Source organism: Sinohyriopsis cumingii, chromosome 11 (assembly GCF_028554795.1).
Source record: "Sinohyriopsis cumingii isolate HCF-2022 chromosome 11, ASM2855479v2, whole genome shotgun sequence".
Classification (NCBI taxonomy): domain Eukaryota; kingdom Metazoa; phylum Mollusca; class Bivalvia; order Unionida; family Unionidae; genus Sinohyriopsis; species Sinohyriopsis cumingii.
The window spans coordinates 44,966,597-45,072,120 of NC_142971.1; the positions used below are offsets into that span (position 1 = coordinate 44,966,597).

At 35.8% G+C, this 105,524-nt stretch overlaps 1 protein-coding gene across 1 annotated transcript; it reads right to left on the reverse strand.

Moving 5' to 3' along the window:
* Positions 1-7,888: 7,888 nt before the first annotated feature.
* On the reverse strand, positions 7,889-98,351 carry LOC149788043 (uncharacterized). Its single transcript, XM_089973510.1, has 14 exons — positions 97,891-98,351; positions 88,201-88,264; positions 70,067-70,111; positions 63,074-63,452; positions 56,210-56,249; positions 51,857-51,961; positions 50,539-50,643; positions 47,098-47,202; positions 43,657-43,761; positions 40,216-40,320; positions 36,774-36,878; positions 27,206-27,367; positions 18,830-18,913; positions 7,889-9,568 (listed from the first exon to the last, which is right to left on the reverse strand). Exons 3-14 carry the CDS (start codon positions 70,101-70,103, stop codon positions 7,889-7,891), a joined length of 3,012 nt encoding a protein of 1,003 aa, XP_089829636.1. The 5' UTR covers positions 70,104-70,111; positions 88,201-88,264; positions 97,891-98,351.
* Between the last annotated feature and the right edge of the window lie 7,173 nt (positions 98,352-105,524).

Consider the following 105,524-nt stretch of genomic DNA (forward strand, 5'->3'; position numbering starts at 1 on the left):
ATATATATATATATATATATATATATATATATATATATATATATATAAAACTTGCATTGCTTCCACTTCTCCATGTTTAGCTTACTTTTCCTGTTCTGTGCAAAAGAAGAAGTCATTTCTTTCTAAAATTCAAGTCTGGCTTGAACCCTGTTGTGTGTGTGTGTATGTGTGTACATATATATATATGCAGCAAACAGTAAAGATTATTTATGATACAATGAAAATGGGTATTGTTTTATACCATTACAACAGAGAAAAGATTTTTCAGATTATATTAAAATTTATTGTTTTTTTTTCTCTTTTTTTTGTAGATGTCTATGTCATGAATGTTATACATCATGGAGTAAACAATTTATACTGGTATGATTACTCAGAGATATTTATTTTTTAATTTGTAATTTAATTTTGAAACTTTCTTCAAAATACATCATCATGAAAAATAAACCTGTAAAGCACAAAGTTTTATTATTTGCTGAAAGTGTCAGCATAAATGTACATGTACCAGATGGGGAATCATAAAAATCACTTTTGTGTGGAAACATCTGTGTTCAATAAGGGCTGTTCCATTTAAACATACATGCTATCCAGGGAAGGCAATATTTTTAAAAATATATGACAGGGTATTTTGATTTCACAGAATTCATATTAAAATAAGAAATTTCTAAATTGCATCAATGGGTGAGTACCCCACTTTAAAAGTGCCTTCCCTGGGTCCCATTTATGTTTTAAAGGAACAGCCCTAACTTTAGGACAAGAAAATTTGTCATTTGTTTATTTGGATGGATCAGAACTGTTGATAGTCAAGTTTTTTTTTAAATAATTAACCCAAGATTTCTTTTTCATGTTTTTGAATGACATGCAAAAGTTCATAAAGAAAGTCAGGTGTGTCAATCTGAACTGTACTCAATTATTCATACAAACAATTTTTCTTTTCAAGCTTTAATTGCATGGAGTCAGCAACCTGAGATTTCTAAACTGATGATTTTAAATAAAGGTGTTGATCATGCCTTTGGGATTTAAACTGCCATGGTTTACCTGGTTTTGACACATCAGGTGATACAAATATTATAATTGATTTTAATTTCTCTGATGGACAACACAAACTCAAAACCAATTAAACCTGGTAACAAAAGAAAATTATAGCAAAACCTTTGGAATATATATATATATATATGAATTTGGCCATGAAAATTAAACCTGAATCTTCTAACAAAGAAAATACTTTTAGCCACAATTGTAATAAGGTCTTTACAGCTTGTTTTTATCAAATTATTCTGTGCTGTGTGGACCCTTATGCCAGAAAATGATGAAAACCCTGATGTGTATATAAATGTAACTGTAATTAAAGTTTATAAATTGCACTTGTATTATTTTGGTAAACAGTGTATTCAAGATTATAGTTATAAATCTAGTGTGCATTTCTGTGGGACTATCTCTTGCATACCAGCTCCAGTTGAGTCATCATGTTTATGTTAATTACAGTGTACAAGGACTGGGTCCATTGTCAGATTACAGGTAACTGAAGTGTTTCAATATAAAATACAACCCTAAATCTGGCTGTCAGACCAAGTTAAAATTTGTGGTCAGCACATTAAATGGAAATTTGGTTGCAATATCAGGCTTTGATAAGGAGTTGCTTTTCTGGCTTATAGTCTAAAACTGGCACATTTGAGTGATGACTGGTGCTTATAAAAGTTGTCAGAGCTATGTAAAGAGTATATAACATGCCTAGGTGTCTATTGCAAAACCATGACATGCATACAGGATTGCTGCAATGTCTACATTCTACTTTATTCTTGTCTTTTTCCACAACATTTAGTACATCTGAAATGCTATTAGCATGGACAGTCACTCCTCTGCATTAAATGGTATTCTACAATCACTCTGTATTCCTGTTTGTAGGAGATAAAAATTGTGATACACAAGGTCACCATATACTGATCTGTTCTACTAAATTATGCATGGTTGTGTATGCCTTATTATTTATAGCTGGGAAGTGGTCTAAACAATACTTCAAAATGGCATTCAATTTAACATCTTTATTTCAAAAAACTATTACCAAAATGATTTCTTACAACATTGTTAAAATGTTGTGTTCCAATCTTTAACAGGATAAAGACAATAAATTGTCCAAACTTCACTTAAGAATTTCAAGTTTGTCAAGAATATGAATGACCACTTGCAATTTGAGACCCAGTAAGGTTAACCAACAAACTTTGAACAAAAGATTTTGTTCATGACAACTCCATTTTGAAATGAAACTAACACAAGCAGTGTTGACCCTAACTCTTGGATCTAAATCCACATTTGCCGTCTTACAGATCACAAATACAAGTACACGTACCTAGATCGTAGCAACAGGCTCATGGCAGCAAATGTGATTTAGAAAACTGAATGTTCTGGATAATTGACAAGCTGGAATTACAGTTGCAATAATGTTCAATCAGAAATTCCATAAACATCAATAAACAGCATCTATAAATATTTCATCTTGGAATATGTACTCTGGTCATTTAAACTCTCTGAAACAAAGATAACAGAAAAAACAATTTATCTTGACAAATTTAATGGATTCATTATTTCTAAATTAAAAGTAAGATCTTTTTAAAACTGGCAAATTTTTCTGGAAATCTTTTTCATACATCTTAATGCCTTGGGCTCTGAGGTAGATGCCTGTAAAATAAGAAAAAAACTGAAAAGCACTATTAAAAATGTGAACTATAGATAACCCCTAAGACACACATACTTAAATCCTGAACATAATCAGTCAGTGCTCTGTAATGGTTACTAGTGTTGTAACTATGTTTCATATTGTGAAACCAAAATGTGACGCCACATTTCAGCAGAAGTGAACAAGATACTGAAATATATGACAAATAACACACTCTTGATTGTGATTTATCTACATGTGACATAACATATCTATGTACAAGCTAAATGGTTTTTAAAACTACCTGCTATTGAAGGAAACTATGTCAACACCTTTGTATTATAAACAAGAACCCCCTCACCAATTGGACTGGTAGTGCAATCAGAGTAATACCATACAGACTTTTGTTGAGATGCATACACATATCAATTTTTATCATAAAATTTTTAACATGAAATCCTTCAAAAGAATTTTTTTAATATTTAGTACAATTTAGTAACATCACTTAAATAAAACAACTACTGTTCGACTTTGTACCTGTTGGCTGCTTTCTGGATCACTCCATTCCGCATTAAGTACTGAACTCTATTTGGTGGCCTTTTTTTAAGAGCAGTGCTTGCATCATTGATGGCAATTTCTTCCTCAGTAACCTTAAATTCAGCTTTTGTATTTTAGTTGTCAACATGAAAAGAAGTTGGGTTTGTTGTTGTTGTTGTGGTGTTTAACACCATCTTTAGCACACGACAGGCTGTACATGGCGGACCAGGGGAAACCCCTGGAAAGAACCACTGACCCACGTGAAGTTACTGGCAAGCTTTCTCACATACCCACACTGGCTGAATCTGAGACTCGACCGGCACAGACAGAGGTGAGATGGCAGTGATCCGTAACAGAGAGCGCTTTAGACCACTCGGCCACTCGGGGCCCCCAAAGTTGGTTTGTGATAAAGTCACCAATTGGTCCACCACAATGCTGCTTGATGTAACAATACTGACACTTTCTAGGATTTCTGTCTGAAAAAAGCAATAAAATGTCATCTAGGTTATGACAGAAGGAGCAGCTATATCTTGAAACTTTTAAAAAAGTCTTTCAAAGGGAAGCGCACTCTACTGACAAATAAGAATTTCCAGAAATCTAAATGAAACCATTTCTTCTATTTCAGTGCCGAGTGCTGAAACTATTTGGTTACTTAGTGATTGAGCACCAGGGCATTGGAATAAAGTGCCTTGGCCATGTTGGCATGGATGGGGGGTGGGGTAAAAGTGCTTTCGAGGTCAAGTGTGTGCGTGTGTGTGAATGTGTGTGCCAGAGATATGACAGCTTGGTGCAAGTACATGTCAAGTGATTAAATAAATATGCAAGGGATTATCCATTATCAAATTTATATGGTCAAAAATGGTGCGAAATTCCTATTCAGTTTCTGACAGTAACATTTTGTACCATCTAAAATAAAATAAACTGTATACTAATTTTGTTTAAAAAAAATAATTAAAATTTCATGCAGTCATTCTAATCTTAACATTATAGTCTGACTCTGCATCCCTGTTTGTTTGTACCCCACTATCAATTTCAAAAACAAGAACGTTTAATGTGATAAAAAGTGCACAGAACTAAGTCAATTGAATCATTGATTTACAATTTCTAACCTGACTGTGACCAGAAAGGCACTAATGATGGCATCCCCTGTACGATTTCATGCTTAACAGACTTTCCATACTAACATGGCGCCATATTGCATACACTATAGTCTAGTTTATTTCCATCAGACAACATAATGACATAGCTCATCCTGTTCAGCAAATGCCGAATAATTGCATAAATTACATAACACTGAGAGTTTGGAATTATATCCCTCTGCATACATGAACATAGAAATTAAACTGCTAAGTGTTAAATCCACATGAAAAGCGTAGTTGTCGTTTTCCTTTGCTTGAATCGACATTGTAAATATCGGAAGTAGACGACTTATGGATGTACATGTGTAGTCCTGATACACCCCTTTGCTGAAAATGGGCTTGTCCAGAAACTGGAAATGGATCTGAGCATGTCCGTCTATTGCACTGAAAACTTCCGTTAAGCATGAAATGCTCATACGATGATGGTGTTAGGGCCACTCTACTCAGAGTCAGGTTAGAACTATAAATCAATCAATGAATTGACTAAGTTCCTTGCACTTTTTATCACATTAAAGGTTTCCATTATTTAAATTGGTAGGGGGGTACAAACAAACTGGTTTGTATTATCAGACTATAATTATATAAAAAAACAAATGAGTAAAACTATTTGGTCTCATCATCACTGCTGGCCTAATAGGAGTTATTATTCCAGGTGAGGATAAGGTGCTGTCCGTTTTGTAGATTTGAAAACAGTCATTTTATTTAACCCCCACCCCTCCTTGCAGGGTGTACTTTTATCTAACCCATCTCCAGTGCAGATGTACACATTTGCTTAGTACCCCCCTTCAAACACTGTCAATGTGTTTGCATTTAGAATCAAAGTTTTTTTAGTAACCCAGTCTCCATATTTGCATGACCATGTCCCTGTTTTCAAGCAACAGATTTGATCATTCACTGTGTTTGATAATCTCACTAATTCTGTACATTTTGGAGCTACATTTTTATTTGTCCATTATTTCTAAAAATGTAAAACTGAACATTGCAAATATTAGATGCAAATGACACAGTTCTGACGGCCATGCATCATCAATCCTAGAAATCAGAAACGGGCACAGGGGCTAATCAAGTTGCTTACAATTAATTATCAGTTATATATGTATTTTAAAAGGGAAGACACTTCTCTCCCTTATATGGCCATGATCAGACCTGCTTAATATACAACTGCAGCACACTGATTGGTTGACTGACCTCTCATTGGCCAATTGAAAATGATGTCCTGCACTTATTTCTAACTTCTTATCTTGATGCTTTTCATTTTTAAAATTGGTAAGGGGCTACAAACAAATTGGAAAGTGTGAAAATACTATCAGTTGTTTTGTTGTTGGCAATGGCAAATAGGTTTTATTGTAACTTTAATAAAGATTTCATTAATAGATGTGTATGTACTACTTGGTCTTATCACCCTCCCCCCCCCCCCAATGTGTACATACAAAAAGGATATTCCTCAATAAAACAAAGTTTAATCCAAAGCCAACACAAGATTCACATTTAAACTAACACATGTAAACTCAAAAATTACCACTAGTACATTCATTCTGTAAATTATTCAAGTGAATAAAAAATAGGCATGGAATATAAAGCAGCAATTATGTTATAAGCTATGTATATTTTGGAGATGCTAAACATAACAAAAAATGGTGTACTGTCCAAATGTTAAGCATCTTGACATGCACAAAGCAAAATCTAAACATAAAGTCGACAATGTTTAATTCAACTTGCAACTATGGTATCATTGTGCTTACATTTTTTGGAAAAAATGAGAAGACTGGATTAAACTAAGCAGAAAGTTGTAATAATCATCTACTTGTATAAAAGTCCCAACCATACACATTGTTAATAAATACTTGCATGGTTATGACCACCACCAATGAAAATAAGAACTCTTACCTATTAAGAATCTAAAGTATCAATGAAAACCCCCCCCAATACATTCTGATCTTATTACTCACCAACTCATCGGTTTAAAGATCATTTTTTCATTTTTTTTAAATAAATACTTGCATGGGTATCTCCACCTCCAATGAAAATAAGAACTGCTACCTATTAAGAATCTGAAGTATCAATGAAACCCCCCCCCCCAGCACATTTTGACTTAGATTATCAAAAATTATATTTTAATTAGGTATGTACAGTATCATTTCTATGCAGAAATATCTGGAAGATTGGGTGAATAATGATCGGTTTCAAGATAATTTTCTAATTTTTGTTCTATAACTTAACTTCCTTTCCATATATTGCCATTTACTACAATAGTTCCAAGATTTCTTTTAAATCATCACAGTAATTAAACAAAGTGCAACTGAATCTATGAAACTAGTTTATTTAAAGTGTCACATAAGATACTTCATATAAACATACATCAGTAATACCAATGGTATTATGCTCTGCGCTTCTTCCATTCCAACTTTAAAGTGCATCAATCAGATTTTTCCACTGATAACTGTTAAATAGTAAATTTTGTGAAGTTATATTCCAAAATATCAGAATTATCTATTGGAACGGGACTTGGATTGATTACATGCTGGAGTTAAAATCTCCAACGGAGACTCCATTACACACAAGCATTCATTTCTGCCCCTTCAATCAATTAACACATGGTAACTAACACAAAATCTGCCCCTCACTGATTCTGTGCGTGTCAATCATCTTGAGTTAATTGGATGAAGACAAGTAATGTTACAATGGCTTTTGATAAGTCTATGACAACAATGTTCATAATGATTGAATAAATGGAATTTCACTAGTCTTTTAACACTTTTCGATTAGCTTGCTGAAAAAAGAACAGAACTTACCTCTAAGGCTGTCAATTATTTCTCTCGGGTTTGCTTTCTCAACCAAATACCGACTTCTTCCCCAGTTGAAAACATGTTTCACCGCCATTACTGTCACAATACAGCTACATTTGGTTCTTTTCACAGCGTGCATTGGATCCGAATGATGCAAACCAAGTCTCATGATTCAAAAATTAATGTGGCTGCAGAATTTATACTTTAATTTTATAAGCAGATTTATTAAAAAAATCTACTAGTTTTCCTAATGATTAAGAAAATAAAGACAGATTTCACTTTGTTTGTGATTCATAAAACTGCAAATTCATGGTCACGTGATAGGCTTTCCCTGGCCTATTTATAGCTGACCAATGACAACGTTTTATAGTCTGTTGTCTGATTGAAGGAAATAGGCCTACTCTTGATGGGAACAAACACGGAGTGAAAAACGTAAAGATCTAATCTGATGACTGGATATCTAAAACGGAAGTTTTTGATTAAGTTAGCTTGCACTTTTAGACAGACCTACTAAACCAGTTATTTCAATCACCTATAGAAGTGATTTTATTCAATAAACAGCCTGGGACAAAAGCAATTTTGAAACCAAACTATCCTGGCATATACGTTTTTAAAAGTGCCATCCCTGGGTCCCATGTATGTTTCAATGGAACAGCCCTAATTATACTGGAACAATTTTGAGACAAAGGAATAGATGGTCCAACTGATGTACACAGATGAACTGATGAAAGTAAGAAAGATAAGCAGGATGAAAGCAGCAATAGTATACTATTAATTTACTTGGCATTGATCCATATATCTCTTCCACATATAGTGATGAGGATCTCCACTGTGTCTTCTGAGCCATGCTGTTCCTTCAGAAGTCTCATCAAATGCTGCTGAAAGATGCCTTGAGCCAACTCTGTATCCCTTGAAGTACTGAAAATCTGGTCTGCTATTTTGAGCAACTCTGTAGGTTTCAAAGATTTTATTTTCATTGTATAAAGTTTATTTTCCAGCCTTTGCACAAGTTTTTCATCATTGTTACCCTGCTGCAAACAAATTGCATCCCAGAGATATGAATACATGGAGATTGGGCGTTGACTAGAGAAGCCACTGCTAGCATATTGTGTTATAGCCGTCTCTAACCAAGTTTCAGCAACAGTGCCATTTACATGTATATACTTTGTTAGTTGTGCTAGTGCTATCAGGTGCTGATGAATCGATCTAGTAGGAGATTTAGCGATTAACTGTAACAAGCTTTCCTGGTTGGGTCCTTTTGCAAAAAGGATCTCGTCTTTAAAGAAAGCAATGTAGTCATCATCAAGATGGCCAGTCTTGCTTAGCAGGCCAAGAATATGTTTCTCGAAGGTGGCTGTAAGTGATGGTGCATAACTCTCTATTCTAACGTGATCCCAAAGATATTTAAGTTTTCCAATATTGTTGTCATTAAAGTGCTTCAAAGCACATGCACTAATCTTTGAAACAAGACCATCTACAATCTTTTCTTTAATGTCTGTGAAACCAGTTTCTTTGTCAAAGCTTTGACTGTACACTTTCATGACTGCTGATAGCGACAAATTTTTCATTAGGGACAGAAGTAATTCTGTGCCTTTTCCTGATTCTCCATTCTGAATTCTGTCTTTTATAACAGTGCAAACGTTTATGGTAAGGGCAGTTGTTTTCTCATCATCAGATGTTCCAATTGCTTTAGAACGCTGAAGAAACCACTTAATTTCTTCCAGGAATTTGCTCTCATCCTGAAATGGATACATGTGTGTCATCCAAAGAATAAGGCAAAATTCTTTTCCATATTTTCTTTGCATAACAAAGTAAGAGAGCTCATGCAAATATGATAAAGATGAGACTGGTACATCTGTCTTTTTCAACTGACACAAGGCATGAAACAGCAGTTGAATTACATCGTTATTAACAACCTGCATCAAACTCTCACGCTCCTTAAAACACCCCACCAGCACACCAAACATCAAAGATTTCTTGTCAGACAAAAGTCTGTCTTTTTGAAGATCTGTCACAACATGAATGACCTCCCTGTTGTTCAGATTTGGAGACACAACTGTGACAAGTGCTTCCATTTGTAAAATGCTGTCTTTCATGTCTTCATCACAGTGTTGCATAATGTGCTGAACATGGCATAAGAATCCATGTTCACTAATTTTCTTCCAAAACATTCGTTGGATTGTTGAACAATCTATTTTAGAAGCACGTTCATCTCTTAAAAGATACTTTTTTGATGAGAAGTACCCATCTTCAATCTTCTCAACAACAAAGTGGCAGACACTCTGCTTGTCTAAGACATTAGGATTCAGCATAACTCTCACCTCCCAGAGATGTTTGAAGCCACTAACCAAACTGAGTCTTGTGCCATGTAGTTCCTTGCAATCACTCTCCATGACAACAGTTCCAATTTCTGAATCTTTGAAAGGCAAGTAAATGTAGAAATATTTTACTATCTCCTGCAAAAGAAATAAAGTTAATAAGTTAACTTTTCACATACTATTTTGTTTCTACAGTATAAACAAATACAATTATGGGGACCAACACCACATTTTATAATTAATTTAACAAAAACCTTCTATATTAAGTATTTCAAAATGTAATACTGATTTCTTCTGGGTTTTTACACAGAGGAAGAAAGGAAAATTATCCTTAGTGAGTTTTCCTTAAGGAGGGTTTTCAACTGTTAAGGAAGGTAGTTTTAGATGAAAATAGTATGCATGAATAAATATAAAATTTATTTTCATTGGTGGATGTGATCATGTGTTATGACTAAGGCACTATATCCTGTGCATTAGAACTACACTGTACATACGACAACAGAGAAATTGCCACTGAATACCAAAGGCTGTATGTAAACCATTGTACAACCCAGACAAATGTAGTTGGTAAACACTTTCAATGACTACATCATCAATTCAAGACTCTTACTGCTCAACTGAAAAAGTGTCATATATATAGTGCTTCCTTCTGGCAGCTGCTTTAAAAGTCATGCACTTGCATGACTAGAATGAACTTTGAATTTTTATTACTGACCTTATTCCACTCAAAGCAATCAACTGTGCATGATTTTCACATGACAGCTCATTTTTAAGGGGTGGGGGTAATAAATGTGGGTGGGATTCATGCAATCACATGTCCTGGTGAAAGTTCTGCAAAATATTTGTATATACAATAAAGTACACACCCATTTATACAATAGCAAAGATGCTAAAGAAAAATTTGTCACAACTGGTCACAAATATCATTGTTTGTCTCTGATGAAACAACACACAACTACAGCTTCCTATTTTTATACATCCTTGAAAAATGGAACAGAAATTGAATAATCCAAAACTTTAAAAAAATAATACACAATGGAATGGACAGAGTCACAGTCATAAAAAAGATAAACTAATAGCTTTTTGTTACATCTTTTTATTATGTAAAGGCCAAACAGTTTCATTTTGGTACTGTAAATATTAATTAATGTGTAATATTTTTATCTTAAATTTAAAATTCATTCAAAATACAGAGCCTTATAGATCCAATTAATTATATAATGAGCACTATTTTATCCACTTTTGAATAAGATCATGTTATGACGAAGCTTCAGAACAAAGATGCATTTAAAAAAATTTAATGCTTGAGCACTCACATGCCAATTCATTACAATCCCTATTCCAAGTATTTCAAGGGCCACAACTCCATAAAATATGGTCAAAACTGACAACCACTTTACTCTAAAGACTTTATAACTGGGCTCCAAATTTTGGTTGAAATCAAACGAGAAGCCCAAGTATGTCTGAAATTGTTCATATTACATGTACTTAACTAACATGACGACTGCACCATGTAAGCTTATGTATATTTTAAGAACACAACCCTATGCAAAGCACTACTAAACTTTATATCATAATGACTTTATTCATTCTATTTTAGACAGTACATAAATTATCCCAATGATAAAAGCAGAATAAAATATGCACTGATTTCATGCATAATTGAACTCCTCAGTGACCTTTATGATATATTTACTAGACTGGCAGGTACTGTAAGAGTCATTTATGTCCAAATCAAACTTGTATAGATCCAGTATTACCCTCTTTCTTCCTTAAATTTGTATCTGATTTTCATCCAAGATAACTTTTAATAAGGAAATTAACAATTAAATAGCTAATCATTTACTTCTTCATTCTAATAACTATATCTGTGGTTTCTAGCTGGCTAAAAATCTCCTATCACGCATATTGCTAAAAAAATATATTTCCTAAATAGTGCATTTACACGCAATGTGCATAACAGTTAATGATAAGACTTGTACAACTTTATTTTTGTTTTGAAACAATGTTAATTGTGTATATTTCTGTTAGGTTTGGTTGATTACATCAGACCCTTATTGTAGTTTTTATTTAAAGCATTTCACACCTAATTTAGCTCCAACTTGCTGTCAAAATCTTTGTTGCCAAAACCACCCCAGAAATTTGGCAATTTATGTATTTCTTTTTCAAATCTATTCAATTCAGTGCATACACTTTGTATATTAAGAATGGCCAAATGTTGTTACTATGCATAAAAAATTAGAAATGTTCAAAATGTTAGCAACAAAAGATGTTTTGTTTAAGCATCATTTGGGGAAAAACTAATTAAAATAATTTGGGTCATAAATAATTAAAATAAAAATATTCCTTATCATGATGACTGGTCTTAAAATTTGATATATTTCTATCAATTTTATGAGAGAGAGAGAGCATAGCTGTAAACCATACAGCATGTGAGATATTAATTGTTCAACTTATATAAACAGTTTTATTGCTTCATCGACCAAGTATATAAGTTTTGAAACATTTATTGTCAAGATGACAAGTGAACATGCATTAGTTTTCTTATTTTATATTAAATATGTCCCCATAATGGACAGATGAGAAAAATAAAATTACAGTAAGACAGATGAATACAGTAGAACCTCTCCTGGAAGACCACCCATTCTGCCAAAAGTGAATGGTCTCTCAAGACAGGTGGTCTCTCATAATGTGTCAAACCACTAAATAATCAATAAATCTGTGCACTGAGAGTATGGTCTTTCAAGACAGTTGGTCTCACATAATAGTTGTCTTTCAACTGTACAAATGTGTTTGCTCCAGTGCATGATGCTTCCCCTACTCATGATTTTATCATCGATATCACTACTCTGACATAACCAATTAGAACTCAACATTATCTCTTGATTTTTTAAAACCTTTTTGAAACACATGGTTTATTCCTTAAGCTCCTGTACATTCAGCGATTAACATAATCAGGAAACATCCCTAGATTTCGCTTTTGAAGATTGTGCCATATTGCTGCATTTATTATTCCCACCAAGTTTTTTAATTTTATTATTAAGGAAGGTCCATTAAATATATCCAGATATAATGCCATAGCATATATTCCTGATTCCTTGTACTTTAAATAAGCAAGGTCATATGACACTGAATTTCAAGCTGGCATGGTAATATTTGTCTTCTTGTAAGCATGTTAACAGAGAACTAAACTTTGAAAAGTACACTACTTGTTTTTGTTAGAATAAACAATTAAACAGGAAAATCAGCAAATTTTCTGATGTGAAACGAGTCAAAATGTTTTACATGTACATTAATATGGAGTCCATACAAGAGAAGAATTTATATACATTCATATGCACACACACATGGCCAAGCTTGAGCACATACACCCACCCACATGTGTAAACACATGTATCCTGGGACATTGAGACTATTTTAAAAAAAAGTCTTTATTCAAATAAAAGAATTTTTTACCAGAGGTGCAGCCCATGATCAAGCTATTCATTTATATATCTCTTACACACACAAATACACACATGAATTGTCATCAGCCAAAGATTTGTACCAATCAGTACCAGGAAACATTGAAGTGATAAACAAAAATGAGACTGATAATTACAAATGTAAACAACAGTTGAAATAGCAATATTTAAAAACAAATTGCTTTCAGTGTTATTTTTAAGCTAATTCACATCTTCTGGATACACGACACAAAAAAAAATGAAAAGATAGTGCAAGAGGAACAAGCATAAATTACTTAAAGAAAAAATAAAAGAAACCTTATTTATATATGTAAACATTTTAAAATGTACATAATTATGTTTGTATGAGGCTGAAATTGCTGGTTTACTATTTAATGATAATTGGAAGTACTCAATACACTGTATCTTTAGACCACACGGATTTCTTAAAATCATGACAGGCAAATTAGTATATATAGATAGCATATTGCTGGGGGTGGGTGTCTGTTGAGTAAGATCAATTATGACTCAAAATTGTTTTCTCCCTTTAAAAATTAAAAAAAAGTTTATACATGTCTTCAGATTACAAGTAAAGCTAAATTCATTACACTACAATATAGTCCCGTTCTTCAATAAATTCTTCTTCACAGGCCAAAATCTAGTCTACAGCTGAGGATATTGTAAAGTTGTTTACTTAAGCAAGTCATCAAATGTGAAATGCTAACATATATTGCATTTTAAATTTGTTCAATGCTGATATCATTACTTTCATAGCCTGGCATTATTTCATATCTGGCGAGTGTTTAAGAATGTAAATTTATGCAAAGGTAGAAGATAGTCTACAATACGAATTAAAAGATAAATCATATATAAAATGAACATGGTAAGGAAAAGATAAAATGTACATGATCATTATTTCTATCTCCATTCCTCATATTTTAGACCAAGTTAGTAAAATAATACCATATGCTATTTTTTGTTTTTATTATTGCTATTGTTGTTGGTCAACTTCCTTCATGCACCTGTTCTACATTTAACTACCCTCATCCCAATATTCAGAATGTCCCTAAATGCGATCAGAAAAAAGACAAAAAGAATAAGGCCTACAAATGACAAGCAACATGTCAGTTATTTTTCAATGAAAAGGGGAGGAAGAAAAGGAATTTTTGTGATACTGTGTGTTTGAATTGTTTGGTCCATATGGTGAGGGACAAAGGGGTGAGCTAAGAACACGGTTTGTTTTCATTTTTCTTTTTGTTAAGGAGACATGCAAACAAGAACATTTGAAAAATCTGCATACGTTAGATGGTTTTACAAAAGTGTCTTCTTCTACTGTCAAAAAATAAAACATGTTCTCAGTTGCACTGGTAGTTTTTGAGGTCTTTTGAAGATGCAAAAATATGATGAAATTTTTTTGTGCTTTTTGATGAACATATACCCATTTACTTGGAAACAAATTTAAAGTTTATTTCACATAGTTTCACTATACCATATGTATATATTTTACAGTGAGCATATAGTGGACATAGTCATTTTGGTGTATGTTAAAATCATTTCATGCATTCTTTGCAGCAGAAATGTTAGTTTAGATGTAGTTAGATGCAGTTAATACTTGACTGTTTTAGATCCAAATGGACTTCAATTTTCTTGTTTTTCACATGGTCAACATGCAACAATCAAAACAATATTCAGGTGGAAGTTATTCACACATATCTTTGGAGTCTGTAAAAGTCTGAAATTGGTTGGCACATGTAGACCACCAGCTTACACCATAAAGGGAAAGAAAAGAAACTTTTACCCATTACCCTCCTTTACCATGGACTGGTGGCACCCAAGTTCAAGCCATGCAATACATCACCAAGGGTGCTTCACATTTGTGAGGAGGCGTGGAAGGGCATACCAATGGGACTGAGAGAGAAAAATAATCTACTATAAAGATAATAGGCAAGAGGCGGAAAGGCAATAAATGTCTAACCTCTACCATCAGCCTCCTTTCTATATGAATGCCTGAATTTCCTAAATGATGGATATACTGCTCTCCTGATATGAAGGTAGCATAACTGATGGTCACCCTTGGCCATGACACGCAAATAAGGAGAAACAAATTTTTTTTTATTGATCGAGCAACAAAAACTTGGGCAAATGCAGCAAAAGTACTAACTCACGCCCATGAGGATGTGTTGACCTGAAAATAGTTTGGTGGTTATCTGGGCTTTAGCCATAGGACCCACCAGACTCAAATCTCATTTCTGTGATGCTAGATTAGGGAAACAGAAACACTAAAAAGTTGACTGTGCATGTCAGCCAACAGCTTCAATCTATTATGCATCTTAGATAGAAATGTTCCATTGGAATGTGAGTTTTGCCAAGATGAGGTATATCTAATGCTGTAACAATTCTGAATTTACCAAGTATTACCTACTTCATCCATGATGCCAGGGCTTCATCCCTATATCCTGCCTTAATGGGGAGAAAAGATATTTTTGGGATCACAGACCTTCTGTGTGTGTGTCAAAGAATGTATAAAAGCACAGACCACAGTTTAGAACAGCTGCATTTCTTGACAAGCTGATGGAGGAGACAGACTGAATGACCAATGCTGAGTGTCGGCAGACAGCACACAGTTCTTAGCTATAGTCTTGTTGTCTCTTTAGGAACACAGAATTCTCTGAATTTATGGTAGTTCAGCTAGTTCAATAGAAAGTGTGTGCAACTCACCCTGCATGCTGATGTTAGGGCTATTAGAAAGCAATCTTATAACAGCTTTAAGGTGGATCTGGCTAAGGGTTAAACTTCTCCAAGTTGAGCCAAGTTAAAACCAAATATTCAGTTAGGAAAAAAGGTGGGTGATTTAAGCCTAATCAGTTCAAAGGTGGCCAGCAAGTATGGTCTATATTTGCTTTACCATGGTGCCTGAATGTGTTGGAGATTATGAAGCATTATTCCCTGAGAATAATTGCAAGACTAAGGCATTCAAAAAGGATGATGTTTTTTGTCTATATACTAGCCTTTGAATACCTGCCACTTACCTTCATACACTTTCAAAGTGAAGGGCCTTGTTGCTCATGAGATTCTCTGTGACTTAAGATTGAAACTCCTTCCTATGCAGGCTCTCCTGACAAGAGCCAGGCATGATGAGCAAGCAAGTTCAGTCAAGAATGATAAACCTGCGAGTGGAGTTATTTCAGAAGACTGAATTTTGCTTGACTTGTGCTGGAAACATCACAATTTCGAGCTGGTCATCACCCATGAACTTGTTCCACCCATATGGAGTTACTGGAACCATACTACAAAGTCTGGTCCCTGATGTTTTGAATGAATAATGGAACAGAATAGCTGGAGGAAAAGTATAGCCCCAACTCTCACCCCAGTGGACTGTCAGAGCATCCACAGCCCAAGCTTATGGGTCCAAGACAGGAGAGACAAAAAGTGGACAGATTTTTTATTTCACCTCATTGCAAAGAGATCTACCACCAGATGCCTTTAAAGTGTGCAGGTCTACTGCAGTATTAATATATGATAGGATAATTCAATTCACAGAGTCTGACCTCTTCCTGACAGAATCTGCAAAGTGAGGCAATAGGTGAGCCTCCCCCCTCCACCTCCATTTCCCCCACCTGGACAAACTGGCATCTACCAGTAAATATTATGATGTCTGGTTCTGGCTTCACCATGAGATATTTCTGCTATAAGCCATCTACACTTGCTGATATAGACAGTCTGCAAATGGGTACCTTGGAAGAAGCAATGCCATCAGCAATGGATGCATATAAAGTACCATAGAGGAATCCAAGACGTTGCAGTAAATCTTTCATAAAAACCAGTTACCTATTTGAATGCTCAATAATCAATGCAATGCATATTTGTAGTACATAAACAAGATTGGGATGGGTCAGAGATTCTGTACACAGATGAACAAAGTGTTTAAAAGAGATATGACTTTTCCCAATTTACTAGAAAGGCCAGGTTGGTGAGGAATAAGATAAGGATATTCCTGTCCCAAAACAAAACAGAACTAACATGGATATAATGAGGTTGCTGTCATTGAGGAATGCTTGAAAAAAGAGAGGACTAAGTTGACCATTTTTGTAAATAAGACTAAGGTCATGTCCAAAAGGTAGAGCTTAGAATTGCTAAACTGTTCCTCATAATGAAACATTATGTAACCTGGATGAAGGATAGTTGGGGATATGAAAGTATTCATTGGTCAGATTGAGATTAATCAAAACTTGTCCATCATGATGGAAAGGCAAACTGGTCAAGATCACTAAGGTATGGGATGGTGATCTGCGCTGAAAAGACCAAACTAATGACAAACAATCCGAGTGGCCTCCAATAGTAAATAAAAGTCAATGAACAGAAGATGGGAACAGTGACAAGCTTTAAGTATCTAGATGCTATTACCTCTGATGAACGTTCAAAACCCGAGATTATTTCCAGGACTGCGCAGACAACAACTGCAATGGCTAGGCTAAAGCCTGTTTGGAAGGACAGTAACATACATCATGCTTGGGTCCAAGATCAAGTTTATGTATTCCCATGTCATGTCCATATTCCCATATGTGTTTGAGGCATGGACCCTGACAGCAGAACTAGAGATAATAATCCATGCTTTAGTGATGAGATGTAATCAAAGGATCATAAAAATTTCATACTTATGCCAGATCTCTAATGAGAAGGTCCACATTAGAAACTAAAGTGCAATTGGACTATATCATGTCATATCAAATCAAGTTAGACAAAGCTGTGAGGGCATTTTATGACAAGATATCCCAACATTAGGAAGATTTTAACAGCAGTATTAGACATGTGGTGTGGAGGGAACAATTCCTCCAAGCATTTGTGCTGCCACCTAGTAGATCAATCTCCTTGTGTGACTTCACACAGTATTCATGTACCTGCTGTTGTTCAGACACGTAGGAAGACACTGTAATACTGGTCCCTACCTGACTTGATATTACTGCAGCTGACAGCTCTTGCATCTTTATCAAGTATAGAGGCAATAAAAAATCTACCACTATGTTGATTTCTGGTGACTCCATAAGATATTAGCCTGGTGTCATTTCAGACATGGCATTACTGGTCCATACCTGACTGGGCATGAATTGTAGCCAGCAGCTCTTTCCTCTGCATCTTTAGCAATGAAAGGGGCAAACAAAACATCCACCACTATACTAACAATGGCAGATGATTTCAGGTGCAAACACAATATAGTGCCCTCTGATAATTTCATAGCAAGTTTCAATTTTGTCTTTCTTTTTTGTTTTTGTTGCCTTAACATTCTTTCTTAGCAATGAGAGACCATGACCTGCAAATATTGCACAAAATATCTTGTACAAGCGAGGCAAGACATACTTGTTCTCACTGACCTTGTACTTCTGACATATTAACTTCTTCACTATTGCTTCTGAAACAGCAAAGATGTTCCCATCATTTTATCATAAGGAGGATTCTACTAAAGACAGATCAAATACCACCAAAGAGCATGTCAGTAATTCCAAAAAGATCAGATACTCCTAATTAGTAACTCTATCTCAAAATATATTGCCAGCCACAAATTGGAGCTTAATCAACAATGTCAATAATGTACTATCTGATCATGAATTGTACATAAACTTGTTCTGTCATAATTTGATTTAACTGCTGTAAATTCAGCCGAGTCAGCATGTTCATAACAAAACATTTTCTGATTCTACTCTGCATCAATTAAAGCAAATGTGCTACAATGAACCCTTTTGTTACAAACCACCTCTTCTGCTATCAAAACGTCGTCTCTCAATCCAGTATTCTCTCATCCGAGGTCATGACCTTATGATATACAGTTGATCCATGTCAGAAAAATGTAGTCTTTCCAAAACAATTGTCTTTTGACTCGTATTTAACCTTCTGTCCTATAAATTTTAGCAAAAGTCGAAGTTCCTCATTAAGTTGAATGAATTTTATATACAATACTTACACATCCACTTTCCCCTTGGGCTGTTGCAACTGGAACAGGTGTGGACACACTCTGAGTATGGTCTAATAGTGTACCCTTCTTGAGCTGAAATGAGGACAATAATTTGATTATGAAATATGTGTGCATCAACAGATTATACAAAAAGACATTCTGCTAATAAACCATGGCAACAACCTATATTTAAACAGCAGCCAGGTTTAAAGATATGAGCAAGAAAAATTTGTTTACAAATTAGATAACAGATTAGATCTTAGATCAGTTAATAAATCCATACAAATTTACAGTAATAAGTTATGTAAATTATAAATACATTGGTCATTCACAGTAACACTTCTCAGTATACCACTGCCACTCTTTATAATAGTGGACCTGTCATGGATGTGATTAAATTGGTCAACATTTTGTTTGATCACTGCTACTGGTTTCATTATATTGGGGTTCTTGGCTAATGAAAACCATTATAATATGATTTCGCATCATTAAATTTTCTATATTTGTGTTTTAATCTGTTATTAAGACACAGACTTGCTGGAACGTTCCTGCACTTACAATGGGGTCACTTTTCTGACAACCATAATATAAATTGCAAATAAACAAAGTTAATACATGTACTAATGATTTTGGACATCAATGCAGCTATACAGTGATAAGACACGATGAACAGCCAAAAACTACTTTGAGAAAGTTGGGGAATGGTGTGCTTAAAATCACAAAAAACGGTGACAAGTTACCCAAAACAGATAATCCTGCTGCACTACTGATTATCTCACTAACACTTATTATTATAATAAAGAATAACAACAGTTACAAACTGAATTCCTGTAAACTCTGAATTTGGTTCAGGCAACTAGAAATTGTTCTTTGAGGTCGATCTTAGTCATATGTATGTTTTCAACAAATTTAAAATTACATTAAAGATTATCAAGATTGAACCCATGTAAAAATGTATACCCTAGTAATCCATGACATGGGCATCCAAATTACCATCAATGGGAAGGATAATATACTTCTCTTAAATGGATGCCCCTACAAGGCTATATTCCCATAATGATTAAAAGGGATCATCGGGAATGGGGGAAATATGCCTAGTCCTTCCCCTGTCTGATGCTAGTACCTCCCTATTCCCTCCAGGATTTGTCAGTAGCATAGCAAAATGTGTTTGGGGACAGGGAGGAGGGTGTGTCTTGACCCACAATCCCTGTCTCCATATTAATTGGACTAGTGCCTGAAGACGGGGGCTCAGTCAATTACCAGCCACTGGGTAATGACCAGTTAAGCAACTCTGGAGAGAAAGAGGAACCCTCTTCTGGGCTTATACTGATTGATCGTAACTCTGCCTGTTGCCTTCACTGGGTTATGGGCATGAAGAGGGTGCTACTCCTCCCCTAATGGGGGATGGATACAAACGCAATCTTTGCCCTCTAACTCTCTGCCCTGGCATTACCTCCCTTGGTAGTGACCCTGAACCAAATCCTAAGTGTCCAAAAGGGTTATATTTCTCCAAAGTGAATGATCCCATATCTCCCTGGGATTGAGTTGTACTCTTCTCCATGAAAATGTTAAGATTCTTCTAGGCCTCTAACTCAATATGCTCTAGAAAGGAGGAGAAAGAATGGCCTTTCCACTTATAATTTCATCTACTTTCTGGAAGGTCCCCTACCTCATGCAACCAAAGATAATAAAATAGACACATGTCTGTTCACTGGCAACCAATGCAAGCAAGGCAAGTGGGTTATCTATCCCATGTGGTTTTGTTATGGCCCATTTGGTCCTCTGTGGCATACTGCTGGGGTTTATGCTATTTTTCAGCAGTTTTCAGCACATGAAAGACCATACATGGCAGCCATTATATTTGGTGAAGGAAGAACCCAGGAAGAATCACCAATTCACAATAAGCTAATGACATGCATTCTCACATGCCCATGTTGGTCTAGCCAAAAACAATAAATAATAATGAAAGGTGTTGATTATAGCATATTAATGGTGTGAGACTTGTAGTCAAACTGAACCAAAACAGGCAATCCTGTATGTGCCTGATGACAATGAGCTTGTGAAACCAGCAAAACACAATACATGGTAATGAATAATGAGTAGTGTGCATGACTAAACTCACTACTGATGGTTAATGTTGGTGTGAAACCCCACTAAATGCATCTGTTGTTTTAGGAGTTAAATCCCATTTCTTAGGGCAAGATAGGATATATATGGCAGCCAATATAAATTGGTAGAAGAACCCAGAAAAAAACCCAGTAAGATCCACCAACCTACGGGAAGCTACTGGCAGCTTTCGCAAATACCCTCACTGGCCGAGCCTAAGAATCAAACCCACATGGACAGAGATGAGATGACAGTGATAAGTAAAGGTAAGCGCTTTAGACCACATGGCCATCTAAAATTCAACATATAACCGTAGTCAATGAATCATCAAACCTGACAGTTTAAAAAAATATATGTAAACAAAACAGAGGTCCACCAAAATAATTCTGGAGATGAAAATGGAGAGACTATACCACCTAGAGTCCAGCAAAAACCAAAATCATCTGAGTTAAACTCATGCATGCCAAATAATGACATATACACAAAAGCGTAACTGGAGGAGGTGGACAGGCCAACTGTGGTATTAGTTAAGATCTAGATTTTATTCATTTAATGTACCCATGGTGAAAAGCTGACATGCAACAAGATTCTTTGACTGGGGAGGGATAGTATTCCATATATCAGCCCCAGAGTAATGAAAACCATTTTTAAACAGGTCTTTGGTTCTGGAATTGGGAAGTTTTTGAGTTGTCATTGATCTAATGTTTGGGCTACTGCTGGTTTCTTTGCATTTAAAATTATTTGTCAAGTAACCGGAGGCAGACTTGACAGAAACTTCATATATCATTTTAGCTTTCTGTAGATGAAGTCATTCTTGAAAAAGTTGGATGTTTAAAGTATTCATCGTCTCTGTTTCCAAGTTGCCCATCTATTATTATTATTATTGTACAGGCTTGTCTTTGCAGCTGAAATAATTTCTTAATATCAACATTATAAATATTCCCCCACATGATGTTACTAGTCAAAATAAGGCTGAATGTATCTCTTGTAAAAAGAGACATGATACATTTTTTTTTTACAAGTTCATGATCAACAACTTGAACAAGATCAAATACTTCTCAAATATCAACCAAAACACTCCCAATAAACTTTCCTTCATCTAAAGCCATCAGCCATGTGTCAACCATTGAAATTAGTGCCACTCACAAGAATGATTTTGCCTAAAACTGGTTATCATGAAGAAGTTTGTGGTTACTAAGGTAAGTAATAAACAATTCATGACGTGCTTTTCAATTAATTTTGAAAGAGTTGGAAAGATAGAAATTGGCAGAAAATTTGAAAGATAGGAAAGATAGAAACTGAACAAAAATTGATAGGAAAGATAGAACTTAGCTGAAAATTGTTCATGTTATCTCTTGCCACTGTTTTGTGGAGTGAAATCACCTCTGCAGTTTTCAATAATTTTTTAATTTTACCCAGATTTTGATTAAGATTACATATGAATATAACTGTCTCTGCTGATTAGGTAATATCAATATTTTCTAGATATTTTAAAACAAAAGTTAAACTTCAGGAATTTCAAATCTACCATCTTCTGAAAACCTTTCATCACAAAATCTTCTGAGATATGAGTGATCTGATACAACTTTAGGTTTTCCAATGTTTGAGGCCATATTCACAAAATAAAGTCATTAAATAAATTTGCATTTTATAAATGGTCATTGGTGCATACACTGCCAATGTTCAGAGATGGAATATCAATCTTGTTCTTGGATTTTCCAGCTCCTAATTAATTACATAGTCTCTAAATTGTTTTAGGGTTTTTCTTATTCTCATCAATAACTTCTTGATAATCAGTCTTTTTTGCAGTCCTAATTACTTTTTTTTGCATTTCTCCAAATTATATACTCTTCACTGCCTAAAGCTTTCGAGTAGTCTCTTGTTTTAATATCATCCAATATCTCTGAAGTAATCCAGCGTGGTTGATGACCATGTTCTATTCTGTGCATTTCTAATGGTGCATATTGACTGACTACATTCAAAACAAGTCAATCAACTTATCCAAGAAATTATCTATATCTTCAAATATGAACATACTCTCCCATGGAGTCTGTTCCATCAGATAATTGATGTTATTAAAATGTTTAAAAGATCTGTAAAACATTGATTTATGGACATGTTTAACCTTACTTTCCTGCTAGATTTTCATGTAAGAAGAATGGCATAGTGGTCACTCAATCCAATCTTAGGAACATAAACTTTTGAAACACTTTATGGGGTGTTAGTATAGATATGATCAATATGGGTTTTTGAATTTGCTGTTATTCTAGTGAGCATCTTTATTAATTGGATCAATCCAAAAGGTTCTACAAAATCAGTCCAGTTCTGATGTATCTGTTCATTTACTAAACCCTTCTTCCGGATTTCATGAGTTGCCTCCCTTGGTATGTAATGCCAATTAACCAATAGTGTGTAACAATGGTGCACTGTACACTGGCCAAAAATGATGGAAGCAATTTACTTCAAAAGGATACGTTTTTTTTGTATGTTTGATATCAAAAGTCCGACTACGTACCAGAGAGAAGTTGTTACTGGTGTATTTGAGGGAAATGATATATTTGCGCAAACAAAGACCAGCAGTGGAAAACTGCTTACTTATGAATCCATTCCAGTTGTGTCCTCTACCTGTCTTGACTATGTAGGAACAGTGTTCAAATCTGAACAACTTTATTTTGACTGGATGCAGTGGCTTACTACATCCAATAAAAATCACAGACACAATGCATTGCAATAACTGATTGATCTGCTAAGGTGTAAATGCATTAACATAGTGGAACCATGGCTAGCGAAAATATTGCCACTCAAGAGACCAAAGTCTATACCTGGGGTTATATCTGCAAGATTTAAAATGGGTTTATTAATAAGGCAATCACGCATTCTGAGTTTGGTACCACTTGTGACTGACCATGTTTTGGTTCAATCACATATGAAATGAGATTATACCATCAAGATCCCACTGAAGTTCAATAATTAACGAGATTTTAACTAATAATAATTAATGGAGGTTTCATCATATTAGCCAAGCTGGTTACCTTATTCTGATCCAATTATGATCAAATCTGCAATATCAGTTGATAACAGTGTGTGGAAATGAAATGGGGAACATATGAACCAACATTATAACCTTATGCACACCCCATTATGAAACGTTTATAAAATTGAAAAATAAGTTCACAGTCACCACCAGAACAAAATCATGTATGCTGCTATGGGCAATTTGGATGTTAGATCAGCACCATTTTTATAGAATGCACAAGACATTAGAACAGATCATTTTGTGAAAACTTCATGTCGATATGACCATCCATTTGACAGAAGTAGCAACCACATGGTTTTTTAGATTGCCACCAAGGCCACCATACTGAATAAAAGATCAATATTTTCATTTAGGACCAACCAAAGTTTTTTTCTGATGAAACCCTATATCAATATGATAAGAGGATTTTCATGATGGTGAACAAGGTGGCCATAATGAAACTGGACCAACAAGATAGTCTTTTGGTGAAAACCTTATGTTGATTTGACATCATCATGGAAAAAGTAGACAATTTCAAGATGGATGCCATGTTGGTCATAATGTGTGTCAAATTGGCATCATTTCCATTTATGACCAACCAGACACCACAAGGAGTCTTCTATTGAAAACCTTATGTCAATGACATTCCATTTAGGAGTAGTGATAACTCAGTTTTCAAGATGGCTGCCATATTGCATACCTGAAGTCCACCATTTTTATTTAGGGCCTCCTAGCCATTATAACAGGTCTATTACTGAAACTTCATGTTGATCTTTCCATAGAAGAGTAGGAATAACAAGCTTTTCAAGATGGACACTGTACCAGCCATATTCAATGATGAAAGCATTATTATTTTGAACCAAACAGATGTTCAGAACCAAGGCTCAGCTGATCATGTTGTACAAGATTGTGAACAACCTAGTGGACATACAAGCAGACAAATACTTGACACTGGCATATAGCCAAATTAGGGCAAACCACATGACAAAGTTCAAATTAAAGTCAGCATTGACAAATTGTTTCAAGTTCAGCTTCTTCCCATGTACATTAAATAGGGACTTGGAACAAATTACCATCAATAATTACAGAAACTTCTGACTTGGTATCTCACAAGCAGGATCTATCCAAAATCACATTCTAATTAACTAGTCAGCTACAAGTAAGACCTTGTGATTCTCAGGGCTATGCTAGTTGAGGTTCCATATCGCATCGCTGCTATGGTCTGAGTATGAAGGGACAAAAACGTACACTGACACTCTTTTACTTATTTCTGCCTTTCCTATCATTACTCTTCTGCCTTTATCTTTGACCACACAAGCCCAAGACTCAAACATACACACGTCAGAATGGGCAGTGATCATTTTACCTAATATGCATTTTATCCACAAACTTTGCTGAAATTACAAATTCAAGTGCTGCTATTTGTGTGCAGTGACCTTGATCTTTATTGAGTTTAACATTGACCTATATTTATGTCGAAGATGCTTCCCTTCATCAAGTTTGATGAGTCTAGATATTACAGTAAGTACAAAGGGTGCAGACAACCTATTTGGTCATAAGCCAACCTAGCCAGTAAAATGTGAAATGTAGGTTACAGTGACCTTGTTTTGTTGTAATGATGTCTTACTAATGAAGACTGCACAAGTAAAGGACATGCATGTAGAAAGTTAGCCTCCTCCCCTGGGTGTGTGTGCTATGAAACCTACTCCAAATTGTTGCCTAGGATCTAGGAAGAATGTTCAAGATTAAGTTATAGTTTCTATGGGGGTGTGTGTATGTATGTACTGATAGACAGATGGATTTAACTACAAATCGACACAATCTTGGTGATACCGTGCCAAAGGTTTGGTATCATAAAGATTCATAGAAAACAAGGTAAGTGCAAAAAGCAAATAAAATCATTAAAATACAAAGTCTTCTTTTTTATATAAACCATGCCCTTTAAAAAAAATCAAAACCTGTACATGGAACATCATCAGTGTACTCCTAACTGAGTATAAAGGCTTCCTCCATAAGTCACATCTTTTCAGAAGGGCAATTATCAATTCTATATTGTACATCCCCAAGCCAATAAGGGGGTCAGGAGACTACTGTGTTTTACTAGTAGGTCACAAGAGGAGGAGTTAGTCCTAAAAGAACAAATTCAACTCTGTGTGGTCAAGTACAGAAATTTGTATAAGACGAATAACAACTTTAATTACATTACCATACAAGCTTAATTGCCCATCTTAGAACAAGAGTCCTAACAGAAAGTTTCAACATAAAAGCTTTTAAAAAGTAATTTTAAAATTTTTAAAAATTGGGATGCATGAGTTTAAAAGAATGTTTGAACAGAAAAATAAAAAAGTAAAAAAGAACAAAAATGGGATGGCATGAGTTTCGAACTTGCAACCTCTTGACTGGCAGCTGGAACCCACAGAAAGAGAAATGTGGGTGTTTATATACAAGATTCTAATACTTAAATTCATTACATCAGGTTTAATGTTTTTCTCTTTTAATAAAAATCCATACTTCTAATTTCTTTGCATACGAGATCTTACTTATACTGGCGAGTAATACAGTCTGAACAAATCATATCTCCTATTACAGCATCAGCTACATAATAAATAGTAAAAGATGGTTCTCCCAATTTTCAACAACTCTCTCAACTCACTTACTGAGGATATTCCAGTAATAAACAAGCCATTCCTCCACTTTTTGAAACTAGTGTTTGGGAGTACAATTACTAGGTAGTGTCCACAAATTTAACTTCATAAATAAAATTCTTCAAAAAAATGATGTTTTACATGATTAATATGTTATTTTCTCAAAGTCATTTTCTGTACGTAAATGGTTTCTGAAATCAAATAAAACATAAGGCATTATAAATATAATACACATATAGGAAAAATAAATCAATTTAATGTACTCCAGTGATATTGGTGTATACTTAATATGGCTGTGCAGGAAGATGATAAGATCACTGCATGTTCCATAATTACAAAATGGAGAATTTAAAAGAAAAATTAATTAGTCACTCGACACTAAATATTATATAAGTCCTCAGATGCACAATTTCTGTCACTGAAATGTTGTGGATCAGCTCTGTGTATGTTCCTTTTGAAAGGGGAAAAGACAATGAGAAAATGAAACTGTTCACCATTTTTGTCTGTAATTGTTTACTAAGTTTGTAAAATTGTCTATTTCAAATTCAACTGGGTCCATATAAAGGATGATAATAAAACCATGTGTATTTGATCACTAATTATACACAGAAGTGGTACCTTGTCACTGGGACTGCCTGTTGGATTTACATTAGCACCTGCGGTCATTGTTGTACCAGCTCCAGCATCTAATGCAACTGGTGTTTTAATTGACTGTTGCTGTCCCTCAGGACCTACTGCATTTACATTACCTCCATTTGCTGATGACTGCAGTTTACGTTTCTACAAAAATAGACAAAATCTTACCATACTGCTTTGCAAAATACAGCACCTAAACAAATCTATTTACTTTATGTTTGTTTCTTTTATCAAAGCTTGTAAGAGAACTTCAATGGAATTTTGTTTTTTAAAAAGTGAAGCTGCTCTATAAAAGATACTTAAAGAATTAGAATGTTATCTTCTGCAAACAGAAGAACTTTCAATAGAAATAACTACACAAGTTTAATTAAACTTACTTCAAACAATAGGCCACAGCCTGCATATCAAGTTAATGCTCAAGAGCTTGCTACATAGCTTGCAACCTTGATACCATGGTTAACTCATTAACCCCTGCTGCCAAAATAACTCATCATACTTTACCTTCCTCATTTCACTTGTGCCATGACAACGTGACCCAGCATACCTAGTATGTATCCCAGATGCCGAGTGGGAGTGGCACATGGTTCCCATGCTTTTTTAAATATAAATTTCCAGGATGAAATTAATTTTTTCAAGGTTCACATATGACCATTACTGAATGGAATTAAAGAAATTTTTGGATTATAAAACATGCATTTTTCAGATCTGAAGATGTTTCTCTTTCAAGACTCTTGATAACGTATATGTCAGAAAAGATGATCATGTACAAAACCACAAAATGAGTCACACGAAACAAATCTGACTATATTCCTATAAATTGGCATTTAAAGCCTTTCAATGTACAGAATACAAATCCTAACTTTGCTGACCTGCATTATGTTATGTGGAAACAACATAATGAGCATTAATTATTTTGTTTCCTTTCAAACTTTTAATTCTAAAGAATTCAAGAACAATATATGTGCATGTTATACAAAGTAAACATTTCCTATCACAGTACAGAAAAACCCCAACAAATGCAAAGTATTAGAATCTTATCTTGTAATGAAAAAAGGTTTAACCCTGAATTTTAATGTGTGCTAATAATATCTCAAACATGATTTTTCAACCAACCTAAACTCCTTAAGATGATTTGGTTAAAAATTCCATCATTTAAAGACATTTACAAAAGGACTGATTTAAATTTTGACAAAAGGATTGATATAAATTTTGACAAAAGACTTTCAAAATTATATACTGCTGTATAAACAAGGACTGAATTTTCTGTAAAATCAACTTGTTTTCTTGTAGTTCGATAAACCAGTCCCAAAACCTGTATTGATACATGGGCTCTTATTGTTTCTTAATATATAATAAAAGGGACGACAATTTCCCATTTCTCCTGCATTCCATTTAAGATCTGAAACTAATGCTTCAAGCTACATGTCAATGTGTAATAGTTTTGCACCAACGTTCAGCTCAGAGATTTGCCATTTTTCTAAAACTGGTTTCCTAAGAATATTCCAACCCCATCTGTCACATTTGGATATTTAGGATGGAGTGTGGGTTCAGAGCAATTAGATATAAAAAATTTAAAATATTCCACCACCGTAAGATAGCTTACCAGCAGGCCTAGCAAATTTAAACTATACTAAATCGACTTATATCTGCATGAAATTGATAAGAAAATTATTTTCTAAAAAATGGGAAGTATTATATTCATTATGACTTTAATCTGCTGAAAGACAAGACGAAACGCAGCACAGATGAAACCTGACCCGGTACTTGCTATTTGCATTAATAGTCACATGACGTCACAACTCTCAACAAAGTCATCAGAAGTCCAATAGTCATGTGATATCAACAACAAACTCCTTTTTAATGTTGTTGTATAAAATTTCAGTTATATTAAATACAAGTCTGATACCTGTTGTAAAAACAAGAAAGAACATATAATTCTCAAATATTTATTTCAAGAACAACTACAAGAAACCTGGTCAGTCTGATTCATCAAGCAGAGTAGTCTGGTTCCCTGCTTCGTATGCTCCCTGCATGAGAGAGCACATGTCAACGTGGTAGCCACGTGATAGAACAAAACTCCCGAAGTATGTCTCGGAATAAATATAGATAATTTTCTGCTCTTTCATTTTTGTACTTTTTTTACAACCAGTATACGACTTAATTTAATATTTTTTCTACAATATTTGAAAATGACGGTTGTAAGATTCTGTGTGCTTGTGCAAGTAGCAATCAAAATCACCAGTACCAGCTCAAATTTCATCAACACACTAGTTTTATCGTCTTTCAGCAGATGAAAGATATGATTTTAATACTTGCAATTTCTGAGAAAATAAATAATTTTCGTATCGATTTCATGCAGGTATAACTCGATTTAGCAACGTTTAAGTTTGCTAGCCCATCTGCTAAGCAGATATGCTTTAACGCCACCATGTCCTCCTCTTGTGATGCTAGACTGGTTTTCATACCTTCCACATAATAAAAAAAAGGTACAGATATTGAACTATGTGTGAAACAAAAAGTCTACTAGACAAATCTAATCCACTGAGTGATTGGATTGTCTCAACAAATATATTTATGATGAGCACCCAAATGATCCATACTGCAACCTCCTAATATTCTGGTCAGAACTCAATAAAGGTAACTCTTGATCAGTTTAGTTATGACTCAATTACATAATTGTTTTGGGCGTCAAGTTGTGGAAGAAAATTCCTGGGTTTTTCATAGACTTTCGTCAATATTTGCAAAATTCAAGGACTTTACAGAGTCAGGAAAACAATTATCATTTCTCCTGACTTTTTCCTGACAGCAAGGGAACCCTGGTGGCAGTATTTGTCTAGGCCTGTATTCCACAACACGAGTTAAATTGGTGCAAACCATTGGATGATTTCAAGCCATTTCCAAATTATGTAGACAGTTTAACCAATAAAATTTTAGCTAACATAGAGCGAACATTGCTTAGCAAAGGGAAATAAAATGACTAAGACAGCAGCAAAAATAGTGGAAATATTAAATCTGAAACTGATGCAAAATGATGAGAATCAGACACTTTGATTAGACCTTTACTTGACTGACTCTGATGGAGTATTCACATGAGGTTAAGTTTGCAAATGAGAAGACAAGTGGAATTTCTGTGTAAATAAAAACATTATTTCATGTGTTGATGATGTTAATTATTCTGTGTGAATTCATAATGAATTTTATTGATTATTCATGGCAAAAGAAGCAAACTGGAAAGTAAATTATTTATGTTAACCTTTATGAGTTAGTTTTATTTCTGCATGTAGCATGAAATTTATACCATCATGTAATTTTTCTGAGAACTGATGTGCCATATTTGAGCTTAATTAAAGGAAAATAAATTAAAAATAACAAAAGTATGGCATGTAACCCCCTCTGTAAACAAAGGCAAGCCAAGTGCTGTCAGAAAGTCTCAGGTACACAAGCACTGGTAAGGCTAACACTGTTCTAGGTGATCTCTCCGCAAGGATGCTGTAGGGGAATGCCTATGTGTTGGGCTCAGTTTGTTAAAGTCAGCAAGTATGCTGTACAATGAAAGGATAGTTCCAACCGATCAATCAAACTGAGAACATTGACCAATCAAAAATGAGTATTGATTCTGCTGCATAGTTGCATGTTGCTATCCACCATATTTGCTCACAAACATGAGACCACGCTTGATTTCTTTCGTATTACATTGCAGAAGAATTTGAAAGATTACACCGAATATCACTGAAAATTTATTTTAAAAATGGTTCATCATTGTGCTTGGGGCACATGTGATGAAGACTATTATTATTATGAATGGATTCAATAGGGATTTTTTTAATTAAATTTTCCCAAATCAAATACCAAAATAGAAAAATTTCTGCATTAGAAGTGATGCATTATTTATAAATATATTTAATATATAAATATACAAAACTGCTTTTAAATAATCATAGTATTTACTGTGCTTGTGAACCTGCTGAATACCATTTGATACTAATTATATGATCATGTTTGAATTGTAGATCTTAACCAAGTCATAACATTACATGAAATAAAGAAACTGTGTGTATACTTGGCATTTTTTATTTTTATTACCTTGGTTTGATTTTTTCTGATTAAATTTCAAATACTGGAATCCTGCATCATGCATTATTAGTGATGATTTTATTAAATATTCTAAATTGACCGTTTACTTATAACTGGTGTCAAATTGGCAAAAACACGACCCTATACCTTAAATTCTGGATTGGTGCCAATCCTATTCATATCTATAAATGCAAAGTTGAATTTTGACACCAATTCTTTAAAAATGTTAAATTTACCTATTTTGAATACAATTTTTATTTATGTATGGTTTTTATAAAATAAAAAATTAAATTTATGATGAAGTTAAACTGCAATAAAATATTTTTTTTTGTCTTCATTAGGTATGGGACTATAAATCAGATGCATATTGCCATTTATATATATTTTTGTCCTTCTGACTTTAAATAAAATTAATCTCTTACAAATTACTGATGTTAAAACACTGCCAAATGTTATGAATTCAAAGAAATAAAATGAAACGAGCCAAACTAATTAGCAAACCATGGTCTAAGCAGATGCAAATATATCACATCAACATGCCTGTACTGGCTTATCTCGATGTGCCATTATTATTTCCTTCTTGTTTTTAAGAGTTTGTGATAAATGATCATTTTGCATGGATCTGATACAATTTAAATTTACTGGTTTATCAATAGTACCCTCATCAAATGCTTTATCCATCTAACTAAGGATACATGTTGATGTCTCATAAAGAATGTAAAACATTTCCTTCAATCACTCAGGCAACATTGTATGAAGTGTTTATTTATTGCAACTTTAATTTTTGTTTTTCTACATATAATGAAATGTTTAATTGTGGATGCAAAAATAATTGTTTTATTTTTATATGACAATTACACATATACAATATAAATTTAACGTGGAACCAATGCAGTGTGTATCAGAAATGTCCTACTGGTGCACAACTATGTGTGACGGAGTAACCAGATTAAGGCTAACATGTGTACATAACAAGCTGTTCACTTATTAACCTTTTATTGTTGTAATCTGGAGACTTTATGGCAAAATGTGGAATGTTTCATGAGGAATTACAAGTAATAAAGGGTTCCAAGTTGTTTTATAATGTCTTTCCAGACTTTCTGAGTACAAACAACCAACCCTTGACTTGCATGATTTAAACAGTAACACTTTTGTTAGTACTTTTAGTTTCTGTATTGTTTCATCGCTACTGCATTGTTTAAGATTTTTCAGAGCAATATTCAAGGGCAGTTCATATATTTGTTTTTTTTAAAGATCATGTCAAAATGCAGAAACATTTGCTCTGTTCGAAGGTTAAAAATGACCAGCCAACAAATAAGAGACTCAGGAATACATCTGAAGCCCAACTCAGAAACTTCGTATGAACTTAGCTTGAAAGAATATTGAACAACAGTCCACAAATTGTTATGCAAAAGGTTGTTACTTGCAGGACCATGAACCCTGAATAAATATTCCTTCTGGCTCCAAGTAAGCACCCCATCTTGAATTTGATGCATCTGACAACAGATGAGGAACAGACAAAGTTTGAAATTTGTTCTAGATCAAGGTTTCTAGAAAGTTCCATATAATGGAAGGATGTAATATTCACTAAGCATAATATTTGTCCCAGAAACATAAGCAATGCCAAATTGACAGGTATCTATTACTAATACTAAAATAGAGATTTCCTATAAACATCATATTAACAAGAGTCAGTAATGGTTGAGGGAATCCCAAACTAGATCTATGCCCAGTGCAAGTCCAGATACAGCACTGGGAAGAGGCCTCTCATGTTCTTCTTTTAAAGTTTGTAAAACAGTTTTCATTTGTCCTTTTTCTGATCTGATGTTTTGAAATTTGAAGAGATCCATCTGCTCTTAGACTAACAATTTCCATACTATAACATCTACAACTCACACCATAAAGTGTTTCACTGAACATATGGTGCTACTTTCTTTAAAAATATTGACTGGTTCACTAACTAGCTAGCTTATCAATAAAATGTTTCTGTTAGGCAAAGTACACTTGTCAAGAAACCCATCAGTTTTCTTGGAAATGGGTCATGTACAGTTGCTATAAATAGCAAATAAGGAAAGTACTCTAATGCTATTCTTATGCAGCAGTAACATTTTATATCTATTCTCAAATTTATATGAGTGGAATTAAAAAGATGACACTAAAAATAACAAAAGCAAAGTTTTATTCCTTTATTTTAGCAAAAAAGCATAATCCATATACAGTTGAGCATAAAACGTAATTTGGTTTAAAAGAAGCATATTATGCCAAAAGCATAATGGTTGGCACGTATGCCTTGGCCATTATATTTCTCTGTGCTGTCTGCTTTCAGTGTTCACTACATCTGTGAGCACGCCCATAATCAAACTCTTTTTCACATCTACCCAATATGCCATTCAAGGCCACCTTCAGTGAAATCAGTGTTTCCTCAAAGCATTCTCAGCTTAATCCATGTGTTCATATGGATACACCCCTTAGTGTAACAAAAGGTCAAAATCAGTGCCAACTGCTATGTACTGTGCTGTGAAATGGAATGAATCCTTAGTCACATAAGCTATTGACTGACTTATTGATCGTTTGCAAGGTTAAAACCCTCTGTGATGTGGATCATGGTTCTTATGTGTACATTAAAGGTAGATAAACAGAATGCAAAGTTTCTTGTCAACTTTTTAATTTTCTCCAGTCTTAATACAGTGTGACCCCGCTATAACATGGTAGTTGGGAGCCACAGAACCCGACCACATTATAGACCGAACCTTGTTATAGGCAACCAGGTCAGTTAGCTGAAGAAAATGTATCCCCCAAAAATGGGGAGGGGGGTAGATAATAAATGCGGACGGTAAAATACGTGCTTCATCAGCACAGTTACCACCTTAACCCGACACATATTAAATGAGAAATACACCTGTAGCGAAAACAGAGAAGACATATATAATAATTTACTTTATTTAGAGAACCACAAATTGTTACATATACATGAATCCTGTTTATATATAAATGTCTAATACATAGCATGAATAGAGTATCATCACTGTGTATTCACCCACGAACTTCATCATATACATTGAATCCACAATCAAAGTACTTCCATCGAAAATATGCACACACACAGCTTTAAAACATTCAATAATTTTGTAACAAGTCATATTGGTCTGAATTCAGTGGTAAAACATAACACAATCACGTAACAAATGACGAAGAACATTTACTTTTCAGTACGTTCCAAGTCGGTAAAAGTTAGTTTGCGTTTTAAGCCGCCATTGGTAGCATTCGTAAGCATACACTTTTTCCCTACAAAAAGGAAACCTTTCACAGCACAGTTAATGTGTTCCAGTCACGTTGGAAAATGCAAATATTCATCAGATTCCATCACTTTTATTTAAGTTTGGTACTGACTTCCTTTGAAAAAAAAGTTTTTGGTTGTTATTGAAAGATTATAGTCAGCTTTCTTTGATAAAGAGTGCATGTGATATTGAAGTCACCACTAAAGGACAGCTGTGGAGAACCAAACAAATGCCCATTTCTTATTGTTGCAGCAACATTAAATAACTGTATTGCATGATTGAGACTGGTATGTTTTCCATTTGCCAAGTAAGTTTTCATAACAATCGGTACTTCAAAGGCAATCCATTTCCTTTCAAATTTCAGCAAACTATTGTATCTGGGTACATTTTTAAAAAGGAATTGGCCATTGTTTGGACTATTCTAGTTACTGTCCCTCCATGCCTATTGAATAAACCAATAAGTATTTCTTTTGTTTACATCTGTGGTAGCAGCATGATGCTGCCCTCCATGCACGTGTCTGAAAATTAACAAAGGGTCAACGGACAATAGAGATGCAGGTTTCTGATGATAGGGATTATTACAGAAAATGCAAGTGTTCTGAAAGATTTAATTCCGAGTGAAAAGAAGAGGAATTTTTCTTACAATCCACATACAAATGTCAGTCTTTGCAAATATATTAATTACTAACGAGCGGCCGAAAATCCAATGAAAGATAGGTTATGAGACAATGCCTCATCCAGTTGATCTCCGTTACCAGAAATTTCAACAACAAAAAAGCAGATATCTCAAAACATAAAGAACTGATGCTAGATGTCAAGATAGGCAGATTATGATATAACAATGCACTGTTTAGATGGTTTGTCAGTATGGACAAAGAATTTGTTTATGTAACAATAGATACATGTCAGTGCATTTTATATCCAGTTTGCGGCTTCCATTCATGGGGCCTCTGAATTTCTGCATTCTAAACCAATGGTTATATATAAAAGTTTAAACAGCCAACAATGTCGACAATAAAAAAGATCGCCACATGGTATGTTTTGCAGCCAATAAGGAAAAACAATCGAAGTTTGTGACATTGGCAAAGACCTACGCAATCCCAGAATAACCTTTTAATGCATTATTTTTCATACTTTTAAGAGAAAAAAAATACTTTTTCATGTAAGAAAAAAATACATATGAAATTTCAGGAGCCAAGCTACAGTCGTCTTTGATTATTCATACACGATCTTTTCCCCAAAACGATAATAACTTTTAATGTTTTTATGATACTTTTTAAGAAAGATTTTTTGTGCGCACAAGAAAAATACATGTATATGAAATTTCAGGAGCCACACCACGACCATGTTATATCTGAATTTGTGTTATAATGGAGCATGCTATAGCAGGGTCACACTGTACTTGTAATTCCATTAAAACTTTATGCCTGGTTGCAAGAATAACCGGGAGTACAAAAAGTTGGCTCTTACAACTGTGCTTGAAACGCCCTTGGCCATTACATTTCTCGTTGCTGTAAGCTTTCAGTATTGAGAACATCTCTGAGCATGCGCATACTCAAAGTCTTTTTCACATATACCCAATATGCCATCCAAGACATCTTTCAGTGGAATCAGTATTTCCTCAAATCATTCTCAGCTTAATCCATGTGTTCATATGGATACACCCCTTAGTGTAACAAAAGGTCAAAATCAGTACCAATGGCTATGTACTGTGCTGTGAAATGAAATGAATCTTTAGTCACATTAGCTAGTGACTGACTTATTGATCGTTTGCAAGGTTGAAACCCTCTGTGATGTGGACCATGGTTCTTATGTGCATGTTAAAGGTAGATAAACAGAATGCAATGTTTCTTGTCAACTTTTAAATTTTCTCCCATTTTAATACTTGTGATGCCATTAAAACTCGATGCCTGGTTGCAAGAATAACAGGCACAACACAACTGAGAAAACCATATGTAATTATCATTGTCATTTTTGGATATCAGAAGGGTCCCAAAATCTTGTCAAATGTAATTAATACTGAAACTCCCAAATCTCAAAAGAGTTGAAAAGGGTGCAAAATTCTGAATTATGAATATGTGGATTATATAAGAAAATGTAACTGTTTAAATGAATTTAATGAATAGATTTATTACTTTATACAAGGAAACAAGTTTCTCAGTGCTTAGCCTGAACCATCTCATGCATTATGTTCATACCTTTGCAGTCGTTTCTTCTGTTTTGAGTTCTCCAAATACCTTTTTTTCTTTTGGTCCTGTACCACTAGGAGCACCTTGCGGCATATCTGACTGCTTTTGCTGATCCTGACAAAAGAGGACATTAATTATTTTAGATATACTACTAAAGCTCCACAATCTACATATTATCTTATCATGATGAAACTGCACCCAGTACAATCAAAATACAACAATCATTTCTATGGTATTTGATTGTCGGCATAATGACATTTAGCATGCACAATTATCACTTTTGATCTAAAAGCAATTCAACTGAAGTTTGGAGAAAAGTTTTTTTTTCTCTAGACTTAAAGCTTACTGGTCGTACTTTTTATCAGCACCACTTGCTGTCCTTCCATCCACAAGAATAATGGATCTTGCCTAGTGTCAGTATCAAAGTGACAGTGAGATTATGAATTTGTAAAAAAAAAAAGAGGCAAAGTTGACAAAAAGAGGGGGTATTCCACATTTTCCTATGCATTGGGCTGACAATACAATTTAACTGATGGTGGCTCTCTGGTTAGTATGCCAGATATTTGACATAGAGGTAGTACAAAAAGTTGGCTCTTACAACTGTGCTTTAAATGTCCTTAGCCATTATGTTTCTCATTGTAAGCTTTCAGTATTGAGAACACCTCTGAGCATGTGCATCCTCAAAGTCTTTTTCACATATACCCAATATGCCATCCAAGACCTCTTTCAGTGGAAGCAATATTTCCTCAAATCATTCTCAGCTTAAACCATGTGTTCATATGGATACACCCCTTAGTGTAACAAAAGGTCAAAATCAGTGCAAATGGCTATGTACTGTGCTGTCAAATGAAATGAATCCTTAGTCACATTAGCTATTGATTCACTATTGATTGTTTGCAAGGTTAAAACCCTCTGTGATGTGGACCATGGTTCTTATGTGCACTGTTATGTATATGTTTTAATTCATATTTATTTTAATTGTTTGTCTGTTTTAAATTTGTATTCTATTATATTTCATTATAATGTAAATATATTCACTGGAGATGATATTTTTCCAGAGAATCGGTTGACCATAATCATTCTTTCATAAACACCAGGTGTTGGCCTGGATGCTGACCTTGATTCAAAATTAGTAAACAAAGTTCTATTTTTTATTTTAAAATGATTGGTTGTTGTCAAGGTCATGATGGGGCTTTGGGTTTAAGATGTAAACAACTTTTTTTTATTTCTTAAAGAAAATGATTGGTTTTCATCACGGTCAGTTTTGGTGTATGTGAAATTAACACGATCACCTGACCCCGCCCCCCATTTGATTTCACAATTCCGGTTTTTCCATGACTATGCATTTGTTAGTTTTAATAGAGATGTGTAGAGAGAGATTTCTCAGTTTTGGGCTTTTACACTTGGTATCAAGTTGTTTTCTTTGTTGTAGCCAGATTTTTAAGTTAATTATCTTCAGATCATTTGGATTTCAAAAGGATTAATTCTTTATTCCCTGGAAATATTTTGAAGAGTGCTCATGTAGAATTTTTGGAAAGACATTGCTTACAAATTTTATTCTGATTTCCATCACAGGAGTATTATTTACAAGAAACTGTAAACGACAACACTGTATAGGATATGGCTTACATCATGGCTTTCCTTTGACTCTTTGTCAGGACTCTAACTTGAATTCAGTAGAACATTGTATTATTAGGACTTTTGCAATTTAATTTGTGGAATATTCTTGGATTATTTTTGGATTTGATTCTTGAAACTGTAAGTTCTTATTTTGTCATTTTTACAGAATATTTCCAGGGAAATACATTATTCGTTAAATTTTAAAAAGCTTGATGTTTCACTCTTTCTGTGTCACTGTTTAGGTAGATAAACAGAATGCAATGTTTCTTTCACTTTTTAAAATTTCTTGCATTTTAATACTTGTGATGCCATTAAAACTTGATGCCTGGTTGCAAGAATAACAGGCACAACACAACAGAGAAAACCATATGTAATTATCATTGTCATTTTTGGGTATCAAAAGGGTACTGAAATCTTGTCAAATGTAATTAATACTGAAACTCCGAAATCTCAAAAGAGTTGAAAAGGGTGCAAAATTCTGAATTATGACTATATGGATTATATAAGAAAAGGTAACCATAGCTGCAAGCCTTCCAGGTTCACAATTAGTGAAAATAGGGACAACAAGTCATGAATTTGGACATGAATTAGTGAAAAATACCATGATCATAACACCATCCACTCTGACCATCAATATTACACTATATCAAGATCGCAACATAAAATTAAAACACTACATATATGCAAAAATATTTATTTATCAAGACATGATACTGTGGCAGACTTGAACTTCATCAACTGCTTGATTGTAAATTTGTTTTCTAAACAGTTCAGACTTCTTGCCTGCTGGTTGATCTTGGCGAGTAAAATTGCTGAAAAATTTTCTGCAGATAAGGAGGCCCTAAAGTCAGTCCTTTTTTTAGAGAAAATACTCTTTCGCTGTCACTGTTGCTGTGAGGAATAAACAGGAGGTGCAGCACTTTTGGTTCTTCCACAGCAAAATTTGGAAGCGATGTTCAAGTCCAGGAACAATTGTCAGAACAAATGTTTAGCATGGTCTCCAGCTGATAAAGGTAGATTGTGTTCGACAAGAAAACTCACAAATAATGCTTCAGCGTTGGTAGCTTGCAGGTCTTCCACCGGTGGCTAGAAATATTCCAGAGCTGAAATCTGCGAATTCTTAATTTTCCCAACATCTATGTTTTTTGTAATCGATGTGCTTTCTCACATCGTCTCTGCGACCGTGCCCAATACTACAATTTGTGGCACACTGAGTGCAAAAAGCATGATGTATATCAATGTGTTTAATGGCAGAATGCATGGCCAATTTTTTATATATTCCAAATTAAACTTCACTTTTTGAGCAATACATTTCTTTTTCCTTGGTGGTGAAGACATTTTCAAGTTCTTACATGCGATGACGAATGGTAATTCAAATCAGTGTTGGAGACGCATGCACAAAGCAAAATTCTGGTTAGGCCCCAGTTTCTCTCAAAAGCATTTGTAAAACTACTCTTATACATAGAGATTAAAATAGGCTAAAATGCTTGCTACCAGACCAACTGTACTACTCGACTGTTGTTCTACTAATATCGTGACCATCAGTACTGGACCGTTTCAGCAACTGTAAATATCATGACTAGTGCTTAACAGGAAATCGAATATTTTATTAAAGATTTAAAATAATTGAGAATTGGAGAATTCATGAATTTCTGGCTTGCGGTGTAACTCTGTGAATCGCTGAAAAGTGAAATTCACGCTAAATTCGTGAGGGTTGGCAGCTATGTGTAACTGTTTAAATGAATTTAATGAATAGATTTTTATTACTTTATACAAGGAAACAAGTTTCTCAGTGCTTAACCTGAAACAACCTCATGCATTATATTCATACCTTTGCAGTCGTTTCTTCTGTTTTGAGTTCTCCAAATACCTTTTTTTCTTTTGGTCCTGTACCACTAGGAGCACCTTGCGGCATATCTGACTGCTTTTGCTGATCCTGACAAAAGAGGACATTAATTATTTTAGATATACTACTAAAGCTCCACAATCTACATATTATCTTATCATGATGCAACTGCACCCAGTACAATCAAAATACAACAATCATTTCTATGGTATTTGATTGTCGGCATAATGACATTTAGCATGCACAATTATCACTTTTGATCTAAAAGCAATTCAACTGAAGTTTGGAGAAAAGTTTTTTTTTCTCTAGACTTAAAGCTTACTGGTCGTACTTTTTATCAGCACCACTTGCTGTCCTTCCATCCACAAGAATAATGGATCTTGCCTAGTGTCAGTATCAAAGTGACAGTGAGATTATGAATTTGTAAAAAAAAAAAGAGGCAAAGTTGACAAAAAGAGGGGGTATTCCACATTTTCCTATGCATTGGGCTGACAATACAATTTAATTGATGGTGGCTCTCTGGTTAGTATGCCAGATATTTGACATAGAGGTAGTACAAAAAGTTGGCTCTTACAACTGTGCTTTAAATGTCCTTAGCCATTATGTTTCTCATTGTAAGCTTTCAGTATTGAGAACACCTCTGAGCATGTGCATCCTCAAAGTCTTTTTCACATATACCCAATATGCCATCCAAGACCTCTTTCAGTGGAAGCAATATTTCCTCAAATCATTCTCAGCTTAAACCATGTGTTCATATGGATACACCCCTTAGTGTAACAAAAGGTCAAAATCAGTGCAAATGGCTATGTACTGTGCTGTCAAATGAAATGAATCCTTAGTCACATTAGCTATTGATTCACTATTGATTGTTTGCAAGGTTAAAACCCTCTGTGATGTGGACCATGGTTCTTATGTGCACTGTTATGTATATGTTTTAATTCATATTTATTTTAATTGTTTGTCTGTTTTAAATTTGTATTCTATTATATTTCATTATAATGTAAATATATTCACTGGAGATGATATTTTTCCAGAGAATCGGTTGACCATAATCATTCTTTCATAAACACCAGGTGTTGGCCTGGATGCTGACCTTGATTCAAAATTAGTAAACAAAGTTCTATTTTTTATTTTAAAATGATTGGTTGTTGTCAAGGTCATGATGGGGCTTTGGGTTTAAGATGTAAACAACTTTTTTTTATTTCTTAAAGAAAATGATTGGTTTTCATCACGGTCAGTTTTGGTGTATGTGAAATTAACACGATCACCTGACCCCGCCCCCATTTGATTTCACAATTCCGGTTTTTCCATGACTATGCATTTGTTAGTTTTAATAGAGATGTGTAGAGAGAGATTTCTCAGTTTTGGGCTTTTACACTTGGTATCAAGTTGTTTTCTTTGTTGTAGCCAGATTTTTAAGTTAATTATCTTCAGATCATTTGGATTTCAAAAGGATTAATTCTTTATTCCCTGGAAATATTTTGAAGAGTGCTCATGTAGAATTTTTGGAAAGACATTGCTTACAAATTTTATTCTGATTTCCATCACAGGAGTATTATTTACAAGAAACTGTAAACGACAACACTGTATAGGATATGGCTTACATCATGGCTTTCCTTTGACTCTTTGTCAGGACTCTAACTTGAATTCAGTAGAACATTGTATTATTAGGACTTTTGCAATTTAATTTGTGGAATATTCTTGGATTATTTTTGGATTTGATTCTTGAAACTGTAAGTTCTTATTTTGTCATTTTTACAGAATATTTCCAGGGAAATACATTATTCGTTAAATTTTAAAAAGCTTGATGTTTCACTCTTTCTGTGTCACTGTTTAGGTAGATAAACAGAATGCAATGTTTCTTTCACTTTTTAAAATTTCTTGCATTTTAATACTTGTGATGCCATTAAAACTTGATGCCTGGTTGCAAGAATAACAGGCACAACACAACAGAGAAAACCATATGTAATTATCATCGTCATTTTTGGGTATCAAAAGGGTACTGAAATCTTGTCAAATGTAATTAATACTGAAACTCCGAAATCTCAAAAGAGTTGAAAAGGGTGCAAAATTCTGAATTATGACTATATGGATTATATAAGAAAAGGTAACCATAGCTGCAAGCCTTCCAGGTTCACAATTAGTGAAAATAGGGACAACAAGTCATGAATTTGGACATGAATTAGTGAAAAATACCATGATCATAACACCATCCACTCTGACCATCAATATTACACTATATCAAGATCGCAACATAAAATTAAAACACTACATATATGCAAAAATATTTATTTATCAAGACATGATACTGTGGCAGACTTGAACTTCATCAACTGCTTGATTGTAAATTTGTTTTCTAAACAGTTCAGACTTCTTGCCTGCTGGTTGATCTTGGCGAGTAAAATTGCTGAAAAATTTTCTGCAGATAAGGAGGCCCTAAAGTCAGTCCATTTTTTAGAGAAAATACTCTTTCGCTGTCACTGTTGCTGTGAGGAATAAACAGGAGGTGCAGCACTTTTGGTTCTTCCACAGCAAAATTTGGAAGCGATGTTCAAGTCCAGGAACAATTGTCAGAACAAATGTTTAGCATGGTCTCCAGCTGATAAAGGTAGATTGTGTTCGACAAGAAAACTCACAAATAATGCTTCAGCGTTGGTAGCTTGCAGGTCTTCCACCGGTGGCTAGAAATATTCCAGAGCTGAAATCTGCGAATTCTTAATTTTCCCAACATCTACGTTTTTTGTAATCGATGTGCTTTCTCACATCGTCTCTGCGACCGTGCCCAATACTACAATTTGTGGCACACTGAGTGCAAAAAGCATGATGTATATCAATGTGTTTAATGGCAGAATGCATGGCCAATTTTTTATATATTCCAAATTAAACTTCACTTTTTGAGCAATACATTTCTTTTTCCTTGGTGGTGAAGACATTTTCAAGTTCTTACATGCGATGACAAATGGTAATTCAAATCAGTGTTGGAGACGCATGCACAAAGCAAAATTCTGGTTAGGCCCCAGTTTCTCTCAAAAGCATTTGTAAAACTACTCTTATACATAGAGATTAAAATAGGCTAAAATGCTTGCTACCAGACCAACTGTACTACTCGACTGTTGTTCTACTAATATCGTGACCATCAGTACCGGACCGTTTCAGCAACTGTAAATATCATGACTAGTGCTTAACAGGAAATCGAATATTTTATTAAAGATTTAAAATAATTGAGAATTGGAGAATTCATGAATTTCTGGCTTGCGGTGTAACTCTGTGAATCGCTGAAAAGTGAAATTCACGCTAAATTCGTGAGGGTTGGCAGCTATGTGTAACTGTTTAAATGAATTTAATGAATAGATTTTTATTACTTTATACAAGGAAACAAGTTTCTCAGTGCTTAACCTGAAACAACCTCATGCATTATATTCATACCTTTGCAGTCGTTTCTTCTGTTTTGAGTTCTCCAAATACCTTTTTTTCTTTTGGTCCTGTACCACTAGGAGCACCTTGCGGCATATCTGACTGCTTTTGCTGATCCTGACAAAAGAGGACATTAATTATTTTAGATATACTACTAAAGCTCCACAATCTACATATTATCTTATCATGATGCAACTGCACCCAGTACAATCAAAATACAACAATCATTTCTATGGTATTTGATTGTCGGCATAATGACATTTAGCATGCACAATTATCACTTTTGATCTAAAAGCAATTCAACTGAAGTTTGGAGAAAAGTTTTTTTTTCTCTAGACTTAAAGCTTACTGGTCGTACTTTTTATCAGCACCACTTGCTGTCCTTCCATCCACAAGAATAATGGATCTTGCCTAGTGTCAGTATCAAAGTGACAGTGAGATTATGAATTTGTAAAAAAAAAAAGAGGCAAAGTTGACAAAAAGAGGGGGTATTCCACATTTTCCTATGCATTGGGCTGACAATACAATTTAATTGATGGTGGCTCTCTGGTTAGTATGCCAGATATTTGACATAGAGGTAGTACAAAAAGTTGGCTCTTACAACTGTGCTTTAAATGTCCTTAGCCATTATGTTTCTCATTGTAAGCTTTCAGTATTGAGAACACCTCTGAGCATGTGCATCCTCAAAGTCTTTTTCACATATACCCAATATGCCATCCAAGACCTCTTTCAGTGGAAGCAATATTTCCTCAAATCATTCTCAGCTTAAACCATGTGTTCATATGGATACACCCCTTAGTGTAACAAAAGGTCAAAATCAGTGCAAATGGCTATGTACTGTGCTGTCAAATGAAATGAATCCTTAGTCACATTAGCTATTGATTCACTATTGATTGTTTGCAAGGTTAAAACCCTCTGTGATGTGGACCATGGTTCTTATGTGCACTGTTATGTATATGTTTTAATTCATATTTATTTTAATTGTTTGTCTGTTTTAAATTTGTATTCTATTATATTTCATTATAATGTAAATATATTCACTGGAGATGATATTTTTCCAGAGAATCGGTTGACCATAATCATTCTTTCATAAACACCAGGTGTTGGCCTGGATGCTGACCTTGATTCAAAATTAGTAAACAAAGTTCTATTTTTTATTTTAAAATGATTGGTTGTTGTCAAGGTCATGATGGGGCTTTGGGTTTAAGATGTAAACAACTTTTTTTTATTTCTTAAAGAAAATGATTGGTTTTCATCACGGTCAGTTTTGGTGTATGTGAAATTAACACGATCACCTGACCCCGCCCCCATTTGATTTCACAATTCCGGTTTTTCCATGACTATGCATTTGTTAGTTTTAATAGAGATGTGTAGAGAGAGATTTCTCAGTTTTGGGCTTTTACAGTTGGTATCAAGTTGTTTTCTTTGTTGTAGCCAGATTTTTAAGTTAATTATCTTCAGATCATTTGGATTTCAAAAGGATTAATTCTTTATTCCCTGGAAATATTTTGAAGAGTGCTCATGTAGAATTTTTGGAAAGACATTGCTTACAAATTTTATTCTGATTTCCATCACAGGAGTATTATTTACAAGAAACTGTAAACGACAACACTGTATAGGATATGGCTTACATCATGGCTTTCCTTTGACTCTTTGTCAGGACTCTAACTTGAATTCAGTAGAACATTGTATTATTAGGACTTTTGCAATTTAATTTGTGGAATATTCTTGGATTATTTTTGGATTTGATTCTTGAAACTGTAAGTTCTTATTTTGTCATTTTTACAGAATATTTCCAGGGAAATACATTATTCGTTAAATTTTAAAAAGCTTGATGTTTCACTCTTTCTGTGTCACTGTTTAGGTAGATAAACAGAATGCAATGTTTCTTTCACTTTTTAAAATTTCTTGCATTTTAATACTTGTGATGCCATTAAAACTTGATGCCTGGTTGCAAGAATAACAGGCACAACACAACAGAGAAAACCATATGTAATTATCATCGTCATTTTTGGGTATCAAAAGGGTACTGAAATCTTGTCAAATGTAATTAATACTGAAACTCCGAAATCTCAAAAGAGTTGAAAAGGGTGCAAAATTCTGAATTATGACTATATGGATTATATAAGAAAAGGTAACCATAGCTGCAAGCCTTCCAGGTTCACAATTAGTGAAAATAGGGACAACAAGTCATGAATTTGGACATGAATTAGTGAAAAATACCATGATCATAACACCATCCACTCTGACCATCAATATTACACTATATCAAGATCGCAACATAAAATTAAAACACTACATATATGCAAAAATATTTATTTATCAAGACATGATACTGTGGCAGACTTGAACTTCATCAACTGCTTGATTGTAAATTTGTTTTCTAAACAGTTCAGACTTCTTGCCTGCTGGTTGATCTTGGCGAGTAAAATTGCTGAAAAATTTTCTGCAGATAAGGAGGCCCTAAAGTCAGTCCATTTTTTAGAGAAAATACTCTTTCGCTGTCACTGTTGCTGTGAGGAATAAACAGGAGGTGCAGCACTTTTGGTTCTTCCACAGCAAAATTTGGAAGCGATGTTCAAGTCCAGGAACAATTGTCAGAACAAATGTTTAGCATGGTCTCCAGCTGATAAAGGTAGATTGTGTTCGACAAGAAAACTCACAAATAATGCTTCAGCGTTGGTAGCTTGCAGGTCTTCCACCGGTGGCTAGAAATATTCCAGAGCTGAAATCTGCGAATTCTTAATTTTCCCAACATCTACGTTTTTTGTAATCGATGTGCTTTCTCACATCGTCTCTGCGACCGTGCCCAATACTACAATTTGTGGCACACTGAGTGCAAAAAGCATGATGTATATCAATGTGTTTAATGGCAGAATGCATGGCCAATTTTTTATATATTCCAAATTAAACTTCACTTTTTGAGCAATACATTTCTTTTTCCTTGGTGGTGAAGACATTTTCAAGTTCTTACATGCGATGACAAATGGTAATTCAAATCAGTGTTGGAGACGCATGCACAAAGCAAAATTCTGGTTAGGCCCCAGTTTCTCTCAAAAGCATTTGTAAAACTACTCTTATACATAGAGATTAAAATAGGCTAAAATGCTTGCTACCAGACCAACTGTACTACTCGACTGTTGTTCTACTAATATCGTGACCATCAGTACCGGACCGTTTCAGCAACTGTAAATATCATGACTAGTGCTTAACAGGAAATCGAATATTTTATTAAAGATTTAAAATAATTGAGAATTGGAGAATTCATGAATTTCTGGCTTGCGGTGTAACTCCGTGAATCGCTGAAAAGTGAAATTCACGCTAAATTCGTGAGGGTTGGCAGCTATGTGTAACTGTTTAAATGAATTTAATGAATAGATTTTTATTACTTTATACAAGGAAACAAGTTTCTCAGTGCTTAACCTGAAACAACCTCATGCATTATATTCATACCTTTGCAGTCGTTTCTTCTGTTTTGAGTTCTCCAAATACCTTTTTTTCTTTTGGTCCTGTACCACTAGGAGCACCTTGCGGCATATCTGACTGCTTTTGCTGATCCTGACAAAAGAGGACATTAATTATTTTAGATATACTACTAAAGCTCCACAATCTACATATTATCTTATCATGATGCAACTGCACCCAGTACAATCAAAATACAACAATCATTTCTATGGTATTTGATTGTCGGCATAATGACATTTAGCATGCACAATTATCACTTTTGATCTAAAAGCAATTCAACTGAAGTTTGGAGAAAAGTTTTTTTTTCTCTAGACTTAAAGCTTACTGGTCGTACTTTTTATCAGAACCACTTGCTGTCCTTCCATCCACAAGAATAATGGATCTTGCCTAGTGTCAGTATCAAAGTGACAGTGAGATTATGAATTTGTAAAAAAAAAAAGAGGCAAAGTTGACAAAAAGAGGGGGTATTCCACATTTTCCTATGCATTGGGCTGACAATACAATTTAATTGATGGTGGCTCTCTGGTTAGTATGCCAGATATTTGACATAGAGGTAGTACAAAAAGTTGGCTCTTACAACTGTGCTTTAAATGTCCTTAGCCATTATGTTTCTCATTGTAAGCTTTCAGTATTGAGAACACCTCTGAGCATGTGCATCCTCAAAGTCTTTTTCACATATACCCAATATGCCATCCAAGACCTCTTTCAGTGGAAGCAATATTTCCTCAAATCATTCTCAGCTTAAACCATGTGTTCATATGGATACACCCCTTAGTGTAACAAAAGGTCAAAATCAGTGCAAATGGCTATGTACTGTGCTGTCAAATGAAATGAATCCTTAGTCACATTAGCTATTGATTCACTATTGATTGTTTGCAAGGTTAAAACCCTCTGTGATGTGGACCATGGTTCTTATGTGCACTGTTATGTATATGTTTTAATTCATATTTATTTTAATTGTTTGTCTGTTTTAAATTTGTATTCTATTATATTTCATTATAATGTAAATATATTCACTGGAGATGATATTTTTCCAGAGAATCGGTTGACCATAATCATTCTTTCATAAACACCAGGTGTTGGCCTGGATGCTGACCTTGATTCAAAATTAGTAAACAAAGTTCTATTTTTTATTTTAAAATGATTGGTTGTTGTCAAGGTCATGATGGGGCTTTGGGTTTAAGATGTAAACAACTTTTTTTTATTTCTTAAAGAAAATGATTGGTTTTCATCACGGTCAGTTTTGGTGTATGTGAAATTAACACGATCACCTGACCCCGCCCCCATTTGATTTCACAATTCCGGTTTTTCCATGACTATGCATTTGTTAGTTTTAATAGAGATGTGTAGAGAGAGATTTCTCAGTTTTGGGCTTTTACAGTTGGTATCAAGTTGTTTTCTTTGTTGTAGCCAGATTTTTAAGTTAATTATCTTCAGATCATTTGGATTTCAAAAGGATTAATTCTTTATTCCCTGGAAATATTTTGAAGAGTGCTCATGTAGAATTTTTGGAAAGACATTGCTTACAAATTTTATTCTGATTTCCATCACAGGAGTATTATTTACAAGAAACTGTAAACGACAACACTGTATAGGATATGGCTTACATCATGGCTTTCCTTTGACTCTTTGTCAGGACTCTAACTTGAATTCAGTAGAACATTGTATTATTAGGACTTTTGCAATTTAATTTGTGGAATATTCTTGGATTATTTTTGGATTTGATTCTTGAAACTGTAAGTTCTTATTTTGTCATTTTTACAGAATATTTCCAGGGAAATACATTATTCGTTAAATTTTAAAAAGCTTGATGTTTCACTCTTTCTGTGTCACTGTTTAGGTAGATAAACAGAATGCAATGTTTCTTTCACTTTTTAAAATTTCTTGCATTTTAATACTTGTGATGCCATTAAAACTTGATGCCTGGTTGCAAGAATAACAGGCACAACACAACAGAGAAAACCATATGTAATTATCATCGTCATTTTTGGGTATCAAAAGGGTACTGAAATCTTGTCAAATGTAATTAATACTGAAACTCCGAAATCTCAAAAGAGTTGAAAAGGGTGCAAAATTCTGAATTATGACTATATGGATTATATAAGAAAAGGTAACCATAGCTGCAAGCCTTCCAGGTTCACAATTAGTGAAAATAGGGACAACAAGTCATGAATTTGGACATGAATTAGTGAAAAATACCATGATCATAACACCATCCACTCTGACCATCAATATTACACTATATCAAGATCGCAACATAAAATTAAAACACTACATATATGCAAAAATATTTATTTATCAAGACATGATACTGTGGCAGACTTGAACTTCATCAACTGCTTGATTGTAAATTTGTTTTCTAAACAGTTCAGACTTCTTGCCTGCTGGTTGATCTTGGCGAGTAAAATTGCTGAAAAATTTTCTGCAGATAAGGAGGCCCTAAAGTCAGTCCATTTTTTAGAGAAAATACTCTTTCGCTGTCACTGTTGCTGTGAGGAATAAACAGGAGGTGCAGCACTTTTGGTTCTTCCACAGCAAAATTTGGAAGCGATGTTCAAGTCCAGGAACAATTGTCAGAACAAATGTTTAGCATGGTCTCCAGCTGATAAAGGTAGATTGTGTTCGACAAGAAAACTCACAAATAATGCTTCAGCGTTGGTAGCTTGCAGGTCTTCCACCGGTGGCTAGAAATATTCCAGAGCTGAAATCTGCGAATTCTTAATTTTCCCAACATCTACGTTTTTTGTAATCGATGTGCTTTCTCACATCGTCTCTGCGACCGTGCCCAATACTACAATTTGTGGCACACTGAGTGCAAAAAGCATGATGTATATCAATGTGTTTAATGGCAGAATGCATGGCCAATTTTTTATATATTCCAAATTAAACTTCACTTTTTGAGCAATACATTTCTTTTTCCTTGGTGGTGAAGACATTTTCAAGTTCTTACATGCGATGACAAATGGTAATTCAAATCAGTGTTGGAGACGCATGCACAAAGCAAAATTCTGGTTAGGCCCCAGTTTCTCTCAAAAGCATTTGTAAAACTACTCTTATACATAGAGATTAAAATAGGCTAAAATGCTTGCTACCAGACCAACTGTACTACTTGACTGTTGTTCTACTAATATCGTGACCATCAGTACCGGACCGTTTCAGCAACTGTAAATATCATGACTAGTGCTTAACAGGAAATCGAATATTTTATTAAAGATTTAAAATAATTGAGAATTGGAGAATTCATGAATTTCTGGCTTGCGGTGTAACTCCGTGAATCGCTGAAAAGTGAAATTCACGCTAAATTCGTGAGGGTTGGCAGCTATGTGTAACTGTTTAAATGAATTTAATGAATAGATTTTTATTACTTTATACAAGGAAACAAGTTTCTCAGTGCTTAACCTGAAACAACCTCATGCATTATATTCATACCTTTGCAGTCGTTTCTTCTGTTTTGAGTTCTCCAAATACCTTTTTTTCTTTTGGTCCTGTACCACTAGGAGCACCTTGCGGCATATCTGACTGCTTTTGCTGATCCTGAAAAAAGAGGACATTAATTATTTTAGATATACTACTAAAGCTCCACAATCTACATATTATCTTATCATGATGCAACTGCACCCAGTACAATCAAAATACAACAATCATTTCTATGGTATTTGATTGTCGGCATAATGACATTTAGCATGCACAATTATCACTTTTGATCTAAAAGCAATTCAACTGAAGTTTGGAGAAAAGTTTTTTTCTCTAGACTTAAAGCTTACTGGTCGTACATTTTATCAGGCACCAATTGCTGTTCTTCCATCCACAAGAATAATAGATCTTGCCTAGTGTCAGTATCAAAGTGACAGTGAGAATATGAATTTGTAAAAAAAAAGAAGGAGGCAAAGTTGACAAAAAGAGGGGGTATTCCACATTTTCCTATGCATTGGGCTGACAATACAAGTTAATTGATGGTGGCTCTCTGGTTAGTATGCCAGACATTTGACATAGAGGTAGTACAAAAAGTTGACTCTTGCAACTGGGCTTGAAATGTCCTTGGCCATTACATTTCTTGTAGTTGTAAGCTTTCAGTATTGAGAACATCTCTGAGCATGCGCATACTCAAAGTCTTTTTCACATATACCCAATATGCCATCCAAGACATCTTTCAGTGGAATCAGTATTTCCTCAAATCATTCTCAGCTTAATCCATGTGTTCATATGGATACACCCCTTAGTGTAACAAAAGGTCAAAATCAGTGCCAATGGCTATGTACTGTGCTGTGAAATGAAATGAATCTTTAGTCACATTAGCTAGTGACTGACTTATTGATCGTTTGCAAGGTTGAAACCCTCTGTGATGTGGACCATGGTTCTTATGTGCATGTTAAAGGTAGATAAACAGAATGCAATGTTTCTTGTCAACTTTTAAATTTTCTCCCATTTTAATACTTGTGATGCCATTAAAACTCGATGCCTGGTTGCAAGAATAACAGGCACAACACAACTGAGAAAACCATATGTAATTATCATTGTCATTTTTGGATATCAGAAGGGTCCCAAAATCTTGTCAAATGTAATTAATACTGAAACTCCCAAATCTCAAAAGAGTTGAAAAGGGTGCAAAATTCTGAATTATGAATATGTGGATTATATAAGAAAATGTAACTGTTTAAATGAATTTAATGAATAGATTTATTACTTTATACAAGGAAACAAGTTTCTCAGTGCTTAGCCTGAACCATCTCATGCATTATGTTCATACCTTTGCAGTCGTTTCTTCTGTTTTGAGTTCTCCAAATACCTTTTTTTCTTTTGGTCCTGTACCACTAGGAGCACCTTGCGGCATATCTGACTGCTTTTGCTGATCCTGACAAAAGAGGACATTAATTATTTTAGATATACTACTAAAGCTCCACAATCTACATATTATCTTATCATGATGCAACTGCACCCAGTACAATCAAAATACAACAATCATTTCTATGGTATTTGATTGTCGGCATAATGACATTTAGCAAGCACAATTATCACTTTTGATCTAAAAGCAATTCAACTGAAGTTTGGAGAAAAGTTATTTTTCTCTAGACTTAAAGCTTACTGGTTGTACTTTTTATCAGGCACCAATTGCTGTCCTTCCATCCACAAGAATAATGGATCTTGAGTAGTGTCAGTATCAAAGTGGAAGTGAGAATATGAATTTGTAAAGAAAGAGGGAAAGTTGACAAAATGAGGGGGTATTCCACATTTTCCTATGCATTGGGCTGATAATACAAGTTAACTGAAAGCAATGAAGTACATGGTGGCTCAATGGTTTGCATGCCAGACATGTGACCAAATGGGTGTGGGTTCAAATCAGATTATTAGATCAGTCCAGGTCAGGTTTCTGTGTCATGTTCTTGGTACTGTACTTTAATGGTCTCTGCACTAAATAGTTACTTGTGCTGCCATGGCATGAATTACCAACCCACCCCACACAAAAATTTTTTTAGCAGCTATTATCGTGAACACATTTTATTACAGAGTTATTGTGCAGAAACAAAAGCAGGATGGATGGATGAACAATTAGATAGACATTCCCAATCTAATATTCCCATGTTTTCTATGAATTTAAAGCAGATGACAAAAGGTACAAATACCTGCCAACTGTTTTAGATTTAAAAAAATCATACAACTGACTCATGGAATAGGTTATCAGCCTTTTTCACATGGTGGCTTAAAATTTTAAAAAAATTTACTAAATGAGATTGATTTTATTTAGTACATCTAAACATATTACATTAACTAAGAAACAGCTGTAGCATAATCAAATAATAGTGTGACATGAAAATGATTAATGAAATAATGTAGCACATTTACCTGCTTATTACATGCAAATAAAATAATACCGATGTTGAAAATTTACCTTACAGCAACACCAGTTTTAAAAGCATCAGAAACAATTCCAATAAGTATAAGCAATAAACCACCTACATAGCAGGAATTATTCTGCTATGATCAGTCCATTTGTCTCTAGTCACACTTTTACATTTATTTAGCAACTCAATGACAATGCTCCATATCACAATAACAACGATCTGTTGCTGCCATCATCGATTTTCTGGTCTTGATACTAGTTATTGTATCAGTAAGAGAGACTTGATATAAATTCCATTTTGTTCATGCTCACAATGCTAAAGATCCTCTCACAAATCGGAGGTGAATGATATATTTTGCCAGGAAACCTTACTAATTTTTGCCAGAGTAGGGTTCTTCAGCTATCGAGCAGCTGCACTTCTGAACTGACCAATCATTCCCCAAGTTCTGTCAATTCAAAGAAACCACAGTGATTTCTGGTGGTAAAACATCTTTTTGGTAGTACTAGAATTCTCCTTCCAATTTACTTTTGTCATTAAGTTCAACACACAAATTAAATCTGTCACAGAAATATTCGTTTTGGCTGAATGTAGTTTCACATATTTTGTATAAATTCACAAATTCTTTACACGAGAGAAGTGTTCATCACCAAAAGGAAACATCTTCATTGTGTATTTACATGTGAAACTGTATCAAACATATACAGCTTTAAAAAAATTGTGCTTCATTACATTTTGACTCTTCATGCTTCATGCAGCACAGAGCATCTCTACCTACAAAAATATCTTTATTTTCTTTCTGATGTGACCTGTCAGAGAAGTCATTTTTGTTTAGAGTGTATGTCCTTACATTTTGTTATTAACAAATCTCACTGCCAGATGACTTAAATGTTCCAACAAAATATGGACCAGGTTAATACTAAGTTCATCTTTCTGCAAAAGACTACTTTGCTGTCTCAAAAGACTACTTTGCTGTCTCAAAAATTGAAAGAGTTGAAGCTAAGAAGTGGCAGCAAAACTTGGTGGTTATATTTTGCAGCTGACACAGAACTGCTTTTGCCTTTGATAGCTTGCAATTGAAAATAAAGAACTGAATAGTTTCGATGATGATGATGATCCATATTCCTTGACAGATTTGTCTTTTACCTGTGACACCGGTTGTTGCCTAAATAGGTATGTTGCAATACTGAACACTCCCCTACCTTTTAATGAATTGTTAGTGCTGGTAGATGGCACACAAACATTGGTCAAGTTTTTGTTCTCATCCACTTTCTGCAGTTTTGCAAGCTGGCATATCTTCTGTGTACAAGTGTCTCTTGACCAAACCTGTCACCTTGCTTAGATTTACTTAAATTAAATTTCTTTCAAAACCTCAGTATTGAAGAAAATGAACTAATTCCTCATACTGTGCAAATTCAACACAAATGAGAGATATCTGGAAGACTCATGTTTCAATATTTTAAGCAGAGGTACATTATATGACTTCTGGAATTCTTTTAACTCTTGTATCCTCTTGCTACTTTCTCTAGAAATGGAATACATCAACTAGTAAATAATCTAAATTTTTAACAGCATACACCACTCCCTCAATAACTCATGCCCTGATAACTCGCGAACCTGTTTATAACACAGGGTCAGGTGTGGATTCCATTTTTTAAACCAGAAAATACCCCAAAAATTGATCCCTATTTGCTGAACTTGAAGAAAATCACGATCAAAATTGGTAACGGAAACTTTGATATGTCGCTCATTTTATCGTCAAAAATGGTAGACAGGACCTGGAAGTTATAATCAACATTATGAAATATCAAATTTAAAAATAGGTGATACAATTTTTTACATTTTCTTTCCAAATGTCAATCCTAGTACACCAATGTAAGGAAATTTCGATCAATGAAAATGTCACTTACGCCAAGTGGTGGCAGTACTTTAAAAAATAAATACAAATTAAATAATTTTGTTATCAATTGAAATTTGTGTTCTAGTTCTATCTTTTAGTTTCTTTTGTTGTTGTTGTTGGGTTTAACGCCATTTTTCAGCACACGATAGGCTATACATGGCGGCCAGTATTAATGGTGGAGGAAGAACCCGGGAAAACCCCGGAAAGAACCACTGACCCTCGAGAAGCTACTGGCAAGCTTTCTCACATATCCACATTGGCTGAATCCGAGACTCGAACCTACGCAGACAGAGGTGAGATGGCAGTGATCCGTAACGGAGAGCGCATTAGACCACTCAGCCACTCGGGGCCCCTTTAGTTTGTTTTAAGTGTAATCATCAAAAATGCAATGTGTCCTCTTGTAATTAAACATAAAATGTGTCAATCTACTGTAACAGCTATTGTAACAATTGAAAAATACGAAAATTGAGTTTCAATGTAGACGACTGTCTCACGAAATAAATATTGCGCGTTTTTGAAAAAAAGAATTGTCTGGTGGTGTATCAACATTTAGTCTAGTTCCCCACTCTGTGGACTCCCAATTTGGCAGGATACTAATAAACAACACTATGGGAACCACACTCATCAAGAAAACAAAAAGCAGTGACATGATACACAGATTTTTCACACGTGAAGGTTGTTGAAACCAGTTGGAATGATCTTTTACATGTTGGATATTTTGAAAATAACTGCTACTTAAACAGAATAATGAACAACTTCATTAGAAAAAGAGCGTTATTAAAAATTATTATCAACATGATTGTAAAATGAGGATTCTGTCATTAAACAGCCCAGTTCCCAAATGTCGACCCCCCCCCAATGGTTTTCTCGCTGTCGAAGCAAATTTATTCAATTTTTGGAGGTCGCTCGGTAACTCACGCCCTCGCTTATAGTACGGTTTGTTTGTGGACTCCACTGTGTGCAAGTTATCGAGGGAGAGGTGTATTCAGAATATGGAATTGTGGTTCCAAAATCAGAATCGATGGCAAGTATGCACTCAAGGTGGCGCTTACAAACTGTATGCATTAATAATGTTTTAATGTTCTATGAATGAACCATCCATCAGAGGGAAACATTCCAACTTGAAACTAACCCGACCAAAGTATAAATGTCTTTAGTCCAAAAGGAATATAAATAAGTGAATTAACACACCAACAATTGCCATACATAAGCTGCTAAACAACATGCTACTGCAAACATTTCACTGTTCTTATGACTAGTAGAGTTAAAAATAAACTGTAATACTGGAATCACTTATTTTCATTTTAACCTCAAGTATCAAGAATTCAAAAAGGTTTTATGATACAAATAATTAGCAACTTACAGCTGCTTCTTCAGCTTCTTCGTCACTGGACTCACTGGAGCTGTAAAAAAAAGAGGCACATACATTATTAGAACCTGAAATATTCAATATGATGTCACTTTGGATGGATGTGTCATTTCTGTCAAATCTGCCTTGAAAGCCACTTTATTTAAGCAATCACAGAACTAAAAGACCCTTTCTCTGTGTTAAACAACCAGTTTGCCTCAGACGACCACAATTTTTATTTCCAAGAACTGACTGCCAAAAGCAGATTGTCACAATCTAAATACTGTAAAATCTGTTACTGTTCTCTCATTATATTTCGATTACACTCCATATTTAGCATGTCCATACAAGCCTATGTCTAAAGAGATATATAAGTGTCAAATTGGTTTGAATTATCTCACTCAATATACAATCATCTGCAGGTATAAAACCAATGTCAAACATGTTGGAACCAATTTACTACTTATTCCTATGGATGCAAAAAATTAAATCTTTTTTTGTGTGTTCGGGGTGAGTGACTTTCGGTAAGTAATACTTTGTGTACTACTGCAACACTTTCTGGTACAAAAAATTATTGTACATATCCTTGCTATAGGAAAGTTCACTTCTGAATGCTGGTAGATGGTTGGACAAAATGTAGTGCTATGTCACTATAGTGCCCAATGAACAAATGCCTTTTATGGCTGATGTGTCAAAGATTGAAGTTAAAAAAAAGGCTCTTGAAACATCATCAAAAGAGTGATTTAAACAAACCCAAGATGTAGCAAGAGTCCCAACTTCAAAGAATGGTCATTGACTATTCTCTTCATAATGAAGGCAATCTACCTGGAAGTAGTAGATGTTGAAATATCATAGGAACTCTTAAGAGCCTGGAAGAAATGATTCCAACTCTTTCTTCTCCATTTCGATGAAGCCAAATAAGGCCCCAACTGGACAAAGGAGCTGCGTGTCTTGATCATTCCCACCCTGCACAGATACATCTATCTCAATTCAAGGTTGAACCACCAAAGGTAGCCAATTCTTAGCTGTAATCCTAGATTGGCAAAAGTGAAGCCAAATCGTAATTACTACTGAACTACAAAGAACTCTTTTCCACTGACAAATAATGATGCCTGCTCCTTCTCTATAATGACATTAATGAGAGCAGTCTTAAGGGCAAGGTTCTCAAATGAAGCTCCACTCAAAGGATCAAAAATGGGTTTTGACAACACCCAAAGAACACATGAAAGATTCCATTTTGGTCTTAGTAAGTGAGATACCAGTCTATGAAACTTGATATAACTGACCAGATCAGAAAGATGAGGGTCTGACACAATGGAGGGACCATTAGAAAACTTGATTGTTACACAGGAATTCATCTATAGCCCTTAACAGTGGACACCTAACAGTCTCTTTCCCCCAAAAAAAGAAGAAATCTGCAACTGTGTTTACAGGGGAAAGCTATCATCAAAAAAAATTTCTAATTACATATCCATTCTTAATATCTGCTTCATATCTTACTGACATGTTTTTATTATTATCCACTCCTTCATGCCAGAATTTTGACTAAGTGAAAGATATGAGTAACTTAAGTGATAACTAGCCTAAGTAAATGTATTAATATTTACCTTGAATACCACTACAGGTGAGGCCCCACATAAAAAACATGAAGTCCACTGATCTAATTCTATATTCATATTCAAATGTACAAATACACAATTAACCTGCTGAGGATAAAAATCACAATATACAATGTATAGTTATTAATATAATTTACCAATTAAAAAATTTATTTATTCTAATTATTTCTTCTGAGCAGTCTAGGAAGTAAAATGGTCAAGCATGTATAAATCAATGTGACCATAAACATAAATGCATAACCTATGTTAGCATAAAATGTAGAACACAATGACTTGTTTTTTAAAGTGTAGTAATACAGGTATGCATCCAATTATCAAGTTTCATAGTTGAAACAGAAACAACACCCATTAAATTAACACAAAATTTTAACTACTGCAGTAATGTATGAGGCATTTTTTTAAACAAGGATATATACATAACAAGGAGCATCCTCTTACCAATCTCCATGCTTGTAGGCAAGATATTATGCATATAACATGCCAAAAACTTGTGTTGTCATAGCAAAATGGAAGTTCTTAACCAAAGCCTATACAAAATAACATATAAGTTATGATAAGCGTCTTTAATTTAGGTGTGTACCAACAGAGATAAAGATCATCATCAATTTCAAAATTCTGGTGTTAACATGCTTGAGAATAGGACTACAAAACTCAAGTCAGTGAAACATAAAATATGGGCCAAATTTCAAAAAGTGGACATACATAGCATAACAAAACTAAGTCATGAGCTACATGCAAAAATTCCAGCTATAAAGTAAAATTTGAAATATAAGTCACAGGGACTCATTGCAGGTATGGCTGTAGTTACTACTAAAACAGACGTTTACAAATCATCAAGTTCAATGATTCAAGCATGAACAACCGAACTGAAGCATTCGATGAAATGTAAAATATGGTTCACAGTGACCAACTTCTAAGAGATGGGTATAGAACTCATCAAGAAGCACCATCTTGCCAGGCTTAATGATTCCAAGTATAATAATATTATCAACAGATAAAAGTCCATTTTGTCACGAGATAAATAAAAGAACTTCTTCCAAGCCAGTAAAACGTCAAAAGGATTGTTATCATTTGTTATAATGTTGTACCAGCAGAGATGCATATAACCACCTAGTTTTATGATTTTGACAAAGACAGTACTTCAGACTCAATTCTAAAGTTGTGCATTAAATATGGTCAGTCACCTAATTTTCTGACAAACAATTAGCACTTACCAAGATATATCCCCTCAAAAAGTTTCATAATCTTGATTTAACAGTATGTGCTAAAAACCTTTTAGTTATGTCTTAAACAAAAAATTAAATTAAATATGTTAAATGCAGGTCACCATGACCTTCTATTATTGGAAGGGTGTAATACTAACAGAGATTAGGGATGAAACAATACACTTATGCCTCAAATCGATAACTCCATGATATGATACAGTTACATACACGTATCAACTTAGTGGTCTTATCATCTCTGGAAGGTCTGTCAGTGATACAGATGTGTCATATATTCTGTGTTGACATTTATGTTATTTTTCCTGTAAGCAGGATACATACAGACTTGCCATCTATTCATATACCATTCTCATTCTTGACAAGACAAACTAAATAACACTAAATGTTAGCTGTCAGTGATTTTAATTCAACCTTTTAGACCATTTCACGCTGCTCTCAGTCACCATTTTGAACTGCTGAATGCTTTAAAAATATCACATTATGTCATCACTTAAACTTGGAAGGCATGACAGTGTGTATAAAATAAAATGGTAAAAATGAAAAATTCTTAAAACGTATGGTCAAAAGTTTTATAAAGACTGGTTGAGTTGCAGTGTGGATGAACATGTGTACATGCCTTTATGCATGTAGATGCTGATACAGAGCTATGTAACTGTACAATAGCTCCCATATCCTTCACAAAAGTTAGCTAATGAAAGCTTAAGAACCTTAAATCACAAACTTCAACTCTAACATTTCCCAATAATGTGCCAGAAAAATCAGAAAAACTCAGTGAAATATTGAATACGATCAAGCACATTATCTAACATATAGAATGAAAGTTATCTTTGTCTTTAGTGTGTGTGTTTTGGATTTTTAACATAGCTTTATCATGAAAGATAGAGAAACAATTCTGCAGAAATATGAAAGGTGGAATGTACAGAGAAAGGAAGACTGTTAGAGCCAGGAGATGTTTATATCCTGATTTGAATGATAAGGTTTTTGAATGGTTTTGCACTGTGCATGCTAAGAAAATTCTGCTCACCGGTCGAATGATCCAAGAAAAAGCAACAATTTTGTCAGTTGAAATGTGATATGACGACTTTACCACAAGTAATGGATGGTTGCAAAGATTTCAAGTCCGACATAATATTAAGTGTTCTGTCCTATGTGAAGAATCATATGATGTTAATAATGAAGTTGTCAAAGATTGGAACAAAAGGGGATATGACAGCAAGAATATTTTTAATTGTGACGAGACTGGTTTGTTTTTTTAGACTGTTACCAACAAAGTCGCTGGTACTAAAAGGGGATTCATGAAAAGGTGGGAAAAAAGCAAAGGAGAGATTTACAGTTTTGCTCTGCACCAGTTATTCTGGTGAGAAACTTATTGAAGCCACTGGTGATTGGAAAATTGCAAAATCCAAGGTGCTTTAATGGATATAGCTGGACACATTCGAGAGTTACATATGAGGCAAACAAAAAAGTATAGATTACAGGACAGATATTTGAGTCTTGGATCAAAAAATTTAATCAGCAGATGAAAGTGCAGAACAGGAAGATCCTGCTTTTCCTCAACAACTGTGCTGCACACCCAAAACTCCAAATACAACTTCAAAACTTCAGCCCCTGGATGCAGGGATAATCCAGATGGTCAAATTGAACTACAGGAAAAAGCTGCTGACACATGTTTTGTTCCTGATGGATAATATAACAGCTGCATCGGTGATAGCACAAAGGGTGACTCTGCTGGATGCAATCCAATAGCTGACATCAGCATGGGATGTCCTGACAGATGAGACAATTCAAAAGTGCTTTCAAAATTGTGGGTTTTTCTAAGAGGTATCGGGTATACCAGAGGCAGAGGAGGAAAACTGGGATGAAGAGGACTATCTACCCCTTATACCACTTGGAACAACCCGTAAGGATTATGTTCAGTGTGATGATGTATTAGCTACAGAGAACACAATTAGTGATGAGTGGGAGTCATTAATGACAGAAGGTGCTAGAAATTCTAGTGAAACATACCAAAATGAGGAAAGTGACTGTGACAGTGACACATGTGACAATCCAAACCCAGCCAAACAGTGCATTACACTGCATACTGCATGGTTACATTCCACAGAATTGATGGATTATGGCCTCACAACAAACAATGTTGAACTTGTGGACATAATTATTAAAACACAAGACATTCGTAAAAAAGATAAAAGAAAAGCTGTAGAAATCATGGGACAAATGACACTGGATAAATTTTTCAAGCCTAAGAATTCTTAGGAACATATGTATTGTAATGAAGTGTCTACTGGAGACAGATGATGTGATCTGTAACATTATTATAAATACAGTTTTAAAACTATATCAATGTTATTGATAACATTCTTTTGAAAATGATGAAACAGTTTTTTCACATTGATTTCACAACATGCATGTGATTTTTAAATGAAAATATTAAATGTTTTAGAATTAAATTAGTTCTGACTTTCTTCATATGTATTTACTATTCGCAATTGTCATCCCCCTCTAAGGCCTTATAAGAGGGGGACTAATGTATTCCCATTATATTCTTCTGTATTGTTTGTTAAGACTTTTTAAGAGGCTTATTTTCCCTTTTGTCTTCAGGATTCATAGTATTAATGGTACAGAAAAATGAGAACCAGTCTGGAAATGGGTGATAATAAAATAGAGTATATACAAGTTTGGCTGGCAAGGATTGGTTGATAATGAGACAGATTTTAGTAAAAAGAATCTCTGAGAGCTTATCCTGGTTTAGCTTTAAAAAACAAAAACACATTGTTTTCTTGATAGAATTTCAGTCCTTTAACAGTCTTCAATTTGGATCACTCATTACTGAAATTAGCAACTGACTCTTTGGTGCAGAATTGAAGCACATGTTTCAAACACATGTAGATCTAGAAATGCTGCAGCTCATATTCTTTTCTCTACAGAGAACCTGTCATTTTGGATGCATCTATACTGATAAATATAAGTTTGATCATAAGCACTCAGAAATTTAAAGTTAGTGAATTTTTAATATTATGGTGTTTGCATAGGTTTAATATGGAAACTGAATTAGTACCTCGAGTCCTATAGAGCAGTACCATGAAAAAGGCCTGTGACCTAATTCCTAATGCATGTTATCATAATACCACCAATCAAATTTCTGACAGTTTTATGAATTTTTTTTTATTTGAATTGGTATTAAATTGTTGTCTTGGAATCTTATGAAATACTGGTAACAACAATTTAACATAAACTTCTTTGTAGTCAGAGTGACAGATCGTGAAATTTACAGTCTCTCTCCATCTTCTATAGCAAAGATTTCCTTTGACCCTTCCCTCCCCATTTAAGATATTATGTGTGGTATCAGAGTGCACTGCCTTTCAAAAAGCTGAAATTCGCCTCCAGCACCTCATCTTGTTGGCATAATGAAGTTGCTTACTACTGGGCCTAGCAAACTTGAATGACTTTACACTGTCGTGTCTTCATTAAACTGATAGGAAGAGGATTTAAATTCTCTGAAATTGCAAGCATTACATTCAGTATGTCTTTAATCTGCTGACAGATGAGATGAAACATTGATGAAATTATATTATTTAACCTGGTATTTCACATTTGCATTGCTATTCACATGACTAACCAAATCTCACAACCTACATAATAAGTATAATAGTCGCATGATATCACCAGCAAAAAAACTTGTGTTGTTGTCCTAAATATTTGAAAACATTAAACCAATGTCATGTAAGGTCTGTAAAAAGAAATTAAAGGACACACAATTCTCAATATAATTATTCTGAGAACAATGAGCAGAAACCTGTCACTGGTATACAACCTGGCAAAGAGCACATGTTGATGTGGTAGCAACATGATATCAACAAAATAAATGTCAATAACATATAAAACAATGGAAAAGGTCAGACTGGAAATTCAAGTAAATGTTCACTAGTCCTTCCCACAAAATGTTGGCGATCATAAAATTTTTACTAGCCACTGGATTATTCAAATAATGAAAACTACTAGTTCAGCATGAAATTTATTAATAAAAAAATACTCACTCCTCTGTGAAGTGTGCCAGTCCCTGTGCATATTGTTTTTTCTCAATTTTACACCTGAAACAAAGGTGTTGTGAATCTAGTCCAATGTCCAAGTTTAGTCCTTTCTTTTCTGAAAAATCTGAGAGGGCATTTACAAGACTGTCATTCTCTGTAGAGAGCTTCAATTGTTCCAGATCCTTGGCACTCTTCAACCAAAATTCAAACCCCAGGTGCTTCTTTTCCTTTGCCACACAATGTATGTATTGAGACTGTAGGTCAGGATAGCTTTTCAAGCATTGTCGCAAGAGAGCAATGTCTGTCTGAAAAGCCTTCTGCAACTTCTCTACAGTATTCTCATTTCCCTTACGTTTATCTATAAGGTCCACTTTTACAGACAATTCTGGAAACAAAATTTAACAAAGAAATTATTCAAAGTCAAAACAGTTTTTCAGTGTTCATATCATAAATTTAAGGCATATAGATAGTGTTCTTGATAAATAAATTACTTGTAAATAAATGAAACTTTTAAACTGAAAATTGATCATTGCCTTGGCCCTTAATATAAAATGTCTTCAAGTAAAACTTCAGTTCAAACATTGCTTGCTGATTTTTTAAAAACTGCAACAGACTGAAGCCCATTATGACTTAAAAAAAATTAATTATGAAGTTCCACTAGATTAATAAGATGTCCACTGGACTTGGGAGAAATCTACCAAGATGGACATCAACTATTTGCAGTCCTTTGCCCCCATGTCCACCATATCAAATGGACAATCCACGATCCACGATGCATACTGTACTATAGATAGTACATCTTTCCTTACACTTGGTATTTTTTCACTCTATTTGTTGCAGTGGCAGCTCACCACACAATAGAAAAAATGTGACGCTAGGCCCAAATTAAGGAAAAAAGATACTAGCAACAACTAACTTTGTTCATGATCCTCAAACACTAGTTTGTGTAACTGATCATAAGTCACTATCTGACTTAACTGGAAATTTCCATCAATCAGATGTTATGTATTTTTCTGTTAGCAAGTCTAATTGTTCAATTAATAATTTTATATATTATTATGTTTTAAAGGAAAAAATTATTTTTATAATTACTTTAAGAAACCAGTGAATCATGCAAGGATAATACTACAGGTAAAATCTGTTATAACACGATGCTTGGGGTTCAAAGAATAACATCACAATGAAAGTAGGGTTTGCGTTAATTAATTTTCTGAAAAACTGCTTAACATAAAATGTGCATTGAAATTTCAATGTTAACAGTTTTAACAAACCCTTGATCATATATTGCAAAAGGTTTTCAAAATTTTTGCAAGTTAAGGCAACATTAAACGCAGTGCTGGGATTAAAATCTGCTAGGGATAAGAATAATCGACTTTTCCAAGAGCATGTATTTAGGATATTAAAAAGAGAGGTCACTTCAAATTAAAAAATGAGATCCATACTGCCATCACATTATAAGTGGAATGACATTAGAATGAGTTCTGTTATAATGGGTTTTACCTGTAGAAAAGAAAAAACTAAAAATTTCAAATTTTCTGGTACAGTAATGTATGGGTGACACAGAATATCAAATAGCAACTGGTCATGTAAGTTCAGTTACTTACAATTTGCATGATTTATATAAAGTTCATACTTGAAGCCTACTCTTTGTTGTTTGGAATTCATTCTTAGGCATTTCTTGATGGCATCTACTCGTCGATTCATATCCAAGTTCTTAGGCATTGCCTGATGGGGTCTCCTCTTTGACTCGTATGTCAAGTCTTGTACACTACCATTAATCATACACGTTTTGTACAGGAATCACATTCATATGTACATTCTGAATTTTCTCAGCATTCTTAAAAATATTTGTGGGCACATATTTTCAGCATGTTAAATCCTGGAACAGTAGTGAATATTGTTCTTATTCACAAGTTTGCAACATACACTACAATACAATTGCAATTACAATAGCAACAGATTATGTTAAATACTGCTTTTCAAAATCAACATAAAACAAGCATTAAATTTCATTTTTATGTAACTATAAAATGCTGGCTTCAAGGGGTTTCTCCACCCTCCCCGACACCCAACCAGGATTTTGCCCCAGATCTCCAATCAGGAGTCTACTACCTCCTTGATCTGAAACCCAATCTCATTCCTGACAAAAGGATCCATGTTGATTACATTACATAAATGTATTCTTACTAAGGTCTACAGTCTTGACACATTTCAAATCCATTTATCCTGACAAGAGAGAGAAAAGGAGGGAGAGGAGAAAAGGAGAAAAAAAAAATAGGCCTATTGATGGAAATAAGGTCTGAAAAAGCATATACAAGGGCAGATATATTTCCTAATGACAATGGGAAAAGACAGTAGTTCAAAAAGTGACATAGCCTGGTGGCAATATAAGTGACAGCCACTATGCTGATAAAAGTGAAACTGACACTGTGACAATACAATTCTTATATATTTCAATATCTCATTATCAAAGATATATAATAAATGTGGAACAGTATATCCATTCAAGAGAAATATCAATAGCAAGATTTTCAAACTGACCACTGTCATGGCCATACTAAATGTCCGATTGTCACCATTTTGATTTAAGATCAACTTAACATCATCAGGCATCTTTTATTGGAAACCAAATAGCAGTAACAAGAATTTTAAGATGTCAGTTTTCAGCAGAAAATAATGATTAAACAGACCTAGATTTCACAACATACCAAACAAGCTCTTTAAAACTTTTAGCTAAAAACAGCTTCATCATGCATTATGAAATCTTTGCCTCAAACCCTCCACCCCCAATGAGTTTTTTTAAAAATTAATGCACTTTTTCTTACAGAAATTCTGGCAACCCTTTATGTGTTTATACTTACACAACATGGTTAACATAATAGCCACACCTAGTATGAAAAGGCAACAGAAGGCAGTGAGCTGCAACATGGTGCATACTGACCTATACTGCATCTGTTTGCAGAGGAACACATTTCAGTAGCACCAACACCCAAGTAAAGAATGGTGAGCTTAAGTGGCTTTTACTACTTTGTTAGAGAAATCCCATTTTCCACAACCCTTCTTGTGTATATACTTTCATCCTGAGGTTGATATAATGACTGTACCTGGTAGAAAAGGACAACGGAAGCTACAGTGGGTTGCATCATGGTGCATACTGGCATTTAGTGCATTTTTATTTGCAGAGCAACCATAGTTTTGGCAACCACTTTTGAACAGCACCAAAACCCCAAGTAGAATGTATTAGCCTGATGAGATCAAAAGTAACAATGAATTGAAGAGACATGGCAACTGTACTAATTCAATACAGTCATGTCTATTGCTAAAGTAGTGCATGCTATGATCCAGAACTTGGGCCTTCACAATAAAATAGGCAGTCACCACTCCCCTCCCCCTATGATATCAGGGGCAAGGGACAGCCATGCAGATTGTAAGCCAGATCCAAATGGTCTTTCACAAATGCTGTTCGAAAAGGCAGATGGCACTGCACATGGCTACATGCAGACCAGCATCATGCAAAACACCAGAGGCACTAGCAACCATTTGCATCATACAAGCCAACATGAGAGCCAAGGTCCACCATGGTATACCCCTGGAAAGCTAAATGCAGAAAGACTGGAATCTCAAAAGGCCAATGTCCTGATCTTTGTTCCCAACAGTGATATTTCCAAAGTGCCTATGGAAATAAGAAATAACAATTTAAGTTGCAAATTCCTATTTGTTGAATACATTTATATCAATGTGCTTTTGTTCCAAGAATTGTCAGAGTGGAATCTTCCTCCTGACAATATCAAATCATGTCCTTCCATTGGCATGTTTAAATGTTATGTAAATAGAGAAATAAACAATGTTCCTAAACCATCCAACAAAAATAAAAGCACATGCCAATTTCATATGAAGCAGGAATTTCAAACATGTAGTCACTCTGACTATTCCCGTGTCCTGCATTGATACCTGAAATTTTTACAAATGTAGTTTTGGGGGGCTAAAACTAATTTTAATTATGCAACACTTACCTGCCACTATTGCATAGCTTACCTATTGTTGTGCCGAAAACTAACCATCCATTCGATGTGAATCCTCTCAGAATAGAGAAAAAGAATGCCCTTTTGCACTCCACCCTCTTAGTGACATTGGTAGATATGATATCATCTTTTCACAGATGACAATTATGCAAGATATCAGAGCGGGGTAGGAGGAGGGTATTCAGCAATAGCGGCAGGTTAGTCTTGCATCATTAAAATTAGTTTCCCCCACACACACACACACACAAAAAAAGCTACATAGCTAAAAAGAAATTACTTATCCTTCCGCTACTGTATAGCTGAAATTGTCACTTAGGAGGGTAGGCTGATGCTATAGTCAAAATGACCAAAAACAAAGAAACTAAGTTGCATTCATCCCAGAGGGAAAGGTCCATCTACAGAAGGTTGATGTATCTCTGGGCACCATAGTGTTGTAACAATATGGTTCCCAGAGAGAAACACAATTATGGGAGAGCACAACCCATGGATGCAGTGCTCCACATCCCAAAAGGGAGAGCGCAACTCACTGCCATGATGTTCTACCTCCAAAGAGAAGGGTGCTACCCACTTTGCCATGCACAACCTACCTAACGGGAGGGTGCAACCTGCTAGAAACCAGAGACAGCCAGTGTCAATAGGCACGAATCTTACTTCTTTATCTTGCAGAAGGAAGCTTCACTCAATGGTTCACACAGGGTTTGGTTAATGACCATAAGAAACAAGATTCCATCTGGGTGCAAGAAAGTGGGAGACAGGTCTCTTGAACCCAAAACACTAGACAAGAGTGTCAAGGTGATGGAAACATGATAGCCCTTTAGAGTGGATACTGAACATCATTTGGTCTTAAAAAGGATTAAAAGGAAATTAGCAATGAAGTTAAGGGGAAGCAGAGAGGATCAACATGTTTTTACTGTACCAAACACAAAAGATTCTCCACCAGGCATCACAGACCTTGGAAACAGACACTCTCCTGGCCTGAATGAGAACCGTAAACTCAGTCCAAAAATCTATTCTGGCAGAAAGAATGCTAGAGATGAACCAAAAAAGAAGGTGGAGAATATGTGGGCTGTTGCGGAGGAGGGATCCCCAGTGTAGTGACAGAGATCCCTCCTGTGAGGTTGAGAAATGGGTCGATCAATCAACAGGTCAAGGAGATCAATGGACCATGATCACTGGGGCCACAAAGTGGTGATGAGAATGATCCAAACAGAGAAGTTCAGACTCGTTGCAGTACTTGTGGTAGCAGTCAGATGGGTGGTAAGGCATATGTAAATTGGTGATCCCACTGGAAGCTGTATCAACTGTCCGTGCTCTCTGATCCAGGAGAGAAACGTAAAAGGGAAGTTGAGCTTGGGAGCACACAGGTCCACCAAAGGTCTTCCCAAGGGGGAAAAAGAAGAAATAAGGGGTGTCAACACTGTGGGAGGAACAGACCATCCTTTATATTGTTGACCTACACTGGCCTTGTGAATACATCTGTGATATTTCCTCACTCGTGGATGAATATAGGAGAAGTAAGCGGTCTGGTTCAGCTGGTACCCAGAGATCTTTCCCAGAGTGGAAAGGATCCTTCTGTCTGTGTGCCAGGTGAGGGCCAAGAGATAAGCTTTCACACCTCTTTTGTTGCTATAGCAAAATAATAAACAAATTATAAAACATAATGATCGAACAGGCGCATGGGATAATTATGTCCATATGTCCCATGTCCAACATGTCATTTAACAGCTTATTGCATAAGTCATTCCTGTAAACATTGGATCACTGTTGGTTTTGGTTGAAATTCCATTTTTTTATTAAGAAAGAACGATTGTCCTTTAATTAAGGAAAGTGATATTCATAAAGTGTACAAACATATCCCCACATTTCTATTCTAAATGCATATGTAAATGTGATTTCTAAATGTCAACATGACGACCCACTCCAAGACCTTAGTACTTGCATGCCAGAGAAACCTATTTAATATTTTTCTTTTAGATTCACCTTATTGTCTGCTATCCAACATGTCATCTTGCTGCTCAAACTGTTTCTCAAAAAATTCCCAGGTTTATAATCTGTTTTAAATTCTTTTGTAATTTTTATCCCATAAAAGAGATGTTGTAAACACATTATACCTATTCATTGTTGTTTCTCTTCAATATAATAGTTTATTTTGATAAAATATTTAACATTTTTTTACAAGAGTGGTTTAGGTTGTGCAATATCTCTTGCCATTTAATGTTATTATTACAATGAATTTTATAAAACCAGCTATAAACCTGATCTAGTTCATCGGCTGAAATAACAGAAAGAGTCCAAAGTAAGTGTTTCATTTCCATAGCCCATTGCAGTAACATTACATCTATTCAAAGCCATGCACAGAATAGGCCAACTTATCACGAGTCACGAAATGCAGCAGCAGTATCCCATGTGTCTAAAATTAGTATTATTTTAAACAGAATGTTCTGGTGACAATTGCTGGTTTTCAAAAGTTAAGCATTGCAGTATTTTATTTTCATCAACCAGCTGGATTCAGTATGTTTTGTGCCAAAAGTGGTGATGGAAATCTTAGTTGCACAAAAAAAGCCCGATCACAGTATATATATATATATATATATATATATATATATATATATATATATATATATATATGTGTGCACTTTTCAGCCTCTTAAGCTGAAATCCAGCTGAGTATAACATTTCTTTGATACATGTGCTTCTAAATTTGACATTGTCATTTAAATGGTACAATTTAAAGTTAATTATATTACCATTCCATGGTGAAAATAGATCCTCATATACAAAGATAGTTGACATTTCTGCTGGGCAGTTAATTTACTTGGCAAAAAAATACAATTTCTCAAACCATAAATATAGTTTCATTTCAAACTATGTTGTAATGAAGAAATAATTTCTCCTTTTAAAGAATCTCCAAATCTATATCAAATTTCTACCAATGTTCATTTTACAGTAAAGTAACTCAAGAAATCAGGTCTCTTACTGAAAATATCTGTTTCTTTCTCTCCTTTCTCAGCCATTATGGTTTCTACAAAAAAAATTGAAACAATAATAAAGTATTAGTGAGAATATAGCTGATTCCTTTCTCCCCTTTACAAATACAGTAGGTTTCTGGGAAAATCAGTATTGTTTTGAAAGTTCCATCCCACATTTAAAAAAAATTATTAAATATATCTAATATAGAAACTATGGTCACATACAAAAAAATACTTGGTAACTAGCTGCCATTCTGTTATACTGGAAGTAGTTCCATTTTATCACAATGATAATGATAAAAATAAAGCATGTAATTTGTGAAATAATGATGACTTCCTGTAAGTGTTGTATGTTCTTGTTTACACTGAAATTATGGTGATAAAAGCACAATGAAAGAAAGGGCTTTAAAGGTCACATTGCTTTAGGATGGGAGAAGTGTAAATGAAATCAGTAGAATATTGGAAAGACCACCAAGTACAATTTAAAATGTTACTTGCACATTTCTGGAGTGTGATTCTGTGGAAAATAGATCAAAAAGTGGCAATCCTTGGTCACTGACTGAAAGAAATGTCAGTCAACTGAAAGGCACATGAAACAAGACAGAAAGAATAATTGCCAAATGCAATGAAAATTGACAAGTTCCAATGTAGCCATGGATTTAAATGCTGTGTTGCTAACAAGAAAGTTATGATACGGGGAATATATCATCAAAATTGTCTGGCTTGGTGACTCGAAAAAAGAAGATGAGCTTGATATATTTTCAGATTAGAGTCAGTTGTTTAAAACGATAAATGTATTTATTATTATTTGGAGAAAGAGCAGCAACTAGGTTGGAGGTCAGACCTGGTTATTTCCAAGCACACAATTGGAAATGTCGTGCAAAAATATAAAAAAAGAAGTCATACAAAATCCACCTGCCGGCCAGCACAAACACCTGATATTAACATAACAAAAAATGTCTGGCTGACTAATCTGTGGCAAGATTGAGCATATAGATGGTCATTTCTCTGACCTATATTCTAGGCCTGTGTTAATCCCCTGATGACCGATGCTGGTAATCAGTGTATCCCCTAGGGGTGCAAGACTGGGGATTGAAATTCCCCTTGGTGTCAGAAATGGGGGTCAGACTGAGTAAAAAACAAACTTTAATATCAAAACTTGGGGTGAAATAAAAAATCTGGGGGTCTCTGAAGCATAAATGAGGGTAAAGGGAAACACTGAGGTTGTTGTTGTTGTTGTTGTAGTAGGATTTAACGCCATTTTTCAGCACATGATAGGCTATACATGGCAGCCAGTATTAATGGTGGAGGAAGAACCCAGGAAAACCCAGGAAAGAACCACCGACCCTCGAGAAGCTACTGGCAAGCTTTCTCACATACCCACATTGGCCGAATCCGAGACTCGAACCTACGCAGACAGAGGTGAGATGGCAGTGATCTGTAATGGAGAGTGCTTTAGACCCCTCGGCCACTCGGGGGCCCAAACACTGAGGTAATAGGACTGAAAGAACACCTGATACAGTTAGCAAATTTATTATTTTTTTATTTCTCATTGTTGGAAGCTTAATTACCATTAAATCAACTCAAGTTTTCAATAAGTACAAAATGGCAGTCATTTAAATGAATATTTTTTGTATGTGACAAATTATTTAATTTCATATTTCATGCAGAGTATTGCTACAGATATTATTCCATCGGCAATCAGAGTGCTAAAATGGTGCATTATATACTCAGTCAGTGTTCTGTATGCAAGCAGGAAATACTTACTGAGTCTGGTCAGCACAATGACTCAACTGTGTTCTTGCAATCCTAAAAACAATAGGTTCTAATGCCCCAAATGTAAATCATTAATGAACTTTCAGTGAAGCAAATAGTGTAGAAGAGGAGCGACAATGTAGAAACACAGCAACATCATTTATCTAGGTCACAGTAGCATCAAGTTTAAACTGTCAAGTTCATTATGTATATTGCTTATTTTCTTTAACAAGCAATTCTCAAAGTTTGCTATAATTTAGTGTTTTGAACTTGGAGTTATTTACAGAAAATTACTCTGGCATTAAAATTTCTGAATCCAAACCAATATTTTCATCATGACCATTGTGACAGCCATATTGGAGGTCAGACCAGCACCATTTTCATTTAGAACCAGCCAGACATCATAAGCAGTCTTTCAGTGAAAAATCCTCGATGACAAGACCATCCATTCAGAAGCAGTAATAAAAAGATTTTTACCATTCTGATGTGGTTGCCAAATTGGATTTGCGAGTTACACCATTTTGATTTAGGAACCAATGGACTATAAGAAGTCTTCAGGTGATGTCAATATGAATCTGTTAAAGAGAAGTATCAATAACAAGAATTTCAAGATGAATGCTGTGATGACCTGGTTGGACATGAAATCAGCACTATTTTCACTTAGGACCAAATAGACATCATATGAAGTCCTAGGTGAAAATTAACCCCATGTTTAAATGATCATCCATTCAGGAGGAGGAGGGATAAGAATTTCAAAATGGCCACTGTGGCAGCCAGATTGGATATCCAAGTGGCACCATTCTTCATTTAAGCCCAACTAAACCATGTTTAAAGTTCATGGTAATTCTCCAATTAGATTAAGGGCCGTAGCAATAACATACTTTTGATAACTGGCAATTCAGATGACATGCAACAGGCCATCCCATAAACTCTCTTGTCTAGCTAAAAACTAGAAACACAAAATAACCAATTTGGTTGCCACTACAAGGAAACAAATGCTACTCCATGACTTTCACATATCATTTGATCCACAAAACTATCCCATTTTTTCCCCATCATTTTTGGAAAGCAATTAAATTAACAAAAATTCTAAATGTGTTACATAAATTCAAGGAGTTTTGGAATAAATTCACAGAGTTTTTCAATATTGTAAATGACTTTTCAGAATAAAATTAACTTGTTCAATTAATTTCAAGGAATCTCAAGGCTACTCCAAACTTTTAAGGATTTTACATGTTGTACAAAACCATGCCTTTATGCAGAGATTGTTGTTTCTGCTAAAATTTGGTTGCTGGATTTTAGATACTTAAACTTGTTTTCTCATTTTAGTAACAGTGGCCATATTTCATGGCATGTCTGCAAAATTTGTACAGAAGTAAATCTAGTCCTTAACTAGCAGCAGAGGGGGCGAATCGGACATTTTGTCCAATCGTTATTTTGCTTAATTATTACTTTCTGCACTCAACGATCTAGTGTCGTCAGCGCCTGGTAAAAAAAAAACGACGACGTCGTTGGGGGATCGTCGCGTCGTCATTTGGTTTAATTAACACCTTCTGCGCGTCGATCCCCAGCGTCGTCAGCGTCCGGTAAGCACATCGACGACCGCGTCGATGTCATCGCCCCCTCTGCTGCTAAGAAGTTATTTACAATGATCTTACAAACAGAGTGATCACTAACTCCTCCTCCTGTAGATCAATTAGGTTATTTGACTGATCGGTAATTCTAAAATTAATTCTCGTTAAAAACCGATTATGGCATCTCATATAGACTGGATTAATCGGACTCTCAACGATTAAAAATCCGGGAGGGGCTGTTGGTGAAAACGAATAAAGGATATACCCCTGTTGAGCTTGATTTGATTGCTTGGTATTTACCTGGTAACTCCCTTCGATAACATCACACACTAGATTAATCGCTATCACCGATGCGATATTTACGTTGTACGGGGCGATATGCCTACCACCATCTCCGTTATCGTGTTTGAGGATATTAGTTGATGGACCGAGAAAATCATTAAGAGATTTTCTTAGTTCTGGTGCGTTGTATCCTGAAAACTTTAAATCGGGTAAATCGGCTTCTGTGATATTATACTCGGTTAGGAGTTTTTGTTTATTACCATCGCTGTTATCGGATATTGTTTTAACGATTCGTTCATTGATATATTCCATGTCTGATATGAGTTGATTTAACACCTCAACGTGTTTTCGTGCTTTTGTTTGCCGTAGCTGTTCTAGTTGTGAATGGTAAATATAATTAATCTCGGCAAACGCATTAGTGATATCATCTAAATTAACTGTTAATACGACGATCGATTCAGGGGTTTTGTCATACTGAAAATACCACTGCATGGTGTCCATGTCTTGAAATATAAACCTGCTGGGTAATGACGTGTTTTTCATAATAGACAAATTATCTCGATACCCGGGATTAATCTCATGATACGATTTCTCATTCGTGTGCAAGTCCGCGGGTGGATTCTCAGGCCAACCTAGTATGGTTCTTATTGAACTGTTATAAATATCAACCATATACCCCGGTGTGTTTATTTCAATCGTTGACGATAACGTCGGTTCATGAACCGTAATAGCGATTTTTGATTCTTTTCCTGTGATCGATTTTATCCTGCGTTGAAATTCTTTATTGATTTGTTCTATTTGGTATGACCCAGTTGGTATTGTAACCTCATTCCAGTCTGGGGTCCCATCGGGCTTATTTGTCCATGCAAAAACCAGCGAGTTATTAGGTTGTTGTCCGTTAAATGCGTCTGCTCGAATATTAGGCCAACTGTGATATACTCGCAATTTTGCCAGCGCTATTTCCTTTACTGGAACCGGCGATGGGAAGTTCACACTGAATTCGGGTTTCGTTGATGTTATCGATATCATATTTGTTTGTACCGGAGTGGTGTTCTCCGCGATCCGCTGAAGTAATTGAGACCCTTCGGGGTTCAGCGACATTATTATTATTCGTTTTCTTTAGTGTCTAATTTCAACAACCAGGTGGTTTCGGCTTCCAGTTGAAAATCCTCGATTTTTGACATCGCGGAGCTATACAACTGGACCATCGTGGAGAATTCAACATCGGATACGAACAAATTATCAATCGATAACGAGATCAACCCGGATAATTTCGAGTATGCGTCGGATACTATTTGATGTTTTACTGTATACTCGTTGAGTTTTTTCTGAAAACACGATGATATCTTCCTAGTGATTGCGTTGGCAACTCCAGCAACTGTTGTCATTGCGGAGACAGCGATTGGAACAGCGATCGGGGTTATCGTGGTCATCGTGGATAAAATAACACCGGCGCCAGCTACTATACCCGATACCGAGTACACGACCGCGTCGATGGCGGTTATTTTTCGGCGGTATTTTTTTATTTTTGCACGGTATTGTTCGGAAAGCGTTTTCAAGTTCGCGGAAAATTCTTTTGCGGTATCGAATCGATATTGATGTGACGTCGATGATACCTCTGATTCAATTTCCTTGGTGGTCATTTTTATTCTAAAAGAGCTAGCGTTTTTAATTACTTAGATTCGCTACAAATTCCACATACCATGTAATGTCTGCCCTAAATATACTGCTATCAACGGCCTTAATCACAAACCGTTCAGTTGCGTCCTTGTCTATAATTGTTGATATTGTATTGTTAAACCCGGATGAACTCGACGATGATATACTAAACTTCGTATTTGAAATCAATGTCAATCGATAAATACCCTTAACAGTTGCGGTGATATCTACTGTATTCTGTGTAGGAGTCCAATCGAATGATCCATGCTGAATTGTGTATACTGTGTTAATGATGTTCTCATGAGGGGTTTTTATTTTTTCGAGTTGCTCTGTTTTCAATAGTGATTGTCTAAACGCTTCAACAATAATTTTGATTGTTTCTATTTCCTGTCTATACGCAGTGATATCATTTATAGTTATTGTGATTTCATCCGGTTTGATATTTTTTTTACCAAAGAATTTATCAACGGCGCTATCAATCTTGTTAACATTTTTTCGTAACGAGGATAAATTGGCCGACAGTATCGTAAACTCCGAAATAGTATTCTTTATTGTTGTAATATTTGGTTCGGTTACCGGCGGGGTCCCAAAAAAACTAGCGGTAGTGAGTTGTATATCGGTTACCAATCTATCCAACCTTATAAAACCGTTCTGGGCGGATATTATCCTATCCGTTATCATCGATATATCTTCACCCGGTCTGAGTCGTCCGTCGCTGGTATACAGCGCGATAGTGTTCTCGGTGGCATCACGCTGTCGTATTAAAACGTCATTCAGTGACACATTACTGGATTTCAATTTACCCTGGCGGTCTTGAAATACAACTATTTCATCTGGGTCAACACTGGTTAAATTCAACGTATCAGCGATTTCATCCTCAATTAGTTTTTTTATGTCATCGGTGGCGGGCGTTTCCGTGGGCTTTTTCAGCGCCGAAACCGGTCGTCCCCAGATATCAATCATTATTATTGTAAATGTTATTCTCTAAAATCCGTTGAGCTTCTACGACCCCACTAGTGTATTCGTTTACAACCACATGAGGTGGTTTTCGCGATGATGAAATCGCCGCAAGTACGTTTAATACCTCGCGGCCACATATCGGTGGGTCACTTAATTGCTGTGTTGGCAGCGTGGAATAAAAAACCCGGGCTGAACACGCCCGGATATACCGCATGAACTCTTTCGGCGGAGCTAACCCGTATGAATCAAAATAGACGATCGCACGCGGATCAATCGCGTATGCAACCCAATGAGTTCCCGCTCCAGAGGACCCATCGAGGTTAATTATACCGGTTTCAATATTCCTTGGTGCCGCCGGTAATTGATCCCTCATAAAAACACCTCTGAAGTTTTTTATCGCTAACGCGTTTGCGGCGTCTATTAAATCAAAATTAGACATTGGAGTCATAGACTCAGGAGTCATTGACTCCCGAGTTAATAAACGGTTCCCGGTAGTCTTAGACCCTTTCCCGAGTACCATGAATACGGGGTTCCCGGTAGTCTTAGACCCTTTCCGGCCACGGGTCGTTTTTTTTTGTAACCTTTCCCGGTTGCCTTCTTTAATGCCATTCCCGCCGCGGTACCAACGGCTCCTAACGCCGCCGCCTTCGCCACTGCTGGTGCGGCCGCGGCAATTAATGCCGGAATCGCAGCTAACAGCGGAAATATCCCACCGGTCTTTTCCATGTTTTTAATCGCTGCGGCCGAGAAATCTACCTGAACACCCTTTCTGTTCTTCATCGCATTATTGAAATGTTTTATTTGACGCGCCGTCAACGATATCTTATGATTACCACCCGCCATCTGTGACGGCTTCAGCGTTATTGTGGTTCCGCATTGTTTAGCCGACTTTGATCGTAATTTCTTGACTTGACCATCAGTCAACTCTACACTGACGACACTATACGACATTTTATTGTAAACGCGTTTTGTGCTTTCAATTACATGTTTTCCACTGGCGCATCAACGATTCTCATTCGTCCACCAACACCTTCTAGCAGCATTGATTTATCGCTGAGAATGACAGCGACCGCTCTATAATTAACACCAGCCGGGGCTATACGAGCTCTGAAGTGTATATCAACGACGGATTGTCTCGTTAAATCAAGATGTTCCAACGAAAAGTAATAAATCGGATACAGGTTTTTAAAATCAAGTTGTGATATTTGCAAACCGGTGTCGACGTTTTGATCACGACCCATATATGACAGCAATCGATGATACACACGTGCGACATGGTTGTCACCGTAATTAAGCTGTATATCCTCGGATGGTTCCTGTTGTCCGTTTATTCTCAGCGAAACCTCCATGACTCCTAATCGATCAAATATCATATGGCTGCGTTCTTGATTACCCAATCGTTCCCTATTCTGTAGCGCTATGAATATATGACGCGGGGCTGAAACACCCTGTTTTGATGCTAGGTGCCATGTAAACGTATCGGCGACGTTATCCTCTTTAGCATCAGTTGTTACCGTTAGCCAACTCAACAGCGATTTCCCTCCCTGTTCCATAAATGCTAACAATCGTGCTTCCGTGGTAACTGATGGAGTCAGCACCGGCATCCACAATGTCATTTTAGTTAAAATGACTTTACCGGCAGCGACGCCAGCAGCATGCCATATTGCATTGTTATCATCGCCCCTTCGCGTCAGCGCGATTGTATGCTTAGCCCCATAGACAACTTTTCTGACATTTCTGCAGAATCCAAATATGTGATGGAGTGGAATCGCGCATGAAAACTGTCGGCGTGGTCCTTGCAACATTCCTACTCGTGCTGCGAATCCTAGATTGTAATCATTGTTGGTGCTTTTTATAATATTAAAATTAGCACCTGGTCTTGCTCTGCGGTCTGGATTGGCTGCTTCAGCCTGTGGGTCAGTTGCGGTATCTCTTTCCGCCAGCACGTTGATGTACTGAATATGGTCAGCGTTATTGGTGGTGTCCTTCGCAAACATCATAGATGGGCCCGCCGATCTTGTATAATCATCCGAGTATCTCGCCAACCCAATTATCGTCGTTGCAACATCAACCTCGCGTTCTATTGATTCAATTTCTCGCCCGTCAATAAGATATCTGGCGCTCTCAAATAACGCCATGATACCGTTGTTGACGAAGCCAACTCGAACACGATGGTCATCTGCGTATGGTGTATTATCGGCGGCATTTGTCACGAGTTCTCCCTCAATTTCGATAAACGCTTCACACGGCAGAAAGTATTTACTGGTATCTTGGACCTGAAGTTCAATTCGCGATCGTAGGTCGGGTTGCGCTGCATAATAAGAATAATATTGATAATCACGGACAGAATCATCCCTGCGCACTGGGGCGTCCATATCAAACGCGGGATCAGCGGTACGCGCAAACATTCTATTATTTATCATGTTGATGTTTTCAATTGCGATTTTTTCGTCGTAGACCACTTCCCGCTATCGCGTTCATGAGCGCGTTGGTTGCCGCATCGGCGGATGGCGAAGTCGCCAACGACGGAGTCGTCGCCAACGACTGAGTCGTCGCCAACGACTCTAATTTTTCTTCCACGGCGTTATTTATTACTTTACTGACATTTGCAGGCATCACTGTCGTTGATGGCATTACCGGTGGTTTCTGTTTTTTTCTCCTGGATTTCACCAACGACATTAGTTTGTCCCGCGCGGCTGAAAGCGCCTTTCCGGCAACATCTCCAATGGCACTAATACCCTTATCACGAATAACATCAATAGCCTTCATTCCTAATTGTTTGGCTAACGGCGCTACTTTTGGAGCCATTCTTGTAAATAACCCCGCAATGGTGCTACCGAGACCATCTCCATAGTACGCGCGGTAAATAGGCAATCGCGAGTTTACCACGTAGACGAGTACTGGTTTATCATGGTTGTAGTGTATGATCATCCTTATTAAAAACACCAGTTTTCCAATTAATCATCCACGAGTTCGTCTATGAGCGTTCGATATGCATTAATGTCTATGATACCGCCTGCAAATAACCGCTTGCAAATATCAGCAGCCTCATTGATTATTTCCGTAGAGTTATTTCCGGCTCGTTTTCCTCCAATTAATACCTCTAGCCGTGATATATCACTGAGAACACTATTAGGGCAGGTAACACTAGCGTTTTCAACTAGACCACTACCACTTGGATACCCCTCTCCGCTTGTTTTTTTAGAACCAGCTTTTTTTTGACGTTTTTCTCGGACTTCTTTTTGCTGTTGTAGTATTTCTTGTTGTTGTCGTATATCATAATCATCAATTCCTTTTTTAAATTCTTTATATCCCAATTCTTTTGTATCCAAGCGATCAATCTCTTTATTCGTTTTATACAACCAATTAACCCAGTCATCTCGTTTTATATTACTGTTTTTATACTCGTCTTTTAAAAAGTTTTTTCTTGAATAATAGCTTTGAGCGGCAAAATTACCAAAAACCCTATACTCGTCGGATTTCAGTAATTGAGGTCGTTTTATTTGTGCTATAGCCCCTTCAGTGAGTTTATCTATAAAGGGGACTCCTTTTTGAGTGGAAATTTTTTGAAGTTCACCAACATCACCCTGTTCAGAATCATCAATATCAGCTAATCGTTCATACTCTCGTTGGGTTTTTATATCACTGGAAAGTTGTTTTATCCGTTGCTGTGTTTGTTCTGTCTCTGCTGCTATCTTTTCAAGTACAGGAAGAAGAGGCGCCTCTTTCCGTTCGCCCTCCTTAGGAATATCCCCGTATATTGCTCGTTCTGTTGCAGCTGTAACATCCTTAGTCGCTTTAGTTACCGGGGCAAACAGTTGTTCGCTTCCAGCAGTAAAATCAGTTTGTAGTTGCTGCCGCGTTTGAAGTTTCTCTCTCACTCTGTCTCGTAACGGTATAAACTTTTTAAGCGCTGCTAGCCGCTCTCTGGCTAGCCGAGTAGTAAGTGATTCACCTACCATTATTGTAAATTGATCCGCAATTTTCTAATTTTCCGCCGAGTGTACCATCGGGAGCTCCACGGAGTTTTCGTCTATAATCCTTCTAATGTTTTTGATCTTACTAGAAATCTCCCGGCGTCGTTCATAAACACGTCCGAGTTTTTTTCGTATTATTTCAACGGCAGTAAATAGTCCAATGAATGCATTTGCGTCATTGTGGTACAGGTTCTCATTAATCGTATGTTGTAATCGTTTTATAAAAAAATACTCGCGGGCCAGGGTAAAACGCCCCCGTTTCGACTGTTCGTTAATAATCTCATAATCGGATAATATTTTTTCACTGTCGAGACCATCAGATAATTCAATTCCTTGATTTTTTAATTTTGAAATCTCAGTTAATATATTATTGATGTCTTCGATATTCATTATTCTTATAAAACATCTTGTTTTTAAATAAAAAAAAAAAAATGAAACCCCCGTGTATCAATTCCGAAGGTGTTTAATAATTCGTTAGACGTGACCTTGTCAGCGCCATAGGCGCCGGTGACCTTGTCACTCGCTGATTTCTGTTATATATGAAAATCGAATTCTATGCCCGGTCTTTTTTGAGATCGCTGTTTGATATATTCGTTCTGCAACAAATTGTATTGAGGCGATACAAATGTCAAAATATTTTCCTGCCTCATTCATCGACTGAAATATTTTTTCCTCGTGAGTTGTTGTATCAAATGACTTTACGGGTTTTGCTTTCTTTGAGTATTTACCAGTTTCGCCTTTTTTGGTATTTTCACTCTGAGAGATGGCTTGCAGATTACACAGTCTATTATTTTGATAATTAGAATCAATGTGATCAATAACGAGACTATCTTTGATCAATCCGTGGAAACATTCATAGATGATTCTGTGACAGAGATATTTTTTCCCTCCAGCAGTAAACATTAAATACCCGTGATTGTTTTTCCATCCAACCGGCTTCTTCAGTCTACGATTTCTAACAATACCGTCGCGAGATGCCTCGTAATTGACAAGCAGGGGATGCGGCTGAAATTCTTGGTCCATTTGTATAATAATACTACTTGTCTAATTTATTATTTGGTTTAATTATGAATCTTTCAACGTAGTCTTGGGGGGTTTTGATGACGAAGTCAGCGGTGGGGTCAATGACGGCGTTTTTTATTCGTTTGTCATAATAACGTTTTAACTCTCTGTATCGCTTTCCGCCACAATTGATACACAACTGCGATTTTCCTCTTACACCGACGTGGCAAACCAAGCACGGGAGGGGACCAAGAGAACCATTACGAACGCTTTGTAAATGATACCCGCAGAATTCACCTCTACATGATTTATTGCACGGGGTTGTCGACCCAATCATCAACCATTTGCAGTGATTCATTATACTATATTCTTTCATTTAAATACTTGTTTTAATTATATGGATGAGTTCGAGAGATTGGCAGCAATTAAGCCCCGGAAAAATATTAGGTTTAATCTCGATAGAGTCCTCAAGGACACACCAAAAGCGTTAATAAACGATAAAACCCTGTTGAGTAAAATACGCGATTGTATCAATGAATTCAAGCGTGATGGCGCATCTCACAGTTGGTCAACATTTCGAATTGATGGCATTGTTGATGCTACCATGAACGACAACCGCGCAGCAATGATAATATCACAACTTGACGGTAAAAGGTATTTCTTCAGAGTAAAATTCATTGTCCGGGTGGAATCAGGTGATTGGATCATACGTGATAAATTTGAACCAGTTCTCAGCGACAAGAAAACAGTCACTGTCAGCCGCGACTCCAAGCCGGGGTTGTTAACCGGAATTGACAAACCATACTATGAACGAGCGTATCCTGAAACAGCAGTTGTTTATGGAATATACCCGTTAAATAAGAAACCTGATATCCGAAAACTGAAACCGATGAAACAGTCAACTGGGATAAATTGTGTAGCAGAACGAATAATAGAGCATTTTACAAATGCATGTCGAGGAAACAAATTGACTGATTTACGACGTAGCAAAATCAACCAGTGGGAACTAACCGTAAAAGAGCGTGGAGCAACCATCAGCGACATAGTGAGATTAGAAACATCGCTGAGATTTCCAATAACCGTCACAACGATAACCGGTGAAGTATTATACGAATCCAAGTATAAATCGAAGGGAGCCCCAATCAAAATTATTGATCATAACGAACACGCATGGACGCCCGTGATCACAATATTTCCACGGGATAGAACAGTAAAGTATATCCCCGAAGAATTTTTAGGAGAAGAATTCTTCAGGGATGGTTTTCTCGCGGAGAGGAAACTATTTGATGCTATTGCTTGCTTGTGTAAAAATGACCCTGTATCAGTGTGGTTACTTCGCAGCGCTGAAAACGACATGGATACCTTTGATCAGTTTGTAAGACCAAACGGCGAATTATATCGCACTGAAGCATTTCACAACAGGATGAAAAAAACCGCCATGGAATTTGAAGAGCATGATGAACAACTGCTAACAAATTGTTTTACGATTCCATCGGTTGTAGCTCATGTTGCAGCAAGGAAAAATGCGTGGAGACCAACGCGCAAGGAATTTCTACCGGATGTACAATCCAGTTGTTTGGAATACTATCACGGTGGACTATGGAACACTGAATACAACCGCGACGCTATGATCTCGGTTGATATGGTTGCCTGTTATCCAGCGAGTTTTCTCGGGTATGGATCCGCCGCTGAGTACTTTAGACGATTTGGACACCCCAGTCATGAAATGACTCGTGTTGCTATTAATGGACCACTGCCTGATTTTGATTTAACCGGATTCGCTCGCATAGTATCATTTGAATTCGCGGCAGGACTCCATCGCTGTTGCTATATTTGGATCGGTAGACACATGGCTGAAAAGAGATGGCTGCCAATAGCGCTGCTACGGTATATGATTGATTGTAGCATGCTAGTTTCGTTGATTGTCAGTGACGCGATTATATCATACCGGGCACAGACTGAAGTCTGGTTACCAGAACCGGAGCGTCTACATAGCATAATTGACGAGTCCAGAAAAAACATTGATGCCGACGAGGAATATATCATCGAATGGTCCAGGAGGATATTTAACCAACGAAACCGCGAGGCAAAAGATCTCGGTAGAAGAATAATTGGTAAGTTCACACAAGGTGGAAAAAACCACGACTACAAACGATATTGCTCACGGCTGATTATAGATGACGCAGAATATGATTTCGTAATCAAGGACGCAGTGGCAAAAAATAGATACGTGAACTGCAAAACAGCTTTCTTGTCCAATGGAACAAGGTTGGGTACAGTTGTTACCTACAGCGACGGAGACAGCCCGGCGTATCCACATTTGAGGGCGTCTATGCTGGGTTATGCCGCTATCAATTTATTCTCGATGATAAATAGATTCCCCGATACCGCGGTTAGAGTAGCCGTTGATTCGTTTTACATAGACGTAAAGTATAAGGAAAACGTAGCCGAGTTTACTAGTCCGGACGAGAGTTGGGGTACATGGAGAATTAAAAATGAAATACGACGCGATTATTCCCCGTCAGCAGATGTCACCGTTGAGAACGACTACTTACGCGGTGATAAATTATCAGAATGGTCTAATGCACCATCGTGTTCTGATCCAATTTGTAGACACAAGACGGTTTATTTAAGCGGCTGTGGCGGGTCAGGAAAGACGACTCGGGCAATTGAATTATTTCGAACGCGGGCAAGTATAATCGTGCTTACACCAACCCATAGACTAGCGCGAGAGATAAAACAACGAAATGTTGACGCCGTTACTTATCACAGCTTTTTTCGATACAGCGGTGGTGAGTGGACTCCTGATCGAATGGGTGAAAAATTTATTCCCGACATTATCATCTGGGATGAGATATGTACTGTTTCGTTAGATACTTTACAAATGTTTCTTGAGTGGTTGCTGCGCGCGAATACAGCGGTAATCATGTGTGGGGACCATGGCCAACCACCACCATTTGTCGGCGAGGGTCCACATGATTGGTTAAGGGGTTTTGTGGACTATTATGAAGAAACCGATACTGATTACCGAGCACTTGATGAACAACTGCGCGAGGTTAAGAAATTAATCAGATTACAGCCGGATAGAATTCAATGTGAAATAATTCGCGAGGTGATTCCGGAAACGCCGTTAAATGAATTCTGGGAAACATGGAGACCAAACGATTTGATTGTAGCGAGTAGAAAGATAGTCAGAGACACACTTCAGCGGAAGTTGTTTACGTTGCATAAGGAAAAGTTTCCAACGCGTCCAGTGCCGTTATGTTATAGACCCGCGGACACACGGCGGCAGAACATTGAAGTTGAAATTCCAGCCCCGACAGCGTCGGGGACAAAAAAACAAATTCTCGTGCTGAATGATATCGTGCTCGTTGATATCGGTGTCGTCGAGGACGCGCTACGTGCTGATAAATCCCCGTGGACGCTAGGATACGCAACAACAATACATTCCTCGCAGGGACTAACCATCACGGACACAATTGTTTGGATAGTTGATAATCGCATCGAATGGTCGAATCTAGTCTATCTTGCAGTGTCCAGAGTACGAAGGATAAATCAGCTTCGAAGAATTGTTATTGACGGAGCCGATGACGGAGTCACTGACGAAGCCGGCGACAAAGTCACCATCGATGCAAGCGTCATTGATAGAAAACTCTCGGGTTACCGCCAACAGGATAAAAAAAAACAGCGGCGTTTTGATATTGATGCCGAATTAATAATCTCGCTACGACAACAACAGAATAATCACTGCGCGAGTTGCAATTGTATAATGAGTTGGCGTTATTCGGATAAAGACACTCGCCAATTTACCGTGGATAGGATCGATAACAGTCTCGGTCATGTCAAAAACAATGTGAGGTTGACCTGTCTTGAGTGCAATAGACGCAACGGCGCTAGTTAAGACCACGTGGGGGCAATTGAGTATCGTTAGGTATCACTTGTAGTTGCTCGCGTGTAAATCCGCGCTGAGGAGCAGTTGAATCCAGTCTATAGATCGGTGGTCTACCAGTTGATCGTGTTATCGTTGATATGTTATGTGTGGTAACACTCCAAATAGGATCGGTAGCCCTTTTTTTACCGCCTTCAAGCTCTCCTGGTTCATATAGATATCTAACAGTGACATCGCCAAGAATCGGCTTAGAAACGCTATTTATTTTTAAATTTCCGGGTATATACTCGTATTTAATCGCGTCGCTGGGCTTCATGTTGATTACTCGGGTAATCTCGTTATTTAACGCTGCAATTACACCTGGCAACCTTTTAACCCATTCACGAGATCGTTTTTCTTGGATGAATTCCTTCGCGTATTGATATCCAAATAACCGTTCAGCGAGAGTCCGATTGAATCGTTCAACAATTGCCTGATCACGATGTAGCGCAGTATGACCTCGTCGTATCGCGACGCTATGATGTTTCAGCGTTGATAAAACAGCGCCGCGAAATTCACTACCAGGATCAACTTGTAATAGATTTGGCCAGCGCAGAGGACCTCTTCGATAAATCCGCTCAAACGCATCGGCTACTTCAGTTGCTGACTTTGTTTTCAACGGTTCCGCTTGTTTGTATCGACTCGCAACATCAACTACGGTTAGCGCGTATTTGTAACCGTTGTCATGCGGCAGAAATAGTATATCAGCCTGATGAACTTCATTAGGTACGCTGACATCAAAGCGCGAGAAGTTGATTTGTTTAGGCGGTGGTAGATAGATTTGCCATATAGCCTGTTTGGATAACCAATTAGCCGCAGTGGTCTTTGTTACCTTTGCAGCGCTTGCAAGCTTACCAATTGCGGCCTTCCCCTTCCAGTATCCTCTCGGAGAATAATAGATGGAATCCATCGTTTTTCTTGGATGATTGTTATTAATTACCAGCGCCAATCATTAATTTACCTTTCATAGCCGATTTTACCAACCATGAAGCCAATTTTTCTTTGACGGATTTATCAGGAATAGCATTTAGCGCGTGAATTAATTTTACATCCGCGATATGACGCTGTTGCAGATCGCTACTTTTGTAAGCAACATCATGAGCATGACACGCCTTATCGATAGCGTTTATTGGATACTCACCTGGATTGGGCTGATCCTGAGCATCGAGTCTAATATCTAATCGTGTTCCGGGGCCACAGTAGTTATATCCTGGGAGGTGTTTTTCTCCTGGATACTTTGCCCACGGTGTTCCGGGGAGTTTTGCCAATTTGGCTGCGATGTCACCTCCTCGCTTTTTTTTAAAACATCTCCGGGTCTAATAGAAATAAATCTAAATTTCTTTGTACCGCATTGTACACACTTACCAGTAAGCGCCGATCTGTTATTTCTTGTCGTAACGGTTGTCATATCATTTGTGCCAGTACGCACTCTACACTTCACACAATATAGATCCATAATTTATGTATAGAGATATGAATATAATTGATTTTTCGGCGACTAAAACAAGAGAACCAGTTAAGCATGTTGCAGCGTTACCAAACTCGATCCGGATGATTATCATCGGACCATCTGGATCCGGCAAGACGCAATTGTTACTCAATTTAATAATGAGATGGATGAAGTGGGATAAGTTGTATTTGGTTGCTCCTAGCGTAGATGATCAACGATGCTACGAGGTGTTGAAAGATTTCAACGAGAATGCATCAGCGATCGCTAAAAAAAATGTTATTGAGTTTATTACGGATATCAATGATGCACCGGGTATTGATGATATTGATGGCGACGTTAACAATCTAGTCGTGTACGATGATGTTATGTTAGACAATCAAAAAAACCCAGCTAGGATATTTTCCAGAGGCAGGCATAAAAACACTGACGTGATATATGTCACTCAACGATACACTCAGATTCCAAAAGTAATTAGAGACAACTGTAATATTCTTGCTGTGTTCAACGGCGTTGATACACACACGCTACGAAATATTTGGCAGACATGGTGCGGCGGTGACATGGACTTTAATGTTTTTCGAAACTTTTTTAGTCATGCTCAGTCGACCCCACATGGATTTGTAACGATAAATTTACATGATCCTCGGACACGATATCGTATCGGACTTGACCAAATATTCGGTTAGTTGTAAATAATTTTCATTGTAAATAACCACTTAGCAGCAGAGGGGGCAATGACATCGACGCGGTCGTCGATGTGCTTACCGGACGCTGACGACGCTGGGGATCGGCGCGCAGAAGGTGTTAATTAAACCAAATGACGTTTGGACGATCCCCCAACGACGTCGTCGTTTTTTTTTTACCAGGCGCTGACGATACTAGATCGTTGATTGCAGAAAGTAATAATTAAGCAAAATAACGATTGGACAAAATGTCCGATTCGCCCCCTCTGCTGCTTAACTCCCAGGCTAGCTTTTGCTAAATCTGGCCAAATTCTGTTTTGCAGTTGTTGATAAGAAGTTGTTTCAAGGTGGGTTTTTGACCTAGTACTGGTATACCAGCAAAATTTATACAAAACTTTAAAGGTCTTTATGCTTGGATGCTCTCTGACAAATGTGATTGGTCCAGTGGTTTTTGAGAAGCTTTAATCAAAATTTTGGAAAGAAAGTGCACAACACACGACACCCACCAAGTGCAAGACAATGCTCACCTGACCTCATGGAAACTACACTCCTTCTGAAATGCATCTTGATGGTCAGTTAACATTGTATAGATCTAATATTCATGACAGAAATTACTTTTTAAGAATACCTTCCCAGTTCAGTCCATTCATCTTGTACTGAATAGTTTTGCACTTATTTCCATACAGTACTATACAAGTTCATGGCCATTATCCTAAGTGTATGTTTTTGAATATATTACTGACTTACTCTTCATGTCTGTGTCTGCCACTAAGCATGCATTCAAAATGGAGGCAGGTATACAAATGCCAATAGGTGAACACACCTGTAGGAGCCAATCATATGTAGCATTATGAATATTGGTAGATTATTACCTTGAATGATGTCAAATCTCCATTTCTGTCTTTATGCAGGTTATCATCCTACTTACTATGTGATCTGAAAAAGAACAAGTGTAGTACATGATACCTAAAAGCCTTAGCCATATTTGTCTGAATGCTATTTTCTGTAGTATATATACGCAGAGTACAAATGAAAACACTTGGATAAACTATTGGCTAGCTGAGTATTTGGATTTGATAGTGTGTGTGTGTGATTTGGATTTTTAACACAGCTTTAACAATTTTTCAGTCATATTTTTTACTCATGTAGCTATGATGTCTGCAGAGTGGCAGTTTATAGTGATGTCTAGCACTAGGGCATCATGCCGCAGACATGTAACATGTTGTCCCACCCAGTCACATTATCCCGATACCAGGCCAAGCAGTCCTAACACTAACCTCTTTATGCTGAGTGCCAAGCGAGGCAGTTGTTAAAACCATTTTTGTAAGTCTTTAGTATGACTCGGTAGGGGATTGAACCCATGACCTTCCGCATCTGAGGCAGACACTCTAACCACTAGGCCACCAGAGTGGTTGGGATTTGATAGAATATACGGGTAAGGACAACAGGTTATTTAGGAAGCAATTTACATTTACTGTATAAAGATATAAAAAATGTTGTGGTAACTAAAACCCATTTATAACCTTGGCAAATTATGGCTTTATTTTCAATACATACAGATCTTTAAACTCTAAATAAAACAACCTTGAAGGAACTTTGTCAACAAGATTACAGCCAATTTTGCATTCACTGAAAACTATCAGTTTATTCCCTCTCCAAAGAAGACACATTGTAATTATGACCTAAAATGGTTCACAATTTTCACAAACATACAAAATACCCCAAATTTTGAATGTTGCAAACATTCCATTCTATAATGTATTACATTATTACATATGCATTATTTTTGGAATAACTTTCGGGGTTGTACCTTCACACCCGAAACAAAGGTCCATATACATGAGTAAAATAGATGACCCCAAAATCAATAGCAATCTTTTCATTGGCTATGGGGAAAATATGAACAGTCCCCGCACAAACATGAAATGTTGGGACCAACTCTTATATTAGTAACAATTATCTTAACAAAGCGAACAATTCTGAAAATCACATGGTTCATCTTATGACAAAAGGGAAATAAGTACAAGTTTCCTTGAAATTGGTAAGAGGAATTTCAGTTACTGTACAGAAATGAAATGTAAAGCCAAAATTTAATTTTTTGGAAAAGTGGCATTCAGCTTCTTGCTACCATCTCCCAAACAAATGAGAATGTTTTATATGTAAATGGGTTATAAAACACTTACAAAGTTTTGATGAAATTTGTTTAAGAGGATTTAAAGTCTGCTACATAATACATTGTAAAAACCAAATGTGTTAATAGTAACAGCTACTCTGACCATTATGAGTCATATATCAATCAATCTAGGTTTATCTTGGCAGAAGGAAATGGGTGCTGGGTGGTCAAGTGGTCTATAGCGCTCACCATTATGGATCACTGCCATCTCACCTGTCTGCATGGGTTCAAGTCTCTGGCTCAGCCAATGTGGGTACACAAGAAAGCTTGCCAGCACCTTCCCATGTGCTGGTGGTTCTTCACAGGGTTTTCTGGGTTCTTCATCCATCAGTTATACTGACCACCATATATAGTCTATCACATGCTGAAAAGTGGCATTAATCCCCTCAACAACAAAGCAGAAGGAAAGATATTCTAAGTTTTCTACAAATGTGTTTTGTGGTACTGAAGTAACTGTCTGGAAATAAAATGTGATGGTCAATTCTATTTTATGTCAGTGACCTTGACCACAGAACTACTAACCCTAAATTACAAAAGGATTCTTTCTCAACCTAAAGGAAACAACTTGTGTTGAACTATATTATCTAAAACTCAATTTGTAATCTGGGACTATTTTTCTGAAACAGTGACCTTGACCTTGGAGCGACCAGAACTCGAACCAGTAGAGTGTGATTTGGGTGTAAGGGCAATAATGTAAATATCAGTGGAATCTGTTATCTAAAACTTAAGTTGTCATCAGAAGATCAAATGCACTGGAAAAATCTATTTTAACAACAGTGACTTTAACTTCACTGTAAAGTAGGACAGTATGCAAGGCAAGTCTGTGATGATGGGGTAATTGTCTTATGAGTCCCATTATCATACCCATCTTGAAAGGAACTAGATGTTTGCATCACTGCTAATTAGCAGTACTCGTGACTTTAACAAAATGTTTTCCCATGTATGCCATTTTATGCAAAATTTGAGAATTGCTGAATTGTGGTGTTTTCCTCAATTATGCAGATTCTTCAATATCTAGTGTATGTGTCATGGCATTCTTTGGATTTCCAGTCTGCAGAGAATTTTCAGTAAGAAGTTCCATGGTTATATTAACAAATGATTCATATATGAATGACATTCAGTTTTCCCAGAACAAATCATGCTAAAAAGTGATCTTGCATACACAATTTTGACAGGGCATATGCATTAACATACAGATAAACATGTCATCATATCCTGTTAAATCTATGAAGTACATTAATAAGCAGTATGACAACTCTTTACTCACATTTGGCAAATTCATTAATTATATCAGACATTTATTATCTGTGAATGATTCAGAGTACTAGGGTCATTCTTTCAAAATCGGTGCAGCTATAGCAGTACCTGAGCTAATGAGCTGTTGCAGCTGATATTAAACACAATGTGATACATGAACTCGAGGTTGTTGGTCTTTCAACTGTTCAACAGGACTTTCCTGCAAACGCTGTGCACAGCTCAGGAAAAAATGCGTTCTAAATAACTGCACAAGTGTTTGAAATTATTCCTTTGACTGCAGTGATAAAAGTGAGACAAGACTTTACTGGCAAAATTATAAACTTTATTTCCTTCGTCTTTCCTTATTCAATCTGCAGTCTTGTGGTTCTTGTTCACAATCTGGCTACTTGTTCACTCGACATTTTGGCCTTTATTTGATATAGATAAATTAAATCAACATACAGCTGAAGTTTCCTTCTTCTATTGGTATAAAAACTGAAGAGTGACTTTGACATTGGACCTATTGATAACAAAATCAACTGATGTATTCGAGCTAAGGGAGAAACATGTACTACTGGGCAAGTTGCACTCGAATCTATTCACTGTGACTTTAGCTGCCAACATGAAACCAAAATGGACGCTCAATGAAAAGCTTGAGAGTCAACATTGAGCTTAAAATAACCCTGCAATTAGCACTGGCAAGGACCAATAAAAAGTAGCTTTAGCTAGAAAGTGTTCAAAGGACTTGCATTCCTTTAATTAATTCAATTTACTTCCACTTTTCCTTTAAAGTAAGAATTATCCTACAACATTCTGCTTTTTTTACATCACCTTATTTTTTAACGGCACAATATATGCTCAGTGTGTACAATAGAAGTGAACTTGTCACCTGATCGACTGGTTTCAATCGGGTACCCTTTCAAATACATTTTATAATCTATGAGGAGGCCAGCAAGAAAAACTTTACAATTTTCCTTCATTGATAATATGGCTACTGAAGCTAAACAATGATACTTCACAGTGACTTTTGTTATCTTGATAATTATAAGTGCTAATAAAAGCTAGTAATTACTGAAGTGACTAAAACTTAACACAAAAAAAGTAAGAAAAATCAGGTTACTTACATCCTTTTATGGATTAAACTAATAGGCACTTGTCAGTATAATGTTGGAACAACTACAAATGTGTTAAAATCTAGAAATCAGCAAACAATCATAAGATTTATATCTATAAACCCAACTCTGTGTGTACTCATGGGAAGTAAATTTTAAAGTTTTTCCACTTACCAGCCACTCACCATGTTTGAGGGTGTCTGTCCTCAAGGGGCACCTCAATTTTAATACAAAATAATGGATCAGAAGTTGGAAAGAAGAGGGGTGGGAAAATGTGAGGAGAGGGGGGCAAAACCAGCTCATAGTTCATTTTGAGACTTGATTTCATCCGTTGTATTAAAGTGACACTTTAGTTTCGAAATACACATAATAAAAACAAAGATGGACATATTACATAATTAACACTGAAAATTCCATTAAAATCAGTTCAGAATGGTTGACTATTTCAGTGGAGACAACTTGTCAATATCATTAATATTGACAAGTTCTGATGATGACACTGAAGAACATAATGGCTTTTCAACAGTTTAATATATATAATGGTAATAATAATAATATCAATAATATTAATTAATGAATGGTAGAACATATTTTATTGCTATTGAATTTTAAATTAAAATTTTGTCAAACTTCAAAATTATATCCCTGTGACCATTATCATGCCACTAGAATTTTTTTAATGTTGTGCCCTAAAAGATTATATTGAAAATTATAGGTTTTTCTTAATCAGCTATCCACAAACCCTGTCTTTAATTTTTGGTAAAACCTTTGATTTCAACTCCCATTTCATTAGTAATACAAAATAATTTATATTCCTCCTTATTTACAAATGTGTTTATCTGAAAATGAATGTCATTTTAGGTTTATTTTATGGAGAATAAATTAGTGTCTTGCAGTACTGTTAAAGAATATTCCAATTATTTTTAATTAGTTGTCTTTACCTGTGATGTCATCAATGTCAAGAGAACAAATTATTCCAGTCTGGGTTAAATTCACTACATTTATAATCTGTTTCAGGCCAAGAATTAATCCAACAAGTAATGATTTTTAAAGGAAATGTTATCTTAACTTGAGATTATCTGATCAGCTGTAAAGACTAATTGAATTCTGTCTAGTCCTTGTGATGACTTCATATCCCCATTTGAAATGAAATCAATCCTAAGTCACAACCTTAACCACACTGTCAATCCCTAAGGTTTAGTATACTGCAACTCAGATGGCATATTTCTTACATTAGAGTTGGTAAAATGCTTGTAAATTGTCATTTGGCATAAAATTCGCTAGAAATAACTAACCAATGGTCATTTAAAAGTTTGTTGAGATATGAAACTGAATTGAATTGAGGCATATCATATTATGTGATAATGTGGCAAAGGAGGTAATGAAACATTGAAAACAAATATGTAACTGTAATGAGCATTTAAAAGGCAGAGGCCATGTTTTAGAGTTAGCTTCCATCTTTATGTGAAGAATTAAAATACAAATCCTGTTTGTGATTATTCATTTATTGCCCAAGATAAACTTATTAATGATATCAATGATACCCATAATACAGTTGCAATAGTAATTAAAGTAGAACAAAATCATGACCATGTCGTTGCACCAAATATTATGAAATCAATGTGAGCAAGCATGGTCACTGAATGAGCAGGTGCTGACAATTACCTATCCTAACTAGCCGAGTTAGCTAAAATGAGTTAATCTATTTAAATTTATCAAACATTATTCTGAGTTTTATATTTTAAACAAAATGAAAAATTTAATGTCCATTTTTTCCTGCATTGTGTTGATTAGGTTAGTAACAGATGAAACTGGCCACCTCATGATAGAGTGTTGTTGTTGTTGTTGTTCTAGGGTTTAACGCCATTTTCAGCACAAGATAGGCTATACATGGCGGTCAGTATAATTGGTGGAGGAAGAACCCTGGGAAACCCAGGGAAGAACCACCAACCCATGAGAAGCTACTGGCAGGCTTTCCCACGTACCCACGCTAGCCGAGCCCTGAACTCGAACCCACGCAGACAGAGGTGAGATGGCAGTGATCTGGAACGGTGAGTGCTTTAGACCACTCGGGGACCCATGATAGAGTGAATGATCATGACATTTATAATAAATAATACAAACATACTAGATTTTACTCTTAATTAGCCCACTCTAATATTCTAGTTCACTTGTAAAAAGAATGAGATTGAACTCTCCAACTCATATTAACCATTATTTGTATAAAAATATCTTTTTTTCTTATTTTATAGTACATGCAGCATATAAGAAGTCTTGAAACAGCTGTAAAACATAGGCAGTAATCTGTGTTGCTTAAGGCTCCTGGCTGTAGATATATACACTGCAGTAGTTATGAATAATCTATAACAATGGTTCCCATAATCCGTGGGCCATGGACCCTTGGGGAGGCACAAGGTTATTCAAAGGGGTCCACAAAATTTTTGTAGTTAAGTAAGGGTCCTTGCACTCTAAACAGTAGGGAACCACTGGTCTAGATGTGGTAATTGTTGAAGGTACATTATAACAGTCAATTCTTGTGAGTGCTGATGGTGAATACTGTGATGCAAGGTACAACTGGTCATATTTCTTGATGAAATTAGGAGTCTAAATGAAAAATATGAAGCTAATTGTCTAATTAGGTTCATTTTTATTACTTCTAACTAGAATTTATGCATCCCATATGACATTTAAAAATGAAGAATTACCTTGCTGCAGACTAATATTTGGCATGGAGCGTCAAGTACAGAGCTGGCTTTCTTCTGATGTACACTAGATTTAATACTGAAATTTTTTCATACATAACCTTTCAATAAATCCTTTCAAATTATAATTGATAAAGATAACACAGCAATTGATATTTAATAAATTTGGCATAGTGTCCATTCCTGGTTAGCATACAGATTAAAAAATTGCATATTTAATTTCATTTCAATATAGCCACATTAAGGCATATACAATAGAGAGTGTGGCTTGTGAACTGACAGCTTGATCATCAGAGGTAAAATCAACGCTCAGACACCGTTTTATATGTGTGGACAAGAAAAATCACTTTGGAATTCAAAATAATTTGCTTCTTGTAAATAAATAAAATATTGTTGAATAAATATTGCAAAATTTGCAAGAGTGAAATAATTGCAATATATTTTCACCTGTTTGCTCTTGTAGTCTATATTTTATATCAGTCTGTATTATTCTGTTTAACCATACTGCAGTTGCAGTTCAGTACATCCAGGTGTTATTTGTAGATTAAAGATACAAATAGAAAAAAAAAGGTTTAACCAACAAACCCTGACAGTGCAGATCATTTTTACTTGGCCAAAACGTAGTTTAACTTTACTCCAATCCAGACAATATATTCTCCCCCAATAATAGCATCAAATTTGTTTCCTTACGTAACCATATTCACAATATCTTAGCCAGACTTGCAAAATGATGTTACCATTGAATTGAAAACAATGTACAAACGGATAAAATTCTTATCAGCGATCTGGTGGTGTTGATTGTAGATGCAGAAAATTCTACAATTAACCAACAGGGTTATTCACAATTAAAATAAGCGGCAATTTTTTTAATTTTTTATGTATTTAAAAAAATATTACTTTACCCTGCTTAAGAATGAAATGAACATTTTACTTGATTATATATATATATGAATGATGTTATACTATTTTGGGCACAAGCTTAAATGTGGGGGTTAAAAATAAATAAATACATAAATAAATAAATACATGATTTACATTTTACACAATCACAAATGAGACACTAAAGGTGAGCTATTCAAGTAACATTTAAAATTGTGTTCAAGATAACATCTGGAAGAAGTGAAATAAATCAGAAAGAAAATTTCCATTATTGTAAACAATTATATGATAACGATTATTGTTATTATCATTCAAAGCTGCTTACTGTGCATTTCTTCATATTCAAATTCTGATTAACTCAAATGTTGGCAATCTTTTCTTCGGTTGGTTTTGTGTTGTTGACACTGACATGTCAAGTGAAAGGAGAATGCTAATAAAGTTGATGCAGAATTAATGTTTGTTCACATGTGGCATGTAACTGTTCCCATAAGGCTCAGCACTGTAACAAAAATGGTCTCATCCAAAACTCAGAACCAAATTTCACAAGTTCCGGTGTTTTTCAAAACCAATAACTTCTATCTATGCATTATGGGACTACAGACTACATGCAATATTTACTTACCTCCAAAACTGAAGTGCTTGACAACATGCAACTCTGAAACTAAAGATCTGACAATGGAAGTGCTCCAAAAAGCATAAGCAATTCTCCATTTAAAAACAGATGTTAACCCTTTATTTTTTAAGAATTATTAGTTTCATTTCCAATCAAAACAGAGATTAACCTTAGCAAGTCATGAAAGGAAACAAAGTAATGGCCTAATGGGGCTGAGTGTTAATTGGAACTAGTTGTGTTATTTTTAACATAACGATGTGTCCTCGGAGCTAATCGGCATTGGGATAATATCCAAAATTGGATAGTAAATTGCCAGATAGCAGAGTCACTTATTTAGCTGTTATGGTGCTGAACTCACGACGAAAGGGTGGATAATATGTGTCCTTGCTTCCTATAATATTGCTGGTATATTTCTGAATTGTGCCACCTATCATGTGCTTATCTTGTATACACTAGTTAACTAGAAATTACTAGATCTAAACCACCATTTAATTTTGGGAAAATGTGGGGATTACTAGCAAATACATTATTGTAAAAATCCACCCATGAATATCACTGTTTGCAAACATGGCTGAACCCATTTTCTCAAAAAGAAGCTGTATCTTCTTAAAACTGATAGCTGTAACAAATTGGTTAGCCAATTTGTCTTCTGATAAAGTTCAGTAATGTCATGCAAGAGTCAGTTCACATGATTACCGTATTTGTCAGGAAGTAGCAGATCGATTATATAGTAAGATAAAAGTCAAAATGTTAAGTATATTAATGTTGCTCTTTTCCATAAATTTTACTGGCTTTTGCAGTTGACTGGTGATGACTTTAAAATTTCATTGTACATGATTACTTTTCTTTATAACACCTAGAGTTATTTAAACAGTCTGTGGTCCCATTCTCACCGCAATACCGGCGCCAAGCACCCTCCCCACCCCAGTCACAGGTAGCACACGAGTCTGACGTTTTATCAATAAAGTACGATGAAATCTCGCGGTAATACCGTACAATGTGTATGATGGCATTTTTTAACCTAATATTGCTCTAATTATCTCTGGTAAGTTTCTGTTGCCGGACGGTACTAGTGGCAGAACGAAGGCGATGTATGTAGCATCCATTCTTCAAGTTGATTTACACTTTGTGCAACATATACATCAAGTTCACAATATTAGGTTATCGCGATAATACCGAATAATATTTGTATGACAGTATTTCTTAACCTAATATTGTGAACTTGATGTATATATTACACAAAGTAAATCGACTTGGAGAATGTATGTTACATTCATCGCTTTCATTCTGCGACTAGGCCTAACTCAGAACTGGAGTCTACATGGCGCCTGTTTATTGACAGTTTCCCGCAATCATCCGATTTAAACTAGAAATTAAATGCATTTAATAAAGTAAAAATAGACATATATAATATTTTTAAGCTAAGCGTCTTTATTTACTTTTTCGCCCATCGCTTAAGATCCGCGCTAAACAGTATGTCTCCTAGCTATGATGTCGTAGCCTCAACTTGATTTGTTGTGGTTGAGGTCCACGAGGTACGAGTAAGGGTACTAATATTAGTACTATATGTCTCCGGGATATACAGAGAAATTTTACGCATGTATCAAATGAATGGTGTTTTCGCTGTATCATACAGTGTATGCTCAAGTCATTCATGCACGAAACGAATTCGGTAACTGTAGCTACATTTCTAGCCGGTGACGTGAAAATATATCGAAAAACACTCCGATATAATTCGCGATGCTGTGCGAAACCAACAAAAATGAATTTGCTTTCGTACCAAAATGAGATTTTATTTTGGAATATATAAAACATAAAACCCTTACAAACACTTTACAGCAACCTACCTCCATTGATGCTTGTAACTTCAATGCACACCAACTTGCAAAAACTACGGAACATGCAGACTATTTTCCGGAGAGGAGCAAGGTGATTTCTTACTACTTAAATGCACCAGTCGTCTTTTAAGGTAGCATCTTGTTTTGTGTAGCACAAAGATATATAATATATTTAGGACTTTAAGTCATGGCTGATTTACGTTCCTTTAGGTAGATAATCATGGAATTTCACTTGATGGACAAGCCTAAACCCCTTCGTAAAATAAAACAATCCTCTACGTCACATTGAACAATCACATTTCCTGAAAAATGTGCTACCTACTTTCAGTTTGTCAAAATTCCAATAACCTGATACTACATATGCGAGAAACGTACAAAAGAGAAGAAAAAAAAAAAAAAAAAAAAAGTAAATAACCCATCAGTAAATATGCCAAATCAACTACATTGTAAATTATCTATGATGTCGTATCAGTCGTTGTTGACAGTGATGTATATAATATATATATATATATATATATATATATATATATATATATATATATATATATATACTTGGCCTTAATTATATGGACAGACAGACAAATAATGTAGGTCACTTGTAGTGGGGGTGGGGTACATGGTGAATTAATTAAATATATAAATGGCATTTGGTGTCATAACTCATTAGCAACGTGATTTTCGCAATTAAAGCTTTCACTTCGTTGTGGGTGTTGTTGTTTTTTCTCCACGTTTCATTTATCTTATTTTCATAGGTCCTGTGCAACGGTTTAGAGAGTTTTATAGTAAATACAATCAGGTGGGTGGGCATTTTGGGGGGCTGCTGACTTACAAACAGGTACATTAGTTTTACTTTTTCGGTTATGCTATCAGCGTTTGGTTCAGATTTTTGGTAGTGATACGAGCGTTTCGTTTGTTCGTCTATTGGGTTGTTTAGTAATACAACCAGCTATAGCATTTAGTAAACTGCGCTCATCCGATTTGGGCAAAAATGTTTACCTAAATACTCTTCAAGGTGCTTAGGAAACATTCCTGAATGGCACAAGTGGAATATTTCCTCCAACTTTCTGGTAGAATGATGGTTAGTGGTTATAGACCCACTGTAAGGATGCAAAATTTTGCAAAATAATCTGACTGTAGCATAATGTCAAAGTGCTTTATTTCGTGGTCATTGGGACACATAAAGATTAAGCCTGGTGTATTGCCTAGTTCCGGAATAAATTATTGTTGACTGTGAGGGATAGAATCTCTTCTGTTCGGGGTATGAACTGAGTTTTAAGTAGGACCCGCTTGTTAACAGTTAGACAGGAGTGTGCAAAGTTCATGTAAGGTCATGTAGTGATGTGTATGATTTGGATTTTTAACGTAGCTTTAACAAGTTTTCAGTCATATCGCTACGATGTCTCCAGTGTGGCAGTTTAGAGTATTTTTATAAGTCTTTGGTATGACTCGGCCGGGGATCGAACCCACGACCTCCCGCATCCGAGGTGGACGCTCTATCCACTATTCCACCGGAGCGGTAGTGGTATGTGACGGAATTGATATAAACTGGAGAAGATTTTTAGAAAGTTGTGGTCCATTTGAAACAGGTGTCATACAATTATATTTTCCAGAATAGAGTTTGATAAAGGCGGACATGAAAGAATTTTCCGACTTATATGGGATTAATTATTCTGGCGGGTAAAGCAGTAATCCTGAATGGCTAAGCCAAACGAGGGGGGGGGTGTTTCCAGGCCGAATTCAGTGCTTTTAGAATAGCTCCCCTCGTAAAATTGATCAGTCCAAGTTTTTTCTGCTGAAGGGGAAGTTTTAACTCCTGGGAAGCAGAAAGTGTTCTCCAGCTATACATCATCAAAAAGACAGGGGGTCTGGAAGAGATCCATATCCAGGAATTCTCTAATGTTAAGCTCAGAAGAAAAATAAAATAGTTCCACACCTGACTATACAGTGGAAAGAGAGCGAATTTTGCAACAATACGGGTTACTAACCTGAAGAGGCTAAAAGGAGAGAGACAGAGGAAAGAGACAGAAATGCAGACCGATCACCAGCAGTGATTTTGGAATGACCAGAAGCACTAGTTCATGCCGTCATGTCAGGCAGTCTGAGCTTGATCTGTCACTCAATCATATGATGAAATTTGTTCTATCAGTAACAGAACAGTACTACTCCCATCTCACCTCTGTCCGTGTGGGTTTGAATCTTGGGCTTGGCTTCACTATGGGTAGGTGAGAAAGCTGCTAGTAACTTCCAGTGTGTCAGTAGATCTTACAGGAGTTTTCTTTGGTTCTCCCTCCACCAGTTATACTGGCCACCATGTATAACCTATCATGCACTGAAAAATGGCATCACAACCCTAAACAAGAACAACAACATATATTTAAAGGTGTCATGTAAAGTAAATGGGCAAAGCAATGATTAACGCCTAATTTTATAAAGGCAGTCACTCACTATCACCATATAATATGCACCCTTTAATAAACCAAACAGAAAAAGAGCTTTCCCTTGGACAGAATTTTGCCTAGTGGCTACATGCATATATCTGATAGTTATATCATTACAACTCTGTGCTCTTAAACTAAGTAACAGAAAAAAGTCAATACCAACAAGTTCTGAAAATTTCAACAAATAATTTATTTCTCTAAAATACAAAGTGAAAAATTAAAATAACTTATGGTATGGTTAATGAAATCATAAATAGTCCTAAAAGTTGTATCACAAGTCTAAAAGTATCAAGTATTCTGAATGAGTTCCAGTGATAATCTAAATGCAGCTCAATCTGTTTTGCTGATGTGAAAATAATCTTGATGTATCACAATGATATAATCCAAAATGTCTTTAAATGAATCCACAGTAATTCCAAAACCACTACTCAAATCCTAAAGTATATATACACTTTGTTATTCCAGTGAATAATTGAAATAAATAAATTAAATCCATGCAACTATTTGAGTATTATAATTGATGATTATGCTAGAAATAACCAATTTTCAGTAAATTATCCATTATCTGAAAAATTAAGTCCCAGTTTCAGAACCAGACCGAGGTTCAGATAATCATTTTGAAATCACTCAGTCAACAAGGTGAAGTATTTTAGCCGCTAGCTAATCAGGAATTAGGTCATCCTGGTTTTTCTAGATAGCCTATGACCTGAACTTAACTTATCATCATGTTTATTTCTATCTGGAAATTATAATGTGTTTACTAAAATCATGACCTCATCTTTGTCACGAAATTGTGTACCAGGTATAACAATATGTATATGTTGTCAAAAGTGTACTCCGGTTTCGTTGCCGCTTACAGCGTCACCCAAGGGTGGTATATTTTTTCAGCTTAGTTATTTCGAAATCCTGAGCGAAACTCAGACCATGCTGCACGAACAAATTGCCTGCAGCAGGGAAACTAAGTACCTAGCTGCGCATATCTGTCACAGCTAGTGTACTTATAGAACAAATTCCCTATAACCAAATCACATTATGCAGAGTCTTGTCAGGAAGCTTACCCCTTTACGGAAGCAAAAAGTTCAGCTGTAGAGCTGCATTATACCTGCCTTATACATGCCGCCATGCCTTATGCCGTGCCTTATAATGGTTTGATGTGAAGTCACAGAACTGTGTGGTTTCATGTGACGTATACGCTGTGTTATGGTGACGTTGGATCGGAAGAGTATACTGGTTTTCTTGGTACGACGGACCAGGGCTTCGCGACCATCAGGTTTGTGATGTGAAGGCTCTCGAGGGATACTTCAACAGACTGAGAGGAGCAGACCGTGCGTGGGTGCTTCTCTGGCCATAGACTCTAGAGCATGTGGAACCGGAACATCTTGGACGTCAAATGGGCGCCACAATGGTTATAGTGTTCCATGTTATTTCCACAACTGCATTTCATAATTTCATTCATTCCTATTGTTATATCGTTATGTGAATGATCGATAGGTTCGTACTTTCATTCATTCCTATTGCTATATCCTTATGTGAACAATCATTAGGTTCATAATTACACGTATTTTAATATCGGTTTACGATCGATAGGTTCATAATTTCATTCATTCCTATTGCTATACCGTTATGTGAACGATCGATAGGTTCGTAATTTACACTGCTTTTCAATATCATTTTATGAACGATAAGTTCAAATTTACATTCCTTTCAAAATCATTGTTTTAACGATACATTCAAATTTAACTGCTTTTCTAAATTGTTATTTGAATGATACATTCATAATTACATTCTTTTCTAAATCATTATTTGAACGATACATTCAAGACTCTTTATATTGGGGTGGAGGTCACTTTTATTTTGTTGATTGATGATAGTAATTCACATTTATTTTAAAATTCCATTTGTTAAATTCATGTTTTGAGTTTTTTCTCGTTGAGTTAATTGTTGATAGTTCCATGTTAGGAACTTTATGATTTTCCTTATCTTTTTGTTTATAATGGTGTCAGATTTGTTAATATTTAAACTGCATTTATAAATAAACATCTTGTAAACGCAGTTGCTTTTGGTGTCTTCCCTAATCCAGTCCCAACCCGGCTTCTTACCATGACAATCTTAAAGTACAAATCCACATCCAGAAATAAAATTACATGTAGTATATATTTTTTTCTAAATGACCCTTTCAGTCTATAATCATGAAAATAGATACACATAACATTATACAATCAACCCATTGACTATGTCTTTACCCACTGTTTACCTTCATCCACAATTCATGAGCTATAGAAAACAAAACAACAATGCTAACTACTGTGGGTGTGTTATGGAGAATGTCTCCCAAAAATCAGGTCGTCTTTTTCTGTCAGATCTTCATTATGTATTCTGTGATTGGAGCAGCTTTCAGAAATACCTTATTTTACACAAGTAGAAAAGCATTTGTGGACTATTTTACTCAGCAGATTCGGGGGCCCCGAGTGGCCGAGTGGTCTAAAGTGCTCCCCGTTACAGATCACTGCCATCTCACCTCTGTCTGCGTAGGTTCGAGTCTCAGATTCAGCCAATGTGGGTATGTGAGAAAACTTGCCAGTAGCTTCTCGAGGGTCGGTGGTTCTTTCCGGTGTTTTCCCAGGTTCTTCCTCCACCATTAATACTGGCCGCCATGTATAGCCTATCATGTGCTGAAAAATGGCGTTAAACCCTACAACAACAACAACTCAGCAGTTTCACTAGGTGTCTTCCTCCAAGTCCCTCACTGAAATATACCAACAGTTGTAATGCCAACAACAAAAAGACAGTGTATCCACAACAAGAAGAGCTAAAGTCACATCAACCCTTTTGGAACCATTGGAATTTCATTTTTTCATCTTAAGAGAAAAAGAATTACTGAACTATGAATAATCAATTCTATTTGGCTTTACTCAGTGACAATTTTGTAAATGTGTGCTCCAGCAATGTGTTTTCCAGCAATATGTTGTTGTTTCTTGGCAGATTTATCTCAGAGTGTACAACTGGACCACTAAGCATCTCACTCAAGGCTTGAACATTGACAATTATCGAACCACCTTGGTCATAAAAATACTCAACGAGCAATTAAAGAGCACATAGACAAAAAGGAAATTAGCTATTACAAAAATTAAATACCAGCAGCTGCCAATCCATGACTGATTGTGTATGACATGAGATTCCCTGCAGGATACTTGTTTTTGCTTCATAATTTATTGATACAATTTGGAATATCCCCTGACAATGTTTTGCAAGGCATTTGAGAACACCAATACACTTGTATTGATAGAGTACCATCCACCCTCTCATCATCTTAAAATGGATTGTTTGGAAAGTACAACATTATCCAATCAAGTTTGTGTACTACTCTGGATGGAAAAACTGACCTCACTCTAACAAAAAACCATTAATAACAACAAATATATTAATTTTTTTCAAGTGTTGTCGATACCATGCTGAATTGATTGAAGAATTCAGTTTGATGTTTGTGTAAACTGATGTTGTTGAACACAAAGTGGTGGGGAAGAAAAACAGCTGCTCTTTCCTTTACAAGTGGATTATCCAATAGTTCTTACAATGAAGAATGAAACACCTATCACGTTCACTGATAATTTGTGCAGTCCCATTATCTACCTGTCAGTAAAGTATAATTTGGTACTGTAAACACTGGTATACAAGGAGGACTGTGAAAAAATATTATATTCTCCTGAGGCAATGAAACTACATTTTTGAAAAAGTTTACTGACTGATTTTCAACTCGTTTGACCCTTATAGTCAGAAGCAGTTTGACAAATAATGCATATTTTCGGGAGTATTTTCAAACCAGTCTTTTGTACTGTGCACCCGTCTTCAAGCTACTTCCCAAGAACTGTGGCCTTTACAAAATTCTGTCCTGACACATGGGTTAGAATGCATAAAAGCTGTGCTCATCAACAAACAGGGTCACAAACAAGCATTACTGAATATAATGTCCTGTCCAGACATGTAAAGGGCCCTTTGGATCCTCTATAAAACCACATTGTCCACTGAGATAAAAGTGAAGACACCTGTAATATTTATTAAGAAAAAGGACATTGGACCCAAGAATGTCAACAACATGCAAGAAAATGAACTCCTTATCCAAAGTAAGGAATGAAGAGGGTCCCCAGACAAATGCCAACATAAATGTTCTGTGTGCCAAGTGCAAAGACATTTGACCTAGACTGTTCCCTACACAAAAGGATGATGAAGAAAGAGAAAAGGAGGTGAAAAATGAGATTTCAAAAGCAAAACCAGATGAGGAGTAAGAGGAACCCACACCCTCTCAGTAATTTAAAGAAAGACACAAGAAAAAATGAAATATTTGAAATTTCATTATGAATCTCTTGCACTAGAACATACCAAACATCAGTGAAAATTAATATTCTTGATTTACTGTATATTTATTATTATTATTATTATTGACATGCTCAGCATTTGGATTTTTTTCCTTTTCATTCAGCAAAAATTGAGTAGCATGTCTTTTCTGAGAGATATGAGTGGCCCTGAAAAGAGCCATTGCTTTGAAACAGCTTCCCCTCCCCAGCAACAATAATGGATCTTTCATCATCAGCTGAAACTCTCTTAAACCTTTTTCCTGTCTGAGCCCAGTATAAATATGTTCTCATAGGCTACACATTTCTTAACCACCACTGGTGCTTTCCAAGGTTACAGAGTTTTCTTGAAAAATAAGTACTAGTCAATATTGCCAACCCACAAAACAAACCCCAATCCCCAACCCCACCCAAAAAAGAAACTTAAAAACAACTGATTCCTTTTATTATTAAATCTATGCTATATTCTGTATCAGGTTCAAATTTTATTACATTTAGTCTCAGCATATTTTTAAAATTTGATTCAGATTTTCTCTTCAGTTTCTGCTCAAGTCGGTGACAGTTTTGTTAATTTAATATTACTTCTTGTTCATTTATATATTTCAATAATACTGTTCCAGCATCCACCAAACTCTACTTTAGTTTAGGAATTTTATTATCACTTTTAGTCTCAGTCATTTTAATCTAAGGTTTTTGTTTTTATGTCTCTGCTATATACTGTGGTAGTTTCATAATTATTAGCGTTAAATTTACTGACAGTTATGTTAGTATTATGAATTGGATCTCCTGATTACAGCTATTTATCGCACCATTACAATATACACAAATTTACCAATACTGTCAACGGTATCTCAAT

Bases quoted from the DNA above. Each gene is read 5' to 3' on its own strand.
- LOC149788043 (XM_089973510.1), bottom strand. From the start codon at position 70,103: ATGGCTGAGAAAGGAGAGAAAGAAACAGATATTTTCA. The intron at 63,453-70,066 runs GTAAGAGACCTG...TTTTGTTTCCAG, and splicing joins GAAAGAAACAGATATTTTCA to AATTGTCTGTAAAAGTGGAC. The intron at 18,914-27,205 runs GTACCACTTCTG...TCCTCATTTCAG, and splicing joins CAGGCAGTCCCAGTGACAAG to CTCAAGAAGGGTACACTATT.